The 121,896-nt window shown below is 39.3% G+C and overlaps 2 protein-coding genes across 3 annotated transcripts; one reads left to right on the plus strand and one right to left on the minus strand.

The window, feature by feature from the left end:
- Nucleotides 1-34,445: 34,445 nt before the first annotated feature.
- Nucleotides 34,446-93,150, plus strand: PTER (phosphotriesterase related). Of its 2 annotated transcripts, XM_010966796.3 has the most exons (6): nucleotides 34,446-34,576; nucleotides 63,786-63,882; nucleotides 64,858-65,328; nucleotides 66,667-66,932; nucleotides 84,942-85,082; nucleotides 92,311-93,150. In XM_010966796.3, exons 3-6 carry the CDS (start codon nucleotides 64,897-64,899, stop codon nucleotides 92,519-92,521), a joined length of 1,050 nt encoding a protein of 349 aa, XP_010965098.1. In that variant the 5' UTR covers nucleotides 34,446-34,576; nucleotides 63,786-63,882; nucleotides 64,858-64,896; the 3' UTR covers nucleotides 92,522-93,150. The 2 variants fall into 2 exon arrangements, with proteins under 2 accessions (XP_010965098.1, XP_010965089.1); XM_010966787.3 differs by lacking the exon at nucleotides 63,786-63,882 and having other exon boundaries at nucleotides 34,447-34,576.
- Nucleotides 93,151-93,268: 118 nt separating this feature from the next.
- Nucleotides 93,269-105,561, minus strand: C1QL3 (complement C1q like 3). Its single transcript, XM_074358509.1, has 2 exons — nucleotides 101,816-105,561; nucleotides 93,269-95,967 (listed from the first exon to the last, which is right to left on the minus strand). Exons 1-2 carry the CDS (start codon nucleotides 102,401-102,403, stop codon nucleotides 95,788-95,790), a joined length of 768 nt encoding a protein of 255 aa, XP_074214610.1. The 5' UTR covers nucleotides 102,404-105,561; the 3' UTR covers nucleotides 93,269-95,787.
- Nucleotides 105,562-121,896: the final 16,335 nt, after the last annotated feature.

Below are 121,896 nucleotides of genomic sequence, written 5' to 3' on the forward strand. Positions count from 1 at the left end.
TCTATTCAACTATCATGGTAGTCAAATGCCCAGCTACTTGGCTGGGTTCCCTCCACCTTTTAGATTAGTATGCTGACATTCTAGTCATGAAGTTATAAAGTTGGTCAGTTGATATATTTTGAATATATTAATGATAGCTGAGATAAAATAGTGGTGTATCTAATTTCTTATCCAATAATCAAACTTCCGACTTCCTAACTCCATCCTTATGAATGTGGATTGAATTGTCTTACCAATGCTTAACAGTGGCACCCTTAGAAAATTACTTCAGCTTTTACGATGCATTGTTTCTGCTTCCTCCTTGCCTCTTCAGAATGCATTCACAGACAACAGGGAAAAACAGCCACTCAATTCTGATAAAAATTAATGTTTTTGCAAGAGGAAGCAGAATAAGGATGAGAAGAAAAGTCAGAAAGTAAAAAAATTTTTTTTCTAAAATGCTATGTTTTAACAAAGATGGTTTTCTAGTTTTAAAAAAAATAAAACAAAACAAAAACAAAAGCCACAATGTGTGGTATTTGCATGAAGTTAGAACTTTTGTTCATATATCTGAAAGAAAATATTTATTGGTCAAGTCATTTTTGTCGTATCACTTTAAATAATACCCCTTTAATTAAAAAAAAAAGTAACATTGACCTGGCAAAAATGTACATTAGTAACCACTATTATAAAACTACTAACATTTAATCTAGTTTCTAATACTCAGGAATTGGAATTAAGAGTCTTGGGTCATAATTCCAGTTTTGCCATGAACTTGCTGTGTGAACTACAAGTCATATATATTTCGCTAGCCTCAATTTCTCCTTATGTAAAGTCATTATAACAATATATTCCTCACCTAATTCGTGGAACTGCTGTTACAATAAAATGATGTAATGTTGGTGAATTCATGCAAACTCTATGTAAGTGAAAGATATTATTATTATCGGATTATTGCCTTAACATCTTTCCAAATTGTCTCTGGCATTAAAAACGTTATGGTGATAAACATCTATAATAGTGCTCCATAGTTGACTATGAAATAATTCTCCTTGTGAATTTCACAGTTTAGATTTTATTTTGATGTAATAAACAAGCATAATTAACTTTTATTGTGCGCATTATTTGTGGGAATGTTTTAACACATTAAGTATAGCCATCTATCTCAGCAGTACACAAGGATTACCACGCTGAAAAGTGTTATCTTTAAAAATGGGATAATTTCATTTGGAGATTTGAGCTTGGTTTTATTGCTGAGATTAATAAAATGTTGTTGTTTAAAATGAAACTGTTTTCTTTCCAGCACTTCATATTTTTGCTCTGTTAAAGAAACAGCAGTAACATGATTAGATGTCAGTAATTAAATATCTTTGCAGAACAGTATCTTAATGGCATATATTTAGAACACAGCCATACCAAAAACATTCATACAGCTTTAATATTTAACAGCTTGTTTCTTAACGACCAACCTTCTGGTGAGCTGATGTTGACTATGTATAAAGGAAAGCAAGCAGTTTAGTGTCAAATTAAGGGAAGTGGAATATATTATAATGGTACTTCTTATGTTTTGCTATTCTCACATTCAGCCAAGTATAATGTTTTTATTTAATACGTTTAACTATCAATTCATCCCTCTTATTTTTAGCAACAGGGGCCTTCAATTTTCTCTAAACGTAATAAAGGTTTATCTAGGGACCAAAAAAGAAAAAAAAAATTCACTTAACTTAAATGTCATGGGGAAACAAACACATGTAAGAAGCAATAGGCATTTCCAGTACAATTCCCAGAAAATAAAATGCTGAAACCACTGGAAAGGCATTTGGGGAAGTGAAGAAGAAACAACCTCACACTCTGTCTTAGAGATGGGAATAGCAAAGAAGCCAGGCTCCTGCTGGAGTTTCTGTGTTCCTCTTTTACCTAATGTTAAACATGAGTTTGTGAATAAATAGAAGTATCCCTAATTTATTAATGGTGTACTTTGTTTTTGAAAAGAATGTAGTGTTTTCCCCAAATTTTGACTTTGATTCTAGTTTCACAACTCCTTCCTATAAGTCAGGGCTCAGTTCTTTGCATTAAAAACTAAAGAAATATCCATTGACTCTAGTAGGTAGGGTGACTTTCAACAATCCATGAGGGGAGGGACATGACTCTTCCTATGTTTATGTCCCCGTAGTGATAATGGCCCAGTGGTCCAGGAAGCAAGCTGTCCATCAAACACTGATTCGTGTCTCCAGCTGGGCGGAGTAAGCCAGCCTGCCACGTAGGGCAGACACAACTGAGTCTGAAGTTAAGCCACGAGGGTTCAAAGTTGAGGGCCACCACTTACTGCTTTCTGTGTGGCCCTGTCTTGGCAAGTTGTTAACCGTCCAGATCACTTTCTCTTACCTGTGCGCTGAGAGCACTAACAACAGTAACTACTTCCTGGAAACATCAGAATGTTTAAGCCAGGTAGGCAATTAGCGCTCATTAAATATTAGAAGAACAAAGGTAAAACACCGTTAGGGAATAATCAAGCAAAGGGGAAACATAGGGAGAGAGAGTGACTGTTTAGATTAAAGCAAGTCTTTGGTGGGGGAGGCCAGGAGAGGGGGATTTAGAGAGAGGTGACTTTTACAGTAGTTGAAAGGGAGAGAGGATGACATCCAGCCAGCGGGTTCTGACTCCTTCACGTCAATGACAGTTCATAAGATTACCCCAAAATTAGAAGGTTTTGACTTAAATGCTGTATACATCCTCTTGACCTCTGATCCTTAAAATATTGTTCACTGTTGCTGGCCTTTTGAACTTAATTATGCTGAGAATAACCATGGGTGTAAATCTGGAGCAGCTCACACCCTTTGCATGTGAACCATTGGACACTGTGCTCATTACTCCGGTTTTTGGTAAGCACTTGATAACTATTTGTTGAATAGCTGATCTCCCTGGCATTCTTCTAGCTGTTCTGCACTGTTATCCGTGGAGCATCAAATACCTTGTGTAGAGATAACAGAGGTCAGAGGGGTGGCTCGCATTACTTCTAGCAAATGAGGGCACTGAGGGCCCCCGTGAGATGCCTGTTTGTGAAGGCAGCATCTCATCAGAGGGAAAATGGGTAACGCCGGCGAGAACATCTCCCCTCTGTCCTCCTGCTCTATTCTCCAGCCAAGATCATAATCAACATCCTTCAGCAGTGAATGGCCTATCAATGGCTGAAATGGGTGGGGAAAAAAATAATTCATCTCTGATTCATCTCTTGAGGACTCCAGTGGAGGGGATTTTGATAAAGGAGAGTGGTAAACATTCTCAGCAAACACTGCTCTCCTTCAGTCTGCTTGGAAGGGAACTAAAACACTGCCATAGAAGCAATATTTCTATGAAATCCTCCCTGATTATTTCCACCAGGGTCTGTCCAGTGTCAAAGCCACACTATTTAAAAAGAAAGAAGAGGGGGTATTGCTATGAATAATCTGAACAAGTAAAGGGAAAGGCACCGGAGAGTAAGTCAGAGAGATAGCATTAAAATGCCTTTTTGTATTTGACATAGAAGCAGCCTTATCTCAAAAAAAAAAAAAAGTCTGATGAATATGTAAGCCGCTAATACTTCACTATATCTGAGATTCCATCTTGGAGAGTAAAGGAATGATTTCATTCTGGTGTTTTGAAAAGAAACCTACAGAGAACGAAGAGGACGTGTCGCCACTTAAAGACAGGAGAGTGTGATACCACATTCTGAGAAGCTGTCTCCTGCCACCGGCCATCATAGCATCCCAGGTTTCCATAGGGTTTGACACAAACAGAAAGGCGGGGTTGTAGAGAAAGCCCTTATTTTTACCTCTGGTTTAAAAACAATGGAAAGAATGAAGCTGTTCCCTCCATCACAGACAAAACCAAGTGCTATTTTTAGGTTCGTAGTTAACTTCAAAGCAGTTAAGAGTCAAAGGACATTGAGGGAAGAGAAAGCACTAAAGACTTTACATCAATAGCACAACAGCACATCAGCTATCAACCCATCAGAAATGAACAAGCTGAAAATTGCTTCATTTATTTTGAAATAATTTAAATCCAAGTCAATGGAAATAATTAAGTGAAAACAGTTGGTCCCACAAAGAACAATCAGTGTAGTGAAATGGACCATTGAAGCAATATTCTCTCACTCTGATACCTTCAAACCACCCTAGCCCAGGAGTTCTCACTATTGACTTTTGGGGCCAGATAATTCTTTATTGTTGAGTGCTGTCTTGTAGTCTGTAGGATGTTTAGCTGCATTTCTAGCCTCTAACTACTAGGTGCCAGTAGCACCTTCCCCACCCATAGAATATCTCTAGACTTTGCCAAATGTTCCCAGAGTGGGGGGAGAGGGGATGCAAAATCACCTCAACTGAAAACCACTGCCTTAAACCCAGTCCTGCTTTTCACTGATCCATAGTTTGCTGTCCACTCAGATACCCCACAAGACTCATCTGACATCATCACCTACTTCTCAGATATCTCAGGCTTCACTTCAAAATGTGCTAACCCATCCCATCCTTAGCTCATCACCCTTTATTTTCCTTCACATGGTCCTTGTACAGATCACGTTGTTTTCTTAGGCACTGGGCTGACAACACCACCAAACTGTCTTAAGGCCACTAAAAGCACTTGTTGCAAATTTGGTGAGCCCTGGGTTCAAATCCTACCTCTGCCACTTAGAAGCTGTGAGACCTTCAGGCATATCATTTTCTTTTCTGAGTCCTGGCTTGATAGATAGATAGATAGATATCCATATATATATGGATAGAATTATACAAAATTATATCTACCCTATAGCAATGTTGCAGATTAAGTGATATATGTAAAGCCCAAAGCCCCCACCAGCATCTGGATGTACTTATTTCATGATAGCTTATAAAATTGAAAATATATTGCTTCAACATAAAGAATCAATTTGAGGGGTAACAACAGGAGGCTGGTTGTAGCTAAAATAATGTTTGATCTACTAGCACAAGAATGAACATCAGCAGTGCTGGGAATGAAGAAATGGTCAGACATAGGCAGGAACACAGGTGAGTGCAGATCATCTGGACACTTGCAAGCGGCTTAATGATTATGATGGTCAGGGCCAGGGAACATCAAATGATGGTGTACAAAGATGGAAATGTAAATAGCTGGTGTTGACAGAAAACACGACATGTGCCTAAAATAGACACAAAAGAATCAAGGGCTAGATTGGTGATTAATTCTTCTTTTGCTCCCTTCTGTTTCACTAGCCAACTATTTGCATCTCATTGATTTTCTAGCTAATTTGGAAGTTGTCACCTGCTTGTAAGAGAGTTCCCTGTTTCCTTTAGATTAATTTTTACCTGCTCAGTGTTTCTCTGATTGATTCATCATTTTAAAAGCAAAACATATTATTAATGATGATTAATTAATGTGATACTTCTATAGCATCTATTTTTGTAATGTATGCCCCCAAAAGATGAATGAATATGTCTTAAATTGCATATAGCCATTCTAGTCTATATTTTTTAAGGAAAGGTAGGTACTAAAAACCCAACTAGTTTAAAGAATTAGACTTCAAAAAACAAACAAACAAAACAAAATACATTGCTTTGTTAAACTCATTTGCAGAGTGGATTTCTTTATGTCTAGAATAGTACACTAACAATATTAGGTAAGTTTGAAGATAAATGCATGTTCAATCTTCCCTTTAAATCTAATATTAGTTTAAAATTTGTTGCTTAATTAGGGGCTGAGCTGGTAGCCCAATATATCCTTTTATGTAACAATAGTCATGACAGAAATTATTGTATTGGATCAAAATAATACAGCAGTAGCTGACAACTGCATTTTTCTATCAGGCACATTCCTAATAGCTCTATACAATCACTATTAGGCCAAGCCCCAGTGAGGAGTGTCAGGAAAATTAAAACAGACAGGCACCTCTTTAAGGCACTTGGTACAATTTAGTTTGACTTAATAGGGTCTGTTCCAGGGAGTTTGAATAGAAGTATAAGCTGTTCCACCAAAATTTTCAGATCTTGTGTTAGAGATGTCAGCTGCTTTTGATCATGTTGATCATGGGGTTCTTTAATTTGACTCGTCCATACGGCTAGGTTCCTACAAGATATTATCTTGTTTCTCCACACATTTAAATGCTTCTCTGCTTTCATTTCAGTTTAAGCAAATACGCATCCAGCAATAACCCACCGGATTATGAGCTTCCCCAAGTCAATATTCTGTGCACATCTTTTCAGCCATGTTTTTTCAGTTACTATGTATGTTTCTCCCTGTATCCATTTTGTCATGTATGTTATCTCTGTTATATCCAGTTTTATCACTCTATTTTTAATCAACTACAAATCTTGCCTCTATAAAAATTACCAATGGAGACAACTTATTTTCCATCTTAATAGAAGATAAATCGTATAAATTTTATTATCAAATTCTATCTCTGTTTTAAATGTCTAGAACAAAGGTGAATTTCACTTTTATTGCATTGTCTATTCCATTTTTGAAAACAGTTTAGGGTGCATACCCAGACTGTGAAACTTTCCATAGCAACAACATATAGGAAAGTATATGGCTTTCGTTTGCATTTTCTAAGCTAAATGGCTGTGAGCTACTTTGATTTTGGCCTTTTAAATGCATTGCCCCCAACATTCACAGATAGGACAAACCCCCAAATTTCTCATGTGTGCTTCTGAATCAATGGAGTCAATTGTTTTTATTTTCAAACTATATTTTAATTATGACCAGTATTAGGGACTGAGTTTCAGGGAATTAAAACTATTTTACTATGTACTCACATGAGATATGAGATTATTTTCTTTGTATATAATCTGGGGGGTAGAGAAATTAGATATGATTAAGAAAACTAATCTCTCTCTTTCCCTCTCTCTCTCTCTCTCTCTCACACACACACACACACACACCCCTATGTGACCGCCAAGATCTGAATCATGGCTGGGACCTGGTGAAGGAGGGAGTGAGGTAGAGTGTTTATATATTGGGGAATATGGTGCCCATTGCTGATGGTGTTTAGACTTGGGGGGAAGTTCACAAGTTCTAAAATCTCAGACCTCGCTGTTGTTTTCCTTACTTCACTTGATATTTTATCTCATATAAGCTGAGAAGCCTGGCCAACCGCAGTTAAGGGGCTAATGACTAATTAAACATTTTCTAAAGCCTGAAGAGTCACCAGTCTACTAGCAGGAGACTTCTGGGTTCAGCAGTGCAGCCAAGAAATCCAGATTCAACATTCATGAAACCTGGTGTTCTTTTGATAAACCATTCTCCCAAAGCAGTGCCTGGATAATTATATTTTAAAATGAGTAACTGTGGTTGTGATCAAGAAGATGGGGAAGAGTAAGCCCTAATTTTCAATATTTGTGAATAAAAGGAATTTATATTATTCAAATGTAAGGAGCTAATAATATCTCTAGAGGGTGATGCTTCAGAAATCTGGCACCAAATTTCTCTGTTTGCAGAAATGCCCACCTCACACAATCCACATTTATACGGGTCTGGTTTACTTTAGCAAAAGTACCTGTTACATATTTGTTGGTGTTTTCCTACCTTGTGTTGTTGATGCTGCTTTAATTTTATGTGAAGAACTTCCAAAATACAAGGTTCTGTTTCTCTTGAAACATCTATTTACTTAAACATGAAAGTCTGTTAAGAAATAGAAAAAGATGTGGAAATGCACACAACAGAGGGGAAAAAATTTACATCAAGATATGCATATTCTCAACTTGGTTTTAAATTTTTTTAATCAAAAATTGAATGGATACAAAATTTAATTATAACATGTGTATAAGGTATGGTGAATTACAATAAAATTGACCACCATGTGTCCACCATCCAAGATAAGGAATAGAGTGTTTGGAGCCCTTAAAGGCCCCCTGTGCATCACTCCATGAGGTCATACCACTCCTCCCTTGAGGAAACCACTACCCTGAATTTTGGTTTATACTTCCTTTGTTTTTCCTCATAGTTTAGCATGTATGTTGATATATTCAAACAATGGGTGGTTTAATCTTGAATGTTCTGAACTGATATAAACAGAATCACTGTCTGAATTCCTCTGCAACTTGATTTTTTCACTCAATATTATCTTCTGGGATGCACCCAACCTGATCTGTGCGGCTATGTTTTCTTCTTTTTCACTGATATATAGTATTGTTACATTATTTTATTAAAACACATAAAAAAGGAAAACTGGCCGTGAAAAACATATGTCTTGAGTATTTGTTATTTAAGAGAACTTCTAGCTTCATTTCTATTTTATCCTTGACTCTGCTTCCCTGGAGAAAAAGAATGACATGTTATTTACTATTGCTCACAGAGAATTTAGAGATTATTTTGCTCAATTATCTCACTTTATGTATGAGGTAATTGAACCCCACATAGATGAAGGGATATATGCAAGAATACAGAACATTTATGCCTCTGGGCATCTAACTTCAGCCTACATTTCATTCCTCCTCAAAAGAAAAAAAGGGGGGAGTGGCTTACCCTCTGCCATTCTCTTGTACCTTCTCATTTCTTCAGGAATAATTCATCAAGATACCAACAGAGGGACTGTGTCTAGACTCACTTCAAAGTGACCAAATGTTCTGATTTTCAGGAAAAAGTATGATTTGATTGTATAATGCATGTTTTTACCCTTAAATACTGCTCCACTCTGTCATCTAGAAAATAAGCACTTTGTGGATTGTAAAGTTTTCTTTCTCCCACTTGCAACAAAAGAAACTAGTGAGAAAAGTAAGTTTAAAAAACTAAGATGCTCTAACTTCAGAATGCACAAGGACTTTCTAGAAATTCAGATTTGGAGGCTACATTCTCAGAAAAACTGATATAGAAGGACTATGAAAGAACCCAGGAATGTTCACTTTTAACAAGCACCCATGATTGACACCGTTACCAAGTAACCTCCTCGAGAAAATACAGAGGAAATGAACTTGTGCGTTATGTTGGAAAACAAGTTACCAAGAATACTCTTGGTTCCCATGAGTAGAATTTAAAAATAAAAAATAAAAAAAACAAAAGGAAGCAAGAAAGGAAATAATAGAAGCAATTTCAGCAAACGAGGGTTAGAGGGTAGCAAGAGTATAAAAGCAATTATTTTATTTTTTCATTGAGATATAAGAGACATATAACATTATGCTAGTTTCAGGTGTACAACATAATGATTCAATATGTGTACATACTGCAAAATGACCACCACAGTAAGTCTAGTTACATCTGTCACCGTACATAGTTACAAAATATTTCATATAGGATAAGAAATTTTAAGATCTACTCTCTTAGCAATGTTCATATATGCAATACAGTATTGTTACCTACAGTCACAATACTGTGCATTACATCCCCAGGACTTTATCTTATAACTGGGCATTTGTGCCTTTTGACCCTCTTTACCTATTTCTCCCACCCCCAGCACTCACCTCAGGCAACCACCTCTGTATTGTGTCCCCATATCTATAAGTGTGTTTGTTTTGTTTTATTGAGATCCCACATACATGTGAAATCATATGGTAGCTGTCTTTCTCTGTTTGACTTATTTCACTGAGCATAACTCCCTCCAGGCCTGTCTGTATTGCTGCATAAGGCAAGAAAGATTTCACACTTTTATGCCTGTATAATATTCCATTGTGTGTGTGTGTGTGTGTGTGTGTGTGTATACTTTATTTTCTTTTTTATTTTACTTTATTTTTCCAGCTGTATTAAGAAATGATTGACACACACCATTGTGTAAGTTTAAGGTGTGCAGCATGATGGTTTGATTTACATATACTGTGGAACGATCAGCACAATAGGTTTCATGAGTGTCCATCATCTCCTACAGATACAATAAAAAGAAAAAAGCTCTCTTTGTGATGAGAACTCATAGGATTTACTCTCTTAAAAACTGTCCTGTCACACAGCAGTGCTCACTATAGTCACTATGCTGTCAATTATATCCCTAGTACTTACTTACAACTGAAAGTTTGTCCCTTTTGACCCACTTTGCCCATTTTGCTCACCAAGAATCTCTGCCAACTTGTTTTCTATGTCTGTGGATTCAATTTTCTTCTTTTTTCTCTTTTTAGATTCCATATACAAGTGAGATCATAGGATATTTGTCTTTCTCTGTCTGACTTATTTCACTTATAATGCCCCCAAGGTCCATTCATGTTCTTGGAAATGGCAAGAGTTCTTTGTTTTTTATGGCTGAATATTCCACTGTATGTATGTATGTATATACACACACATATATATATACACACACACATACACACACATATAGTATATGCAATATATTATTATGTAATATAATATAGCAATATAATATGCATATATATTACATATGTAATATACATTATTATATTTTACACACACATATATATATAACAACTTCTTTATCCATTCATTCACTGGTGAACACTTAAGGTTGTTTCCATGTCTTGGCTATTATAAATATGCTACTGTGAACATGGAGGTACAGATACCTTTTCAAGTTAGGGTTTTCAGTGGAATTGTTGGATCACATGGTAGTTCTACTTTTAATTTTTTGAGGACTCTCCATAGTATTCTCCATAGTGGCTACATCAATTCACATCCACACCAACAATGCGCAAGCGTTCCCTTTTCTCTACATCCTCGCCAATACTTGTTTCTTGTCTTTTTGATAACAGACATTCTAACAGGTGCAAGGTGATATCTCATTGTGGTTTTGACTTGCACTTCCTTGATGATTAGTGATGTTGAGCACCTTTCCATGAACCTGTTAGTCATATGCGTATGTTCTTTGGAAAAATATCTATTCAGATCCCCTGCCCATTTTTAATTGGATTATTTGTTATTTTGCCATTGAGTTATGTGCATTCTCTATGGATTTTGAATTATAGCCCCTAATCAGATATAGGATTTGCAAATATTTTCTTCCATTCATTAGCTTGCCTTTTCATTGTGTTTATGGTTTCCTTCCTTTGCTGTTCAGGAGCTTTTTAGATTGATATAGTCCCACTTGTTTATTTTTTACTTTTGTTTCCTTTGCTTTTGATGTCAGATCTGAAATGTTATCACCAAGATCAATGTCAAGGAGCTTGCTACCTAACCTTACTACCTTACTAGCTATGAGTTTTATGGTTTCAGATCATACATTCAATACATTTTGTGTTAAATTTTGTGTATGGAATAAAACGGTGATCTAGTCTCATTCTTTTGCATGTGGGATAGCCAGTGTTTCCAAAACCATTTATTGAAGAGACTGTCCTTTTTCCATTGTATATTGCCCCTTTTTCATAAATTAGTTGACTATATATGTATGGGTTTATTTCTGGACTCTATTCTGTTCTATTAATTTATGTGTCTTTTTTATGCCAATACCAAACTGTAATATAGTTTGAAATAAGGAGGGTCTGATGCCTCCAGCTTTGTTCTTTTTTTTTTTTTTTTCTTCAAGATTGCTTTGGATCTTCACAGTCTTTGTAGTTCCATACAAATTTTTGGATTGTTTGCTCTATTTCTGTGAAAAGTACCCTTGGAATTTTAATAGGGATTATGTTGAAACCTGTGAATTGCTTTTGGTAGCATGGACATTTTAACAATATTAATTCTTCCAATCTTTGAGCATGGAGTATCTTTTCATTTATTTGTGTCTTTTTCAATTTCTTTAATTAATAATAGTTTTCAGTGTCCACATCTTTCACTTCCTTGGTTAAATTTATTCCTAGGTATTTTATCATTTTTGATGCAATTGTAAATGGGATTTTTTTAATTTCTCTTTTTCTTAGTTCATTATTACTATGTAGAAACACATCAGACTTCTGTATATTGATTTTGTATCCTACAACTTTACTGAATTTGTTGATTAGTTCTAACAGTTATATGCCATTTGCAAATAGTGACAGTTTTACTTCTTTCTTTCCAATTTTGATGCCTTTTATTTACTTTTCTTGCCTAACTGCTCTGACTAGGACTTCCAAAGTTATGCTCAATAAAAGTGGAGAAATTGGGCACCCTTACCTTGTTCCTTTTAGCTTTTCACCATGAGAATGATGTTAGTTGTGGGTCTGTCATATATATGGTCTTTATAATGTTGAAGTACATTCCCTCTATACCCACTTGTTGAGTATTTTTTTAATCATAAATGGATGTTGAATTTTGTCAAATGCTTTTTCAGCATCTTTTGAGATGATCGTATGATTTTTATCCTTCATTGTGTTAATGTAGTATATCACAGTGATTGACTGGAGGATGTTGAACCATCCTTGTATCCCTGAAATGAATCCCTCTTGATCATGGTCTATGATCCTTCTGGTGTATTGTTGAATTCAGTTCGCTAATCTTTTGTTGAGGATTTTTGCATCTGTGTTCAGCAAGGATATTGACTTGTGTTTTCTCTTCTTGTAGCCTCTTCTCTGGTTTTGGTATCAGGGTAATGCTGACTTCATAAAATGAGTTTGGAAGCATCCTCTCCTCTATTTCTTGGAAGAGTTTAAGAAGGATTTGTATTAATACTTCTTTGAATGATTGATAGAATTCCCCAGTGAAGCTGTCTGGTTCTGGACTTTTGTTTGTTGAGAGGTTTTTGATTATTGATTCAATTTTTATTAGTAGTAGGTCTTTTCAGATTTTCTATTTCTTTATGGTTCAGTCTTAGTAGGTTGTTTCTAGGAAGGTGTCCATTTCTTCTAGGTTGTCAAGTTTGTTGGTGTATAATTGTTCACAGTAGTCTTTTATGATTCTTTGTATTTCTGGGGTATCAGCTGTAATTTATTTTCTTTCATTTTCTATTTTATTTATTCAGTTATGTATTCATTTATTCCTACTTATTCTGAGTACTCTTTTTATTCTTGGTGAATCTAGTTAAAGGCTTGTCAATGTTTTTACCTTTTCAAAGTAACAGCTCCTAGTTTCATTGATCTTTCCATTGTCTTTTTAGTGTTTATTTATTTCCACTCTATCTTTGTTATCTCCTTACTTCTCTAATTTTGGGCTTCATATGTTCTTCTTTTTCTAGATCCTTGAGGTGTAAAGTTATGTTCTTAATTTGAGATTTTTCTTGTTTCTTGAAGTAGACATTTGTCACTATGAACATCCCTCTTAGGTGCAGCCCATAAGTTTTGGTATATTGTATTTCCAATTTCATTTCTCTCAAGGTATTTTCAGATTTTAAAAATTTCTTTCTTGACCTATTTGTTGTTCAGCAGCATGTTGTTTAATATCACATATTTGTGATTTTTCCAGTTTTTTTCTTGTAATTCATTTTTACTTTCATACCATCATGGTTGAAAAAAATGCTTCATATGATTTCAATCTTCTTAAATTTATTAAGACTTGTTTTGTGTATGATTATCCTGCAGAATTTCGCATGTGTAATTGAGAAGAATGTGTAATTGGTGTCTTTAGGATGAAATGTTCTGTATATATCTGTTAAATCTATCTACCCTAATGTGTCATTTAAGGCCAATGTTTTCATGTTGATTTTCTGTCTAATGATCCACCCATTGATGTTAGTATGCTATTAAATCCCCAACTATTACTGCATTGCTGTTTGTTTCTCACTTTAGACTTGTTAATATTTGCTTTCTATACTTAAGTGCTGCTATGTTGTGTGCATAAATATTTACAAATGTTATATTTTCTTGTTGGGTTGACCCCTTCATCATTATGTAATATGATAATGTCTCTTATTACAGTCTTTGTTTTGAAGTCTATTTTGTCTGAAATAAGTACTTTTTGTTTTAAATTCTACTTTGTCTGATATAAGCATAGCTACCCCAGCTTTCTTTTTGCATAGAATATATTTTTCCATCCCTTCACACACAATCTGTGTATGCCCTTATATCTGAAGTGAATTTCTGTAGGCAGCATACAGGTGGATCTTGTTTCTCTTTATCTGTTCAGCACTCTATGTCTTTTGATTGAAGAATTTAGTCCATTTACTTTTAAAGAATTATTCATAGTTGTACATTTATTGGCATTTTGTTAACTGTTTTCTGGCTGTTTCTGTAGTTCCTTTCTATTCTTTTCTTCTCTTGCGCTCTTTCTTTGTGGTTTGACGACTTTCTACAGAGGTGTGCTTAAATTCCTTTCTCTTTCTCTTTTGTGTTCCTACTATAGGTTTTTGCTTTGTGGTTACCATGGTGCTTACATATAACAACTTATATGGGCCTACTTCAAGTTGATAACATCTTAAGTTTAAACACATTCTAAAGCTCTACATTTTTTATTTTTTCATGCCATATTTTGTTTTTAATATCACATTTTGCATCCTTTCATCTTGCATATTCCTTAACTAGTTATTATAGCTACAGTTATTTTTACTACTTTTGTCTTTTAGTCTTCATACTAGCTTTCTAAGTAATTAATTCACTATCTTTACTATATATTTACCTTTATCAGTGAGATTATACCTTCATGTTTCCTTGTTACTAGTTAACACCCTTTCTTTTCAGCTTAAAGCAGTCCCTTTAACATTTCCTGTAAGCACAGTTTCCTGTGATGAACTCCTTTAGCTTTTGCTTGTCTGAAAAACTATTCTTTAACTCTAAATGATAACTTTGCCTGGTAGAGTATTCTGATCGAAAGTTTTTTCTTTCCAAACTTTTTTCTTTCAGAACACTGAATATATCATGCCACTCCCTTCTGGCCTGCAAAATTTCTGCTGAAAAATCTGCTTATAGTCTTATGGGGTTTCCCTATGTAACAAGTTGTTTTTCTCATTTTGCTTTTAAGATTCTCTCCTTGTCTTTAACTTTTTATATTTTAATTATAATATGTTTTGATGTGGTAACTTTGGGGTTTATCTTTTTTGGGAACCCTGAACTTCCTGGATATGGATGTTTGTTTTCTTTCCCAGGATAGGGAAGTTTCAACGATTATGTCTTCAAATATGTTCTCAGTCCCTTTCTCTCTCTTGCCTCCTTCTGGGACCCCTCTAATGTGAATGTCTGTCTATTTGATGTTGTCAGATAAGTCCCTTAAGCTACCTTCACCTTTTTTCATTCTTTTATTCTTTTGGCTGCTCTGATTAGGTGAGGTCCACTGCCCTGTCTTTCAGTTCACTGAGCCTTTCTTCTGCTTAATCTAGTATGCTGTTGAACTCCTCTAGTGTGTTTTTCAGTTCAGTTATTGTATTCTTCAGCTCTGTGACTTCTATTTGATACTTTCTTACATGTTCTATCTTTGTTGAAATTCTCACTCTGTTCAGCTGTTCTTACTCTGAGTGAGCATATTTATAACCATTACTTTGATCCTTTCATCAGGTAAATTACTTATCTCCATTTCATTAAGGATTTTTTTTTTTCTGACATTTTATCTTGTTCTCTTTTTCTTTGGCAGGGGAGGGGGGACATATTCCTCTGTTTCTTCATTTCGCTAGACTCTCTGTATTAGTTTTTATGCATTCGATAAAACAGCCACTTCTCCCAGTCTAAAAATTTGGCCTCATGTAGACAATAAGCCTTACCATTCAATCCTAACTCTTGATTGTCTCTCAAGTCTTTGTGATTTTCCAAGCTGCCTATTTTATTTTTAATGACTCCCAGTAGTTAATGGTATGCTAGCTTCTGCCAATGTCCCAAAGGGCAGGCTCTCCATCAGCACCTAGATTCAGGCTGATTGGTAGCCAGATTCTCAGGCAGTAGCTTTTAAAGTATGCAAATATGTACTGTCTTATGGGACTGCAAGTGTTAGTAAGTCTTGTTGGCCTCCACTGCCAGGTAATCTGTAGGTGTCCCCTGGGCAGCAGTCACAAAAATTGGTGCACCAAACTAGTGTATAAGCATCTGTCTGACAGATACCAGCAAGCTGTAATGAGGTAAAGGGAGAACCCAAGACAGTTTGCACCAGCTGACATTCCCTGAGAGCACATTCATAGGCTTCTAGAGCCTGCCAAACCTGAAGCCCACCCCTCAGGCTGAAGTCCCTGAACAAGGTAATAGGTCTCTTTTATAGAAAGACTAAGTGTGTGTTTCAGTCTGTTGTCAGTGCATTGCTTTGGGGGTGGCAGTCTGCCAAGAACGCTCTTTCTCTCTGATTGTTACAGTTCTGTGAGGCCCTGAAACACAAGCCCCCTGGGCCACCAGAGCCAGGTTACCAAGGAACGTCCTCTGGGTAGTAGCCACAAGGACTGGGGCACCAGAAATAAAATCTATAGCACTAGATGTGTGTAAAAGTTCTCTGGAAAATACTGGTGCTCTGGAGCATGGCAGATAGAGGGAGAGCATGAAGATATCGCCCACCCTACATGGTCTCTGTAAAGGGTTAGTCAGCCCTTAGATATGTGTTTAATTAGAAGTGTGACCTGCAGGCTGCAGTTATGATGATAAGCTAATTTGCCTCCTTCACAGAAAGACTGAGTTCCTGAGCCTCTTATCTCTTGCTGTGGCTTGGAGGTGGTGTCCATTTAAGAACTCTTTCTTTGTTAGTGATACTCCAATGGGTCTCACAATCATAAGCCCCACCAGCCATCAGATCCAGGCAATGTAGTGATGTCCCCTGTTGGCAGCTGCAAAACACAGGGTACTGGATGTGAAACCAGAGTACCAGATACATGAAAAAGCTCCCTTCTGGGAGAAGGTGGTGCTTTGGAGTGTGGCAGAGGAAGCACCAAATGGAGCACAACAATCTCCATCCACAGAGAGTGTTCCAACAGGTTCCCAAATGTGAATCAGATGACTGCCCCTCAGGCTAATGTTCCAAGACAAGCAAATGAGCTTCTTCTACATAAATTCTGGGCCCCCTCCAATTGACCACATCCATGCTGGGCAGGTGAGCCTGAGTGCGTGAGCCCTGTGAGACCCATTTCTCAGATTACTGTAGGGCCTTGTGGATGTGCGCTCCCTTGATTTTCAAAGCTAGATGCTTTGAGGGCTCATCATTCAGGTGCAGGTCTTAAAGTCCGGGGGTGGCCAATGTGGAGTTCAAATCCTTCGCTCCTCATGGAGAAACTCCAAGTATGGAGTTCTCTCCTGACTGTGGGCTGCTGTACTGGGGCGGGGGGGGCGGTTATGGCAAGATTGTGTCCCAGCCTCTCCTACCAACCTCGATGTGGGCTAACTCTCATTTGCCCAATGGGTAAAGGTTGCTCAGCCAGTTTTTAGGGTTTTTTTTTCCCTAAAGGAAGTTTTTCCATAAGTAGCTATGGATTCAGTGTGTTGGTGGGAGGAGGTGAACTCAGGATCCTCTTACATCTCCATCTTGTACTGAAACCCATCTTAAAAGCTCTGATTTTCAATAGTAGCAATAGTAAATCTCCTGGTAAGATTTTTGAAAGAAAATCATTTAATGTCTGAGCACACAGCACTTACCACACAGTTCTATCTCTTACACAGCACAATGTGAATTACTCGTATACTTGTTAATTTTTTTTTCTGTTTTGTTTTGGGTGTTGGCTGCCCATTATCTGGACCTTCTCCTACACTTGGTTAATATTCACCATGTGGGGGCTGGTAGGAGGCAAAGCCTACTTGCAACTGTGGGAGCCCAAAGCACCAAATATTCACTCTCACTGCCTCCCTTGCATTGGTACAGAGGTGAGCTTGATCTGTCAATACGTAAACTCTTGACTTTGGGAGTGAATAACTCAGATCCTTTGTTGTCAGTGGGCACAGCATCCAGTTTTCAGAAGCAGTCATGGCAGATTAGACCTACATATATACACCTTTAAGAGTAGCATGAATTAACAATTGCTAGATTTTCCTCAGCTGCCATGTGCAACTAAAAGCAAATAACACATTAATTCATGGGTATCTTCAGGGTCACAAATTAGAACATAATTAGAAGCAGAAAAACGAATGTTTGGCATTGCTAAGAAATGTTATTTCCTGACCTAAGACTCAACTGTAATGATAGTGTCTGAGAAGGTTTGGACATGTTCATTTCTCTCTCTTGTACCTAAGTTCCTTTGCTGCCCCAGTTCTCCCTGTGCTTTTAAGCAGTGTCCATCTCGCATGTTGGCAGGGATGCCACCCACAAACAATTCACAGCACTGGGAATAAGCACTTTGTGTTTTGAGGATGTAGAACAAGAGATGTGAAGAGGTATTTTCCCAGGAAGTGAACAGTGTTCAAATCAAGAACAAATGTTTACAGTGATGAGTTCTGTACTGCCAGCACTGAGCACCAGATCCCACATGCCAGGGATGCTTGGATGTTCTTTAATGTATGTATGCGAGTGTGTGTGTGTGTGTGTAGGATGTGGGGCTCTCTAAAAGACAGGACCCAGGGCAGGGACTTAAAGCAGCACTATTGACATGAGTCTCGATGATACTGCAGTCACTTGCCTAAGAAGCAGCAGTGACCATGACACCCTTTCCAGACTGGTTCTGTGGTCCTGTACATTGTTTAGTCTCCCTTCACCCTTTATTTATGGCCTTACTCCCCCATCTTCCTGACAATCTTTGTTCCTAGATATCCACTCATAAACATGGCTACTTTATGACTTTGATCCACCAGGGTTTTGCACAGTTTCCATAACACAACCTGACATTCCAGACACTCCAGGCACTACTGAATTTGCTAGAGCACAAGGTCCAGACAACAGAGTCACTTGTGCTGCAGATTAGCTTAACTAGAAAATTTGTCTTTCTTTTTCTTCCTGGTATGGAGGAAACAGGTGTGGAGAAAGAGAATTTCCCTGAAATTTTTCAGTGTTTCCATACCCCATTAAGACTCTTCAGGGGATTTGATACACAGCCATTTTTCCAGATAATTGCCCTGATCTGAGAGAGTACTAACTTTTCTTGTTTGCCCAGGTGGACCAAGTATTTAGAGCTCTGAGCAGGTCCCTGGGCAAAGCCCAAGTTGTCTTGAAGACTGGTGTGCTCTCTCTCTCGGTATTTGCATTTCAAAGAGGAATGGCCCCCAGAATTTAGAGAGTTCTCAAGGTCATGAAAGCAGAGATACCCAGGCTAGCAAGCTTCTGGAGAGATTTATTTGCATACAAAAGGATGAAGTAAAGAGGAGCCTCTTTCTGGGGTGGAGGAGAAAGTGGGATAGGGGACCTGACTCACATCACCTCAGGGAAAAGACTGCGACAAGGGGGACGGATGAACTTACTGTTTACTACGTGGTATTTAATGTGAAGTCTCTCTCTGATCCAGAATACCCAGTGTGCATATCCAGGATCAATTTGATGAAGATGAATATTAACAACCCAACAATAAGACATAGGCAGGGTCTGTCAAATGCATTTTCAGACCCCTTACATCAAAACAGAAAGGAATGCCATTGGTGGTGAAGGGTAGGAGGGATGAGCATTGTGATTTTTAATTAGGGACACTCTTGAGCCTTATCCCAAGTCAACAGACTCAGAATCTCTTGGTATGGGATCCCCAAATCTGCATCTTAACTAACACCCATGCTCCTTCCCAGTGACTCCTTTCTTTGCCCACCAAAAAGCAAAAGGCACTAAACATTTAAGAAAAAATTTATATGAAGACAATGGCTCCCAACCTGTGATCTAGGCCCCTTGGAGTTCCCTGGGTCCCTTTCTGCAAGTCCATGAGATCAAAACTCTTCTGATAAGAATCTTTTGATGCTATTTTCCTTTTTCACTCTTATTCTCTTACAAGCCTACAGCAGAGCTTTTCAGAGACCACATGTCATGTGATGGCTTCTCTGCTCCAGCAGCTCACAGAAAGTATGATAGGTATTCTTGCGTCTGAAAAATATTCCCCATTTTCATTTCTAATATGATAAATTTGAGAGAGGCAAACCAACATAAATAAAGGCACTTTAGATTCCCTAATAAGATTTAAGAATGTAGGGATAAACTGGGAGTTCGAGATTTGCAGATACTGATTGGTATATATAAAATAGATAAGCAAGTTTATACTGTATAGTACAGGGAACCATACTCACTATCTTGTAGTAGCTCATGGTGAAAGAGAATATGAAAATGAATATATGTATACTCATGTGTGGTTGAAGAATTGTGCTGTACACCAGAAATTGACACAACATTGTAAACTGATTATACCTCAATTAAAAAAATAAAGAGTGTAAAGGAGTTTAAGAGAAATAAAGGTTTAACAACCATACTACTAAACTGTGCAGGACCTAGAGGTTCATCCTATCCAGAAGGCATTTGCACTCTGAGATTAGTTTAACACAGTGAGCCTTTAATTCATAAATACACGGAGGAAACACTTTGTAAATTAGAACTGTTTAATGCCAATGGAGTAAAGGCAGGCCTCATTTTATTGTGCTTTGCTTTATTGTGCTTCACAGGTATTACATTTTTTTTTTCCTAATTGAAGGTTTGGGGAAACCCTGCAGGTCTATCTGTCATTTTTTCTACAGTATTATTTTTTAATTAAAGTTAAGTACATTTTTTTAGACATAATGCTATTGCATACTGAATAAATGACAGTATAGTGTAAACATAGCTTTTCTATGCACTGGAAAACCAAGAAATTCATGTGACTTGCTTTATTGCAACATTCACTTTTTTGTGATGGGTAGAACCAAACCCACAATATCTCCAAGGTATGCCTGTACTCTGTCACCCCTTTTACTTTTCACTGCCAAACGAAAGGGTTAAAATCCCTGTACTCCTTTCCTGAAAGGTCATTATTCACCTAGATTGGAGTAAATGTTCACTGAGTGTCATTGTGGTCAGTTTGAATGTGTTTGGTAATTTTTAACAACAGTAAACCACTAATAACTTCTGTTTAACTCCAGGTTAAGCAGAAGACCTTTTAATTTCCATCCTTAACATTGACCAAGTTTCCAAAATGCAGCAATTTCTTTTTCCAGAGGGCAAATGAAATATCCTTTAGTTTGTTCTTATTAATTCAGGGTCAGCTGGACACACATTTAGAACTTCAATTCTGATGCAGGGACACGGCTGTAGAAGGCTTGGATGGGTTGGTGGTGTTCTGGCATAGAGCTGCGATTTTGTTCTGTAACGTTTTCCTAAATAGAATAGCGTGCTCTTCTATAATTTTCCCGTAAAAGCAGTTTGAATTAGAATAATAAGAACTTGATCTACTTTGTATTTTTCTATTATAAAATACCTTCACATTATTATAATCCAAAAAACATACTATATGCCCAGCATATATTCCTTTCTACAGAGAGGTAAAGCGAGATTCAGTGGAGTTCATTAAAGCTTTTAGTTAGTTGAGGTCTGTACATTTTAAAATTTAATGTTAATTAAAAAATACATTTTAAAAATTAGGCTATTTCTCTAATCTACTTTTATTGGTAATATTTGAAATTTCTGCACAACGTTTTTCAAAAATCATGCTAAAGGTTAAGGAAATACAGGCAAATACACTTTTCCCATTGATTTAGGACAAATGCTACGATTCTAATATGCAGCTTTTTCTCTAATTCTTGTTTGTTTTTAATTCATTTTGGTTTCGGTTTGCTTTTGGAGAACAATATCTTTCCCCATAAATTCTCAAATAATGTTCAAGGCAAGTACTATTTGAAGGCAAATCTACCTTTCTTAAGTAAATTATTATACGGTTATTCCCTTTATAAAGCAATACTACTGCTTTGTTTTCAATAGAAATTATACACCTTGCAGTCATTTAAACTGATAAGCATTTATGCTTTTATTCATGTTTCTCCTTCCAACTTCTTTCTATCTTAATGTACAGAAGAATAAAATTACTGCTGCCATCTCAAGCAAAGTTCAGATTCACCAGATAACACTAATCCCTTAGGTCAAGTGGTTGAATGCACTACAGAGAGATGGGGGAATCAAAATGGACCCTAAGGGAAAGGTGGCTCTGCTATTAATTTTCCAAGAGCATGGAGAGAGGCGCCATTTCCTGCACACGGCCTCTCCATCCTAACCCCAAATAATGAAAGAAACTGCTCCAAACAAAAGCAAGCCATTTCATATGCATGCAGACTTGGATAGTTCAGATTTGAAACGGCAACTTGATTCCTTGACAAGTTACCACCCACTGCCCACATAGCTTCTCCAACAGAGCCAGCCAATGCCAAGGAAAATATATTATCTACCTCAGTTTTCTAGGTTACAGTAACAATTACTGACCCTACAGAGTTTGACTGGGTAGGAGTCCTATGCTCAAAGCAATGATCCTTGATATCACAGATTCTTTAATCCAAACAAACAGAAATGGTCAACATCTGGCAGGAGAAACAAGATGAAGCCTTTCTTTGTGGCTACAACTTCTACACCCTCTTCTGTCTTGGATGAGTTGCTGCAGGGGGCTTTGAAGATCTGTGATGATGTAAAGGATATGTGAATGATTTGTTTGAATAGACTTAAAACCAGAAGTGGTCATCTATTAATATAAACTAGATAAGAAAACCAGCTACTCATAGGTGGAGGAGACAGTAATTCATGCAGTGTGACTTTAGAACTCTAATTCCAAAATGCTTACCAGGGTGCCACCATGGTATCTGAAATTTACACCATCAGACAAATCACTATGCTGGATTAAGTAAGTGTATCTCTAAGTGTGTTCTCCATGGGACATTAATAGGTGTTATACTAAAAATATATATATACACAGATATATTCATTTATATTCATAAATGTGGGGAAATCTCCAGTTTAAATAAATAGCTATCTCCTGAAGATCTTATCCATACTTGGAAAAACTACAAAGTATTCTGAATCTCCAATAATGGAGCATAAATAAGTAGTATTTTCTAAACTTGATTGACCATGGGACACTTTTTGTTTACAATGTATCTTATTAGACTGTTTTTTCCCAGATTAAAAAAAAATGCATCTTTCCCAGATGACCCGAAATAGCATGCAAATGTCCTAACTAGATGGACAACTCATGAACCCATTATCATTCATGAATACTTGAGCCTAGATTTTTTTCCATCAAAATAATTGGCTGCAGAGAACAGAAACTTGCAGTGACAAGGGATTAATATTTTGCTCTGGTTGAAAGAGAATAGGCGATACCTAGAGGTTCTGGCAATGGTGAGGAGTATTGCTGGGCAGGTAAACTCAGGTGCAGGGCTACCCAGTAAGGATCACTTCAAATCCCAGAGTGAGGAAAAGAAAGCATAATAGATTTGCAGATACTGACTGGCATATATAAAATACATAAACAAGTTTATACTGTACAGCACAGGGAACTACATTTGATATCTTGTAGCAGCTTATGGTGAAAAAGAATAATGGAAATGAATATATGTATATTCATGTATGACTGAAGCATTGTGCTGTACACCAGAAATTGACACAACATTGTAAACTGACTATACTTCAATAAAAAATTTTTTAAATTACAAAAAGAAAGCATAATAGGTAGTCCAGAGTACATGTGTGAGAATCACCAAATAGACTAAGATAGAAGTGAACAGGGAAAATGGTAGAAAGTATTAAAGGAAATATTTGTTTATGGAAATCTTTTGCCTCAGACTACCCTTACCAAGAAACAAAAATTTCACTATTTCTTATTTCCAGAGGCAGCCAGTTATTATAGCTCTCCCTGCCTGTAAGTCCTCCAAATGTAATTCTTTCAGCCATCATATATAAATGAGTATAATTACAGTGTGCACAATAATGGAATTCTTCAGGAATACAAAGTTAATGCCTAACGTTCAACACACTACGACTCTCCCATGCTCTAAAGTTTAACATCAAGCATATTTGAACTCCTACCTTCTACGTAAAATAGGTTAACTTACTATTTTAAAACTATTTATCAAAACCACACAATTTTATTTTATTTTATTTTATTTTATTTTATTTTATTTTTATTTTTATTGAAGTACAGCCAGTTACAATGTGTTAATTTCTAGTGCACAGCACAATGTCCCAGTCATGCATATACATACACATATTCATTTTCATATTTTTTCATTAAAGGTTATTACAAGATATTGAATACAGTTCCCTATGCTATATAGAAGAAACTTTTTATCTATTCTTATATATAGGGTCTAACATTTGCAAAGCTCAAACTCCCAAATTTATCTCTTCCTACCCCCTTTCCCCTGGTGACCATAAGATTGTTTACTATGTCTACAAATCTGTTTCTGTTTTGTAGATGAGTTCATTAGCGTCCTCTTTTTTTTAGATTCCACAGATGAGTGATATCATATGGTATTTTTCTTTCTCTTTCTGGCTTACTTCACTCAGAATGACAATCTCCAGGTCCATCCATGTTGCTGCAAATGGCATTCTTTTCTTTTTCTTTTCTTTTTTTTTTATCACTGAGTAGTATTCCATTGTATAAATATACCACCACTTCTTTATCCAGTCATCTGTCAATGGACATTTAGCTTGCTTCCATGTCTTGGCTGTTGTATACAGTGGCTGCTATGAACATTGGGGTGCATGTATCTTTTTGAATTAGAGTTCCCTCTGGATATATGCCCAGGAGTAGGATTGCTGGATCATATAATAAGTCTATTTTTAGTTTTTTGAGGAATCTCCATACTATTTTCCATAATGGATGCACCAAACTACATTCCACCAACAGTGTAGGAGGGTTTCCTTTTCTCCACACCTCTCCAGCATTTGTCATTTGTCCAAAACCACACAATTTTAAATTCTGTATTTCAACTTTTTTCTTATAATGAGAGTTGAAGACTCACCTCCTAGAGGAAGCACCTCTAATCATTCCCCATGGGATGTTAATTTCTACTGTAAAGTTCTAGTCAAGATTCTGGATTAATATATAAAAACCATTCTCATTTTAAAGTTAAATTTCTCAAATATTTTCAATGATGAGGGATTCACCTGAGTGTAAAAGCAACTTTACTACATTGCCTCTCATTATAACTGAATACAGTTCAAAAGAAAGTGGTGATGGAGGTTTTGTTTGGGGAAATGAGCATATCATGTTAGCACCACAATTCAACGGAGACATGAAGGCTGTTACTTTGAACTGCATCCCTTTCCTACTGAAGGAAAACTGTGTCCTGCCAATAGTAAGAGTTTATTTTTTTTATCCTACCCACCTAAAGTCATGTTTTCCACCTTAATACTCACATCCATTGAAACATTTTCATGTGAGGTTTCTACTGTCTGTCAAAAGGTGCAATCTGCCTGTTCTATGATGTGCTAAGATATTTGTACTTTGCCAACTGTTAATTAGTATGACAGCCTGCAATTTTTTTTTATTATTATTTAATTCAGGGCAGTTCCTGGTGTCTAGGCTTAGGTTAAAAGTGCAGGCTGACATAACTACTCTCCTTTTACACTTTCTCCATATTCTCTGGATGCTGACAGAAATATTTTTTAAGCTGATAAGTCAGGCTGTCCTGTTATCTAAAAGAGGGAAGAAGGCAAGCAAAAAAGTTAGGAAAATGAACATTTCCATGACTTCACCCAGACCAGAAGGAAAGTAGTAATTCCATCTCCGAGGGGTCTAAGTGATATCTTATTCCTACATGATTTATTTTAAAATATTGAATTTGCCTGATGGTAAAAGAAAAAATTACATTGTTTTCTATCACTATAATAAATGATGTGAGGGAAAGTAGCTTGTCCTTTTAAATAAGGACATATCTCAAATTTGTCTCAAATCCTGTCTTTTCCACCTTTCTTCCTCTTTGACTGCCCCCACTGATTAGAATAATCAAATAAGGCTGATTTAGGATCACATATCTCAGCAGAACTACAGGAATCGCTCAGGACTGGTGCATCTGCAAGGTCAGGTAGGATCAATGAAGAGGCAAGACTCAGTTTTCATGCAATTTGTGGGCAAGAAACAACTCCAGAACAAGGCAAGGGAGTTCTATCCAATCCGCTGACCAGGTAGAGGAATTTTCCGGCATATTCACAATAGCACTCGGTTGCTTTTACACAAAGCACAAAATGAAGCTGTCTTGGGGCAGGTGCATATAAACCACAGGCATCTCCATCCTGAAAGCTTTGCCAGTGTTACTGCTGGAACGTCGCTTCCAGGGCACACAATGAAAGGCACCTTGAAATGTATCAAAATATGCTGCAAAGTAAGACACAATCAACATTAACTTTTAAACCATTGATACCAAAATACTGCTCCAAAGTAATGAAAGTTAATTAACACCATTGCCTTTTATTTGGTGGGTAGAGGAGTGGGGGGGGGGGTGGACCAAAAGCAAAGCTTGCCTTTTTATCTCAAATAAAAGTCACATGCCTTTTTATCTCAAATAATCATCGAGTCCGAATCTCTATCTACCAGGTTTCTTTCTGTTGAACGACCTAGATCAGGATGTGTAGTTGGACAAGCTCAAGCAGTATTAAGATGGCGCACCCACCATCCATGCTATTCCTTGGGCACCATGGAGTTAACTGAGGTCCAACGTGACCTGCGGTGGATCTGAAGTCTTTCCTGGTGCCCCTCTGAGTTCAGGTTCTCCAGATCAGCCCCTGTCCTAATTCTGGCAGGGAAGCCAGTGTGGCCAGAATTGTTCTTATCAACTTCTTACTCTCTCTGCACAACTTCCGTGCCCCACACCACACCTACAAAAAGGGAGTCTTTGTGAGAAACCATGTACAGTTTCCCCAGGAAAAGCTTGGGATCTCTGATTTAAAGAGCAGAGGAGTAAACCAGAACATCTTCACCCTCATCCAAAATCTGCCAAAGACAAAACACTCCTTCTTGAAAATATGTATTTTGTGACTCTGTTAAGCCTCGATACACTCACACTCTGAATGTTATAGAATTTTGAGTGTTAATGTTAAAATAGTCTTCTCAATATGTAACTATTGGAGACATTATGCCTTGGGGAATTATAATCCCCATAAGACTGAGCCCAAGTCAAGCTCATTAATTTAACTAGCAGACTATGCATTTAATTCTGCTGTTGAGGGAATTTTATAAGTCTGCCCTATTTTCTATGTCTGTGAGAAGTAAGTAATATCATTAGCTAATTTTAAGAACAAGTTAAACGGGTGAAACTGTGTTAAGAAATATGGCACTTGCTGTCACTTTGCAACTGATTTTTTTAACGGTAAAACTTTTCCTACACTTTGGAATCCTACATTCAGAAGTGGTAATGGTGGAGGTGCCTGAAATACTGCGTATCTCTAAAAATAGCAGGGGAATAATTAACATGAACTTCAGGAGAGTAGCTGCCCCTTTGAGACCAAAGAAGAGGGTACAAGGAATATTTATGGTCATGGTAATGCTGGGTGGTAGTTACACAGATATTTATTTTATTACTAGGCTTTTTTTACTTCCATAATACTTATTGAATAAATTCTTCTCTGGCAATTAAGAATACTGTGTACTTGATATTCAAGTAAGTCTACCTATTAAAGTTTCCACACATCTATGCACCTTATGTTAAAAAGAGTTCTTTATTAAAATGACCACACCATCCTCACATCCTACTACCAACCAAACATCAGAATAATGAAATGCTCTATTTTAAGGAACCTTAAGAAAAAGAATGCCAGCACCTAAAACAGAAGTTTTCTGATTACATCTGTTACTATTAACACATATTCTGACCTTAATCTCACACATATGCCATGATTAGGGAGGGCTTTCTGACTCACTCTGCCTCTCTCAAGTTGAAACCTTCCTCTGGGACTTCAGATTTCTTCGAGGTAAAAGCCCTTTTGAGCTTGCTTCTTTCTCAGTGGTTGGTGGCTTTTTTTTTTAAATCCCAGTGAATGTCCTTTGCCTCCTTCCAAGAGGAGAGAGTTGGACACTAGATTGTTTTTAAGATCTTCTGGCTCTAAACATCTCTGATTGTGCGACAATCATGGAAAGTGTTAGCTTTCTTTTCTAGCTTCCCGGCTCTGAAAGCATCTGGTTCCTTCTCCACACAATTGAAAAAAAAGAAGAATGCCTGGAATTAGGAATTACTTTGCTCTCTGACTTCTCTTTACTCTCCAGTGTGAATCACCAGCAGAAGACCCTTTATGTCCTCCTACGTCTCCTACACACACACACACACACACACACACACACACACACACACACACACGAGCACAGTACCCAGAGCGCCTGGCCTCACAGGGTCTCCAGCTCACGTCTACTCCTGCTTCTGCTGATCTGTTCCAGATACATATTCCCGTGTCTGGATAATAACAACGAACACATATTGATCATTTTGCTATGACTTTGCAAAGCACTTGACTTGGACTACTGGGTAGTTAGTTCTTAGCATTTGGGTTTTGGAGTCAGATAGTCCTAGTTTTGAGGTTAGCCCCTTATTGGCTATGAGATCTTGAGCAAAAAGATATCACATCTCTGAGCCTCAGTTTCTACTTCCATAAAACGGAGATTATGTAACTATAAAATCTTAAAAATGCCTAAAAAGTGCTATTAGAATAGTGACTGGCACATAGACTGTTGATAAATGATAGTTATTTTAAAAATTGTTTCTAGCATTATTGCCAGGGCCATGAAACTGGCCACTTTTCTACCATCGTGGTCCTCTGCTTCTCGCCCAAAGCTCGGACACTTGATTTTCCTGCCTGCAGCCTGGGTTTCGAATCCCTTCTCCTGACCCTTTGGTTCCTGGGCTTCTGTCTGATGTTCCTCACATGGGTGGTCTCAGAGTACCACCCCCTGAGGACCACCTACCCTCTTATCTGAAAGCGCACTATTTAATTCATTCTATTTGCTGTCTCTTTTTCTTTTCTCCAGTTTTATTGAGATATAATTGACATACAGCATTGTATAAGTTTCAGGTGTTCAGCATATGATTTGACTTACATTCATCATGAAATGATGATCACAATGCTTAGTGAATATCCATCATCTCATATAGACACAAAATTAAAGAAATTTTAAAAATATTTTTCCTTGTAAATAAATATCAGGATTTACTCTCTTAGCAACATTCATATATAAAGTACAGCTGTGTTAATTATGTTTATCATGATGTATATTACATTTATCTTACAACTGGAAGTTCATTCCTTTTAACTGCCTTCATCCAATTCCTCCTCTCCCCAGCCCTTGCCTCTGGTAACCACAAGTCTGATCTCTTTTTCTATGAGTTGGTTTATTTGTTTGTTCTTGATGTATAAATTGACCTACAACACTATTTTCTCTGTACTTCAACCATAATTACCCCTCCTGTCTAGCATACCTCCCAGTATTGTTCTGAAGACTTCAGATGAGATACTTTCACATAGCAGTCTCACTTAATCCACACACAAGCCCTAGGAAGATACGAGGTCTCTGCCAACCTCCATACCTAAACTCCATCTCTGGTCCCAAGGCAGCTTCTTCAGTTCCCATTTTCTCCCAGTGGGATGGGACACAAATCAAATCTGCTAAGTCACATGGCTATGCTTAGCTGCAAAAGAGGCAGTCAAGTGTGATCCTTAATTGGGTGGCCATGAACCCCAATAAATTATTAGTGTGAAAGAAAAGGTGAATGGATCTTAAGGACAATCAGCAGTCTGCCAGAGGGTAAGTGTTCTCATTTTATAGGAGGACATCATGGCTCAGGGAGATAAAGAGGTCCCAGAATTGGAGTCAGGTCTTTCAGACTCCAGAGAGACCTCTGAAGGTACTGGGTGGTCCTACCTGGTTCCCTGTGTTCACTGAGAATGGAGCTGCCTCTGTCTGGAGATTCATTCCATCAGAAGGTCCTGATCTCCCCCTTTATTCTAGCTAGAAGATGAAAGCAAATTCTTCTCTTTGGTTACTTTAGCTACAACATGATTTTTTTATACTCTGGGATATTGTTACTTAACAATATTTACTAAGTAAGACACAATTTTGCCAAATACTCACAGGAAAGAGTTCTTTAGCGTAAGGTTGCACAGGCTGTGTTCCTTACATAGCACAAAATATTTAAAACCAGTATCTAAACAAGGTTTCTGAATAGTGATTTAAACTAACTCCGTGGCAAAAAAAACTACACACACACAATTTTAAAAGATCCTGAAATGAAAACATAGAAATTATCCATTTTACTTAAAGGAAAAAAAGTCAAGTTGTTTGAATTATACATTCCAGTCATCCTTTTAATGTTTTCTTCAAGGCCACATTGTTTTGTTTTTCAACACTGAGAAAACTACCATTTGGTGTTCTTCACAGACACACATGCTTGGACAAAGTTAATGAATAGCTCTCTTGCTGTTTTTTTTTTTTTTTTTTTTTGGATTTCATTTCATTTTAATTTAGCTCTCAACATTGTATTTAGTACTAGACAGCAATAATCATGCAATTCCCTTATTGCATGTGAATAGATGTCTCGATCACTTAAATAATTCTCTTAAGGATTTGGAAGCCATCACAGAAACCATTCAATATTAGTTATTAATGGCTAGCTAAAGGAGGGTGGTTTTCAATTTGCATACAGAACCACCTCATTCTCTTACCAGGACGAATACTCTATTAATCAGGGTAGGCTACCTGCTGTAACAAAAAACCCTCACATCTCCATGGTTTAAGACAATGAAAGTACATTATTCACTCATATTTTCTCATAGTTAAGGTTGGTAGGAGGGCTTTGCTTCCCACAGCCATTCAGTAGTGCCCTTTTGTCTCCGTTATCCAGGTTCTAGGAATTCTCATCCAGCTCCTGAATGGGGAAAGAGTGGAGGTTGTGGGGCAGATGGGAGGTTTTTTGATAGGCCAGTTCTAGAAGGCACTTGTCACTTTCCCCACATCCTATGGGCTGCAGCTCAGTGGGAGGACCACACCTAACTGCAAGGGAGCCTGGGAAATGTAGTGCAGTGATTTGCCCAGGAGGAGGAAGAAATGGGTTTAGTGCCCACCCAGCCACCAAATACCATGTCACAAGTCACAAGCACCAAAAGAAATAGCTAGGCCAGGGGGGAAAAATCACTTTAGAAGTGTTTTAAATTATTGGTGTTATAATAAAAAAATGACATTTTATTTATACTAGCAAATCTAGTGATAGTAACAGGTGTTCTAAATTCATCTCAACTTTTACAAGTTATTTACAAATAGCTGTCTAAAGTCAAATCTTTTTTTATTGTGGTAAAATATTCACAACATAAAACTTACCACTTTAACCATTTTTAAGTGTATGATTTGGCAGCATTAAGTCTACCCACATTGCTGGGCAACTACCTCCACTCTCTAGCTCCACAATATTTTCATCTTTCCACGTTGAAACTCTGCTCCTTAAACACTAACTCTCCCTTCCCCCAGCCCCTGGTAACCACTATTCTACTTTCTGTCTCTAAGAACTGGATGACTCTAGGCACCTCATGTAAATGAAGTTATGCAATATTTGTCCTTTTTTGTCTGGCTTACTTCACTGAGCATAATTTCTTCAAGGTTCAACTAAGTTGTAGAATTATCAGAATTTCATTCCTTTTTAAGGCTGAATAATATTCCATTATGTGTACAGACCATATTTTGTTTGTCCATTCATCCATCAATGGACATGTGGGTTGTTTCCACCTTTTGGCTATTGTGAAAAATGCTGCTATAAACACAGCTGCACAAGTATCTGTCTAGTTCCTTGTTTTTACTTCTTTTAGATCTACACCCAGAAGTGGAGTTGCTGGATCATTTGCTAACACTCTTTTTTAAAGAACTGCTCTACCATTTTCCACAGTGGCTATAAAGTCATAATACCTTTTGAAGACAAAGTTGTGATTGGCTTCTACAGAAGGTTATAATGACTCCTTCGTAAAAGTATAGTCCCCATTCAAAAGTTCCTTGAACTGGGGGGTTGTGTGTTTTCAATTTAGCTCTTAAAGAACTAGAATAGTTTTAATTTCATTTTTTGTTTGCCTCTAAGTAAAGTAATAAAATACACTGAATAGTTGCATTCTCTGGGAGGTATAAAGAATAGGAATTTGATAAAAAAAAAAAAAAAAGAATGTGTGTTGAAAGCTCTGTCCTATCTCTGTTATGACATTGGTATCTGATAGATATTCTAGAAATGGTGGGACTAGTTTATCACACTATGACTAAAAATTACACCATGACAAGAAAATTTCTGTAGCGCTGGAAGTTTTGACTTCCAATTAACAATTAAGACCCGACAGCAACACCATTTATGAATTGATACCATCAGCTGTGCTTTTTCCCAGGCGCTCATCTGATAATTATCTGGATTACTTTATATTTTGTCTTCTCCAGATTTTTTCTATAGACTATTTTTGCATAAATATTTAAAACAACTAACTAGGGTGATGAAAACCTGAGTGCTTTCCAGAAGTTTAATCTAAACAGCGAGGGGTTTTGGATGTTTGGGTTTGATTTTATTCTCTCTGCCAATTTGGTGTTTCTGAGTACAGGTACTGTCAAAATTCAAAGATACTATGGAAATGAAAGGCAGGTACTGTGGAAAGGAGAGTGCATTTGAACTAAACCCTTGACAGAGATTGATTTGGAAACCTTTGGTTCCTCAATAGTATGATTTTTAACTCAACTATTTCATCATGGACAGATAACAGTATGTTGATATTCCAGGTTTCAAAAAATATCTCCAAGTTGAGCTTTTCCAGGAAGAAAGGCTGGAAAATGAAGTTGGGCACAAGGCTTGATGTCAGATTATGATCTCTGATAGCAGAACATCATAAAAGATCCCCTTCATCTGTTCTTGTCTGCTTATCACCAGGGCTAATTTTGGGGCCAGGTCTGAAACACGTTATGTTAATTATTTTTAAATAGGATGGCATTTGGTGCTTAACCGACAGTAGTGCTTAAATCACAAATGACATGAAATGGAATTACAGTCTATGCTTACATGCTGTAAGCTACCAAAGCCTTTTTTCACTGTTGTACATTTAATTTGCATGGATTTCTATCCCTTTGTTGGAACACATGTGTTTACAACACTTCAGAAAAGTTCCTGAAATAAAACACCTATATTTTAATTTGAAGTTTCTTTGAAGCTACTTTCAAAGCAAAATAAAATCTAGTAGTTTGTCTTTAATGCTGTCTTTTTAAGGTGTAAAGCCACAGAAAGAAGAGCCTGCATGTGAAATCCATCACACATCTTGTACAATGGGTGTAATGTAGGCAGTGGAGAACTTAGTAACTTCCATAAAGAAAAACTGAAGTCATTTTTTAACATGAATCTTGATATAATTTCTCGTCTGGCAGCATGGACTAGGAAAATACATAACATTATAAATAATGGACTTTAAGGCTTCTCCTTAAAAACCATTGTCAGGTACACATTTGTATGGCTTCATGGTTGCAACACAGGCAATCAAAGTGGTAGCAAGCACTGAAATCATTCTAGAAGCCTCCCTTGATCCATCTATTCATTATACAATCTCAGTATGAGCCCTAGTCATTCCTAGTAATATCCAACTCACCTAATACTTATGCCTCTGGAGTTCTTAACCGCTACATGTATTCCTGTCTCTCCCACCACTGGGAGCTATTTGTATCCCCTTCCCTGTTCCTAGGATTTAAGCAGCCACCATCTTTAAGGACTATTGCTTTCCCAATATTTTCTCCCTGTCTATCCCTTACCCACCAAAAAAACTCCAAAACACTCTTCTCTCCTAGACCCTTATTTTCTCTTCTCCTGTTTCTTCTGACTTCAATATGTTAATATATTTCCTAGCATCCTATCCCAGTGCCCCACTCTCTACTAAGAAGGTGGGTGTTGTGACATCACCAAACTGGGTACTAGCCATGGCCTTGCACCAGGCACTTCTGTTTTTGGAGACAGTCTGTTTTTGGAGATCTGTAATTGGAGGAGAAATTGATCCTAGCACATGTAGATTGTACCACAAATTAAGACAACAGATTATCTAGATAAGCAGAGGTGCCGTCAGGGAACATCTTCTATTACTATCATTATATGTTTGTCTTCCTTTCAAATGACACCTGATGGTTCTTCCCACCTCAGCACTCATCTTCTGTTTCTCAGAATTCAGGATAAAATTAATTGAATACAGTGTAATACTTAAGTTCTCTACGGTGGCAGCTGCTTCTAGGACTATGTTTTGTAGATGACCCCCAGGTATTCACTGAGCCTGTTTGTCACATGAAGTCCCGGGGTCAGCTCAAGAGCTTACAATATAGACTATAATTTTACAAATGAGAAGCCTCAGGCCCAAGAACAGGAAACAATGACGGAATGAACCGAAAGCTGTCTGTATTCAGGATGGTTATCCAAATCCTGTTCGTGCTACCAAACTGCCAGTGCACATCCTCTGACATGTGATGCTTGGAGGAGACGAAAACAGATACCAAAGCCTCCATGTTCCAGGCATTTCCAGGGAGACCTGGGATCTGGGGGAAATGCAGATCTTTCCCCCTAGGGGATCTAGCCCCTACTCCTTTTGACTCAGCCGAAGTAGAGAGAGATGTGAAACTTCTCTTTCCATGGTATTTGGGGGGTACCTACAATAGAAGGAAGAAGTGCGCAGAAGTAGGCTCCCAGCCCAGCCGCTGAGCCTGACGATCCCCTACCCAGGATAGGCCACGCCGCCTGAGCTAGGAGCTCAAACTCATCCTGGAGGTGGGCGGGGCGGGCGGGGCGGGGCCCGCTGGGTGTGGCCTAAGGCTGACGGCGGGCCCCGCCTGGCGTCCTGTGGGAGTGACCTAGGGCCAGGGTGGGCGTGGCCTGGAAGCGGGGCGGGGCGGGGCCCGGTCCTCCCCGACGCGGCCCGGGGACCCGCGGGCGGGGAGAAAGCCACACTGGTGGGGTGGGGGTGGGGTGAAGTGGGAGGTGATTGGGGCGCGTTAAAGGAAGTTGGCCCTGCCGAGGGTCCCCGGGGAGAAGGCGGCGCGCAGCGAGCGGAGGGAAGGCGCCTGGGAGCCGGAGCGGGCGCGGGAGCTGTGGGCCCGGTAGGAAGGGTGGGGTCACTGCCGAGCTGGGCGTGTGAAACCCCGCGGGGAGCCCCCGCAGCGGTCCGCCGTGGGGAAGGAGCCTCAAAGCAGACTCTAGGGCTTTGGCGTGCTGCTGACTTGAAGGAAGCTGCAAAGACAGTGATCTTGCGGCTGCGTGAGGCCTAGGAGGCGGGCCTGGGCTTGAGGTGGCTGGTTACCCCGAAGTCTAAATTCCTGCAAACCCTTGCTTGAAACCCAAGGCTCAGAGAGGGTCCCGGCATGGCTTGAGCTCAGGGTTGCTCCACAGAAATGCTCCTGCGTCGTCGTTGGGCAGCTGTGCTGGGATAGGGGCGGGGGAAGGAGGTGTTGTCTATTCCACGCTCTTTCTCCTTTAATAAGATTTGAAATCAGACCTCTAAGCCTTGGGCTTCAGCGTTCCCCCTTTATTTTACCGTCATGGTCCTTCTAGCATAAGATATTTCGTTGCAGATACTACTATATATAAAATAGACGAACAACAGGTCCTACTGTTTAGCACAGGGAACGATGTTCAATATCTTATAATAACATAATGATAAAGATATAAAAAGTACATATATATGTGTAACTGAATCACTATGCTGCACACTGGAAACTAAGAACATGTTAAATCAACTGCACTTCAATTTTTTTTTTTAAAGACATTTCAAATACACGAGTGTGGATATGATCGTGGTATTTACAGCCACAGTGTTGTGATATTTGTGAAGACGCCTCAGGTGCAGTCACACCTGGGATGGGGGGACGTTTAGAGACGAGCACTTTCTCCTTGTGTAGACACATGAGTCTTGTTATTCTTAAATCACCTCTGCAGTGGAGGAAGCCGACAAGCATTTATTCCTATCCTAAAGGATACTCACACTCATTGTCATACAGAATGAAGTCAGTAAGAAAAGAGCCCTAAGACTTACGACTCCTCCTTGGCCAGTTACATTTTATTTTAGGCAGTAGGGGTGTACAGCAGCTATCTGGAAGGCCTGATGTAATTTCAGAAATAACCAACCCCTTCAAAATGAAATCTCAGTGCACATGGCAAAGAAAAAGAGATCAGACAACATGCTCACTGTTGATAGCAAGATAGCAACTCAATTTTAAAAAGAATCATTTGAATACAAAATTCACAGAGTGATGCTTTAAGAAACTACATGTTCATATGTGGAGGCCAGATGTTGCTTTATAGTAGAAAAGTGACTAAAATATATATAGCATAGATTTTTGGAATAAAATAGTAAAATACATTTTATTTCCATTCTTTGATCTTAGAATCACAATGGGAATGCCTAAGCCTATTTTTTTTGACAGTTAGAAAAAGCTAATTACCAGGGGTCTTCTCTGAGCGCTGTATCTTCTAATTTAATCAATTTAATCATCTCCACAGCCCTGTGAGGTGTTCTGATGTTACAGAGGAGAAAGTTAAGGCACAGAAGAGTGAGGCCATGCTGCTGGCAAGTTGGGGGCGGGGGGGGGGGGGGATCTGTCTATCTAACTCCAAAACCTGTGCCCTTATCCACTCGTAGTTTCTTTTCACAAGTGTACCCCATATCCAACAAGGAATAAAGACACACTGATAGAGCAGAAAGACAGATTGCTGGTTTAAAGAACTCAAAGGACCCATGAGTAGAGCCTAATTCTAGTTCTGGTTTCAGCTCTTTAACTTTGTACACATTACTTACTTCTTTCTAAACACATAAATGTAATTGATCTCTAGCTTCTACTAGATCCAGAAATCTGTAGGTTTGTGAAAATAAGATTCTCCTTTTACCATCTAGAGATATTTTTGGTTGCATTTGGTGTTGAAATTATAGGGTGGTCAGGAAGGGTCAGGTTATTCATTCAAGAAATGTGTACTGTGTACCTGGACAGGCACTGGGGCTGCAACAGAGAACAGGACAGATAAAGACTCTAGCTTCTTGGAGTGTGTATTGTGGTTGGAGGCAGAGGGGCTGGAGGAAACAAAGAAGGAACCAACTGACAAATTAACAGACAGCTACAAATTGTAAACAGAGGGCTGTGACAAAGAAAAATGGAGTAGGAGGCACTACATTTTTAAAAATGCACCCTATAATTTAACAGATTAAAACAACAGACATTTATCATCTCAGTTTCCGTGGGTCTGAAATTTGGGTATGAGAGGTTTGGGTGGTTTGGGCTCAGGGTCGTTCACGTGTCAAGCTGTGAACCAAGGCGGCAGTAGTCTCAAGTCTTGACTGGATCTTGACTTGTAGGATCTTGACTCGTAGAATCTGCATCTTAGCTCTTTCATGTGGCTGTTGACAGACTTCAGCTGGCTGTTGGCCAGAGACTGCAGTTCCTTACCATATGGACCTCTGCACAGGGTTACTCATGATGTGGCTTCCCCAGAGCAAATGGTCCAGAGGAGAAAGGAAACTCAAGATGGAAGCTACCACCCTTTTTTAGAACCTGATCTCAGAAGTGGCACCCCATCCCTTCTGCTGTATGCCACTGATCACACCAACCCAACTACACAAGGGGACTGGAGGACTGGAGTTGTGGGAGGCCACTGTCGAGGCTGCTGGCCACAAGGTCGATGGGATGTCCAGGGGGAATGTTATATAGGCTGCTGGATATATTACAGTGTTGCTCCCAGGAGCAATCTGGGCTACAGATAAGTATTTGGAACTCAGTCATGATATATATGAAGTTGAGAATGTGCAAGAGTACCTGGGGAGGGACTAGAGATGGAGAAGGGACCCTGACTCAGTCCTGAAGAACCCAACCTTTAGAGGGAGGTGGAGGAGGATCCAGCAAGGAGGATGGCCAGTGAGGTGGGAGGAGAATCAGGACAGTGTGTGTTCTGGGGGTGGCTTAATGGAAAAAGAGGTTTCACTGGACAAGTTGCCCCTTCCCTATGAAGGGTAAAAAATACCTTGACTATGGCTGAAGGGAAAAGAATTTCTGGGAAAAAATGCAACTTAATACAATTTGCAGTGTGTATAGTTAAATTTTGACCTAGATAGGAGCAAAGAGCAGGAGATCATATTTAGAGTCTTGAAAAGTCTATGCCTGTGTACTTAGTGCCCTCTAGGTCTGGGGCTTGGCCAGGAGAGCCCCGGGATTCCAGGAGGTAGAGAGCCCCTATGTAAGTTTTGTAGGGTTTGCTGTCAGATTTAAGCTTGAAGACAAAGTAATGAGCTGTATGGAATGGGAGGAGCTTCTGACCCCAGAAAGTATACATTTTTGCTTCCATATGCTTTAAAGTGTTAGGATTATATGAAGAATCTTCTCAAATGTCTTAAATACCCCCAGTGAACAGGAACATTGCTGAGAATCCCTTAAGCTGTGTTCTGCCCTATGAACTTCATTCTTCATAAGAGAGTCTGAGATGGTTCTTGAATATGTTTTTCATACACTTGTGGCCTCATTCTTCTGTTCTCAGTGGTTCTTGTTTTTCTTTAAAAAAAAAATTTCATTTAACAAAAAAAGCCTTCTCATTCACAGACATTTCCCCCTCACTTAAAAATAAATTAAAGGAAAAAGAAGAAAAATAAAAGGCCTGCTCCCACCTGGTCGCCTGGCCTAACCTGGCTCTGTGGTTCTGATGACCTGCTTCATGAAAGCATTATCTCCTTGGGTACAAACGTCTCTGCCTGCTGGGCGTGGGAGGCCTAAGTGTCCTTCATTTCTCTGCCCTCTTCCAATGAGGCGATGAAATATAGGTGGAGTGACCTGTGTCACTTCCAGGTGGATGCTCTAAAAGCCAGTGAGAGATTTGCCCCACTCTCCTTCCCTCCACTAGAATGACCATCAGTTTTCTAGGTAGTGGCTGTCCCGTGAGCTTGGGTCATGGAATGAAAATAACCAGCAGAGCCCCCGTCACTCTGCACTAGACACATAGTGTGAGCCAGAAATCAGCTTTTGTTACATTTAGACCCTGTGATTTGGGGATTTGTTTGTTAAAGCAACATAACCTAGCCTGTCCTGACCAATACACTCAGGTAAGGTCTGAGCCGCATGCCTCCAGGGATTACTGGCTTCTGGTCTACCAGACACCTTGGGAACCTAAGAGCAAAGGTGCTGTAAAAAGCTTGCTCTTGTGACCAACATTCCTCTTACTGTTGATGAGATAGCAGGTGGACTTGTTTCCATGACGCTCAAGTCAGCTTTATGATTTTAATCAAAAGTGGCAAAAATGGCATTTAGCTGTCTAACTACATTCTGAAAGGGCAGGCAGCCGGTGTTGAAGTATAAAATACACAAAGGCTCAATGCCCACAAGGGATAGAATTAAGGCTCTCATTTTAAAATATGGTTTGTTTTTTTTTTCCGGCAGGAGGAGGTAATTAGGTTTATTTATTTTTTAACAGAGGTACTGGGGATTGAACCCAGGACCTCATGCTTGCTAAACATGCACTCTACCACTGAGCTATACCCTCCCTCCTAAGGTTCTCGTTTTCATTTTGAAAAACATAATCCCCCCCTCTTCTCTGTATACATGTGTGTATATATATTTATTTATATACATATTTAAAATTTTCAGTGTCCTTCCAGGTATCCCAATATAGAGGAATGTTCATTGGTTCATTGTTAAGGATAGTTCTTTCCCAACGTAGTTAGATCTATCAGTGGATGCATTTCAGATATTATTTTGTTACCAAGGGACACTTGAAATGAATCATTCATACTTACCATTGACTAATTTCTAAATGTTTTAAAGCAGCTTCAAAGAGCACTTTAAATATGACTTCCTGGCTACATTATTTCAGATCTAAGAGGATCAGAATAGATGTTGCCCTCCACGTCCTGGAAGCCATGTGTTCCTTCTTTTCCTCTGACTTAAACAGAAGTGAAGCAGGGAGCATTTTGCTTAGGGCAGAGCCAGGCTGCCTTCTTAGGGATGTTGGCTATAAATCCACTCTCCCTAGAGGTTCACAATCAAAGTTCTCCCCCTCTCTTATTCAGACGAGTGATATGATGATGATAAATTGCTTGGACATGACTGCCCCAAGCACTGGGGTGATGAATTATGTTGTTCAGGGCATGACCAAAGATTCTCCACTGTCAGTCTGCAACATTGAATATTGGCAGTATTCATAAATAGCTTTCTGCCAATTTTGGTCTCTGCTCTGCATGTTAAATCCTGTTTTCACAGGTCATGGTTCTTAGTTCTTAATCGTCTCTGTCTTCCCCTGAATTCACTTAGCTAATCAACCTTTTGTTTTTTTCTGTTCCCTACTCACTAAAAGGGTGGGCTGTTCTCACAGTTGTGTTCGGTAAACATTGAGTCTTTCTTCACAGAAACTGTTAAAATAATAATTATCTGTCCTTTTCTCTAAATCCGGAGTAATAACAGCTTATCTTGCAGTGGCTTAATTGGGTAATTATTTAGTGTTTGAAAAGCACTTTGAAGAGACTATTGGTAAATATTATTGTTAGTTTAATGCTCCTTTGTGTAATTGAAAGTTCATTGCAACCACAAAACCATCAGTATTAGTGTGTGCCAACAAAGCTGTCTTTCTTAATATTGGTTACTATTTTCAAAATTATATGTGTATTGATTTTTGAAATATTTAAGTTGTTTTCACACACTCTCAACATTATCATGTTTATACTGTTGCGTTTCTACGTCTCAGCTGCTACATTCCTTATGTATCTGAAAAAGTTAGATGTCATTAGTTTTGGTCTCTCAAAGTTTGGAGGAAATGTAAAATGCGATTCCTAACTTAGGGGTATCTCACATCATACGGCTGCCACATCTGCTGTGTGTGGCATCTGCTTAACTTTTCAGCAAGCTTTCCTATTAAGCCCTGACAAATAACTGCAATAATGATTTATTTAGTCAGAGACCATACACTGAGCTGTCACCTCATTGGCATTAACATTTGTCAAAAAGGGTTAGATTATACTGCATATGCCTGACCAGACCCTTCGACAAATTGTCTACTCACTTTATAGACCCGGAACCCCCAGGTGTAATTAAAAGCCACTTCTGTAGCTTGGACTGCATGACCTCCATTACTGACCGTATTAGTTTGCTAGGGCTGCATAACAAAATAAACAGCAGAAATTGATTTTCCCATCATTCTGGAGGCTGGAAGTCCAAGGTCAAGGTGCTAGTAGATTTGGTTCCTTTTGAAGTCTCTCTTTTTGGACTGATGGTCTCCTTCTCCCTCTGTCCTCACACGGTCTTCTTTCTGTGTCCTAATCTCTTCTTAGAACTACACAAAATAGTCATATTCAGTTAGGACCGACTCTAACAAACCCACTTCAATGTAATTGCCTCTTTAAAGCCCCTATCTCCAAATGCAGTCCCACTCTGAGATGCTGGGGGTTAGAACTTCCACAGAAGAATGTTTGGAAGGGGCACAGTTCAGCCTAGCTTACAATAATAATGGTGTCTAGAAACTACCATTTTAGTCATTTTCTCTGATTATCAAATTGAGCAATCAAGGGATAACTACAAATCTTGGGAGGGTCTACTCAGCTCTAATACTTCTCCTTAACATTACCTGGAGGAGAGCTTTACGCTTTGGGACTTAAAAGACTGAACTAATTCGATAAAACTAAAACCACATTATTAAATGAACTCTGTATAATTTATTAAACGATTAACCATGAAAGGGACATAATCAAGTGTACCTTGCTATCTGATCTACAACCATCCAAATATTTGTTACGATAACTCACAAATTTTTTTTTTTCTCTCTGGATCAAAAATGTGCTATGACAAGTCTGCATACTTGGGCCATCAGAAAGGGCAACAGGAGATAAAGTACCGCTGTGGTCCTAGCTCACATCTTCTCCCTCGAGGGTGCCGTCTTGTGCTCCTGCTGTTAGATGTGTTCTGAATTACTGCCTCCGTGTTATCAGCTGAAAATGTCTAAGAAAGCAGAAGAGTCTCTGAAGAAAGATGATGGGCCCAAGTAGAAACCAGATAAGCCCTTATATTTGAAGAAATATCGGGGATGTGAAAGCCTCAGAGACCTCAATGTGACCTGTCCCCATCTCCCACGCACACTAGGGCTGATCGTGGAAAACTTTTCAGTGTTCAATTTCAGAACAGAATGGCAGTCTTTTTTTTTTTTTTTAATTCTTTGGAAAAATTGTCTTTTGCAGCAAACTTATAGCCAGAAATCCTTAGAGGATTGTTATGTGGGTTTATAAAAGTACATTAGTAATATTTAGCATAATTGGTGGACTGAGAAACATGATTTTCCCTTCAAAATCTGTTGTTGAACTATTGTTGAAGCTGAGTGATGGATACACAGAGGTTCACTGTACTAGTCTCTCTACATTTGTAAGCTTTTAAAAATGTCCATATTAAAGAGTTTAAATAAATGAATTAATTTGTAAAAAAGAGGAAATGATTTTATGTTCATATAAAATCAATTTCTTCTTTATATATATTATATACAATGAATGTATAAAATTCACTTCTCCTTTCTATATAAGTACAGGTTCTGGGATGCATTTTTTGATGCCATCACATTTTCTGGGACAGATTAAATTTTAGCAATGAGGTGTGCATGCACACTTAAGAGAACACACGTATGAGGAGAATGTTTTCACTACCAGTTGCTCCATAGAAAAGTACTGTTGAAACCTCTACTTGGGAAAGATATAAGGGCATCTTTGCTAGTTTGAAGCTCGATTATTGGACACACATTTTTATTTATGGCTCCCTGGTCTGTGGCACGTCTACCATTTCACAAGTTGGAGTTTCCCAGGCTGCAGTTTCTCCAAGTTCAGTTTTTAACTTCAGAGACGTTCCATTTGCCACCACACAAATCCATTTAACACAGGAATTCCAGAGGAGGCCACTCGCTTCCAATGCCCCATGCCCAGCTGAAGCCCTTCTGCCCATGCTTTCCATAAAAATGTCCTTGGCTGTTTCAAGAGTCATCTTTACAGGCCAACACTGGGCGAGAAATGAGCTCTACTGAGACCCCACATACCTGCCTCCTGCCTGCCCCTCCCTGCCAGCGCCCATCCCAGGTCTCCCAGCTCCATAGGCAGAATCAGGGACTGTCCTGAGGCCTCACTTGTGAGTCTCACTCACATTTCTGTGCAAGTCTAAGGCCTGACATTGATTCCCTTTTGCTTCTGTGTTGCTTTCAACTTGCCCCATTATCAACCAGAGAAGAACAAATTCCGAGGGTTCCTCTTTCTTCTGTGCAACTAAGTGGGAGCAGCTGAGTGCATATGTAGTGAAGATCCCACTGTCTGGAGTACAGACATTACTGAGACGTTGACCTTAACAGCCATTTGTGACCTGTTCGGGATCCAGGGAGAGAGAAGCTTCTAGCAAATCCAGTTTCAGTATACCTTTTTGACTTCTTTCATTCCTCCAAGGTATAGCCTTTTCGCTTTTTGCCTATCAGTGTATTTCAGTAGAAAAATTACAATACTTCAAGCTAAGAGGTCCAAGTCTAAAATGGTCTCTGTAGTTGTATATATTCTTGTCTGGTGAATGTCATCTAATTGTTAGATTTAAAATATCAAAACATACACAGTTTCTAGCCTTGGGGATACTTCACAGGCCTTTGCTATTACTTCTTCTTGCTACAATGAGGTCAAAAGGATCTGTTTCTAAATTCCTCTGCTATCTCATAGACCAAATCAGAATTGAAAAAAAAATTTTTTTTTAATGCAGAGTTTTCATAGTTCTTTATGTAGGGACATTGTAGCTTTTTTGGTGAACCTGTTTCCACGTCTTTGTTTTTATTTTTTGTATTGGTAATACCTTGGCCAAATAAGTTTTCATTAATTATTCCTATATAATGTAATGATTTTACAACATTGGCACCAAAGGGGAATTTCTTTATATGTAGCGATGGATTAAACTTTACAGTTTTATTCTATAAAAATTGGAAGCTTACAAAGTAGCTCTACTAAGTCTGACCATAATGTCTCCACCCATATTCTTTACACTATATAATATCATATTTACATTTTAAAATCAACATCATTTAAAATAATGTCGACAATTATAGGATCAATGAAAAGGTCTGAGAGTTAAAGTTGGAAAATAGCTTTCTCTGCCTAGTTAGAAGTCAAGGTGATGACCTGGGGGATGTTACCCCAGGAACAAATGTTAGCTTTTTGATAGGCCTGAAAAAATAAATGTGTTACAAGACATTGCAGAGATGTTAAATGCCCTTTAATTTGCACAAACTCAGTGTAATATTCATCAGAGTGAATGAATTCATCGCTTATTAATATTCATCAAGTTTATCAAATTTGATTCATTCTCATATCATCCTTGAGTGTTTGCTATGCCTACGTATTACCTTTAATTACTTAGCATTTTCCTCGAATCCAACCCTCTGCTTTCCTTCAGCCTCATCCTAAGCACTAATATCCATGAAATCACAGGCTTGCCGTGTTCATTACTTTTCTCTAAAACACATGAAAACAAATAAATACTTGTTTAAAATGTTTTTAAATGCCCATCTATTATCTAAAATCAGTTTGAACTACCAGTGGAATACGTTTCACACCTTCTGAAAACACTGACAAAAAGCAAGCAGATTATTGACTTTTTCTTACTTATCTCACCATCTACTAAAAATTAAAATAACTCTTTGTTGTAAAAGTTGGCACAGAGTCATTTTCAGAATAGTTTTCTGTCCTTGTACTATGATGGTTAGAAAAGGTGGAAACATTAGAAAATGTATACACATGTACGTATATGTGTTTATGTACACGTATGCATCGGTAATGGATCATTTTAGCTGTTATTTGGGAAGGAGCCAAGAGTTTTCATTTGCTTAGACAGTCAGCATCATTTATTTGAGGGCTAATTAGCCACCATTATTTTATACCAGTGCCTCTATGTTACTGTTAGTCATACGCAAAATGAAGAGTGAACTTAAAAAAAGTAATCATCTGGGGTGTGAGGTATTTTTCATCCATCTGCTAGTAATAATCTGAAGTTTATAGTAAAGTAAATACGGTAATGTGGTTTGTTACAGTCTGGTTTGCCCCATGAGAGATCAGAAAAGACTTAGAAAGATATCAATAGCTTTTACATTCCTTGTGTAACTATGTCCTGCCTGCTTTTCTCCTACTTGTAAAGCCCCACTTGTTGAACATCTAAACAAAGTGAACTCATGGGGAGCAGCTGTAAACCTGGTTTAGAGGTCACTTAATGCCTCTTCACATGGAATCAGAGAAGATGTATCCGGGAGGAACCCTACAGATCACCTTACCTAATTCCTTTGTTTTATTAATGAGAAAACAGGCCTACAGATTGATTTGCTCAATAATACATTTTTTGCATATCAACTTTGGGGGGGAGGGTAAACTTCTATATAGTTGGTAAACTTCTGGCTTTTCCTCCTCTTGGGGAAATAGCGATATGTTCATGAAGTATTATGTTGTCCCATCTGGGTGCCTTCTTCTATTTTCAAAATACAGTAAGTAGACATTAATTTTTGGTGGCACTTAAGATACTTTATAGCTTCTAACTTTTGTTTGTATCAAATAAAAAAGTTAACCTATTGCATAGTATCAGGAGTGGTGTCTGTTGCTTTGAATACATTTGCACAAGAGAGGGAAAGTGATATTTTTTTAAGCAGTGACAAGATATATTTTCCATAATAAAATTTTGTTCTTATGCTTAGTGCACTTGGATTCCAACATCCCTGAGTTCTTGATTTTTAATCTGTGCGTAATAATAATAAAATAATTAAAAAACTGATAATCAAATGTAATAAAAGTAAGTTTTGATATGAATTCATAATGAAAAATGTATGAAACGAGTCACTGAGGAGAACAGACAGGGAAGTGAGAGTTTAATTTCATGTGATGCCTAAACAAGAACTCAAGGAGGAACAGAGTAGCAAGCGCCATAGACTTTACGTATGAAATTAAAAATAACTTTGAGAGGAAGGACAGCTAATTTTGTTTATGTAATAAGTTTCTATTGCTCCACAGTTTGTCGGTAAAAGCAGCTTGGAGCACTTAGAGAGCCCATCTTTATCCTCACTGTGTTCCAATTTAAAAAGTGTTAATACTTTTTTTTGGAAACTGAGCCACGGAGTAGTTCTGAGATCTCCCCAGCACCCGTAGTTCGAGAAGGAAATTGAGTGACCATTCCCCCTCGAAATGCTGTCATTTGCCATCCGCAAGAAGGCAGGCAAGTCTTGAAAAACACAAAAGACATGGCCAGTTGCTGATTCTTCTGTGGTTAATGCTACAGGAGAGTCCAGACTCCAACACATCTGCTCCCTGCGTTTTCAGACCCACTAGCAGCTCTGAAGCCTATGCCTTCTCCCCAGTCTCATTAATTTACTCCTTCATCCATGAACATCTTTAGGATGCCTTCCACCAGCCGGTCGTGGCTCTAAATGCTGGGTGTGACGTGGTTCTCACTGAACACTGAGCAGAGAGGATTCCTTGAGAGTTAGGATAATATATCTGCAGTTCTCCTGTGGTGTCTCCAGAGAGTGTCAGAGGATTAGAGGCCCCTCCCATGAACACAGTGCCCTGCCCGGCTCTGCAGGATCTGTCGTTTGTCACAGACACAGCACAGTCACTTTACAACATGGCCTCCAGCCAGAGAGAGTGTCAGGGACTGGGTGGTGCTTTTCTGAGGCTTGGTCTTATGCTTGAAGAGAGCACCTGCCCTCTTTCCTCTCTTAGCAATAAAACTCAAGCTGCAGCTTTCATGCTCTGCACTGAAAGCAGGAGAGATCCAGGCAGAGGAGAGGATTCCCCCTCACAGCCTCTTCTTGCTTCCTCCGTGGGGTGAGATGTGGCTGCGTCCTCTGCTATTGTCTTTGGCGTTCGTCCTTCCCAGAGTTAGTGACTACAAAGATGACAGCCAGACTCATGAACGCTGGTAACCTGGGTTCATTTTCTGCCATACAGTCTGACCCTTTATTCACTGGCAAACATTTTCTCTCCAGGAGCACCTGGTATGGTTGCACTCACAGCCACGTACTGCTGGTGACTTCAGAATTTAGCATTAGAGTGTTCGCCGCGTTCACCTACACGCTGCTAAGCCTGACTACAGCGTAAACTCCGGGAAGACGGGGACCACGTGTCTGCTTTTCCTCTCTATACCACAGAGAGGGACTGACCTCCTTTCTCACTGCTGTGTGAGTCCTAAACAAACAAAAACAAACCGAAACAAAACACTGACCTCTTGTGAAAGGACATCTCTTCAATTAAGCGTCACGAGGCAAACCTTCCTGCAACGTGCCCTGACCTTCTGAGATGTGAAATGCTTTATCGCTGAGCGCCACTTCTTTACAAATATTTTTTAAGCGTTCGCATCACAACAGCATGGCTCCATGACAATTAATCTTCTGTGGTAATGCAGTGACAATGAGATGATTTCTCTGGAGAATCTATGCTAATACTATTAAAATGCTCTTACAGTGTCAAAATGATTGCAGTGGAAGCATGTGGGGACTATGCTTATGTGATTATGATATTATAGTGATGGGTGATTACCATAGGAAACTACTAATTCAACTCTGCAGGGACTTGCATTATGAAGCCATTATAACATGAGATTATAATGACACAATAACTTGGATGCACATTCGTGATGTGAAAACTAAAAGCTAATTTGAATGCAAGTAGTATTTCCATTAAATTGTAATTAAACATTGAAAGCAACGCTTGTTTAAATTTAAGACGGAGACATGCAGTCCAGAAATGAAAATGGTGGGAAGGGATACATGCCAAGTACAGGCTTAGGAATGGTTAGAACCACTTGCAACTCTGCCCTTTAGAATTTACTAGGGGTGAACGCTCACCTCAAAGTGGCCTCCCCAAACCTTCTCCCCCTCTGCTGGCCTCTAAAGTAACCAAAACCTGTATCAGGACACAAGAACCCTGGAAACACCTCCCATCCTATCACTGCCATCATTAACATTGTAAGCCTCCTTGTTTCATTTTTGGACATAATAGTACCTTACCTCCCTCAACACAAGAGGATAAAGCAGTTTCTTTCCATTGTAAGTAATCTTTTAAAAAATACAACAAAATTAATCCATGTTCAAAATCAGACAAAACAGATAAGCACAAAGGAGAAAAAGGAAGAAAAAGGAAAACCTTAAAAAAAATTCTACCTCTTAGAAATGACCTATATTAGCACCCCTGGGCATTTTCTTTTCTTTCAGACTATTCTCCATGCATAGTATATACATTTTTTCTTCAAAAATTTGTATTGTATAATACCTTAAGGCCTGCCTATTAATTCTCGCCATCCCTGCAAGTTGCAAGATCTATTTCTTAGCCAAGAGAATCCAGTTGATAAGTTTTTGCTTGTTTTTTAAAGGTCAGCTCAAGCTGGACAATTTTACATGTCACCCAGGAAACTATATTTTGCTATTAGGGAATAGTATTTGGCAGGGTTTATGCTGTGCGTATGTCAGTTACAGGATGGGTCTATAGTAAATTTTTCAGAATCTTAGCAACGCTGTACGTACTTCATTAACACTGATCTCTGCTTAGTGATGAACAGTGCATTTGATAAGTCATAGAGTTCTAGCTTGTTCTTAATTGATAATTACTGTATGGCTTAGGTCAACATAAAGATAGATTATGAAAAACTAGGAAAATTTAGGGGCTACTGAACTTGTTAGATACACCCCTGCATTAGCTTGCTCAGATGTCATAAGGACACACAAGAGCTAATACATACTCCCTCCTAATTATGACTCAAAGTGGTTATTACTCCTTGGTTTAAATATAGTTGAGATGAGTTTTTTGTTATTAAGTATTTAGTTCACACTCAGGCTGTATGCCTTATGGTTATTTTTATTACCACTTCTTGCAACAACCAATTTAGGTAGATAAATTTCAGTGACTCGGGTTCTTATTTTTAAAATTAGGGAAAGGAAAGCACAGCGCACTTAAATGTCTTGCTTCAAGCCATGCAGTCCACACTGAACTTGGGCTTAGATTTTCTGGTCCTGGATAATTGTAGTTTCTTCCTTAGGCAAATGAGGGATGTCCCATCTGAACAGCACTTCCACCTTAATAGCCACCAGTATAACTTAGTGTGATGTTTATAGTAAACACCTATGTGGTTAAATAAAAGGAACACTGGATTGACAACTGAGAGACTAGGTTCTATTCTAGGTTATCTGGCCTTCAAAAGACTAGGATTCAGTTTTTGCATCTAAAATTGAAGCCTTTGAGTTAAATGATCTCCTTAGTCCCTCCCAACTCAAACATTCTGAGATCACATAGTACTTAACACTAATGTAAGTGTTCATATTTTAATTATAAATATTATACATTTTAATATTTAATATTAATAAAAATATTTATTTTACTGGCTTTAAAACAACTGATCTAAATTCAAAAGCATGCCTTATTTAGATACATCTAATCATTTGATGTGTTTTAGCAGACTTGTAATTTGAGTTAAAAATGTCTTTTTTATTTAAGAAATTTATTAAAAGTATTAAAGTTGTAAATATAAATCTAATCCAAAGAAGAGATTAAAATTATGTCCTTTGGGCATAACCTCATTATTGTTAAAGTACAGTTAGAACTGCAAGGAAAGGAAACTTCTGCTCTCATAATTGTACAAGTATACAGATTAATAGTTGTAATCATAACATTTAAAATGTATAACTTTCTGTGAATTCTTAGGAACCAAGTAATAGCAATGACTGAGGTACCAAGTTAAAATATAATGCTAGACAACCTTTCTAAGTCTTTTAGGGTACCTTATTTGTATGAGGGAAATCAAAGCATATTACATTCCTTTTAGATTTAAATACATATACGTGACTAGAGATTATTCAATTAAAATTTTATTACTTGGCTGTAGGGAATTTTCCTAATTTTAGGAGTCTTGTTATCCAGAGAATTTAGAATTACACTAGAGCATTTTTTTTTCTGCCATCCTAAAGATTGGGAAAGAGTGATTATTGTTCTGTCACACATGTAGTTATTACAGATCTGCCCTGGATCCCATTGTTGTAAATCAGTTTTCAGGAGTAGAAATAAGCTGTTTGTTACTCTATTTTAGTACATCAAATACTAGTCATTCCCCAAAGATGTTTCTGTGTCACGTGCCACACTCTCTTAGGACCAGGCAAAATTTGCTGTCTTGCCTTCTTTCCTAGACCCATTACTAAAGATGATCTCTAAAGCATTTTTTCTCAAACTTGAGGGTCCACAAATTCTCAGCAACATTTGTGATTTTTGTGTTTCCACTTTTATGATAATATTAAAGCATATTCTGAATCATCATAACCATCTTACAATGAAATATTGCCATAGGATTTCATTATTTGTATCTCCATTTGTTTTTCAGACTTCAGTGATGAGAAATTATTACCTAAAACCACAGAGAGCATCTGTCTTTTTTTTCCAATGTTTTTTCCCCAAAAACTGGGATCTCTGTTTCCCTGGGAGCCATGACTGTGTTTTCTAGGATGTCAGAAGGTAGAATATTGAGAGTAGTCTGCTAAAGTGATTTGGGCCCTTTAACTTCCTTTCTAAGAAGTAGAGTTGATTTATATGCCAGATCATCTATGGTAACTGCACATCTGTTTGTTTTTCAGAGTCTGACTTTAGAATCTACACCGATATCCTAGGTGTAGAACCAAGAGTCAGGACTTCCTCTGTTTTCTAGTCTTTTCATTCTTCCTAGCACTGCCATTTGTACTGCGTCTTCAGCATAAGCAGCTCTTCTCCCAATATGACCTCCTTAAGACCGGTACCCACTCATCTCTCTGTTGCTGAGGGAAGCGTGGGGAGGGGGTGGGGAGGCAGCTGTGAGAGAACTCAGCCAAGCTTCTGATAAACCAGCCAATCAAAGTGAAGAGATTATACATCATGATACACTGGGATTCTTGTCTTGTGTTCTTTTGCAAGAGAAGGGCAGTGTGTATTTTCTTTGGTGCTCATTTTAGGCATTCATCAATAAGTGTTGGTTGAATCCCAAAGGAGAAGCCTCAGAGGTCATGGTTCCTTTTTATGGGATGTATTCTGCCTTCAGTGAAAATGGGATTGCTCATCATCCTTGGCTGAATAAACCCCATTTCCTCATGGGTGAAACGGGTACAATAATGATAAAAGTGGATTTCTTCTGAAAGTATATCCTATGGCCCAGTCTTCTAGTTGGATACTTTTCAGTGACTCACCTCCTGCTGATCCCTTGCCTATTTCACAGGGACATTATGAGATTTAATTAAAGTGTACAGAGCGCCCTGAGCTCATCAGAGAAACACACGGCGTTATTATTGTAGATCATACTTCTGATATTCCATAATCTCTTGAAGGTAATGAAACCAGCAATATAGAAAGCTAGGGCCTTGATACAGTGTGAGTTTTATGAAGACACATTCATACCATGTTATAGTAATAGTGGTCATTGTTGTGGGTTTAAAAGTGCAGAGTTCAATTACTGTGAACTTTCTAATTGTTCTAAGTATTCTGATTTAATTTTTTTCCCGTCAATAAATAACACATTTGAGGGTCAATGAGTATTCAAGTCACACTGTTTTAGGTCAACATTTAAGACTTTCCAGTGTAGTTTTTAAACTCTGATTGTGAAAAGTACTTTACACAGCTAACATTTTAATACATTTGCAATTTAGAAAGGGAAAAAAAGAGAGAGTGCTCATCCAGGACTCCCTTACCCTGAAATGTACTCCTGCTCTTAAAATCCCAGAGGAACAATGAAAATTCACTTTGGTTTCCTAACTCATCTGGCCTTCTGTCTCCAACATTCAGCCTATATTCACACTGCCCATTTAATTACCCTCCTAATACAGGGCTCATCCTCTGGGGCCAGCGCACACGTCAGTGTTTTTCACTACAGACCGTTTACAAACCCCAAAATATGCCCTCCTTTGTTCATGCTACCAGAATGCCTCCTTGCAAAAATCCTCTTAAGGTTCTGCAGCCTCACCTAAATGCCACCTCCTCCAGGAAGCCTTCCTATTCTCTCCCATACGTGTGATGAATGTTACTCAGAAAATCTCGCATTGGATGCTTACCATGTTTCAGGCACTGTGTTGGAGCTCTTCAGCTTCCAACAGGCAGGAGTGTTCTTTTTTCATCTTTGTTTCCCATAGTGTCCTCCTTTGGACACAGTAGATCCTCAGCAAACATTTGCTACATCGAATTGAAATGCACGCAGGTGAAATGTATGGATGCCTGGAAAGCAGGCTCCTTTATGTCACCTTCCTGTGGTCTGAGAATTTAAGGCCCAAGTTATCCCCTCAAACCTAAAAATCAAAGCTGCTTTTCTTAATATTTTGAGAAGAAGAATAATAGCTGGTCACAAACCTTAACAGAAGCCATATCGCTAATGAGAACATCAGATTGCTTTTGGCTGAAAGTGCGTGCCGGCAGTGTGGAAATGAAGGGTGGATACACTGGTTGAACAAACACTTTTCAGGCATCTGCTTCTTGCCGGTAAGTAACGTAGCTCAGAGGTGGTATCCGCTTCTCTGGGTGTCGGAATGGAACTAGTTATATCCATTTATCAAAACAAAACTAGTTATATATATGGCTCCTCTTCCTCAAGCATGGGTGGCGTTTCTCATGCACGTGTCCGGGTAGGCAACAGGTCATGTTTTGGAAGTTTCTAGAACAAGACAAAAAGAGTCCTCTGGCTCTTTATCTTTTTTCTGTGAGACTACCATTCGTGCGTCAAACAGGCTAAGCCTGCCAAACTAAGAGAACATACATGGCACTGATTCTTTCTAAGTCCGAATTAGCTAAGCAGAGTAGCAAATGTCAAGACTTTTCTATGACAGTCTACTGTGTGCTGTTCAAAATAAAATAAAAAAACCTGAGATGATTTTGTGGGAAACATCTTTTAGGTAGATAGCTGTTTGTACAATGGAAAGGCTTTCTGGGATTCTGAAAATTATTTTGAAGTGAAACTGTGTTAAAAAAGAAATTAATGTGGATGGTCTATAAGTTTAAAAAATTAGCTGTCAGAGTTATTATCCAGTTTTATTCCTTGTAAAGGAATGGTTACTGCTATGAATCACCTGCAGTAATTACTAAGTAGTTTTAGTTTCCTGGTTTATAATTGGTGTCTACTAATTCAGGTAGGAAAATCCTTGAAGATATAGTCACTTGATTTTGTTTTTATATGCTAAAGAGTCTTGTTCTTATTTCATTAGGGAAAGTTTTGTGTTTTTTTTTTAAGCATATATATTCCTAGGTAGTATTGTGTTGGGTGCAGAAGGATATGCTACAATGGCAGGTTTACTATGTTCTGACAGCTTGGAAGGTGAAGATATAGGAAAGTTGAAAATACAAACACGGCATAAAAACCCACAACCCCAAAACTTTGGGGGAAACATTTTCCCATGCTTTTAAATAATTTTAGCTTGTTGATTTAAGGAAATAATGTGACATACCACAAAAGGGTGTGCTATGATCTCAGAATTATCTCATCAGAAATATATTGATAAATAATCCAGGAAATTTTTTTTAGCCCTTTTCTAACAACTGTGAACCTCTTCTTCCTTTCTGGTCCCAATTCTACTTCCATTTATAATTTCCCTGCTTCTGCTTTAATATTTGTTTTCTTTATGTTATGTGTCCTTCTTTTATTTATTTAATTTAAATTTTTCCCCTGCTGGAGGTGCTGGGATTGAACCCAGGTCCTTGAGCATGTCAAGCATGCACTCTACCACTGAGCTGTACCTCCTAACCTCCTGCTTTATGTTACATGCCTTTTGTGTAAGTTACCTCAAATCCTTTGTGGAATAAGGCTGGATTAAAATAAGCAAGCATATAGCTATTAATTAAGTACTACTATGTACCAGGCACTGCCGGGGGGCTGAGGAATGAGAAGCAAGACACTGACTCTGCCCTCAAGGAGCTCAAAGTCTGATGGAGAGATGTGAATACAAGACATGAGTTTCAAGGGTAAACTCAGAACTATTGAGAGAACCTAGAATGGGCATCTTACCCAGATTACTTGAGCAACCAGGAGGAAGAGCTTCCAATTAGAAATGATGCCAAAGCCCCATCCTGACGGCCAAGTACAAGTTAGCCAAGACAGGAAAAGTGTTGAGGAGGTGGAGTAGGAGTAGGTTGGGCTTCTTAGCTCAGGGAAGAAAAAAAAAGGCAGCAACACTTTCAAAGACCTGGAGACAGGCGCAGACATGTTGGGTATCTCCCACAGCCCTCCCTGCCGAGCACAGCATCTTACACTTAAGGGATCCTCCATAAATATTTGTCAGAACAATTATAACTGTTGTTTTAATGGATGGAGAAGCTTGATGTTAATGGGTTAATTTGGGGGGTTGGGGGGTTGCAGAGAGGCTGGGGGAGAAAGTTCAAGAGAAGTAATGTGACCAGGATGGGCAAGGAGAATGTGTTTAGGACCAAATCTGCGGTGCCCTCAGGACCAGACAAGGTTGAAAATAGAGGTGGCTTCTGAGGGAATGACACCAAGTTGAAAATTTAGCCAGAAAATCAGTGGGGGGTGGCAGGGAAGGCGCAGGAGGGAAACAATATAAAGTCTGTAGGAAGACCTTGAGGTGAATGAGTCTGGCATTTCTGAGTAACTGGAAGGCCAGGGAGGAGAGGGGTCAGAGAGAAAGTGTGGAGTGAGGGGTGAAATGACTGGAGAAGCAGGCAGGAACTAGATCCTGCAGTGCCTTACAGGTTATGCCCAGTATTTTCTAAGCAGGGAGAGACATGATCAAATCTCTGTTTTATCAGGATCTCTGGTCTACAGGGAACAAATTGGAAGGAGGCCCAGCGGCTAGATAACTGTGTTTAGTTCATCTTTCTAATTGTTTTTCTGGCAGTTAACGTGCCTTTTTAAAAAAGAGATTATTTTTATGGTTTTGTCCTTATATGTGTGTGTGTGTGTGTGTGTGTGTGTGTGTGTGTGTGTGTGTTCAGTTAAAATGTATACCATTTTATACCCCTCTTTTTCACTTATAAATAAATGATGACCCATATTTCATAATTCCTGACACTTTCCTAGGAAATGTCTCATTGACTACCCCCACCTACTTTCCTAACCCTACACGGGAGTGTATTCAGTAATGGGATCTTGGTCCTTGTGTGGCTTGACTGTGATAAACATTATTCAGGCTGCTGAACCTTTTCTAAAATTTTCATTGGACTCCAGGTCTAACACTAGAGTCAAGTTCAGCCCACAAAGGACCCAGTCAAAGAGCGTGAGCCACTGCAAAGGCATGTAATTTGATCAGAAGCATTTGCACATGAACAATATCAAATCTTAGGCATGACCGGCAATTAGCAATACTGTGATAATAAAGGAGAATTTGGAACAGCTCTTGAATTCATAATCTTTGTCTGTGTGGTTTAGTTAAAGGATTCAAAATCTATATTCTGTTATTTCACAGGTGACAATAGTATAGGCATTGTTAAGAGTGACCTTTCCTCATTTTTCTCCCTTTCACTGATATAAATGAAACAGACATACATTTTAAAAACTGGAAAATAACATTAAATTGTAATGAAGAAAAAATTATCTATCTTTACTACTTCTACTGCCCTAAGATACACAATACATTTTAGTATTTCCGGTTAAGTTCTACATATATTTAGCTATATACACTCTCCATAAATTTACAGTTTTGTATTTTTTCACATGTTATAAGAGCATTTTCTTATACCACTTTGCATAAGGCTCCATCATATTCCTATAATGGTAAATGTTTTGGTCACTATTCTAAATAATGCCATAAAGAAATCTTTGTGCATAAGTATTTTTCACAGGTAACTAAATATTTCCTTAAGACAGATCCCCCAGCAGCACCGTACCATTTTAAAACTCCAGCTCCACATGGCTAAACTCTTTTTCAGAAAAGTTGGGCAAATTTGCACTTTCCCAGGGTTACATATAGGAGGGCCATATGTCACCATGTTTATGTAATATTACTCATCTTTCACAAACCAGTCAGTGAACAGAGCCAGCTTTGTTTTAACCATCTTCCAAGTGACGCATTCTGCTGGATCTCCAACAATGTAGACACTTCTGCTAACTTTTAGGACTAAGTTGCCATTTATATAGTTTTTATTTATTTATTTTTAACTTTATGTTTTTTAACTTTTTTATTGAGTTATAGTCACTTTTAACTTTATTTTTTGAAGCATAGTTGATTTACAATGTTAGTTTCAGGTGTACAGCAAAGCAATTCAGTTATATATATACATACGTACATACATATATAATTCAGATTCCTTTCCATTATAGCTTATTACAAGAAACTGAATATAGTTCCCTGTGCTATACAATAGGTCCTTGCAAGTTGCCATTTAGAATGGAAAGCTTTTTTTTTTCCAAATGCAAAGCTGGATTTCTATCTATGAAAAATTGCAAATGGTTATTTGTGTTTCCCACACTGCAAATCTAAGTTCCTTCAAAGATGTATACATTTTAAATGCTTTTATTAATAAGCACTGTTCACACAAAATTGAAATCAAACTCCCTTCTCTGCCACCATGTTTTGGGGCTTATCTGGCAGGAGTAATTCCAAATAAATATCTTAGTTATTTGATATTTGGACATTTGGACAGCTATTTGAAATTTGGACAGTTTTCCATTATGTTGTATCCGCTGGAAATTATTTTTAAAAAGTACATCATGCTTGAGGTTTAGTTTGCAGGCATGAGAATTTTATGTCTGTAGCCCCTGCTCTGTTCATTTCTCACTAAGAAGGCATAATTTAAACTAGACTGTCAATTTGTTTGTATATAAAAGAAAAAGTAATTATTTATGGGATATTTTAACCCATTGGGATTTGGAGTATAGTTCTAGATATTAAACGCCCTTTCTGCTTGCAAACTTCAACAAAAAAAGGGGGGATTTTCATCTTCTTGGAATTACAGGGTTGTAGTAAATTCTCCTTTCTTCATTTTAACGTCAAACTTTCTGCTCCTTCACTTCGTTTTAAATTAAGGCATAAACAAACGACTTTCTCTTCAGCTCAGTCTGGTTTCCCAGGTGCTATGTAAGTGAAGCCATCTAATGCTAGGCACTATGTAGGATAGGACATAAAAGAAATAGCTCGCCTTCCGCCTCCTACATACACACACACGCACAGCACACAGTCAAATGGAGACCAATCCCTTAATAGATCAATTTAGTACACTGTGACAATTGCTGGGATATACTTTGTATTTCATTCTATGATATGCTCACTATGAGTTCTCCCCATCCCACCCCCACCCCTGTGAACAGGTTACTTAAATAAACCAAGTCTATGCACTAATGGACTGACCGCTCAGAAACTAGTTCCCACTCAAGCATTCCAACTTCCTTATATCCTAATTTCTGTTCCTGCCTACCATGTGAGTATCTCTTTCTTCATGCCTGCTGATTGCTGTAAATTCGCAGATATCAAGGGATATGATGCAAATAGATGGCAAAGTAAAATCGAAAACTTTAAAGAAGGATGCAGTATGTCATGAAGTTGAGGGGAGGGATGTCTGAGAAATGCTAAAATACATGCCAACCCCAAGTGCGAATGTGACAGTTAGACCCTGGACAGCCCAAGAGGAGAAACTAGCATGGATAACATCAGGATGAGTGCTGCAAGAGAATAAGCAGCATAAAACTGGTTAATAGAGGACCTTGTTAAAAAATGATAAAGTCTTCAGAAATATTTTTGCAGAAATAACCTTTTTCATCACTGGGATGCAAAAGTCAAGTAAAGGATGTCATATCACCTAGTTTTGTCAGAAAAATTATTCGCCCCTTCCCCCACCCAAATATAGCACTCAATTAATTTTTTGTTCTAAGAATTAGGGTGTATCTATAATGATGACCTATTTTATAATAGTTTACTTTTCTACTTTGAAATCTTAATTAAGTCCTTTAAATATGACTTCTTATTCAGCATTGGTCTGCATATTTTGATTACCCATCTCTGTGTAACAAACCATCCCCTTCAAAACACAGGTTTCAAATGAGAGCCATTTTATTATCTCCTGTGATCCTGTGGGCTGGCCAGACTCTGCTGGGCTGGCTGGAGCTGAGCCTGCAGTCACGTGGAATCCTGGCTGGGTTAGAATATTCAAGATGACTCACTCCTGGTTTGGTACCTTCCCAGGGGCGGCCGCAAGGCTGAGCTCAGTGGGGGCTCTGAGGTGATGGGAGGGGGGTTCTCTCCCACTATCCATATAGTCTCAGTGTCTCTCCTTCTCCACATGAGAGGGTAGCCAGACTTACATATATATGCAGCTCAGGATTTCCCAAAACACAAAAGCAGAGGCTCCTTCCAAAAATGTGGATGGCACACTGATGCAGCATCACTGCCTCCACATTCTGACCAGCTCAGGTTCAGCCTGGAAGGATGCTTCACAAGGATGTGAATCCTGGAAAGCACAGTTCCCTGAAGCCAGCTATGGAGACCAGCTAACACACTGCACCAAGCACCTTCATCCAAAAAGGCATTTCCAGGACCAGTTATCCATGGATGATGAGGACCCCCCGCGGCTGTAATCACTTCAGTGGGTGGTTTCCAAAAGTCAGTGGATTGTGATGTCAATCGCAGTGCTCAGTCTGCTTTTAACCATCCTGGGCCTCAAGTGAAGGAATTCCTTTCTAACAGATTACAGCCTCAGTTGGACTCATTAGCTCCGACCCCTACTGTTAGTTTTTAAAAGAATAAGTTTAGGTTCATTGGCCTGAGGATACTCAGTTCAAAGTTTGGCAAATAATGCAAATTCAGAGCATTTGTGTGGTGTTTTATAATTTAGGTAAAGCTTTTAGGTATCTTCTTATTTGCTTCTTTTTTTTTCAAATCTTATGTAGTAGATCAGGCAGACATTACTCCAACTTTTAAGTGAGGAGACCAGCTCCTTAAATTTTTTCCACAATTACACAGGTAGAAAACACTGTAGCCAGAACTTCAAGTTCAAGATTCTTTCAAACCACCCCAGCCTCCTAGCCCCCTGGAGAGTTCTCTATTAAGCTGAAACTTAAATTCATCCATCCATTCATTCATTCATTCATTCTCTCTCTCTCTCTCCATTTATCTATGTATTCACATGTATATAAAATGTGTATTTTAAAACCATCCTTAAAGTACAGACTTCACTCATAGTTAATGAATGAAACTGACTTTCAGTGAATGAAATTCATTCATTCTCTCATCATGCATAGATGTATATATGTATGCACGTGTATATAAAATATACATTTTTAAAACTGTTCTTAAAGTACAACCTTCACTGATAATGGTCTATAGGAAGTCAGTAGTATCCATTTCAAATTAAAGGATATCACAGAAACAGGATGTCGTATAGTCCAACCCCTTAAGTTCACAGATGGGAAAACAGGCTCAGAGTGTTAGGTTACTTACCCAAAGCCACACAGCTTTTTAGTGGAATGGCCAAGAGCTTTGGACTCTGACTCTACTGTTCCTCCAACTAAACCAAGCCACCTCAAGAACAGCCTCCCAAGTGAAATTGTATGAGGAATATTGTGTGGTTAAGACATTCATTTGATTTGCCAGGAATTAAAAGTAACACAAATTTTAAGATTCTTAACGACTAAATGCCATTAAGGACCAGCTGTGCAGTTTGCTCAAAATATTGTAGTTTCCAGGAGACAATCTACTGCTAGGAATCCATGGGAGAAAAAAAAAAAAAACTCCGTCTCTAATAAGCTAAGAACTAACTTCACTGCACAGAGTTCTTTACAAAGAAAAAGAAGTGACTGCGATTGTATCCAGTAACTTGGTGTATGTTTCACTTCCAAGATTGTATGTTAGCAAAATAAATAAATAAATTTACATTGTACATTCTTTTTTATATATATATAAACATTTTTTACTGAGTTATAGTCATTTTACAATGTTGTCAAATTCCAGTGTAGAGCACAATTTTTCAGTTATACATGAACATACATACATTCATTGTCACATACTCTTTTGCTGTGACCCACCACAAGATCCTGTGTATATTTCTCTGTGCTACACAGTACAATCTTGTTTATCTATTCTACATTTTGAAATCCCAGTCCCTTCCTACCCCTCATCCCCCTGGCAACCACAAGTTTGTATTCTATGTCTATGAGTCTGTTTCTGTTTTGTTTTTGTTTTTTAGATTCTGCATGTGAGCAATCTCACATGGTATTTTTCTTTCTCTTTCTGGCTTACTTCACTTAGAATGACATTCTCCAGTAACATCCATGTTGCTGCAAATGGCATTATGTTGTCAGTTTTTTATGGCTGAATAGTATTCCATTGTATAAATACATCACAACTTCTTTATCCAGTCATCTGTTGATGGACATTTAGGCTGTTTCCATCTCTTGGCTATTGTAAATAGTGCTGCTATGAACGTTGGGGTGCAGGTGTCATTTTGAAGTAGGGTCCCTTCTGGATATATGCCCAGGAGCGGGATTCCTGGGTCATATGGTAAGTCTATTACCTAGTCTTTTGAGGAACCTCCATACTGTTTTCCACAGTGGCTGTATATCATACATTCTTACAGCACTGAGTGTGGAACCTACTTCTGAGAATGAGAAGGGCTATGAGGAGCTAGATCTTAGTTTTCCAAATGAAGAAAAACAAAGTCAGTTCAGCCCAGCAGACAGCATTCTGCCAAAATCATGCAACTACTACTTATGTTACTACAATAAGTAGTGAGCAATATTGCCTTTTGCTCTGAGTAGAAAGAAATACTGCTTTTTTCTGTCTCTCCCTTTCCCCTACCCCACATCTTTCCTCTCTCCCTTTCTTTTACCAAGGAGAAAACATTTTCAGTTTGTTGACTAAACAGATAACAGATTCAGGAAGCCAGTAGTATGATTTACCAAAGCCATGGTGTGTGTGTCAGACTTGAAGGGTTGACCAGTTAGCACATGTTTGACTAAACTGAAGAGTCAGTTAAGACACAAACTCCATCGCTTCAGTCAAGAAGCCCAATGTGATTTGAGTTTAATAATCGTTTGAATGACTTGACCTATCAGTTTAGATCAACTGTTCACATCAAGGAAGACAGGATAGGGATGGGCTGAGCTGGCCCAGTGGAAGGCACCTTTCCTAAGCACACCAGTTTGTGACCCCATTTTTCTAGGAATGTCACTTCCTGGGTACATCGCTGCCACCATCTTCATATTTGTTGTTTGAAATTTGGAAATATCCTCAGTTTGTCTCTGTTACTTCCTTAATCAAAGAGACAAAACAAAACAAAAAAAAGCATGGGGTGAAACCCACCACTTTCCTCTGAATTCAAGATACAAGTTGTTCATTTGTATCTGAGTGATTTTGATTTATTTACATCACAGTTTCAAGAACTTGCAGGGTCCCATTATTGCTCTGTGTCCTGAGGTGACTGGATTTCTTTCTCTTGATTCAGGCATGACTATTGATTTTTTTAACATTGTTTAATATGAAAAGTTATAACTCTCCATGCAGTAGAGCCATTTAACCATAAATATTTGAGCAAATGGACATGTGGTGATGTGTGCAAGGAGGAAACTCTTTGTCACTGTTGTTCAGCCATCTGACTGGTGCTGTTTGAGAGGAGGTGTGTCAAAGGCTTGATACCTGCACATGATGGAAGCATTCAAACAAGCTTTGAAGAGTATTATGCGGTGTTAAAAATATTTTGGTCACAAATCAAATGTCAGCTTTAAGTGCAGTGTTTGTGGAGTCTGCCGCTCTGTATGATGTAACCCATGAAAAAACAGAAGTGCCCACACATTTCCATCAGACAGCACTTTTTTCTAAGGATCCCATTTATTTGGGGAATACTTTTATAGCACCAGCAAGTCCAGTTAGAAACTTCCATCTGCTGTACTTCTTACTGCTTCTGCTGTTTCACCATCTCCACTGGCATTAATCTCAGACTAAACCACCACCGGATTTTTGTCTAGATTCTAGCAACACCCACTGGTCTCTGCAAGCACCCTGGCCCCCTTCTGTCCATTCTCCACTCGGTTGCCAGGCTACTCAGATCAGATTTTCTCCTGCATAAAACTCTGAAATGCCTTCCCATTTTTTTTTTTTATCAGTTTGAGTTTGATCAGGGAAAGGAAACTATTATTAGTGAAATGGACCAAGGGAGTTGTTACAGAGCTTAGAACTTACTCAGTTGCTGAAGAAGTGAACTGAAACTTGACAATTTCATCATTGCTTCTAAAACTGTAAATCAAGTGGCTCCAACCTGATCTAGGACCTGGTACAGCAGATGCAGGGGCAGGAAGAGAGCTTATGTCTGTAAAACAGGACAGTGTATTGCAGTTAAAGAAATTCCATTCATTCCTGTGTCAAATATTCAGAGTTCTAGAAGTCTGACTCTCTGAAATGTGAATGGAGTTGAAATGGATACTCAACCTAGGTAGACAGAAAAATCTTAATCATAATGGCAAGTGCGAAATAGCTGTGACAAAAATATCAGTGAAATGAAACTAAAATTGCTCCCAAACTACCCACTTACCACCCAATTTCCAACAATTTGGCCAATTTGCTATATTTTTTACAAAAGTTAATTTACACATATATTTTCAAAAAAGACCACTCTTGCGTATTATCTCTGGTTTCCAGCTCAGTGGTGGTATGCTGTTCTCTGATTCTGTTCCTCTTGTCTTTTTGTTCTCTATAAAGTTCTATGTTCTATTTTTTTTTTCTGTTGATTCCATAACCCCTGGAATTGGAAGAGTTGTTTCCTTTGATCAGGCTATAATAGTAATTGCAGACTGTCCTCAGTCTCTGTGACAGCTCAAATTTCATATCTGAAATAAAACAAAGCATGTGGCAAGTGTATTTTTAGCTCCGGCTGTCTCTTTCCCCATTGCCTTTTGTGCAGGTATACGTAGTGCTGAAGCTTCCCACGGACACTCTAAAAAATGCCTGAAGCCTCCTCTACGTGTTGGTGGTCACTCCTGTTTGCACAGTTGTGGTCTGTGCTTCTCATTGCCCACTACTGTCCTCTGCTCTGTGAACTCTCCTCTCTGTGGTGGAAGGCCATTAACAGCCCCTTGCCTGTCGATGGAGAAGAGAACATGTTCCAGGCTGAATATAGACCAAAAGGGGCTCCCTCACTGCCCAGGACTATGAAATCTACCTGCATATTTTATCCACTAAATGTCATGTGCTAGCTTAGAGCGAGGATGGCTACAGCTCGTTCTTTAATCTTTTCTTATCTTTTAAGTATGGCTTCCATTGTGTGTGATCATAGGAAGCACCGAGGAGTTCCGCCTGAGAGTGTTAGAGGAATTTCCCAGAGGAGATGACATTTCTTAAGTGATTTTTTTTTTCACAAAGACTCACAGCTTGTGAGCGTGAAACTTACCAACATTGCTCTTTCAAATCTGTATCAATGAATATGCAGTTTGGTACTTTTCTAGTAAAAGTGATAGTTTTTCATCAATTTATCCAACTTTCTGGTCCCTGGTGGCTCTCCAGGAACACACGTGTAAGGCCATCAGCCAGAAGGCAGGAAAGAGCAAATGAACCCACACGGAATATTGAGTCTATTATTAATGGTACTTTTATTTCGTCAACTGAAGAAACTAGCGACATATGCCTTGCTCTCAGTGACAAGGAATAAGGCATTGAACGATGAGTTCCCAGGTGCCATCAATGGAAAAACATAATGCCCTGTGTGGTGACTGGCAGCTACACGGTGACCTCTAAACAGATGTCATCTTCCTTCATGGCCACCACATGAACTATTCTAGCTGATGGAAGTCTGGCTTGCAGACAAGCACTCTCAAGCAAAAATTAATGGCCACACTAGCCACAAGTCCTAAAGTTATCTGTCCAACAGTCTAAATCAGTCATTTATGCATTGTGGGCCAATATATATCAAACATCTGAGTCCCAGATAATTGCAGTGGCTTGAAGTAAACTGGCCCAGAACTCAGTATCCTTCTTTCTCCTACAGTGATTTGTTTTTCTCCTTGTCTTATGTATGCACTAGACCCATTACAAATTTGTCCTACACCCAGTGCTCCCCCAAATGCTCTCTTCTCTAATCAACCACTTCCTCTGAAAAGAAATAACCTAGGAAATACATAGTAGTTTCTAGAACCAGAATAACAAAACTGCTGTTTCGTAAAGGTGTGTGCTATGTGCCACACACTTTTATAGGTCTTTTTCACCTGTGGTATGTAGTTTAATTCTTGTGGCAGCCTATGAAATGAGCATTCTTCTAGTTTACAGATGAGACAACTGATGCTCAGAAAATCACAGAAGGCCTTCAAAGGGATGTGGGGAGAAAATGGTTTTGGAATGTCTTTTTAAGGAACAATGGGAGACCTTTGAAAGACACTGTCTTTTCTTCAGTTCGCAGCCCATTTTGTCGGCCGTCCTGTGGGTGTGTCTCATTGGTCTTCCATGCAGACCACCGTCTCTGGCCGTGGTTTTGCTCTTGGTTGTGTAGGTAGGTGTTTGTTTGTACCACTTTCCATATCGCCCTTTTTCTTTCCAAGTGAAATCCCTTCTCTTTGGAAATGAAGAGCACTGGAATTGGAGTCCTTGCCGTCACTGATAGAAACTTGGTGAATACATAATTTGTGTTACAAATGAAAGTAAACTGAGGATAAATAGAGAGGTGTTTGCTCTTTTGAGAGAAAACAGATTCAGTTTCAGTAAATCATAGTCACTTTCATTATGACTATGAATTTTGGCTTTCAAGTATTTTTGAAGTATATTTCTGTGTGCCCTAGACAAAAGAAAACAGTGAGAATGGAGAAGTTTGTTTGTTTTTGTTTTTTCATTATTAAACCTAAATGTGCTTACCCCCCAGTTATTTTTAGGGAATAATCTGTGAAATCGTCATAGTCAGAGATTTTGTTGTAATCCTCTTTGTATCTCCAATTTCTTCATGGTGGACCATCAACAGAAATTTGTTCACTTGGATAGTAAATGAGTAATGGGATGATCAGTAGCCTTAGTATATTTAATTTAGCTGGAAAATGACAAATGAAACAGTTCTGATATATGGCTGCTTTTGATACAAGTTATTGATTATGAAGAGTTTTTTTAATGGAGATTATTGTTGAATTACCCAAGGAAGTGTAGCTATGACTAATGAGATAAAATTAAGCAAAAGAAAAATGTGAACTGAATATCAAGAAATATTTCCAGTAGATGAGTTTGGGATTAAATCAGGCAGAGGGGTCCCAGCGGAAGTGGTCGGGAGACATTTAACACCACACATGTCACTTAGAGCTGCAGTGAACTTAAACAATTTACAAGCGACAGACGCTGACTTTGGCAGGATGATAAGTGAGATCGTATCTCTACTTTCATTGATTCTCTCTCTTACACTGGTATATGTTCACAACCTCACATCCCCTATGGACAGAATTTATGTGTGTGTCAAATTTTCTGATTATAGTTTTCTTTTTTCCAGAAAGCACTCTTTTTAGAGCATCTCCTGGTACCATCAGAAATGTCTTCCTTAAGTGGGAAAGTCCAAACTGTATTGGGCCTTGTGGAGCCAGGCCAACTGGGTCGTACACTGACCCATGAACATTTGACAATGACCTTCAACTGCTCTTACTACCCACCTGCTCCATGCTATGAAGTTATCTCCAAGGAACCTATTATGATGAAGAATTTATTTTGGATCCAGAAGAACCCTTATTCCCATAAAGAGAATCTGCAGTTGAATCAGGAGACAGAAGCCATCAGGGAAGAATTGTTGGATTTTAAAGCCAAAGGTGGAGGGGCTTTGGTGGAAAACACAACCACTGGGATTAGCCGAGATGTGCAGACTTTGAAGTGGCTTGCAGAAGAGACTGGAGTCCATATCATTTCAGGAGCTGGGTTTTATGTGGATGCAACCCACTCTTCAGATACCAGAGCCATGTCAGTGGAGCAGGTAAAAAGCCCTACATTCTTGGACAATATTTGCATGCAAATTCAGAATAATCAGAATGTCAGTCCATGGGTTATCCCTACATGTCATCTACATTTGGAAATGTCATTGGTTCAGAGGCACACTATTGAAATTTGCTAGCAGAGGCATCTGTCAATGGGACCTAAATTAGGAACATTTCATTTCATAAAGAAAAAGTGTCCAGGAAGGAAATCTTAATGCACTGGTCACTGGAAAACCCAATGTGTTTGTACTTAGATTCATGTATATCGTATCCACGCTCAGTCGTGGTGGCAGAGCATGTTTGTAAACCTCAGTTTTCCATTATAAACTTCAGTTATGCAACCTCAATTTTCTTTCTGGATTTAATAATAACCAGCAATAAAAATTCACTGTAGGCTGAAACTTGGCAGGCAGAGACTTGGCACATTTGTGAATAAGTTTCTTTCTCCTTTTACAAAACAGGAGGGGTAGGAGAAAATCCATTTTACTGTTTCTATCATCATAAAATCTTAAGCAAGAAGGGGCAGAAGGAAAAGGAAATCTTTCAGGGACAAAAAGAAATAATAAGCCACAAAGCTTTTTTACATGTGTGTGTGGTCTTTCTATACTACATGTAGTATATATTCCTATATGTTTACTCATATATGTTTATTTTCCTTTGTATCTTCCATTGCCTGTTTGATAGGCATAGTATGTCAGCTTCAGTCTTTGCAAAGAATCAGTAAATCCTTAAAATACTTTATATATCAAAATTTTAGCTGCATTTTTTCTCAATCAGGCCTTTTTCTTCTTATATATTATTTGAAATCTATCCTGATTGTCAGGAATTACACATTCTTGTAACCACTCTTAGCAGTAAACATAAATATAAGCAAAAAAATGTCATCTTAGTATATTGTGTGCCATGAATTTGAGTTGCTGAAGATGGTCAAGGACAAAATAAATAAGGGAAAATTAAAGAATTACTTGATATGGTTGATATCAATTCAAAAGCAGTCTTTTTACATTCTAGATGCCCCTTAGGTTAAATTATAGATTTTTTATCTCAACGAATGAATATACAATGAATGTACTCTCATCAAGTTACATTTTCCCCTACAGTTTCCTAAAGCCTTGAATTTCTTGTTAAATAAACAGTAACATACTATTGAATGTTTGATTTAGAGTAACTTGTTGAATTTGTGATTTGGCTAATAAAATGCCTTTCTCATTGGCCAGTATTAACTGAATGAAAGTGGAGATTTTTTTTTAAAATGACTGACTGAATGAATAAATTCATTCACATAGTGTGTTGATAAAATCTACAGTCTACAGATTTTCATTCTCACACTTCCTCAGCTTACTGATGTCCTCATCAATGAAATTCTTCATGGAGCTGATGGAACCAGTATCAAATGTGGTGTTATCGGAGAAATTGGTTGCTCCTGGCCTCTGACTGAGAGTGAAAGAAAGGTTCTGCAGGCAACAGCTCACGCCCAGACTCAGCTGGGCTGTCCTGTTATTATCCATCCGGGAAGGAACAGAAGTGCCCCATTTCAGATTATCCGAGTGTTGCAAGAGGCTGGTGCAGACATCTCCAAAACAGTAATGTCACACCTTGATAGGTAAGCAGACCATCTACAAATCACTGCAAGCCATCACATGCTTAATGGATGACCAAATAAATAAAATCATCAGATCAATGAAATTCTAGAGAAAATGACTAACTACGTGGAAGATAGTATTTATTTATGAAGTTTTACCATAGACATTAATAAAGGTCAATGCTATTTTTGTCCCTACTTTGTGCCAGATAGGATCCCAGGTATTTTGCATAAGTAATTTCTTTTAATTTTGTTAACCCTTCATAACCCTTTATGGTAAGTGTCCCTGCTTTGTCTCAGGTCATGTGATGTCACAGTAGCTGCCAATTTCACATGCTCAGGATTGGCAAGTAGTTAGAGTGATGAATTTATCTACAAATATAAAGGGAAGGGAAAGTGAATGGTTTTACCTTAAGAAGACCACAGACATAAATGTTTGGGTTTGCTGTTGTGACTGGTGGTTTGAATCATCTGAATTTTGGAAAAGTCAATGCTAAAAAAATAATAGTAATAAGTCTATTTGTTTGGTGGTATTCCGTCTTAGTTAACTATGGCTACTGTAACAAATTCTAAGAAACCGGGAGGCTAAGACAACAGAAGTGGATTCTCTGGTGGTTCAGGAGGCCAGAAGTCAGAAATCAAGGTGTCCTCAGGGCTGCCCTTCCTCCACGGATCTACAGGAGGGGTCTCCCTTGCTTTCCCCAGTGTCTGGTTATTCCAGGTGTTTTTGGCTTGTAGCCAGCCGCCTGACTTCAATTTATGCCTCTGTCTTCATGTGGCCTCCTCCTGCCTGTCTGTGTCTTTTCTTATATGGACACTTGCCATAGACTGAGTGCCTACCCAGATAGTTCAGAATGATCATCTCAAGGTCCTTAACTTAACTACATCTGCAAAGACCCTTTTCCCAAATAGTGTCACCTTCAGGAACTCCGGACAGTAAAACATGGACTGTCTTTCTGAAGCCCACCACTCAATCCCCTCATACTATATTAGATGTGCAGAGGTCAGCAAAACAATTGACTATAGAAACAGACATTGGCTGTGGTTAATTTTATAAAGAAGCCTAACAATATTGCAAAGGCCAGATGGCTTTTAGACTGAACTGATTAAGGAATTAACACAGTATCAATGAGACTAATAATACAGTTATTTCCGTCGCACAAAGTGGAATAAAGCCATACTAACAGAGTGGTAAGTCTTGGTCATCAGACTCAACATTCTGCTATTTAGTAAACTAACGATCCTGCAGAACATATTGATAAAATGCTTCATCTTAAAAAAATACTGTAAAGTCCTGGCCAGACAAAAATGAAAACATGTTACAGTTGGGGCAGAACAGAGAAGCCAGGGTTAATGGGGAACCTGAGGGACATCAAGGGAAAGGCAATTGTGCTGGCAGCTGGGTTGGTATTGAGATCAATATTTGGCCATCTTAAGAATCTTCTGGTTGTACTGATAAAATAGAAGAGTGTATCTGGAGATTGGGCATAGAGGTAATGCCATCAGAGTGTGAAGAAAAGAATCTTTGGACCCAGAGACACCTGCTTTTAAATCTTGCCTCTACCATTTGCTATGAGATCTTGGGTAGCTTCATTTGAACTTAAAATAATGTATTTGATAATATCCTTTTGTATGATATGGAATATATGTAGGCTTTAATCAATAAGGATGATTTTTAATACTTTTTAAACAGTGTGAAGTATATCAGACATACAAAAGAGTACAGATAATATATTTTTTACATTTTTAAAAATATGTATTGGGTTCTTAAAAACATTGTGTTCTGCTGCTATTATATAAATGCTCTCTCTATATCCATTAGACCACAGTTGTTAATCATGTTCAAATATTCTATATTCCTACTGATTTTTTGACTGCTTGATCTATTGGTTACTATGAGAAGTATGCTAAAATCTCTCCTGGTGGATTTTTAGTAACTGTACATATTTCAAATTTTACTTCATATATTTTGAAGCTCTGTTATCACATGCATACAAATTATGTCTTCCTAATGAACTGAAACTTGTATCAACATATATTGAACTGCTTCATTTTGTAATGTACTAGAGTTTTTTTGTTTTAAAAGCTGTTTTATCTGATGTTAGTATGGCTATACCAACTTTTTGTGTTTGTCCTTATAATTTAGATATATCTTACATAAAAAAATATGTGGCTGGGTTTGAAGTTTTGCCCAATCATTCTCTTTTTTTACCATGGAAAATTTAGTTTGTTCATATTGATTATGTTTATTGATATGTTTATTTCACTTTTTCCTTTTGTCATAGTTATTGTTAAACTTTCTTGATTTCTTTTTGTTTTATTTTCACCTCCATATTCTATTTGTCCCCTTTACTTCTTTAGAAGGTATGTATAATATTTATATCCTATGAGTGGTTATAGTAGAAAATTTAGCATGTATGTTTAACACATCAAATTTTTAAAATGCTAAATATGGTAAATATTTTCTACCCTTCTTCCTAGTAATACAAAGTCTTTAGAACTCTTCAATCTCAATTATTCACTATCTAACTTCTATGCTATATTTTCTAGGATATGGGGTTTACTTGATTTTTTTAAAAAAGTCTCAGTGATTAGACATTATTTTATTACTATAAAACATGTAAATGGTCATTGTATATTTAGATTCACTTTTTGTGTTTGCTTTTTTCTTTGCTTACCATTTCCTCTCACATTTCAGATCTTTATCCTTGAATTATTACTTTTTTCCTGAGGCACATCATTTGAAGATGGTCTGTTTTGGTGATAAATGCTTAGATTTCATGTGTCTGAAAATGCCTTTGGTCTTTCATTCTCAAGAGATAATTTGATTTAATAATTTATAGTAATTAATTAGAATAGATAATTCTATTTAAAAGTTATTCTTTCTAAGCCCTCTAAAGCTATTCCATTTTCAGCTGACACGTATCATTGCTGTTATATCAGCTCAGACTAATTGTGCTTCCTCTGAAGTAATCTGTCTTTTCTTTCTGACTACTTTTTACCATCTTTGTCTCTGGTAGTCTGTATTTTCCCTATGCTCTATCTCAGTGAGAATTTCTTTTTTAATTTGTATGCTTGGAATTCTTGGATAGGAGAATATTTTATCATCATTTATGGAAAATTTCAGCCATTGCCTCTTCAAATATTGTTTCATCCATATTTCCTAGTATTTGTATCAAAAAGTATAATTTGATACATGTAGTATCTTTTTACCTGTCTCTCATGTTTCCATCCATTTGCATCTTTGAACTGTAATTTCTTCGGATCTATCTTCCTATTTACTACTTCTCTCTCCAGTGGCATCAGTCTGCTGCTTAGCCTATCAATTTAGTTTATAATATTAAAAACTATAGGGTTTTTTCCTTCTATAAGTTCTGTTTGGTTACTTTTCAAATCTCCTTGGTTAATTTTGATAATTTCTTTTTCCTTCAGCATGTTTTCAACTCCATCTTTAAAAAATATTAAGCATACAGTATGAATCTTGTAATTAATAAATCTAATTTCCACTGTCTTTTTGCTCTGATTTCATAGTTTGTTGGTTCCTCTGGTCTTCATTCATTATTTCCTTATAAAATAATTACTGTGATCTTAGATTCCTTGGAAATTATTGTGAGTCCTGGGTTGGAGAGTTTTTTTCCTGGTTTTTTGTTTGTTTGCTTTCTTTGTTTGTTATACACAGTTAGAGGGTATTACCAACCTGAAACTACTTTAAACTAAACTTTTAAATTAAAAAAAAATTTTTTTTACTGTGGTAAAATACAGCAACATAAAATTTACCATCTTAACCAGTTTGAAGTGTCAACTACAGTCATGTTCAGTACACTCACATTGTGGTGCAATGAAGCCCTAGAATTCTTTTTGCCTTGCAAAACTAAAACTCCACACCCACTAAGCAACACCTCCATCCCCCTGCCTCTGGCCCAGGGCAGCCACCATTCTACTGTCCGTCTCTATGAATGTGACTGCTCTAGGTACCTCATCCAAGTGGGATCATACCATATTTGTCTTTTTGTCACTGTTTAAACTTTTGAGGGGCTTAAAACCACACAAGTGCTATGAATTCTGGCCCCTAAACTCAGTGAGTGGAGGCTTGTGGTTATAGATTACCATGGGAGAATTTTCCCAATTGCCTCCCCTCCGCCGGAAGACAAGAGTGAGGAAGACATATAATCTCCAAAGACTCCTTCTGTGGGCCAAATTTTTACTGAGTCCACCCACTGTTTGTGAGTGAGAGGAGTACTTCTTTTATGTGCTGGCAGAGGCTGTGTCTCCAGTTTATCTCCCACCATATTCAGCCCCAGCTGTTTCTCACTTGGCCCTTTAAGAACCCCCAGGCATCGAAAAAAAACAAACAACCTGATTAAAAACTGAGCATAAGACCTAAATAGACCTTCTTCCAAAGACACATACAGATGGTCAACAGGCACATGAAAAGATGCTCAGTATCATTAATCAACAGAGAAATGCAGATTAAAACAATAATGAGGTATGACTTCACACCTATCAAAATAGCTATTATCAGAAAGAACACAAATAACAAATGTTGGCAAGGATGAGGAGAAAAGGGAACCCTTGTACACTGTTGGTGGGAATGTAAATTAGTGCAGCCACATAGAAAACAGTATGGAGGTTTCTCAAAAAACTGAAAATAGAACTACCATATGACCCAGCAATTCCACTGCTGGGTATATATCCAAAAAAAACCAAAAACACCAATTTGAAAAGATACATGCACCTCAATGTTTATAGCAGCATCATTTACAATTGCCAAGATATGGAAGCAACCAGGTGTCCATCAACAGATGAACAGATAAAGATGATGTAGTATCATCATCTCATATCATATACACACACACACACACACACACACACACACAGAATGAAATACTACTCAGCCATAATGACTGAAATTTGGAGGGTAATATGTTAAGTGAAATAGAGAAAGACAAATACTATATGATATCATTTATATGCGGAATCTAAAAAATATAACAAACTAATGAATATAACAGAAAAAGAAATAGACTCACAGGTACAGAGAACAAACTAGTGGTTACCAATGGGGAGAGGGCAGGAGGGAGGGGCAGCATAGCAGAGGGGATTAATAGGTACAAACTACTATGTATAAATTAAATAAGCTACAGGGATATACTGCACAACACAGGGGAAATAGTCAATATTTTATAATAACTATAAATGGAATATAACCTTTCAAAATTATGAATCACTATGTTGTGCACCAGAAACTTATATAATCTTGTACATCAACCATACCTCAAATTAAAAAAAAAAAAACAGGTAAACAGCAGCTCCAGGTCACCCCTTACTCCTCATTTTCTCTGCTCTCTCTTTTGTTTCTGCCCTCTGAGCAAATCCTTTACTTTCCCACCAGCTTAGCCAAGCATTTTAAAATGTGATATTTTGTCCCCTTTTCATTTTATTCATTATTTTATTGTACTACGCTGGGAAGGTTTCCTGTGAGCGTTTAGCCTGCCCTACTGCTTGAACTGGCTCATGATGATTCTTAAAGAAGAATCTTTCTAACTCTATTTGTTTACAGTTAGACATGTAGGTAAGTTAGAAAATGCTTGGCATTGACAGAACATACGTTTTCACTGGAAATTGTGAAATAAACCTTAATTCCTAGAATAGTAGGGCTGTGCTCACAAAATCAAACCCTATACGCACACATATATGTTTATTCCTTGCTCATAAAATCAAACATACTTACATACACACATTTGTATGTGTTCATTCCTTGCACATAAAACTAAACAACAAGTATAGCTACATATATATGTATTTTCTACATAAATACATATAATATGTATTTTCTTTTCAACAATAAAGCTTCACTATCTGATTTTCATTGGCTTGCATTTCAATGCCTCCTTTTAAAATGGTCCAGGATGGAAGAGAGAGCTTGACCTGACATCAGACAAACTCAGAGCATCCTAGAAAATCCTGAGACCAATTCTAGAACAGCCATCCATTCTGTACCTAGATTAGGGATTTTTCAGGGTTCTAGTGCCTGAAAAAGAAATACTGTACCTTAGAAGTACGAACCTTTCAGAGGACAGGCAGCTAGGGAAAATGGCTTTAGGAAAAGCGTCGCCTTTGGCAAAACAAACCGAATAAAGTAACAGAAAAAAAAAATCAGGGAGGTGGATGCAGGCAACTTTGGCTTTTTGATGTGAGTGTTCACAGCAAGACAGTTGTCAGGCTGACGTTTGACTAGGTCATCCTTTCACAGACTCTCTGAGGTCTGCTGAGCTGCACATGTATTGAAAGGGCAAGGACTTCAGCTTCTATAATGGGGGCAAATCACAAAAGAACATGTATGTCATGCAACAAGATGCACAGACAACACACACAGAAAGAAGAGCATCCTGAAAACAAGGCTTCCAGGAAAACAGCAACAACAGAAGTTTTCAGGCATCAAGGAGACAGTTGTGAACCCACAGCCTGCCTAACTGCAGGGTCACAAGTTAAGGCACCAGCTCTGCCCTGCCACCCTTTTAGGACACTGGGCTTTCTAGCAGGACCAACACACAAACTTGACCACCTGGAAAATTGTCCATTCATCTCCTGAAAGTTAGGATTTCTATTATTTGAGAAAACAAAAATAAAATGATCCAAGTGCTCACAACCCACTGAAGCAATTTAATATTTTTGAAGGTATGTAAGTCTTCACTAGCATTCATACAGAAGGCATTTTATTAAAATACACACACAGACACACAGACACACACACACAACAACAACAAAGCTGCTATACCCCTATCCAAAAGAAGCACTTGGGACCCTGAGAGGGAAGAGTTAATGAATGGCCATTACCCTAGAACACTTCTAAACCACACTGTCATCATGTGATCACTTGTGACCTGCTTAAGGTCATTTGCTGGGAGAGAACAGCCTGACAAGATGAATCTGCTTCTGTGTCTGGGCCCTCCCCTAACCATCTGTTCTCTTTCAGAAACATTGTCCTAAGGAAGTGCCCATGGACTGTGGTGGACGTAACCCTAGGGAGCTTCGTAGGGGGCTGCTCGTGACAGTTACAGGCACCCAAAGTCAACACCAGCACTTAAGTGTTCCTGTCTGGGCTTTTAATCCACAAAGGCACCATGCCTTTTAATCACTTACTATAACTTTACTTCTTATTAAAACTCTACCCACATTTCCTGGTGGCATATAATCACAGAACTGCCTCTGCCCCTGGTCTAATACAGGATAGAAGGAAACCCATGTAAAGTTTTTTTGCCATTGACCTCCAGGGAAATTTTACCTACAATGTACCATAGAGTAGCTGCAGGTATTTTTATAACAAAATGCTTTCATCAGTAAGGAACGTTGGGTAAAGCAACATGACTGGAAGGTATCTGGGTACCTAACTATTTACTGATTAAACGTTGAGCCCCGGGGAGGACAGCGGACAGGTGCTATGCCTCAGTCTTTTTCTACTTGGTTATCTATTTAACAAACCAAAGGGCTTTGATGGAAATCCAGGTCCTAGAGTTTTATTAGGGGGCACAATGATAATTAAGTGCAGGAACATATTCCAGCTCTTTTAAACTTTCTTCCCATGGAAGGTAGAGGAATTTGACCCAAGGGTTTCTGAAAGAGGAAACGGTGGAGCCCAGGGGATGGGCTAACAATACATTGTCTTTTCTTTACCCTTGATTCTTCATGCCAAATTCACCCAACTCTTTCAAGGATACAGTCCTGATCTATTTTTTCATGCTGTTCATTAGATGAAATAAGTGAGTAGAAAAATCACTTAATTTGTTCATTCATTCAGCAAATATCTGTTGAGTGCCTAATCACCACATACCAGACACTAGGATGTATCAGGCAGGGAGTAAGACCCATTTTCTGCCTCAAAATGATTATTTGATTATGATTATGGTGACTTAACCGTAAGGTTGTCTTTGTAAAGCCACCCAAAAATAATCATCTGGTATCCTCAGAGCTGTACACTTTTAATTCTTATGACTACTAGTGAATTAATGTGAAATCATTGGAACACAATTCCAGGTAAAAGACTGGCAAATTGAAATTAACCAAGAAATATATTATATAGTATGGTAGTACTTTAAAAGAAAAAAAGAACAATTGGAATGTTTTGCACACAAAATGGTTTATAGCATTTGGAATTCTGTGCCTATGGGACTACAGTGCTGTATTCACAGTTTATTGCTAGGATTATGTGTATGCATGCTTTACGTGCAAAATGCACAGTCCATCATGAGAGAAATGAGTGCGCATTGTAGAGTATATAACATTGTACACATTATCTATAGCAAAGACACCTTATTTAGTCGTGCTGGCTAGTTTAGGAAACAAAGTAGGAGCCTGATAAACACATGAGAATTTTTAAAAGAAAGAATTTACTTTATCCAGTCATCTGTCAATGGAGATTTAGGTCATTTCCATGTCTTGGCTGTTATAAATAGTGCTGCTATGAACACTGGGGTTCATGTATCTTTTCAAATTAGAGTTCCTTCCGGATATATGCCCAGGAGTCGAGATTTGCAGATGGTAACTACCATATATAAAATACACAAACAGCAAGTTTCTACTGTATAGCACAGGGAACTATGTTCAATATGTTCTAGTAACCTATAATGAAAAAGAATATAAAAATGAATATATGTATGTATATTTATGATTGAAATGTAGAAATTGACACAACACTGTAAACTGACTATACTTCAATTTTAAAAAAAAGGAATAAAGAAAATACTTACCCACCACACTCCCTTTTCCCATTTCCTAATGTTCACTGGCATTTCTTCTTTACCTCTATGGCAGACCATAGCGAAATATAAGAAAAATGAGATGCTTTTAAACACATCATCAGGGCCACAGTTATAGACTTGGGTATGACTGTGGCTACATTTTACATAAAAATTGACATTGGTTTGTAGCGAGCATTCACCGACATAGAAACACAGACCTTGAACACATTCCAGTGTGATGTCATGTAATGACATTGACCACAGCTATTCTTTCATGAATGCAACACATATTGCATTGCAATGGGACAATGGAGAAACAAGGGGGTGCTGGGGTCACACTGTCTGATTGTAGTTCTGACACCAGCACTTACCTGCTGAGTGACCTTGAGCAGGTCACTTAAGCCTCCAAATCTTTTCTCATCTGTCAGAAGCGGTTAAGAAAACAATTTTTTTTTGAAGTATAGTCAGTTTACAATGTTGTATCAATTTCTGGTGTACAGTATGTTTTAGTCATATATATATACATACGTATATTCATTTTCATATTCTTTTTCATTATAGTTACTACAAGATATTGAATATAGCTCCCTGTGCTATGCAGTATAAACTTGTTTATTTTATACATAGTAGTTAGTATCTGCAAATTTTGAAAGGAAAAATTATTTTTAACCCTTAAAATGGCAAGACCCACTTAAAAAGAAACAGAAAATCCAGACAGATATTGGACAAACTGAAATGTAGTCAAATGACTTAATATACCTAAAAGTGTCTAATAAAATGCAATTAAGTTATGCTGGTAATTGGCATGTGTTCACAACCCCCAAATGTACTCTTTAATAGAGACACTGGGGCAGACCAGCCCAACATCAGGGCAGATGAAGGCACTGCTTATGTATTCTCTAAAACACATTATACTCACCAAAACCTTCCACTAGTAATTTTTTCCTTCTAAAGCCATTTTTCATGATTGTGACACCATTCCCATGAAATGTGACATTTTAACAAATAGGATTGCCATGCCTCTGAGATTTATCTTCACTCTCCTCAATACCATCATTCCTTGAATCGTGTATCGCCTTACGTGAAAAACACAACCTCTTTTGTGCTCTGTGGCAGCTGGAAAGTTCATATGGTAAAAAGCTCTTCCTAGGGTGGATAAACTGTGAAATGCATTTTAAAATAAAATTTTAATTACATTTTGCAATCCGGAGCCAACGTCTGGTTTTAGTTTAATTTAAACAAGAGTTTTTCTCTCTTGCAGCCATCTGTTCCTTTTCCTTAAGCCTACACTTAAGTCATAATATTGAAAGTGTGACGTCATGCCCTCCTATGACATCATTAAACATCGCTGTATGATATGGACCCAAGCAGAGAACTGAATTGTGTGGGAGGAAGATGCTTGTTCAAATATAGATAATGAGGGAATAAGTAAAATAAATACCTGGCAATCTGAATTATTTTTCTATTTCTTTTGATTCCCAATTATTCTCTAAAATTGAAAAGACTAAGGGGGAAGGATATAGTTCAGTGGTAGAGCTCATGCTTAGCATGCACAAGATCCTGGGTTCCATCCCCAGTACCTCTGTTAAATAAAATAATAATAATAATAATAATAATAATAATAATAATAATAATAATAATAATAATAATAATTAAAAAAAACCTAATTACCCCCCCACCAAAAAGAAAACAAAAACAAAAAACAAAAAAGACTCTTCTATAAAAGTAGTGCTTTATCACAAAAAGAATCCTCTAAAAAAATTAATGGATCTTTAAAATACCTACATTTATGGTAATAAACTAGTATATTAATGCAAATGTACCACTTAACTGATGGTTTTGAGTTTGTGTGAAACCAAAGTTCCTGGTAAATATTTAACTGAAGTAATAAATTATACTTTCTAACCATAGACAATGTTTGGGCCATACATTAAAAACTTGCATTATTCTATTCAGTTTCTATTTTTGACATTAAAAAATAAATTAATTGAAATTCATCAATTAAGAATTTTTCAGATTTTGGAGTTAAGTTGCAACTGCCTTTAGTAGTATAGGAATAAATGCGAACAGTGTTTTAGAATTATATTAACATTGACTTTATTGGATAACAGTAATTTACATATTAAATTTCTTTTAAACATTGTATTATAAATATTTTAAAAAATTATTTTATGTTATTACATAAATAGTTCTAGGTTAGTTTAGAAATTATTTTAAGTACTTGTTGAAGAAGTTTAATTATAACTTTTATAATTATAATTATAAAATTATGAAGAATCCCACATGCCACTATCTGTGCAAATATTCATTGATTTTAAATTAAGAAATTCAGAGGGAGAGGGAGTTTTTTTTTGGAATTTCTTTTATGGTAAACAATTATAATAAATCAGTCATTAAAATTCAACATTGTTTTAAATAAATCAGTTATACACAAACATCACCTTATTATTATGTTTTTATTGGGGAGAGGATAATTACATTTATTTATTTATTCATTTATTTTAATGGAGGTACAGGGGATTGAACCCAGGACCTTGTGCATGCTGAGCATGTGCTCTACCATTGGGCTATAGTCTCCCCACACCATGTGTTTTTAAATTTAAAAAATGTTTTAAATTACTTGGCCAAGTTCGTACATTTTGGCGTTGAGTGTATTTTGTCCTTCTGCGTATGTCAGGCCCTGAGCTAGTCCAGTCTCAAAATGGAGCGACCCTCAGGGTGCTTACCCTCCATGCCCAGGAATTCACAGATTGGAAGGGCTGATGAATTCCAACGAAGTCACTGCACAGTGTGATGAAAAGTACACTAGCCTAGGGGTTGGAATCCCTGGGTTCTTGATCGCTTAAAAGACCCAAGCTTTAGTTTCTTCTTTTATGCAATCATGTTAATATGCAGCATAATTGTTACACCAGTTCCTTCTGAGTTTCAGAACCTGCCCATTTAACGATGCCAACATCTAATCAGCTGCCCACAACAGGCCCTTGATTCTCTGTCTTCACTGCTGTCACTGTGGGGACGGTGTCCCATGGCTTACTCATCCTGTTTGCCCTACTCTGGTCAAGGACAGCCTTATTTGCCCAGATGTCAGTCTAAATTCCTCTCTCCTCTTCACCCCTACATAATAAAATCTGTCTACCACACTAAGATCTCCAAATAAAACCCCTCCTATCCATTCCTCTGTCGTTAACTTAATTCACGTCCTCATTTGTCACCTGAACTATTGTAATTGTCTCCATACAGGAATCACTCCCTCAGCTTTGCTCCCCAATCGAGCCTCCACGTTGCCACCATTTGGATCTTTCTGAAACAAATATGATTACCTTCCTCCACCCTGATTTACAATCCTGCCATGGTTCTACTTCACCTTCAGCACAAAATCCAAACATCTTGATCATCTGGTCCCCACCCATCTCTCTACTTCATCTCCCACCATATCTAGTGCACACACAGAATCTGGGCTAAAGCCACAATGACTGTGACTCTGAGTATCCTGTGCTGAGTGTTCTTACATGCTTTTCACACAGCCTACCCCCCACTTCCGCTGTAAAGACCCTATTCTCCCATCTACTAGGCAGAGTCTTTCTTCAAAATGCATCTCATTGGAACGTTTTCTTCTCTATGAAGCTTTTCCTACCTGAGCCGAGCAGTGTTTGGTATCTCCTCCTTTGTGTCAGTCCAGTTCCTAGTAGTACATTCTCACACTCAGTAAGGTCTGAAAAGCAATTATTTCTTTCCATGCCTCTTCCCTAATGGACACTAAACTTCTTGAAGAATGGGACTCTGTATTATTTGCCTTTGTTTTCCCAGCTCATACTTCACAGTAAGCAGATGATCAACAATTTCATATTAGATGGATGGATGGATAGAAGGATGGATGGATGGATGGAAGGATAGATGCATCTCCCCTCATGTACTTTAGCTCTGATACGTTACAGTCTTATCTTCCACAAACAATAAGCTCTTTTGACCTCTCAGCAGTTGTTCTTCTGGGCTGTCCATCTCTCACCCAACATTTGAAACCCACCAACCCATAATTTTCTTCAAGATTCAACTCAAATGAGTCTCCTCTTTCATTATTCTTTCATAATACTTTGTAATTATTTGTACTATAAAAAGCTTTCAACACATTTCAACACATTTAATTGCAATTTAAATATCTATCTCCTTCCCTAGACTTTAAGTTCTTTGAGACAGCAGCTTACATTTCTTATTCATATTAGTATTCCCAGCACAAAGTAGGTGGTAGTACAAGACAGTAGATGTTTGCTGAATTCATTCACAAAGGTGTACTTGAATGTATGAGATAAAATAATGTATTTGCGAGTTCTTTGAAACACTAAAAGCCCAGGACAAATGTTACATAATGTTATCATCTTGATCACACCCACGAGCCATGGTCTTTCCTTTGCTTCATAGTTCTTTCTACCTGGATGGTTCACCTTGTCTAAATTATCACTTCACACAGACTTCCTTGCTCCCACTCGGAGTGCATTTTGACATTAAACTAAACCCCTCAGCTCTTGGATAAGATCTAGAATATAAAAAAAGTTTGAAAAACAGAATCAACTGTCTCACATTTTAGTACCAGTCTTAAAACACTAGTAAGTGATAACTGTGTTCTGAAAATGAAGATAGCCAAACCATGTTAGGTGACCACTTTCTTAGCTAATAGCAATATGTTTGTCATAAATATATGCCTGTTTCCTTATACAGAGAGAATCTGTTTACTGGTTGAGGAGCAAAAGTGCAAAACATGCAACTGAAGAAATGATATAATATGAATGACAAGAACAAATACTTGATACAAAAGTGTCATCTTCCTCTTGGGAAATCCCAGGATATTTTACAAATGACATTGCAATCACTTTATCCCCTTTGAAGAAAGAAATTTCTGCAGTGTGAAATGCAAATGGTCCTCTGCATCTCACAATCACCTCACTGACTATTTAGTGCAAGAAGTTAAAAATACTTACCTTAAAGTTTGGGGAAGGTTGGGATAAGAAAAAATTTAATTATTCATGGATATAGAGTTGGAATGAGGAAAACTGGCTGAGGCTGACACCTTCTCTCTAATAAGAAGTGCTATGAGATCACTGATGACTGGGAGGGGCAGGACCTCTGTTAAGCCTCATCTGAAAGGCATCAAGCAGAGTACATTTTCCCATGGTACCCTTGTGACATCTGGGGTCAGTCCTTTCTCCAAGTGAAAAAAAGTCACACGCACAAATGCAACTTCAGTAGCATCTTGACAGTCCCTGGAAGTCATCCAGCTGATTGTCTATCAGTGTAATGTGGTTAAGTCACCTTGTTAGACATTCATGGTGCAGGGTGTTCTGAGATGCCTTTGTGATGGGGTGTATTTCTCCATAGGTAAGTGCTGACATAAGGAGCAGAGCCACCGTGGTGGGTGGATGCTCTCATCACAAAAGGGGCAGCAGGGCCAAAGAACATGGCTTCTGAAGACACACACAGTCTGTGTTGATTCACCATTCCTCATTTGGGAAGTTGCAACTTCCAAACTTTCCTGAGATGTAGTTCCTTCATCTATAAAATGGGGATGATCACACTTTCCTCATGCAGTTTTTGTAAGGATTAAATGCCTGAGGATTATTAAGTGTTTTATTTTCTTGCGCACCTACTTCTCCCATCCAACCCCCTCATTAATATCTAAAATCAAACTCTATTTTTTTTCCAGGGCTTTCCTCCAAAAAGTATGTAGGATCACTGACACTATTTTTTTCCCAGGGATTTTACACTGTGTTTCCTCCTTCAATAAGGAGAATTTAATAAGGTGAACTCAATTCTTAGTTGTCCTCACACTAATGTTCAGTTGTCCAGAGTGTCACATCATCAAAAGTCACTAAGAATAATATATGTATCTCATCTTTTTAATGACAGCAAATTTGTCTGCCTCCTTTTTTAAAATGCATTTTCCTGATGTCCAAAACATCAGCTTAATTGCTTCTTTTCTGAAATCTTCTCCCCTTACACCATGAAATTTTTAAGAGTGCTTTACAGAGGGACCATTTCCTTCAAAGGCACACTCCTTTCTATATGCTGTTCTGTTCTACAGAATAAGAATTCCCAGGGATTACTTTTGGGCATATGTAGATGAATCTTACTTGATATGTAAGTCTTCCTCTAGAAAGAGATCTCTACCCATGGTGACGTTCTTCAGATAATGTTTACCATATAGGCAGAATTTATATATAATTGACTTCTGGAGAGCCAGATGCCTACATTCCCCATTCCTCTCTGAGATGAGGCTTCTGTAAGCCTCATATCCAAAGAGATCATGCAGGGCTTCATAGACCACTGTAAGACCTTGGCTTTCTCTCTGGGGGAAATGGGGAGCTATTGGTGGGTTGTGAGCAGAGGAGAGACTTGATGTGACTTATGTGTGAAGGTAGACTTTGGTTGCTGCATTTGAATAGATTGTAGTAAAGCAAAGGTAAAGGAGAGTGATTAGGAAGTGGTTTCAGGGATCCTGCAAGAGATGATGATGGTGTTTTGGACCAGGGGGGCAGCAGGGGAGGTGGTGACATAGCCAGATCCTGGTCCTATTTTGAAAGTCAAGCCAAAAGTTTACCCCAATGGGCTAGATGTAGAGAGAGATCAAGAAATCAGTCAAGGATAAGTCCAAGGTTTTTGGCCTGAGCAGTGGTTGGGCAGAGCTGTTATCATCTGAGGTAGGAAGGGTGCTGGAGCAGCTGGTTTGGGTTGGGACATGAGGGGTTTAGTTCAAGGCATGTTAAACATGAGTTGTCTCTTAGGCATACAAGTAGGGATGGCTAGCAGGCTATTAGATGTGCAAGTCTGAGCTTCAGGAGACAGGACCTCATCACAGAAAACCCTTAACATGTGCCCCTTAATATCTGTAAGAGGTTTAGAGCAATGTCAGTCTCCTTGTGAGAAAGTAAGCAACAGTCACGATTAATATAGTTCCTTCTCCTCTGAACATATCATTAGAAATATTCAAAATAACTGTAGTGGTCAAATCTTATCTACTTTGAGCTAGTGAGTGAAGACCTCCACAAAATAATCCTTTCTTACTTTTTGGGTAAATTCCTCACTTTTCAAGTGCAGTTTGAGGCTGCTATAGGGAAGGAATTACATTTCAAAATAAAAATTTTTAAAAACACGATGTACACACACAGTCCATGTAATTCTGGAAAATGTCTTTTGAGAATAAAATATTTAGCAACAGAAGTCATACAGCATGATGGTTAAGACAGCAGATTCCAGCCTTGAAATGAATTTACTTTCTAGCACATCACCTTGAGTGAGCATCTAATCTCTACACCCCAGTTTCCTCATCTGTAAAACTGAAACCAGATGGGATTATGGAGAATATTAAATGAGATAATAAATATAAAGCACTTAGTGCAATGCCAGGCACATAGTAAGTTTTTATATTTGTAGATTATGATGATGACGATGATAGGCAACTTTACTTTTTGTTTTCAATTGGAGCTAGGACTAAAGATTTTCCTATAGTTTTTCATTTACCATGGACTTTTCAATGAATATACATACTTACTATATCACTTAAAGTTTAGAAAACTTAGTCTCAAGGCATTTAGGCCAAAAGGAGCAAAAAGACACTGCAATCAGAAGTTAAGAGTCTGATCCGACCTGTTACTGGCGCCTCTGTTCCTTTCTTGACTCCCCAAGCAGCCCACCCCAGCCCTTTGTCCATGTTGGTAATTAACAAATGGAATTAACTGACTCAAAAGGAAAAGTACTAAACTTATCTCTTCCGCCTTATGTTATTTTAATTGTGTATATTTCATTTTTGAGCATGGTTCCTTGGGGAAAACAGAATGTTTACTATAGAAAAACACATATTCTTTTTAGCCCAGTAATTTTGGAAGCAAAAGTGGTCTCCATGGTAAGAAGATAGGAAAGGAGTAGTATTAATAGACGGTAGAACAGAACTAATGCACATTTTATAGTAAAAAGGAAAGACTTTTTTAGCCTCCCTGCTGAGAACAACATCGTGAACTATATGTTATGCTAAACCCATAAAAAGAATAAAAAGGAGCTGGCTATGCTATGATTGCTTGGCGGGAAAGTCAAGCGCCAACTCCCAGGAAGCATCCCAGGACAGCAGAATCACCTCGCACACATCACACAGAGGCTTAATTGGTCATCCTAAGGTTTGAAAGAAAGGCTTTGAAAATACTTCTGACCTCTGAGAAGCAGATTTATAGGCTTAGAATAATGATTTAATCTTTGCATCCTGGAGATGCCGAAATAATAGACTATCAGAGTGGGTAGAAGCCTAGTAAGATGATGATTATCTGACTAATCCCAACTCTTCTCCCGGCCAATTTTGGATCCCAAACAATCTCTTCCTTTCTCTAGGTCCTTAACTCCCTTCACACAATGTTTAATGAGGTATGTTTCCCCCTCATATTTTTTTTCCCATATTGTCTCCTGGTAGGGTTTTTTCTTTCTTTCCTATTTTTCTGTGTGTTTGAATCTCTATGATGATATTTTGGGGGTTAACTTTATGCATCCTTTTTACTTGTTATTGTCTAAATTTCCAGACATAATTCGCTCTTGCTCCAAACTCAACTCTTCTGTCCATACTCTGTACTTAGCCTACAGTTTTCTCCTTTTCCATTCATTTACGTTATCTTATAGTGATTTTTTTTTACTACGATCTCTGTTGAAGTGAGAAGATAGCCATAAAATTATCATAAAATAATAAACGCTACTTAAAAAATAAGCACACCAGAACATAAATATCTGTAGATGTATTGCCCCTTTTTTAAAAAAAAAAAAAAGTTGCAATGATATGCACATAAGCTTTGGAATTAATTTTAGAATCACTGGATGATCTTCACAATAAAATCACGTCATCACCTCACCTTGGCTTCATGTTTTATCCAGATTACTATTATGCCCCTAATTCACCAGACCTGATGCCAAATTTCCTTTGATAGTTTCCATGGTTCACAGCAGTGCCACTAAGGATTTCCCTATGGAACACATCCTGAAGACAATTCTGCAGGAGAATTATAAAATTGTTTTTGAGTTATGGCATCCTAATTAAAATGTCTCTAAGTACTTTAGATGGGAAAACTCCCTTCTGGATGGGCAAATTCCCTGATTTCTGGTAGCAAGTTGAACTTACTATTTTATAGTCCCATCCCAAGAGCCAACTCAAAAGATCTTTTACTTGATTTCAACTATATTCCAGTACATAGTGTGTAAAAAACTTTTAATCTGTCTAGGTGGGAAATAAGTCTTGGCAATAACAGTATGTCTGTCTTATTGTCTCTAGGACTATCCTTGATAAGAAGGAACTGCTGGAGTTTGCTCAGTTTGGCTGTTACTTGGAATATGATCTCTTTGGAACCGAACTTTTTCATTATCAATTCAACCCAGATATTGACATGCCCAATGATAATAAAAGAATTAAAAGGTAAATATGAAGAAATCTCTCATAGCATTTCCTTTTACCGTTTCTTTCTGATTTTCATACCTGGGTGGGTATTAGCAAAGATTCAGAAAACAGTAAGCAGGCGAAACCAGAGACTTGCAGGGAAAAACACATCCTTGCTATTAACTGGGAGAAAAATCTCTATATATTATTTCAAGGAGAAAATGAGTCAGCTTAAGTAGGCAAAAGCTTAGGAGAGCCTTAGAATTTCAGTGCAGACGGGCAGCTGATAAGAAACACAGATAATTCTCAACCCAAGCCATGACAATAAAAGAACAAAGAACATTTCTCTCTTTTTATTCCTAATGAAGTAAGCTGTTTTTTCCCCAGGTTGACCACACCAAAGTCCTAACCTCCTGCAATGAGTTTTTGAAATGCTTTATTAAAAATATTTACCAAAGAGGTGATTACAGCTTAAATGCTTAAATAATGTCTAAAGGCCAAACATCATATAAAATCTAACCTCTCAAAATTAACCAGTATTTTGGGGGTGAAAGTAAATAATTGTACAAGTCATTCTCTGCAACCAAGGAGAAAATTTGGGGAGTCAAGGCTGGATGGCTACCTGGTTTCTCCTGGTGATATGAAGACTGAATGCATCAAGTTAGGGAATCTGGGAGGAGAAATATGTTTGGGATTGACAAGGATGACTTTAGTTTGGGAATATAGTGTTGCTATCCAGTGGGGCCCTTGGATAAGGGTGTGAAGCTCAGGACAGAGATTTGGGCATAAATCTAGACATTGTTGGTTTGCATGTGACAACTGGAAGCATGGGAATGAATAAAATCACTCAGAGATGAGAATGAGGACAGAGCTCTGGTGACCACCAACATTTAAGTGATGAACTCAGAAACAGACACACAGGGATGGGTTGAAAACTTTTTTCAAAATGTTAAGAATATCAGGGAAATGCACTGTTATGAAAGTTTGTGGAGAAGAATACTTAAAGCAGAAAGGCTTGAACACTTGTAACAGGAGGCAGATAACAAGGGAGATAAAGACTGAAAAGTATCCATTGGCACAGTTCCACTCCTGGGCATATATCTGGAGAAAACTCTAATTCAAAAAGACTCATTGCACTCCATTGTTCACAGCAGCGCTATTTATAGTAGCCAAGACATGGAAGCAACATAAGTATCCATCAACAGCTGAATGGATAGACGGCTACAGAAACGAGAAAACCATAATTAGAAATGTGATAACTACAAGGAGCTGCAAGAAAATAAACATGAAGATGTAGAAAAAAAAAAAGACATTAAAATCCTAAAAATGGGAAAGGGGAGCCCAAAAATATAGACTTTTTTTCTCTCACTTTTTTTCTTTTTTCTATTTTTTTCCTTCATTCTTTTTAGGATGTGTTTGAGCATACAAGACTACCAGTCTAAAGTAAACAGATATAGTAAAAGGTAAACGTACTTGAAAAATAAGGTAACCACAAATCAAAAGCATACAACAGAGTCACAAAACCCAAAAAGAAACCAAGCTAATACAAAAGAAAATTATCAAACCAGTAAAATACCATATGATATCACTTAAATGTAGAATCTAAAAAAAAAAAAAAAAAGACAAACAAACTTATTCACAAAACAAAAACAGACTCACAGACATAGAAAACAAACCTATGGTTACTGGGGGAGAAGGGGGTGGGAAGGGATAAATCGGGAGTTCAAGATTTGTAGATACTAATATATGTAAAATAGATAAACAGCAAGTTCATACTGTTTAGCACAGGGAACTAAATTCAGTATCTTGTAGTAACCTGTAGTTAAAAAGAACATGAAAACAAATCTATGTTCATGTGCAACTAAAGCATCATACTGTGTACCAGAAATTGACACAACATTGTAAACTGACTATATTTCAATTAAAAAAAAGATGAATGGATAAAGAAAATGTGGTATATGTATATATATATATATATATATTCCATTATATGTATATATGATGAAATACATATGTAATGGAATATTATATAATAATATATATAATGAAATACTACTCAGCCACATAAAAGTATGAAATAATGCCATTCACAGCAACATGGATGGACCTAGAGATTATCATACTAAGTGAAGTCAGAGAAAGACAAACATATCATGATATCACTTACATGTAGAATCTAAAATCTGATACAAATGAACTTATAAAACAGAAACAGACTCACAGACATAGGAAACAAACTTATAGTTACCAAAGGGGAAAGGGCAGGAGGGATAAACTAGGAGTTTGGGATTAACAGATACACACTACTATATATAAAATAGATAACAAGGTCCTACCATCTAGCATAGGGAACTATATTCAATATCTTATAATCTATAATGAAAAAGAATATATGTATGTAATTGAATCATTATGCTGTGCACCATAAATTAATACAACATTGTAAATCAAATATACTTCAGTTTTTTTAAAAAAGTATCCATTGGATTCCACAAGCAAGAAGTTCACATTTCCGAATCAGCAAGTGCAGTTTTGGTGGGAAAGGCTTGAGGGATGAGTAGAAGTGAGGAGGAGGACAGAGACCACGGAGGGTTCTCTTTCAAGAAGCTCGGTAGCAAAGGGAAGCAGGGATATAGGGCTGGAGCTAGAAGACCAGACAGGACCAGAGGAAGGTTTTATTAGGAGCTGAGCAATGTTTATGTGGCTGAGAGCAAAAGCAGAGAGATGGACAGAGAGAATGAATCCAGCCAAGTAATACCCGTTCTACAGGGATGTTCTAGAATGTGTATGAAATAAAGTACACAGTGTTCAGAGGAGTGTCTGGGGTGGAATATGGAAGTGGTCAATGGTAACTTAAAAAAATCTGGACAGATTAGAGATATAGAGCAGGGCTCCTAAGGAGACAAATTGATGGAATCTGGGAAGCCAACAGAAAGTCAGTTGAAAGGAGGTATACTTTCTCCATTGAAATGAAAGGAGGCGAGGCAAACAGTGGGTGAATGCAGATCAGTGTCTTGGTGAGAAGAACAGGAAACTGAGGACATAGATCTGCCCTATAATCTTTAGTGTCCCCATGAAGGAGACAAGGTCATCTCCTGAGAAAGAAAGAATGGATTCAGGGCAGGACGTTGTAGAGGAGGATGAAGGCTGGGAATGGATGTTGAGTGAATGAAAAAGATACTGACTAAGGACACATTGTGTGAAAGGCCCCGCTGAGGCTAGAGATCATGACTACATGACTATATATGGGCACCAATATGCATGATTTGGTGATTATTTTCCTTAAAAATGTTTTGTTTTGGTAGCAGGACCAAAGAAGTTTTGTGAGTAGAAGTAAAAGATGTAAACAGGGCGCTCGAGAGTTGGGACTCTGTCTGAAAAACATGGCTGATATCCAGGAGAATGAGGGAGGAGTTGAGCTGAGAGTCCTGAGGTCCAAGTTGGAGGGAAGAAAGTACACAGAGAAACGGAGAGACGTATAGGAGTAACACAGCAGGGGCAGACACCTGGATGCTTTGATGAAGTGGGTGAATACACAGAGTAGAAGAAGGTGAGCAAAAAAGTAGAAAGATGTAACTCATGGTCAGAGCGGGAAACTGAAGGTTTCAGAGCGGAAGTAGTTTTGCATGATGACAAGGAGCAGAACTGGGTTCTGAGTATAGAAAACTGGTTGGAATGGGAGTAAGCCAAACCAGAGTAGAGAAGTGATGTCCAGAAACTGTGAGGCTCAAGGAGCAGAAGGTAACATATGTACACTGGGGCTGAGGGGGAGGTCTTGAGCCAGTGGCCACAGCTGAGACAGCCTTGGGGTCTTTTCCCTGGGAAGTCCATCTTTACATGATGCCTTCTGCTGTCACTGTGTATTGGCACCCCTCCTGGATGAGCTCATTAACAGCGAAATATGCTTCAAGTTTAATATCATCAAAGAGAGTTAGCTCATCAGTGTTACGGTAGTTACATAAATACGGAGACCCTCAGCTCTGCATAACCAAGCTGCTTTCACTGTCCTGACCAACAGGTCAGCCTTTTGTTGTTGTTGTTACTACTCAGATAAGTTCTTTGACAAACAGATTTATTGTTTCTTGTTTGTCTGTTTTGTTTTATGATTTTGATTTACTTGCAGAGGAGTAGCATTCAATACAAACAGGTTTCCCAAGGGCCCTACCAGCTTGGACCATACTCAGAGGTGAATATTCTCTGGAATTTAAAATGGGGTGGTGTGGTAGATCTTTCTCATCTTTCATGATCTCAAAACCATAATTTCCTGTTGCACGCCCTTGACACAAGTGTTACAGCTCATCTTGGAAATAGGAAGTTTGCTCCCGGGACCTGCTTCCCTTCTCTAAGCCCTTTGTCGCAGTGAGGTGTATTTCTTGCCCCCCTACACCTTCCACGAGGCTCCTAGACCTTCCGGAATAAGAGAGGGGATCTACAGAGGGCAATCTATGAAGGCAATATCGGGAAGGATGACCAGCATCTCCTCCAATAGTCCTTCTTAGCATCTTTAGCTATTAATTCTAGAGCAAAAACTTAATTTTGGTCCATTTACATGGTGCCAAATGTAAACCTTCTATATGTATGGAAATACATAAAAAATTACATATATGCCCATGTGCATTTGCACATCTACATATCTGTGTATGCATATATCCTTAATTTTTCATAAATTAAAACCATGCATTAGGTCACTGGACTCAAGTACAGCTCACGGTAATGACTAAATGGCCTTTTGGGTTGTGCGTGTGCCAGTACTTCCTTGTCCCCATATCTTGGGTGCTTGAATTTCATCATTCATCGGCAGTCCTTCTCTGAGCCTCAGTCATCTCAAAGCTTTGAAGTACGGGAACAGAGAAGCACTCCTCTGCCTACCTCTGGTTTTCAGCCCCTGAAATTCTGTGTCTAACACCTGTTTTCAATCTTCTGCTCCACTTCTCAAATCTTATTATATCTCTGCCTTTTCACACTTTGTAGTCTCTCTCTAATATTTGTTTGCAAAACACTAACTCATTTGTATTTCTATAATTACTGTGATTTTTTTGTTTTCTCATCTGTAGTGGTTCCTGCCTTCTGGCAGCTTCTCTGGATCTACTGTTGTTCCGCACAATAGCACAGCATGAGAGGTGGTCTCTTATTTTAGAAGTGACCAGGCAGTTTTTCTTGATAGTAGGATATAATTAGGTTTCCAGAGCCATCACATTCTCTTTCTTGTGAGATAACGCGTCTCCAGATTCTTGACTTAACGAGTTCTAACGGTTCCCATTTTCAAATGAGTATCCTTCCTTACTATTTCACAAGTCAACATCTTTGTATTTTAGGAGATGACACTGGCCTCTTGAAGGAATTTGTCTATCTCTGCGATATGCCTCTGGAGGAATAAGATAGCGTTTGTTTGGTTTTTTTTCCTCAGAGGAAAAGAGACAAAAACGTTGAGAAATGCTCAGAAAACAAGCAGGGAAAAGTGTAATCTAAAATTTCCGGTAATGTGACACTCCCTTTCAGTTGTGGATAAAGGTCTGTCACACTTAGTTTTAGCACTGTGTATGCATCTGTTACAACCTCCTCTTTTTTCATAAATGATCATACAATTGTCTTAGATAATTCCCTTAAAGAGACTTTGTTTCAAAAGTAACTTCAGATCAGAACTTTTGGACATTATACAAATTTTAAAGAGGCAAATAATGCCCCACCCTTATTATGGGGGCAGGCAAGGGTATGGTGGGTGTCGGGGAAGGGCATTAAGGGGTATAAACTATTAGGTATAAAATAAGCTACAAGGATATATTTTACAACACAAGGAATATAGTCAATATTTTATAATAACTATAAATATAGTATAACCTTTAAAAATTGTGAATCACTATACTGTACATCTGTAACGTATAATATTGTACATCAACTATACCTCAATAAAAATAAATAAAGAGGCAAGTAATGACAGTGGCACAAATACCACTCCAAGTACTTTTAGGACACGCATGGGGCAGATTTCTAGACAGAAAGCCCAGGTTGGCTCTTTTCTGGCATTCCTTTGACCTACAAACACAAGATCTAATCTTCAAGTATGATTTATTTGAAAATGTATGTTCTCAGAGGGCAAGGCTGTGTGCTTGAGTTTTTTGTTGTTGTTGTTTTTGTTTGTTTGTTTGTTTGTTTGTTTTTGGTTTAGTGGTCCACATCTTGCTGACTGTAGTAGCTAGTTAAAGATGACTCAGGCACTAGAATGCCCAGAAATGCTATGGAAACAAACTAACAAAAAAACACCTTTCAAATAATTAGCCCTTGGAGGAAGGAGCTGTCAATCCATTTGGGAATCTAGAGACTGACAAGACTAGAGAAAAAATGCCAGAGACCAGGCATTGTCTCCAGGTTGCATCTCCTGCCGTCAGAGACCCATAGAAGTCACGGCCCAGCATCCAGACACATACAGATGGTGGCTGTCAGGAGGTGACTCACACTACAGATTACAGCACTTAAGGAAGCAAAGAGGATTATAGGTGTTTAGACAATAGGCAGGAAGCCGTTCCTTAGTCAACTGACTATACATTTAAAGGAGCAGCCAGTTATTTGTAGCCATCTTGCTGAAATGGAAGGAACGCAGAGTTAATTTTCATTGGCCAGTTTCACCCACTGCTCCCGAAACTGCTTCTAAGTCAAGGTTCCCAACAGTTTCAAAGGGACTGATGCAAAGGGACCATACCTGACCTTTTAAAAGTGATTTAACTACCTCAGCATAGGGCCTTCATTTTCAAACCAGCTGATTTTACTGTCAGAATGTTTTACCTGTACAAAGATTCTTTTGGTTTCCCTATTTTAACCACAAATAGTCATTGATTTTATTTGCTAGAAAAAAGGAGAAACAGAGAGAATGAGATCTGAAAAATGGACCCACGAAGAGGGGCATTTTAGAATGGAGAGCTGGGTATGAATCCAGAATACAGTTATTTCATAAAATGCTGAAGTGGCCATTTATTCAAACAGGCACATCCTATTTATTAGAAGCTATCTTGAATGCAGTATTGCCAGGCATGGCCATAAATATCACAGGCTAGAAATGTGTGTGCAGGGAATAAGGGTCACGTTCCGACTAGGATGCGGTAATATCTTTATCATCACCACGCAACACGGATTAAGGGTCTCCCAGGACACGTGCCACAGTGGAAGATGGTATCTTTCCAACACAGCAGGTTTATGAGTAAAAAGTTTAAAGCATCCTGAGAACTGTAAATGTGAGACCAACGCCACATCATGAGTGAACGTGTTTTCACAGGGTGCGTCTTCTGGTGGACGAGGGCTATGAAGACCGAATTCTGATGGCGCACGACATACACACGAAACATCGGCTGACGAAATACGGAGGTCACGGCTATTCTCACATATTCACCAACATCGTTCCTAAAATGTTGCTCAGAGGTATAACTGAGGACGCACTTGGTAAGATACTGATCGAGAACCCTAAGCGATGGCTCACTTTCAAGTAGGACGAGTGTTACACATTCAAACCTGGACTGTTAAGCTTGCAAGGAACGTAGGATGAGTTCAAACCCGCCCTGAGCTATTCATCGGAGCGACACACGACTAACCACAGAGCATTTCCTTTTTATGAGAATGAGAAGGGTTCTGCCTTCTCAGAAACTGGCTGTTAAGGCTGCACCTTTAGGGAGTTACTAAGCCTAATTAAGCCCTATTGTTTCTCCTTACCAAAATAAATACAAAGGTCCCGATTTCCAAACAATGATTTATAGTCTATACCCACTTAGTGGAGCTTTGCTTCCTTTTGTTTGGCTTTCTTAATCTATCAGCCACACTCTACTTGAGAAAATTTAAAGTGTTTCTCGTCAAATTACCCCCGTCTGGAGCAATCTAATGTTCCCGGTAATATTGATGATTCTACTAATTACCCTGCTGTTCTTTAATTAATGCTTAATGAATAATATGGCACTTTAAAATAGCTTCTGCAGCAAGGAAAGTTAAATTTTGAGGCTTTTTTTTTTTCCAAAGGATATTCTACTACAATTACCAATTCAAAATGGTAAAAATATTGTGGGAGGTTGATTATATGCTGTGCACCTATCTATACATACTTATAATAAATCTCTCTTGTTGCCTATGGCTTTCTGGTATCCATTTTCCTATAAAGTTTGTTGTGTTTCCTAAAATTTGTGTAAGGGGGACATAAACACATAACATAGTACTCAACTATAAAAATCCAACCATAAAATTCAAAATATATTACATAATATAGTTTAATGAATCATTACATTTATAATAACAAAGGCCACAATTTAATTAATTAATAATATATAATGCAAAAAAAGAGAGAGAGAAATCTTTGCCTTATATATATATTCCCTTTATGTCCTTTACCTTTTATTTGTTTTTCCTTGGGCCTAAACAGAGAAAATAATGCTTATTTATCTGAAGAAAAGGTCAGATCTATTAGAAATGACAGTCTGATTCCAGAGCCGACTCTTTAAAAGGTATCCAGCCCTGATGTTTTCTGTAAATAAAGCCTTTTGTGAAACTCTTAGTTAAAACTCTCAGTTGATGTGCACTGCTGTTTGTAAACTAATCTTTTGGTTGAATCTTTCACTATGCTATTTATCACCTAAAAAAAAAAAACCCCAAAACCTCAAACCCTTGTTGCTAATTCCTCTTCAACAAATATATATTGTTAAATGGAAGTAAAATCCATTGCAACTCCTTTATGTTATCTTACGTAGTAGAAAGGCCAAACAGAAATAGTCATTATTCTTGATGAACAGGCTAAGTGTTTTTAATCATTATCAATCATGACAGTTACGCCGACCAAGGTGTTTAAACCGAGCAAACAGCACCTTCAGATGGGAACACCAGGCATAACTCTTTCAGAAAGTTGAGGTTTGCTAAATAAAAGATGGTTCTGTGGATCAAACATGATCAAGCTTTCTGTGTATTAGAACAGAAAGTACCCAAGAGGAATGAGCCAGGAGAACAAACTAATTCCTTTAAATGAAAAAATGCAATTGTCCTTCGTCAGTAAAACAGGCAGATTTTGAAATCTCTTGTTTTTGAAATCTACTTGTCAAAGAGTCTTCAAAGGCAACTGAGAATGGAACAGATTTTTCATTGACATAAGGGAAGTTGTCTGGTAATTAGGATATCTCAACAAGAATCTTAAATCTTTTTCTTAAAGAGATGGATTTCGGCAGTGTCCTTTAACCAGAGAGGAAGGATTTTCACTACTCTCAAAATCTACTTTACGGTCAGCTTAAGATCACCCGAGAAAAAAGAAAAAAACTGTTAATTCCACTGCAGGTAATTCACAAACATTGTGAAGGACAGCTATTCTTTGTCTCTGCATTGCGAACAGTAACAGTCGGCCACAAGATGCAGCAGAAATATTGATTGGCATCCCGTGATAAAGAAGCCATAGGCTTAATTTACAGACATGTGACTTATGGGGCATTTTAACCTAATAAGATTTAATTTTCTGGATAACTCTTAAAAGAGAAGCCATTTAAATTATTTTGCTACTCTCTATATTTTTCATCTTCCAAAATATATTTCAATCCAAAATAAGTCAAATGATTTGTGCATTTTTGTGTGTGAGCATACACATACATTTTTAAAAATTAAATGTTTGGGGATCTACAGCCACTGTGTCAATGGTCTGAAGCCATATATATATTATTTTTCATCTAACACATATATACATACATATATATGTAGCAGGTATTTGTATAAAATATATACACTTTGTTGTCATATTGGTTATATGTGAAATTGTTCATTTTGAAATAACTTCAGGCCATGACTTGTAGTAACTATTTGAAGGCCTTACTTAGTGTCCCCTTGGTGACGCATGCAAATTAAACCTAGGTGCATTGGGTTATGAATAATCTTGTGTTCCAAAGAAGGCGAAAGCCTCAGTCTGATTTAACACCAAAGAATAAACTTCTCTGACTTTCCAAGTAAATCTAAACGCATTCTATTGACAAACCAGACACGGGGGATTTTCTAAATACCATACATAATTACACATTTTCACACTTAGAGGGTCATCCTATGATACAATTTCAGTTTCTATTTTTTTTTTTTTAAAGACTATCACCAGAAAAGAGAGGAAAGAAAATTCATAGGAAAAAGAAAATGTGAAAAAATGATCATAGGCTTGGGAATTCCCTCAGATCCAGAAAATTCCAGGTTAAGGCTTGAAGTTGAATCACTCCCAGGTCTAGCTCTAAAGTTAACAAGAGGACAAGGCAAACAATTTCTTTGGGGACAAGCAGCATTATTTCAATTAGACTGTCTCCTGCAGGGTAAAAAATCATTCTTCCCACAATATGAATGGACTCCGAGTATCATAATAAGCAAGTAAACTCACAAGAACCAAAGCTGACACATGGATAAAAGCGGCAAGATCACAGTACACCAAAGTATCATAGATATTGAAGAAATAGTTCCGTGTCTTAGATTTTTCTATAAAAATTTGTGATCTATATAGGACTTCATTCACATGGACACTAACGATAAGGAGTATTTTGCTTTGGCGGTAGTGGATCACACATCTGCTTATCTTGCTTTTAATATTTTTTTTTTACATGTTTCTGAGTATACAGATGTGAATCAGGTAGCATTTGAATTCCCCACATATACACAACTGAGGTGCCCTGCATCTGGCATCCCCTGGGATCCTCGATTCACTGACGTTAGCCATACGAATCCAGTGTCCAAACTCAGAATCATCAGCTTAGTTTTTGCGTGATCAGTCAGCATAGATAATAAATCCAGAAAATGTGCTGTATTTGTTGTTGTTGCCTCCGTGGGCTTTCCCGCCATCTAATTTGATGTAGACTTCATCTCCTGGCTCCAAATGGAGAACCACGCTGTTACTCGCATAGTCGTAATTCTGATCAGCGTCTTGTGCAATTGCACTGGCACGCACCTATGTGAAGCAGACAAGAATTAGAATTTGTAAGAGAATTCTCAGGGCTCCCCCCTCACCCGTTCACACAGCATCATAAGCAGAGTGGCTGTCAAAGCACAGAATTTAGCACAGGAAAGTACACCTTGGCCTTGAGGCTTTATGAGGATATCTTTGTAAGAGTTTCACCTATGTTATTGGAAAGGAGAAAAGAGTGCTTTGTGAGGGTCATTCTAGCAGTCTTTTATTTTTTCTTTTACTATATGTTGTAAACAATGCATACCAATCTGTTCTCTTCCTAAATCACTACTTTTTTTGAATTCCTTGTATCTCTGTGCCCAATCACTTCTCGAAATGGAAATAATAGTAATTTTTGCATTTTAATCTAAGCCAAGCAGCTATATTCTAACCAGCTGTTTATGAGGACGGAAGTTCAATCCAGACTGCAGTTGGTCCTCATGACTATTAGAAAATTGATATCCACAGTACGTAAAGACTTGGAGAAATACCACTACTCTACCATACAGGAAGAAAAAAAAGAAGAAATCCTTTTGATTTGGGGCTTCCTAAATCTAAATTCAAGGAAAACCCCCTGTACCCGAAGCTTAACTCATTTAGACATCTTTGGTTCTATCACTCAAGTTTCCAGAGTTCATTTTCATATTTGTATCTTTTTATCACTTCATTGTAATGTGCACACTTAAATTATCTAATGTCAACATATCTAAAAGTTATACAAGGATCTAAATTTCCATGATTTGAAGTCTCTAAAATTTCTAGAATTTTTGAATGATCTCATGGAATACCCTCTTACATTTAGGTGATTCTAAGTGTTTGCTTTGCTTTGAGGATAGATGCTTATAATCCACCCAAGTTGAGCCCATGATCTCATTAGGGAGCTGACAGACATTTGCAAACAGTCAAATTGCCTATCATATCAAGTAATACGAACATTGTCATATCCTCAACTCAAACTAGGCTTCATATCCATTTAGCTATATTTTAATTCTGCCATGGAAAAAAATTTCTCAATAGGCAGACTTGTACTTGATTTATTGCAGTAAAACATCTACTTTGTGGCTTGTTTCTATTCAACTGTAATGCTATTTCCCTGAATAACATAGCAAGTGATTTAGTGGTTTTGTAAACCTGCTCTATGTAATAATGCATGACTTGGGGTACAATATGCTGGATTCTATCACTTGGCAAAATGAGGGAAATGAGATCTAAGCCAAGAATTTCTCTGCCTTTCTTTCAAAATTTAAATGATAGGTTTGCAAATTAAATTTTCATGTGGTTATGTTCTCACATTAATGCTGAAACATTAAAAAAGGAGAAGGCTTTTTGACACTGCTGAACTTGTAAAGTAATTTGAGTAGTATTTTAAAAATTTCTCTCTGGATATCATATAGCAAAAGGAGAAAAGAAAGGCCTCAAAAGATATAGAATTACTTAACACTGTGCTGACTGGCCACTAATAAACAAAGCAATATACCATGTAATTATACTCAAAAGCAGGCTTAAATGTATACATCAATTTAGTGAGGTGATCTGTTTTGACTATTAAATAATAATACAATTTAATGTCATAATATTTCCTAAGAATTAATCACGAGCTTGGAGAAGCTGGATGCTCTGATTCATTAATGTCACCTAGTCATTAATTCCCAGGGGGAAAAAAATTGACAAGAAGAGTAGTACTATTTTCGACCTGACTTTTTTTTAATGTGTAATTTCTAATGGGTGAGAAAAATTAAAATACAAAAGAAAAATTAGCTATATTAGTAATATATTAATTATCAATCCAGAATATGCTTCTCACCTATTATTAATAACCAGGCACATTTTTATTTTGTGCTTTAGGTTTTTAGTATTAAGTTCCATGGGTATTGTGGTTTAATACTGTTTGCTAAGTGAGGACATTTGGGAACTGGGATTTATTAAAATCATTTGATTTAGAGACAACAATCTTAAAATATATATATATATACACACACACACATATATATATATGAAATGCAGTTTTTATTCTATAGGGTATAACCACAAGCCCCTGGAAATGTGACCATTTTTATTCAGTAGGTGTTACCACGAAAACCTGCAAATGTACGGGTGTGATCCCACAGACTGGAAGGTTATCCTTAACGGTTTTCACGTCCTTTGTTGGATAAAGCCAGTGTGACTGCTTTTTAATGGGAGTGATTCTCTGGGATTTTAACCTATACTGTACCATAAGACTCTCCCAATTAAATACCTGCCGCACTCCAGCGTACTCTGCACGATTTTAGTACACCTGCTCACCTGATCGTGCTCTAGAGGTATAATGGGACTTGAAATTTCAAGCTCTGGTATTCAGCCCAGTACCTGCCAACAATTCTCCCTTTGAGCCATCGAACTATTGAGGAAGGTAATGTATCCACCCTGGAGGCTATTTTCGGGTTCCTAAATGTACACTGATTTCAGCATTTTCTCTAAGAATAGGATGGATGCATGCACGCTTTCCTTAGCCTGACATACCCATTTCTACCTAGATGTACTCTAGTATCTTTTCATCTTATAAGTTAACTATTTAGATTCTGCTGATCTTTAGTGCACATTTCACAGGCCCTAAAAAGAGAACTGATTTGACATTTCACTAATCTTGCTAAAAATGAGTATCAGCCCACAAACTGTCTGTTGTTTCCAGTATCTCTCACGTTCACTGGTGCCACAACTAATAAATTCTCAGTGTAAAAATTGGTCTTTAATTATTTTATAGTTCTAGTCTTGAGCCAGTTTTAGTTTTTATTAGTGGCTTATTAGAGTGGTATTATAGTGGTTGGATTCAAATAGCAGTGTTTTTTATTCAGGTTTCCTGCTAAAAGTATACAAACACTTAAATATTTCCCGCCTCCATGTAAAGCTATTTGAGTCCAACTTATACCTTTAATATGCACTGTCATGGGCTCTTAACACATGGTAAGATTAAATTTCGGTTGATGGTTTCACGGGGGATATGAGAACTGTGGTCCTTTTAGTGCTGTGTTTGTGAGGATGTAATAGGTCATGATGCCTTCCCATTATCTGATTAGTGAGGGTTTATCATTAGAGACAATATTTATGGCAACATTTGCTAATTTAATTAATTGCGACTGATGTTCTCATAATTTCATTTTCATTGTACTTCTGTGGAATCATAAACAAAAGGTTAAGTGGTGCATCAGGTTAATTTACTGGCCTTTGATGTTTCCATCTGTGATCCTGCATTCAACACAAAGCATAAATAAAATGGTTCTCATATGGTTACGGACCAGGGCATTCCTCTATCCTAGAGTGAACTGCAATTTTAGTTTAATTTTTTGTGTGTTTCTCAAATCCACTTAATCCATAGAACATCACACTGACATGGATCTCTGAGCTTCTGTTTTATGAAAACAAATTAGGTCAGCTCAGAGGGGGGAAACTGCCATCTAAGAAGTGATCAGACAAGAGCATAACTGAAAATCAAGGATAAACTCTTTACTTAAGATTAATTAAAAAAAGATTTGATAGGATTTCTCACTTGCAACTGCCTGTAGACCAGACTTTACGAAATAGGTCTATTCTAGAGATAAAATTCCTTAACAATAATATTGCGATAGCCCTTTTGCAAAATAGTCCATGCTGAACTAGAAAATCTACTGTATTTGCTTTTCTGAATTACTTGTTGCTCACCTTTTGTAGAAGCAGCAGCTTAATAATGCCAATGGGAAGCATTAAAGATTAAAAGGTCAGCTCTTTTGCCTTTTTTTCCCCCTGAACCTCACAGAATGTACATGCCAGGACAATACAAAGAACTCTACACTCCAAACAAGGAAATAATTTTAAAAACAAAATGCACCTACAACACATACATGGATGGTTTTTTTTGGAATCTACATCTGGATTCAGGATCAACATTTAATCTAATTAAACGTACCATTCCCTGGCTTTTCATGCAACAGCAATTTCCAGATGCTTAAAGATGTGTGCTTTTATCTCTTGGCTGGTAAAACTGGAATCTTAATTCCATTTGAATGAATACCTCTAAAAACAGTCTCTTCAGCCTGATAGGATTTGCCAGACCTAACCTTTGAGTCAGAAGACAGCCAATTTGTAAATAAATGGGTGCCTCCTTGCTGCCTGCTGAGGGGCTGTTCATAAAACCATTTTGTTAGTGTGACAGAATAGCTCTATTTTGGTACAGTGAGTCATGCCCTCTTCAGCCACTTACCTATAACTATCCCCCTGCTCTTTAATAATTTTTATGTATCTTAATATTATTTTCAAGCGTAATAACTGTAATAAACAACCCTGTCAGTGCCTCCTGGTGGCCATTTTCCCCTCTTTTGTTCTACCCGACCTTAGGGTCCCTTAAGATACTTACTTCTGAATTCCTCTAGAAGTGAGAAGTGGTAGGAAGGGGGAGGGACAGGATATTTTGTCCTTTCTCTTATACATTTAGGGTATTCGCCTTTCACCTTGGAAGAATTCTGACACTGAATTGGGTCTTTGGAATAAATTCTGCTTTAATGCTGCTTAACAGAAACCTGGGTTATGGCCAGAAAGACCTGCGTTCAAGGGGCAAGTGACCTGAAGCGGGAGAGCCCTTGTGAAATCAAAACCGGCCCCGGCAGGGTCGCGGGTCACTCCCGGCACCACCCAGTAAGCAAAGGTAAAGCCCAAGGACTCAACCCAGACTCCGGGCTGCAGGGCCTCCACCAGCCGCCGCTGGTTCAGCGCGTGCAGAGGGTCTGATGGCACTTTCGGGTGGTTACAAAAATTATTTTCCTCCTCTGACTAAGAAACCAAACACACCTTGGTTTCACGATGACAGCGAATTTCTCAAGCAAACGGGAAAGTGGCTCTGACCTAACACTGCAGACCCGTGGCCCCTGTGGCAGGGCCGACCCACTCGGGGGAGCAAGTCCTCCGGCCGGCCGGCTGAGGGCTAATCGGAGGCTTTTTCACAGTCAAAGCCAAGGCCTTTGCTGAGAGCAAAAGGCTGGGTTGAAAAGACCCTCAAGCAGGCGCCCGGGGGCTCCCTGGCGGTGAAGCCCATGGCCCCGGGGCTGGGCTCGGCCCCCCGGCCTCCTGGCCACCTGCCTACCTGCCTGTGCGTCCTGCTGCTCCAGCCAGTGGAGTTTGGGTTCTGCGTTTGGGCGCGTGTTTTACGGCACAAACCCACAAGTCTCAACTTTTCCCTTTGTTGTCAGTACTCATTATCTCTCCCACTTCTTCGGCTTAAATCTAAACCGGAGTCTGCATCTCGAGTTTGACTGTTCGTTTCCCCGACCTGGGACGCCGCAGGGGCCTTGCGACCGCCGGACCCGTGGTCCTGCCTTGGCGGCCCTGGACGCGCCCCGCCTGGACTCACTGCTTCGCGCCTCTTCTTCTTCCCTTGGGCCTCTGTCTTCCTCCCCCGGGTCCCGGTCTTTCTTCCCCGGATTTGTCACTCTGGCACGCCCATTCCTGGCTCCCCCAGCCCTCCCATTCCCCGCAAAGCCTGACAGAGACCCCACACCACTGAGGATCCCGCAGCCCGGGGTCGCCTTCTGCTCGGGACACCCCGCGGTGCACAAGCTGTCCAGGGGACCGAACTCCCGGCTTCCCGCCCCTCCGGGGTCGCGCGCACCTAGTGCAGGTTCCTGGGATCAGGAACCACTCTCTCCAGGCCTCCCGGCGCCGTTTGGCGTTGGACCCCCGCCTCTCCTGGGTGGAACGGCGTCCCCCCCTCGCTTGTGGCTCCCGAGAGCCAAGCTGCCGCGCCCTTCCTCCTCGGGCTCCCACCCTCATTTCCGGGGTCTCCTCCCTCTCGCCTGCACCTTCCCGCGCTCTCTCCCCGCCCTCCCCGCTGCCTGCCCGCACTCACCTGGTTGTTTTTGCAGAGATCAGCCCACATGCTGGTGCCATCACCTCCGCGCATCAGGACGTGGTAGGTGAAGAAGTAGATGCCTGGGATGGAGCAGGTGAACTTGCCCGTGGTGGGATCGTAGTGGTTACCAAGGTTGGTGACCACGTCGTCGAACTTGAGCACCTCGTAGCCTTCGTGCTGCCGCTTGAGGCCGGCGTAGAAGGCGATCTTGGGCACCGTGCTGTAGGTGGCGGCGCTGATGGCCCCGGCTGCGTTCAGGCCGGGCGCCCCGGGCGGGCCCGGCAGGCCTTGGCGGCCGGGGTCGCCCTTTTCGCCCGGGGGGCCCACGGGGCCCGGCGGCCCGGGCTCACCCGGGGGCCCCCGCGGGCCCGCCTTCCCCGGCCTGCCGGCCTCGCCTTTGGGGCCCTGGATGAAGGTGGGCAGGGACTGCATTAGGCCGCGGTCGGGCGTGGCGGCCGTGCTGGGCGCCTTGGTGCCCCCGTAGGGGTCGCAGACCATGCGGCAGGTGCCCAGCATCTCGTAGTGCGCCGACGTGCCGGCCGAGCTCACCAGCACCGGGATGAGGATGACCAGCAGCAGCACCATCACCACCCCCAGCGCCCCGGCGGCGATCAGGCGCCTCCTGCTGCCCACCAGCCGGCTCAGCGCGGGGCGATCCTCTTGTCTGCTTTTGGACAAAATTTTGAAGGTTGGGCGTGGACCTCCTCAGAGCCGAAAACAACCCCCTGCGAACCCCAAGTCCCCTGGGCGGGCGCGCGCCGGCCGCTCCTCGCCTGCTCTCGCTCCCCCCGCTGAGGCTGCGGCTGGGGAGGGAGCTCGGACGCCGAGTGACTTGAGCTGAAGTCCCGAGCTGGGGGTGGGGGCGGGGGGAGGGGAGCGCAGGGCGCCCTCTCGCCTCCCGCGAGCCCCTTCGCACCTGTGGCTGCCGCGGGCGCCGGCGCGGCCACCCGGAGGGCAGAGCAGCCGCCGCCTCTCGCGCTCGCCCAGGGCCGCTCACACTTTTATGCCGCCGCCGCCGCCGCTTGCGATCGACTTTTCCGTTTTTGCCGACTGCGCCAGTTCGCACCAACTTTCCGTCTGAAGTTGCCTTTTTCTGCCTCCTCTTCTTTCGCTCGCTGGGATCGCCCTTGTGCCTTTTTCCCCCCTCTTTCCCTCCTTAGCAACCACCAGGACTCTAATAGATGCGCACCCCCAAAACCTCGCGCCGGCCGCGCGAGCTCGGGCCAGGCGCCCCCCGGGTGCGCGGAGCGGCGGCACTGGGCACGGGCAGCTCGGCGAGGCTCCGGGCTGGAGCGGAGGAGCTGGCGAGCAGCGGCGAGCGCCTCACGGCCGGGAGCGGAGCGAGAGAGAGACTGAACGCAGAATTCTGCTTGGGTACCACCTGCCAGGAGAAGAGGAGGCTGACAAACGCGCGCCGGAGCAATTTATAGGCACCCAAGGCGCAGAGGAAGGGGAGCCGCTTTGGCATCTCATTGCGGCATCTGCTCTGCTCATCCCACTCAAAGAGAGTTTGGCATTACTCTGACAATGTGGGATTTTTTTTTTCTCGGCCTCTCTTTTTTCCCCCTCTCTGCACATGGATGAACAGTGAGATCCCGAACACTCCCTTGCTGAACCCAGGCGATGGCAGCGCTCTCGCTGGACATATGGGGAGGGGAGGTGGGGAGACAGATGTGCGGTGGCCTTCAGAACTCAAGAGTCACACCTAAGTCCCCCACTTCCCTACTGCCTGCTGCCCCAGTTGGAGGGTGGAGTTGAAGGTTGAAAGGAGGGTGGTTGGACTGACAGTATTTCTCTAATGGCTCACCAACAATCAGCGTTTCAGGTGTGGTGTTTTGTTTTATTTTTTCAAAACGCCACTTTTAACATAAGGAGGGCCCTTTAGAATTTTCCAGATGGTAGATGTGATTTTTTTAACCTTATGGTTTTCCTCTCCAGCCTTCCAAAATGAAATAAGATGTTACCCAGAGAACAGTAAGGTGTGTTGAAAAGGCAAAGGATGGTTCTCAAAGATTTTAAATGAACCTGCCCACCGCACAAAGGCGGGGTAGGGGTGGTTCTTTCTACAAACGCTGCAAATGGTGAGTTTATACCTACCTACTCTATTTACAGGCCTACAATTCTAGTAACCTTTTAGGAGATTCAGCCATTGGACCTAAGTTGCATTTACTTAAAGGTATTTCTCACACATGAAAAATAATCCCATGTCAAGATGCCTTCAAAAGTCTTCAAATAAAGCAAGCAGCGTTCACAAAAGTACTGGGCAAGGTCTTTTTCCTAAGATACGGGAAGAGTTCTGTAAGCTCCAAAGCACATTTCCTGCGTGTACGTTGTGGGGGGAGGGGGAAATTGGCAAACTGTGAAAAAGAAGAGGCCCCATTCGCAGTGACAGAGCAGGAGAAGCAACAGCCTGGATTTATAATGTTAACGGAAGGCTCCCAGAGTTGTATTAGGCAAGTGATCCCACCAACAAATACATAAGACACACAAGAACGGCTTTAAATAAACAAGGAGAATTGATTCGTAAATCATACTTTTGCATTCAGGAGCAATGGATGTCAATCAAACGTGGGTGACATTTGCTTGTCAATACGGGGATGATGGCTGGGAAGACGGTGACTTATTACATCAGGGCGAGAATGGAAATGAGAAGCAGGAGCAAATACATAGCAAGCAAACAATACCATCCCAGGTGCCGACTGGGGGCCTTTGATCTTGTCTGTGGGCTCCATGGCTGGACTGGCACCTCCTCTGTGCCTTCTGCCTACCCCCTTTCCCACCCTACCAGTTCAGTTCTGTCTTTCCTCCTTCTCCGTCTCAGAACGAAATAAGGTCAAAAGAGAAGGCAGAAAGAAACAAAGATGCATTGATTCTTTTAAGAGAAATGTCAGCAGCTCATCAGATCTTTCCTGGGAGAGTGGACACTGAGGCGCTGGGTTGTGGGGCTCAGCCAGGCCCAGGTCTCCCCACTCTGCATTCTCCCTCCCCCGCTGCTGACACAGCTGCTGCTCCTGCTACTGGGAAGCCATCCTTCTCACTTCTCAAACCTTTAACTTCTATTTGAGGGGAGTAGTCTTATATACATGTGTCTTTATCTTGGACATAATTACATGTATATTTCACTCTACTTTTGTTCACAATGTGCTGCCTTATTTTCATATGTTTAAGCCACAAACACATAGTAAGTTCTCTCCTGGCTCCAAGACCTAACACATCTTCCGGGTGGCTTCTCAAAGTCACCTTTCTTTGCAGGAACAAAATGGTAATGTGTGGGGGCAGCAATGGAAGGTCATGTATTAATGAAATAAAATTGTCCTGGATACACCAAATGATCCAAGAGTCATAAGACTACTTTATTGCTAAGGAGAGTTTAGTGGGTGATAAAAGGAAAGTTTTTTTTTTAAGGTAGAATTGTATAAATAAATCCTCACTCCAAACCTCATGATACATGGAGTTTTCCCACTGAAGAATGCTCATCTCATAGAAGAACACATCAAGGATGAAACAGGACAGTTGGAATGGGCCCTAGAAAGCTAGTCTCTCCTCGCTCACTTGGCAGATGGTGAGACTGAGACCCAGAGCCTGGAGTGGAATAGGGGCCATTCAGGGCATTTGCTGTACACCTTCCTCTACACCTCAGTATCAGTGTATCGCATCCCATCCTAAGCCTGTGGTACTGTTCCCAGTCATCCAAGCTTTCCTCCTCCTCCCTTCTCTAATGCCAATGCACAGCTTGATTTCAGAAGTGAGAGCTCTAACATCTCAAAGTTCTGCTGAGATCTGGACTTGTGTTCAACAGTTATCATTCATTGTGAGAACATTACCTCCCAGATCACACAGCTGACCCCAGTCTGTCCACTGAGTGCACAAACCTGGGCAGGGCACAGACATTTGGCTTTTTAGTGAAGTGAGTTTAAATGTTACAGCACTTTCCTTTTTTTCTATAACTGTCCCACCATGTACTTTTGGGAGAAACATTTTTTTTTTTGGTTCCTCCAAGATTTTCAGGGACGACTGGGTTGTAGATGAACTCTTGGCTGGTGGCTGCCACTTTCCACTGCTTGAATTTCTCAGAAGGATCTCTGGAAAGTTACTCACGCTTCAGCCCTTGTTCTGACAGTCTGAATAAACCATCTGATATGGCATATTACTCATCGTCTTTCTATGTATATAATAATAGAAAAATGTGTCAATTAAAAAATTACTTGATTCTTTTCAGTCCTCATCAGGGGACCAACATTCCTCTCATATTTGATATTAATTGTGGAAGCAAGCCCTGGAATCTAATTTTCACAGCATTTCCCATCATTTCTCAAAAAAGCACTAGGCTCCATAGTCCCCTGTTCCTTTTGCACCTGAACCTTTGGGACTGCTAACTGATAAAGTCAAATACAGAAACCCATGGGCTGGGTGGGGTGACAATCCTGTGATTTTTCACCTTCCCCACATCACTTCTGTCTCTTTCGCAGAATCGAGCAGATCTGAAGCACATGACTCCCACACAGACGTGCACGGCCATCCATTAATCTTTATTGAGCACCCACTGGCAGCATAGCCCTACGCTGGGCTCTTATGAGGCAAACAAATATTTAGTCATGAGAATGATTTCCAAATCCAGCAGCACTTAAACAGAAATAGCTGTTCTTATCACAGGAAAAAAAAAAATGAATTCACTACCCCAAGGGCTATCTAAAGAAAAGACATAAAAATGTAGAGAAATTAGGACTAGATCAGCCATTTATGTTAATTTCTGGGTCTCCAAATTGTACTTCAGAACACACACTCCTGTGACCAAAGAATTGCAGGTTTCTAGCCAGACAGGGTCTGCTTGAAGCCACGTAAGGAAGCTATGGAATCAGAGGGGACTTAACTTCAATCTTTGCTTCCTCATTTAGTAACTAGGAAAGTCACTTGTAATCTTCCTGGGGCTTAATTTCCTTTTCTAGGAAATAGCTGAATCACAGGATTGTTGTGAAGATTGAGTTGACGCATACAACTACAATGATACTACTCAATGCATAACCAGAATCCAGTAAATGTTACCTTTCATCTCAGGATATTGTAGGTCTACTGAGTAGTGTGTATCTGTCTATGCATTGGATGGTAGAACTCAGTAAAAATTCAGTAAAGGAAGTTAAAACTAGAGTCAGACTTTAGACAAATGGCATCAGATGGACAGTAAATATTACAGACTTAGATGAAACTAGAGAGAACACAGAAGGGGAGTAGCCTTCTATCATTCAAAACAAAGCAAGACAACGCTGACAACAAGGATCAATTTACCTTTCTTCAAAGTAAGAAAACAGAGCTCATAGCCAGGTCATTTGAATTCAGTGCAGTTTGCTAGACCCCATATTTAGATTTAAGACCTAGTAGGAAGCATTCGGACACGCTTTTTGTCCTCTGGAAAGTTCTCTAAATCCCAAGTGGCAAGTGTATGTAAAAGTCACTCAGGTACTTATTCAGGACCTGATCCTTTGGATGGTGACTCAACAAAGCCAACCTACCAGGGGAAGGCAGCTTTGTATATGCAGCCAGAAGAGCAGTCACTCTGCTGGAGGAGACCTAAGTCATCACCACGTTCAGCAGAGAATTCTCAACACAAAGCTCTCCACGGAAGATAGTGAGTTGAACAGCTAGCTTGCCAGATCTACTGTTAGAAAATTAGCGAATAGCCAGATGGAGCTGGTAACTAGCACATTACGTAAGACTCCCTTACAATACATGGCTTCCAGTTGGTCTCAAACTCTTGCTATATCGTTCAAGAGAAGGCTCAAATCTCTAGTATGGATATAATACTTTTTACTTGCTTGCCATGGGCCAAATTTTTGGTCCCTATGACTCTACTTAATGTAGAATTGAAGGGAAAAGTTACAAAGAATGAGCTCTAAGAGGTTGGCAAGTCCTCCCAAGCTATGCTTGTGATAACTCAGTCATACAAGGTAGATGGATGAATTCAAGAAACTGAAAGCAGCCGTCATTAGACTAAAGGGAATTTTCCAGCAGAAAATGTATCACAGGGACACAGCTGAGAAGCTGTGCAGCAGTGACTTGGCACAGGTAGTTGCAAGAATTGGAGTAGTCTTACTATTTTGATTTGTTTAAAAAAATTGAATGCATCATGCATTCAGGGAGGAGAGGTTACAGAGAGCCCCCAGTGGAACCAGACATATTCAGAGCAGCCCATGTTCTAAAAACTAGCTCTAAGAGTCATTAGGGTGGAAGACATATGACTATCAAGTGAGGGTTCCCTCAGCCCCACTCCCCACTCCTCCTAGAGCAACTGACATTCAAGTATGAACAGTATGTCCTATGAGTAAACACTGTGTCCCTTGGGTGTCTGCATGTGAATAGACATATCAGCTTTACCCTAATGACAGCAATCTCTTGGGGATACTCTTAAACTGTATAAAAATAGATATAATTTGAAACATAAGCCTAAAAATGAACTGTGAAGGTAGTTTAGATTTGTAATAAGATGGAAGGAAAAAAAATTAACCTATTGTAGGTAGTTGTATGTTCAATATAAATAGATTGTATATGTCAGTGTTTCCCATTGAAAGTACTTGTAATGATTCATAATTCAATTAATGACTTTATCTTTGACTCCAGGGTGTGGAAACATTCAGTAAAAGTTGATCCCAGGGTTTTGTGATTTTCACTTTCCTCTATAGCTCAAGACACAAGTGCCTCCACTTGTCAGTATCCACAAAGGGTCCAGGTTTCACTCAGGCCTTTCTCACGTGCATCCCCAGGCAGGAAGGTTCTGAGGGGGAAGTCGTCCATCATTCTGGGTGTTTTAGCCTCTTACTGCCTGCTGCTGCTTTGTAGGGACCATTCCAGCAAGCCAGCAACTTCACAGAGGCAGAAACAGAGAGAAAGTTGTTCATGTTATTATCATTGGCTGCTTTTGTGAATTTTTGGTAAAGTTTCATGAGAGAAGGTTTAAAAGTATGGGCTAAATTGGAGGGATGAACCGAACATGTCTATTATCCAATAGCTACCAGCATGTATTTATATGTGTGTGTATATAATCCCAATTATGTATATTAAATACGGCATATGTATTATAGCATTGTAATACATATACATATATTATTTATGATCATACATATGTATATATATGTATATGATTTCTTTTACATTTACTCTTAAGGATCTGTTTCTGTGGGTGGGCAGAAGGTCTTAATGATCAGCTAATGAGAGCCAGATATGGACTAGCCATGGTGGTGTCTCTTTGTCAAAAGCCCCAGAACGTCCCTGGTACACAGGAACATTTGCTCTAGCATTACACAGACCACTGACTGGCCCTCTTTGCCCATTTCCCTCAGGGTTGAGGGTGGCACCCACATGGTCCTTTTTTACAAAAGCCTTGGACAGTAGAGAGAAAAAAAAATTAGGAGCTCATTAAAAGGAATTTTAGGAGAAGTGTGGTTTTCAGAGAAAAATCATGCATTAGGTCTAAACTACATAATTAACTTTTCCTCAGAAATTCAGAACGAGCTCAGAAGGCCCTAATCTAATGTTTTATCTGGTGTTTGACGGCACTAGTTAGAATGAATTCTCTGGATAAGTCACTTCTATTATCTTCTCATTAATATGTTCAATTCAATTCAATTTAATTTAATTAAAAACACACAAGAAGAGAACGGGACGGGGCTGTCTCTTTCCTCTCCCTCCAGTCTCTCGCTTTTCCAAACCATCTCACACACAGCATTTGCCATGACCCTCCCTCAGCACCTGCTGAAGCCACCTCCTTCCTGCCTCCCCTCAAAAGCTCCCGCTGCCCCCTCCCTCCCCTTCCCTCTTTGTCTTTCTTCTCTGTGCCTCCCAAGCACCGTGAGTTTCCTTCTTACAGCACTAACCTCCTTCTGCTCTGCTCCAGGCCCTTGTCCATTCTCCTGTTACTGAGAGAAATACCAGGTCTTCCATCTTTGGCCTCCCACCCCACCCCAACTCCCACCCACATGCACTAAAGACATGTTTACTAGGGGCTAAATGCACATTTGTGACTTGAATTGCTGAATGGAGGACAAGCAGCATGGTTTTCCAAAGAACCTCCGAAGACCTGAGAAATCTGGATGCACTGACTGAGCCTGGACAGGAAAGTAGGCATTTCCAACGATGGAAAACTCTTGAAGCTGCCCAAAATGCTAGGTTAAGAACCAGATTTGTATCAACTATTTTAAAGAAATAATGATTTAAAAAAAAAAAAAACTGAGAAATCACCTGTCCAGGAGTTGAGATTTGAAATATATTAGGACCCAATATGTATTTACAGGACATGATACAGGTATTAATATTCACTGATATTAAGGACCAGTCCCAATCATTTAAAAATACTAGGTTTGTTTAGCCATTGTATTTTCAAAACACCTTACACCATGTATATGGTGGGAGCAAAAGTTCTCCTGTGATTACTGAATGAGAACACGAATTCCCCAGGGATTTTTGCTGGAGAGGATGGCCCCATGAACCACCCACACTAAATGGTCCATTGGGTCTCCTATGGGGTTCATTCCCCCATTTCTTTAAGATGTGTCTTAAAGTCTTCTATCTCCACTCTGTTTGCTGTCAAGAAATGGTGACAGTATATTTCTTCTAAAAAACAGAATAATCATATTAATTCTTTCAAACTTCACTTATTTCCAAAGAAGTATTTGAATTTCTGATAAGGAAAAGAAAAGACATATAAAATAGTTCCTTTAAAATAAAAGTAAGAGAATTAGAGCTGTGGGACTGAAAGTAGGGCTGGATGAGGGAGAAAACATTGCAGCAGAAGAACGACATTACGGATGGCAGCTGCTTTATAAAAAATAAAATAGTGCTGTGTTCCCCAATAGCCAAGGCAAAAAGAGAAACACCATGAGTTACCTTTATGTCCTGACTTGTTAAAAAGAAACATCAGTCTTTCAGGAGAAAGAGAATTTTTCCTCTCACAGAATTCTAACAAGAGTTTACCAGGTGAGGGATATGAAATAATACCATGGAAATCAGTCAAAAGCAGCTTTACAGAAAATGAAGAAATAGTCTCCAATGAGGAATTAATGTAGCCCAGATCTAATTCAGCTTACTAAGCCCAGAGCATCTTGAAATTCATTCAAAGAAAGCTGACACGTGGAATAAGAGGCAAATACCACTCCTAGAAAATACATAATTAGCAAAAAACAGAATGAATGGGAGAAAGAGCGGGGTGTGGAATTTAAACCAGCAGAGGCGATGACTTATTTTCAAATAAAAATCAAAAGTGTAGTAAATGCTATCCCTGGAGTGACAAAACTCAGTGAAAACAAATGCAGATACACTCCACATTTCTGTTTCCTTTTAGTGCGTAATTTGAAAAAGAATCAGTCAAGTGTGATTAGCTACAGAAAAAAAAAAAGTTAAACCATTTGGCAGATTTGTTCCCAAGTCATGACTACAATATTTTGACCTGGGAATTATGACAGATAGAAAAGTATTACTCGTATTATAAAAACACAACTTTGAGCAGATAGGAAGTTAACTGAATCACACCTAAATCTCCAATTTTGTAAACAGAAAATGACTGCATATACTATTTGACAATGATTTTCATAAACACCAGGAACTAACCATATGAAAAATTAACACCTGTATTCACCCCTGTGAATTGCAAGCACTGATCTAATTACTACAAAAAAAAAAAAAAATCACTTCTTCCTCCACATTCAACTGGTCACTTATGAGTAAGCGTATTTATTTCAGCTCCAATAACTCCTTGATTTAGCCTATAGTAAGCCACTGAGTATTTAGTCACAATCTCTATAATATAGAGAAGTACATGCAAGTTAAAGCACTCCAGTACTCCTGAGACAGTCAATGAATTTTCTGAAGATTTTTGAGGATGCAGTATAGTGTGAATTTTAATGATTTTCAGCTCCTCTTAGATCTACACACAAATATAGAAATCAGTATTGGGCAATGCAAATGAACTCGAAATGGGTTCAGTGGCTGGTAATGCCATCCCTGTCATCCCTGCGCTGAGAGCTTTAAGGCCCGGGTTCAGAAACCACAAAGAAGGTAATGCTCTCCCCTCAGCACAAGATAAAAGGCAAACTGCTCTTACGAAGTGATAAACAGTCCATAATACAAAAGGGGGAAATAAATGCTCTTTCATGACACAAAAGGGAATGGATCCAGGAAGATAAAAATGCGCAAATAAATACAGCTATTTTAAACTAGTAAAGGAGAATCTGAATGAGACAGGAAAATGACTTGCTGGTTTTCCCTCTTGAGGGCTTCCTATACCGAATATTCTTAGAATAACTCAAGTTTCAAATATGGCAGCACATTCAATTTCCATGTGTACATTTCGTCATGGTCGTGGAACGCTACCAAGCAATGGGGGGCATTTCTAAAGAACTGGAACCCCTCGGAAATGACAGCAACACTACTTATCAGTGCCAGTGGAAACAAGCAAAAGGAGGCAATCAGAGGAACAGTGAAGCTTCACCATATAGGTGTCTGCCATTTCCTCTGACGAGCTCAAAATCTGATGCTGAGTTTAGCACCCTGGTGGCATAAACAGGGGTCCCTCATAATTCATCGGGAAGTTGATAGCTGGGAGTGGGCAACTCCAAATTAAAATCTTCACCGTTCTGTTGGCCAGGAGATTCGTTTTTGCTGTCATCCACCCCATCCACTCCTCCCTTTGTTTTCCTGATTATTAATTTTGGACTCATTAGTGATTTCATTTTTTCAGCCACAAATGCAATTATTCTAATGATTCATTTGCGTAACAGCTTTTAATCTAAAGTAGGAGAGAATTTGATCTAAACTGAGTTCTCTGAAATGAAGTGGCCTCTTTACGGTTAGAGAGCATATTTTAAAGGGGTTTGGAGTCTTTGTGTGGAATTTAGCTGCAATGAAAGAGCTCAGGATGATTACAGGATGATTGGGAGATCTATATACGGTGACTTAAATAAAGCATGCAAGATTCAAGTTGGAAAACTCTTCTTGAGTGAAATCTTCATGAAAATGGAAAATTACAGGATTTTTCTCACTAACATACAACGTTAGGCTTTGGCAAGATGTCATTATAGCTGATCTTAGCAATAAGAGCTGGTTAAAGTAAATGAGATGGTTGCTGAGGAAGGGAGGGGCTTTGATTCAAAGGCTGTTTGTTTTGTACAATTTTTCATACTGATGAAGCCTCAAAAGACTGAAAGTATTTCTTCAGGTTGTTAAAGGAAGAGGCAAAGAATCCAGGGAAACCTTTCAGTTCGCAAATTATTCAGTTTTTGTATAGAACAAGTCCGTATTAAGGGACTAGATGTATTTTTAACAAAACACATCCTATTCCTTTTTATAACTCCCACAGCATCCATACCAGCACCTGGGCACCGAGTGAGCCTTCAATAATTGTTTGTCAAAATAGGCAAAGAGAACCATCTTATTTGCTGCTTGTACCCAACTAAAAGGAAAGATCAGAGCATATACAGGGCTTACTATGCAGTGGAAGGTTCTAGACCAACTAATAAAGTGATACCTTTATCCAGAGCACCGGACCCTGATTGAGGCGGTGGCCCCACTCACACTGACTCCTTGTTCCTTGAGCTCAAGGGGAGGAAACCAGGTTGGACATCATGTGGCCATTTTGTCCTCAAAGAGCTGGCGGCCTTGTCTTTACCACCCACATTTGGCTGAGTAGACCCTTGTCTCCACACGGGCCATTCAGAGTCTCCTCTTCCCTGATTTTTGAGAGGTAGACTGGAAAGGTTTGGGAATTGACCACTCCATGGAAGAAAGGCCCACAAGAGTCATTAGAGCTGCCCTTGGTTCTTCCAACTGTCCTTCTGAGCCTGCAGGATATATTATATCTTCTAGTAAGGCCTACCACCACCTCCCTATCCCCCAGCTCCCAACTTTTTTTTTTTTTTTTTAACTTTTTCTGCCTAGAGCATTTCCAATCCAAGTTGTTTACAATGGAGAGAACCATAACAAACACAACCAGGTTGGGGCTTTAATGGAAGGTCAGGCTCTCTTTTGCAGAGTATGGTCCAATAGAACTTTCTGTGATGACAGGGTTGCTTTATCTAGGTTCTGTCCAATGAGGCAGTCGCTACTCATATGGGGCTACTGAGAATTTGAAATGTGGCTAGTGCAACTGAGAAATTGAACTTTTAGTTTCATTAAATTTGAATTAAGTTTAAATAACCACAGGTGACTAGTGCCCACGGACCGGATGGGGCCATATCACGGGAATGAGAGGAATCCTTTTTCTCTCCATAAGGACAGCACACGAGCGATTTCACTGATGCAATGAAGCTACACATTGGCTGTGAGCAAAACCTGAGAAAAAAAGATGACCCAGGAAGATCGTAGGAACTCTCTGGCATTACTCAGAAGTGGCCTTCAGAACAGAACCGTGTATTAGCTCACTAGGCCATCATAACAAAATTCCACAGACTGGGTGGCTTCAACAAGAGAAATTTATCGTCTCAGCTTTGGAGGCCGGAAGTCCAAGACCAAGGTGTCGACAGGGTTAGTTCCTTCTGAAGCCCACCTCCCTGGCGTGTGGATGCTGGCTTCCCGCTGTGTCTTCATGTGGTCTTCCCTCTGTGGGCATCTGTGTCCTGATCTCTCTTCTTATAAGGACACCAGTCTTACTGAGTTCAGACCCACTCATATGGCCTTGTTTTTCTCTTAATGACCTCTTTAAGGGCCCTATCCCCAAATACTGTTGCATTCTGAGGTACTAGGGATCAGGACTTGCATTACGGATTTGGGAAGGAACACAATGTTCTAGGTGTGGGTAAGACTGAAAGACAGAGGAACACTGAAAATTCCAGTCATTAGCGTGGCTGGGAAATTGCTGTCCCTTGAGACTGGAGACCTGCTCAGCATTTCCAATCCAAGTTTGGCTGCATTTTCTGCATTTTAATTTCAGCAAGAGATGAAGTGCAGACATGGTCATGGCTCTGCTCTAGGTTACCATTTCCAGGGTGTTTAATGAGTATGACTTCTTTCATGTAACCATGAGACTCAAATGTCAATTTTGACTCAGTCAATTCTTCTTTTGAAATTATCTCTCATTTTGAAGTTTTCTTCCTCCAATTGCTATCCAAAGCAGGTCTTCAGGACCACATACCAGGACCCTCATAACAGTCCCTGAATGATGTCTTGGCCCGCAGCCTCTCCCCGTTCTTGTTTACTGCACATACCGAGTTTAGATTTTTGTTCCCGAGAGACAGTGTTCACTGTTCCTTCCATTTCTTGAAATCTTTAAAGGACTCTCCCTCAGTCTGGATGTCTCAAGAGAAATCCCAAATTCCTAACTTCATGCTAAGTGCACTATATTATCTCACAACACCCTGCTTATGACTTTAATAACTCCTGCTACCAAACCCCCCCACCATCACCTCTTCTGAGTCCCCCCGCCCCGGATCAATTTCCTCAACTTTCCACTGACATATCTCATGCACATTTCCTGGCCCAAGTCAAGTCCTTGTTCATATTACTCAGTCTGGGATATCTTTGCAGGCCCCAGCTCTCAAGGGACTTACTATTCATTCCAAGAAAGCTTGTATTCAGATTTTACTACCATTCTGTCTAAAATAGCACTGCATGCTTTGGCATCCCATAACCCTGCTTTGTTTTTCTTTATGATGCTGTTATTGGCTGTACTGTGTCCCCCACCCCCAGTACCTCACAATGTGGCTGTTTTTGGAGACAGGGTCTTTAGAGAGGGGATAAAGTGAAAATGAGGTCATTGGGGGGGTTAGCCCCACGTGAATGCTGTCCTTATAGGAGGAAATTAGGACACAGACCTGCACAGAGGGAAGACCAAGTGAAGACACGGGGAGAACATGGCCATTCACAAGCCAAGGGGAGAGGCCAGGAACAAACCCTCCCCTCATGGCTCTCAGCAGCAACCAACCCTGCAGACATCTTGACCGCAGACCTCCAGCCTCCAGACTGTGAGAAATCTCCTTTTTGTTGTTGAAGCCACCCTGTCTAAAATACTGTGAATGGCAGCAGTAACAAACGAATATTATAAAGACAGGTGTATATATATTACTACCTATTTTTTAAATCTGTTTCCTCCTACTAGAAAGTCCAGTTCATAAGGGCAGAAACTCGATTTTGTTCACTGCTGTATCTCCATTGTCTAGAGCCCAGTGCCTGGCACATGGTAGGTGTTCCAATAAAAGGAGCTTGGAATCCCATTCTACACGCTCGGCTCCAGCCACCTCTGCCTGATTCTGGGGTTTTAGCACAGGAAGCCCATCGTCAGGGAAATAAAAACTACACCCTCCAACCTAACTTATCTTGGTAGCCAAGGTAGTTCTTTGGCCTCTGTTTGCTTTATATTATTTCTCAATATGTCTTCAACTGGGGCCGGGAGGGGTGCCAGTAATTAGTCCTTTTGCTCCTTGACATTCTGCAGTATCTTACAAATGCAGGTACTCCATGAATATTTTCCCCCCAAACGGCCTATTTACATGTTTCCTGACAACTTCCATACATGTATATTTTGACTCCCAGCCAGATGCCCAGCTTCCAGAGGGCAGCGATTGTTCTGAGCACCTGCAAGTCTGCCCTCAGATAGGAGTGGCGCCGTACATTTTCAGTGACTCAATGACCAACGTAAACTTCTATTGAGCCCTGGGGAAAGATGAGTCCAGCTCCCAATGACTCCCCTTCTCTGAGGATTTTCTCACTTCCCTACCCTGCTTCTCTCCCCAACAAGGCGCAGGGCATGGAGGTGGAAGTAAATGAGCTTGTACCGGGAGCCTCTGTCCAATTCCCCTTGGCCACAGACATTGGACCGGAGATGCACACTGTGCTCTTAGGATGACTTCTCCCAGGAATCTGGATTGAGACAGAGAGATTCCTGCTGGCCTCCTCTGGCTGCAAGACCTATTTTTGTAGACTCAGACAACTGATGCTCATCTCGTGGTGCACAGAAGAAAAGGCAGTTCACAGAGAAAATGAAGGAGCAGGCAGCCAGGCAGAGAGGAATAGAGGCAGGGAGCCTCCTGGAGCCAACTTCCATTTCTGTTGATCATTTCCAGGAGACACCCTCGTGTCTCTGTCATTAATTCAACCCCCAATTCCTGCTGCCTTTGCTTAAATTGGTTAGTGTTTGCTTCTGTCATTCACAAAACAAAGCAAAACAAAATACACAAAGACAAAACAAAATAAACAAACAAAACCCAAAACAAAACCATTAATGCTTTCACCCGTGATGGTTTTTTGAGAAATAGGGGTAATTCCCTTCAGAGAATGAGGCATAAAATTCCATGGCCCCTTCCGTTACCTCCCAAATCATCCATTAAAGCCCATTCACTCCTAGGTAACTGAGGGGCTGTTCCCATGCATCAGCTAATGTACAGTGTTGGACAGCATTTCTTTGCAATTCTTTCCAAATAGAAGAAAGTACACCTGTGCTCCAAAGTCTACCAGGAACACTCAGTGTTTTTAAATCTATCTTTTTCTAAATTGCCTCATAAATTCTCCATGTTCTCAGGATCACCTTTCTCCACTGTACCAGCTGAGATCAACTCAGGTGGTTACCCTCACAGTTCCAAGATGTTAAATCTGAAATGCTAAACAAAGATCTTTATGGGAAGAAGGGCTTCCCCCCCCCCCTTATGTGTTTATAGCTACACTGTTCAAAAGAAAAAGCAGGGGAAAATCCTTGTGTATGAAATTAAATCCAGATTGGACTGCAAGGACAAAATTGTTGGAATCATCTTCAAGGACTCCCACCCATCTTCATTTGTATCTTATTGATAACCAGTTAGGAGGCAGCTGTAATAGATCAGGTCAGATGGCGGTTTGGACCAGGAGGTCTCAGAGGAGATAGTGGTAAGTGGTCAGTGAGGGCTCAGTGCAAACCACAACCTGGGGGCAGAAAAGGAAGAAATAGATCACAGACACAGAAATACAAGGAAGCAAGCAAGGATAAACTCTGTGAAGAAAATAAAAGCAGGGGAAGGGGCAGTGTCCTGTCGGCTGCCTTAGGAGAAGCAGTCAGGGAGGACCTCTCTGAAGAGGAGATAGGTAAACTAAGACCTGGAAAATCTGGGGAGAAAACAAACTAATCCAGGTAAGGAAACAAACAGCAAAATACCCTCCCTTGTGAACAAGACTGACAGGCTTGAGAGCCATAGGGAAAGTCAGTGTGGCTGGAACAGAATACAAGGAGGGAGAGAAGAGATCAGGGAGGGGGCAAGGGGGCAGCTTCTCAAGATCGCTGGTAATTCAAAGGGATTTTTTTTTTTTTTTTTTTTTGCTATTTATATAGCATTGTCTTTTTTTTTTAATTGATACTTTTTAGAGCAGTTTTAGATGTAACAAAAAACGGAACAAAAAGTTCAGAGATCCTAGGTACCCCGTCCGCCCTCCAGGCACAGTTTCCCCTCTTATTAATATCTCTGTGTGGTGCGCTACGTTTGTTACAACGGATGAACCAGTACCGACACATCATTATTAACTGAAGTCTGACGTTTACATTAGGATGCGCTCTTTCGTTAAAGAGGTCTTAGCCCAGGCAGGCGGTTGGGACTGACGTGGTCTGATTTACAATTTCGAAAGACTCGGGTTCACAAAACTGTTGATATTGGTTGTACCGTTGCTCCTCCCAAAGCTTATAGGTGAAAAATCCTAACCCCCTGTACCTCAGAATGGAACTGGACTTGGAGATCGGGTCTTCAGAGAGGTAATTAAGGTAAAATGAGATCACCGGGGCAGCCTTTAATGCGATGTGGCTAGTGTCCTGATAATAAGAGGAGGGGAGGACGTAGACAAAGAGGGGAGACCTTGTGAAGACAGAGGGGGAAGACAGCCGTCTACAAGCCAGGGAGAGAGGCCTCAGAAGCAACAATCCTGCTCACACTTTGACCTTGAGCTCCCAGGCCCCAGAATGCGTGGAGCACTAAGCGTCCTTTGTTTAAGCCGCCCTGTCTGTGGACCTCTGCTCTGGCAGCCCAAGCAAACTAACAGAGCTGCGGAGACCTGCTACAAGAAAACCTACTTGACTTCATTCAACTGAGCGTTTCTCAACATTTAAAATCAGAGGACCCCCTTCCCCCTTTCTAGTCTAGACCACTGACCCTCTGCAGACTAGCATTTTGTCAGTCACACTTCAGGATGCCCTGAACGAGAATATGAGCTCTGTGAGGGAAGGGATATTGTTCTTGTCACTGCTGTATCTCCAGCACCTGAAACAGGGTCTGAAATTCAGTGAATATTTGTGGAATAAATGAACTATGCATGTGGCTTTATGCCGTTACACGTGCATACATCTCCTGTCTGCCCTCTACTCCTGGTCCCTTTACAAATCTCGGTGCCACCTGCTCTCAGACGAAAAGGTTAAGAATTACCTCCTAGCTTTCCTTGATTTTCCTGGAACAATTCACAGGGAATGGGGGTTAACACTACCCAAAACCAGTCCTATCTAGGTGCCTGTGTCATCCACAGTTTTGAAAAATGCCATATGCTCCCTGATGTTTCCTTTTGATCGAAATTTTTATGACTTTTCTATTTTTACTTTCTCCAGTGTTATTTTTAAAACACCTAAATAAAAGGAACAGCTATAAGCAAACAGAAAAATATTAATTCTTTCTCGTCATTCTAACCAGGATAGTCTCGAAGGACAGCTGGTTCACACAGGGGTGTGTGCCGGGTAACTATATTCTCCGGAAAATGTTTAATTGTCCGCAGAGGGCTGGTATGGCCGAAATGCTCTATTCCTAAAAAATCAAGTCTACATGGTACCAAGTGAAAATGAGAAGTGGTCATATTTGTTCACTTTGGGTTTAAGAGCACGTTTATGACGTATCTCAGAATAACAGCAACATCTACTCCAGAGAGTAAGTCAGGCTATTTATAGTAGACCGTAGTAGTGTCTGTTACTATTACACATACAGTACCTCTGGGACTAGGGTTGTTCTTAAAGAAAGAACAGAGGAACATTTCAGCAACTGAAGCAAAAGGGCGTGTATCATAAAACCATACACAAGGTACAGCAAAACCCATCCAGAAGCAAGATGTCTTCCAAGTCTGGCTTGATTTTCTAGTGTCAATGTTCTCTCTTAAGCATCCCTTCTTGTCTTTCTGATTCTCTGTGTGTTGGGGATGCGGGTGGGGGTCAGTTTTTCTCTAGGTCCTAAGTGATCATCCTTTTATGTGATCTCAGATTCTGGAAGGACCTAGTCTTCTTTGCTTGGCTCATTACTTTAGTAACTTTGGGTAGAGTCCTTGGTGTGAAGTCATCTCAGGTCATTGGAAAGGCTGCCCAGGACTATCTCACAGGGCTCCACTGGCTGTACACAGAGACTCCGAGGCTGCCCGTGGGTCGTGTGCACACCGCTGGTCCAGTCAGAGCCCACTCTTCCAGAAGGAGTAACTGGAGGGTCTATGACCACAACAGGCCTGTTGGGACATGTGGCTTTTGCATCCCATTCACTTGAACTCAGCCGCCACGTAAGTTCTGCCTTAAGGCTCACAGTCTGAAATGGTATAGAAGTGTTGGCCATGAGCTTATAATAACAATGATGATCTCTTTATTGGTTATTTTCATATCTACTAACTTTATTTAATTTACTTTGCATATTACATTTCATGTGCCCATGGGCTAGTATATGTAAAACCCAATCTTGTTTAAAAACTTCAAAGGTATCTTGAGCCCAACACCTTGATGGCAATTTCTCAATCTTTTATCTTAACTTGTAAACAAAAGCCAGGTGGCAGATAGAACATGTGACATCACGTACATGGTTAAAACATTGTTAGGTAATTGATGTTTTAAGACGCTGACACTGTAAATTGACATGTCAAGTTCCCTGGCCACGTGAGTGAGACCATGACATTGGCTTATGTCATTTTGAGGAAAATGGAAAGTTTCCAGCAGCAGCAGGTGTAACTTTTTGCCCCTCCACAGCCCTTTCGACTGAAGGACAGACTTGTCACCACACCTCAGATAAATGCCCTCGTCTCAGTTCCTTAGCTCCATCTAAAAGTAAGCAAGGAAGAAAGAATCTGTCTCCTGAAAAACAAATTCTGAAGGTTCCCAAAGATCATCTCAAAGAACCTAATTTATTTTCCAGCAGCCTCCTCAAAACCCTATGTGGGCTATGTGGATCTCAGTTTAAAAAAAAAATAGTTATCATACAAGCCAAACCATCAAGATAGAAAAATTATAAAAAACATTTAGTCACTTTAAAAAAAAAAACCCATACAGATAGTACTTTACAGATGTATAAACATCTTATATAAAATCTTCTTGCTTATTGGAAAGGAAAGAGGTGCCAAACCTGAGAAATGGCAGCTTCCAGCAAATGTGAGAACGGGGAGGAAAGCTGGTTTGTTTTGCACGGTCTTTAGGAATCCTGTTTTCACTGGGAAAAGACTGTCCTGCTTCTCTTTTCACTATACACTTAGCAGCTCTGCAGCCAGATTTCTCTCGGAGGAATGAGGAAGACTGGCGAGAAGCAAAGGACAGGGTTTCTCAGCCATTTGGCTGACTTTGTGCTTTTTAAAATGGGTACCGTCACTTCCTATTTCCCAAGCATCTCAAATCATCTATTTACATAGAAACACACACACAAAAATAAAGCTTTATTTTTCTCCCAAAAGGATAACAGTAACAAGTCATTGTTTTGCATCTTATCTTGGGGTTTGATAGATGAACTTTGATCTTAGATGTCCATCTTAAAATTTCTTTTAAAACATCTGATACAAAGAAGGAGGGATGATTTTGCCTCCTTCTTTCTTGCCTGCTCAGCCTGGATCCCTTGGGAAAGCATTTTTCTATTTCTCTTGGCTTGAGTGACAAAATATGCCAACTAAGAGGCTTCCTCCATATTTCCTGGTTGTCAAGAGTGGTGCTGGTAGCCTGCATCTTCAAGCATCAGTGTTGTGTTAAGGGAGAGGTTGGTTGATGGCAAAAAAGGAAGCTCCCTCTGCTGGTTGTGGGCTCCCTCTGCAGAAACAAATGTCTGAATATCCATTTAGAGGCTGGAATCTCATCCTCCAGCCCAGCCACGGAAGCCTTTCTCACAATGGAGGTGAAAAGGGTCCATGAACCTGAGACCTCGGACAGCCCAACA

Source organism: Camelus bactrianus, chromosome 35 (genome assembly GCF_048773025.1).
Source record: "Camelus bactrianus isolate YW-2024 breed Bactrian camel chromosome 35, ASM4877302v1, whole genome shotgun sequence".
In the NCBI taxonomy this organism is placed as follows: domain Eukaryota; kingdom Metazoa; phylum Chordata; class Mammalia; order Artiodactyla; family Camelidae; genus Camelus; species Camelus bactrianus.

What these genes read in the sequence shown, in the direction of transcription:
- PTER (XM_010966796.3), top strand. Translation starts at nt 64,897, where the DNA reads ATGTCTTCCTTAAGTGGGAAAGTCCAAACTGTATTGGGCCTTGTGGAG. An exon ending in GAGCCATGTCAGTGGAGCAG is followed by an intron (nt 65,329 to 66,666) that starts GTAAAAAGCCCT and finishes ACACTTCCTCAG; the next exon opens with CTTACTGATGTCCTCATCAA. An exon ending in GATAATAAAAGAATTAAAAG is followed by an intron (nt 85,083 to 92,310) that starts GTAAATATGAAG and finishes GTGTTTTCACAG; the next exon opens with GGTGCGTCTTCTGGTGGACG.
- C1QL3 (XM_074358509.1), bottom strand. Translation starts at nt 102,403, where the DNA reads ATGGTGCTGCTGCTGGTCATCCTCATCCCGGTGCTGGTGAGCTCGGCC. An exon ending in ATCTCTGCAAAAACAACCAG is followed by an intron (nt 95,968 to 101,815) that starts GTGAGTGCGGGC and finishes TGCTTCACATAG; the next exon opens with GTGCGTGCCAGTGCAATTGC.